The sequence below is a fragment of the Serinus canaria genome, chromosome 2 (assembly GCF_022539315.1).
Source record: "Serinus canaria isolate serCan28SL12 chromosome 2, serCan2020, whole genome shotgun sequence".
In the NCBI taxonomy this organism is placed as follows: domain Eukaryota; kingdom Metazoa; phylum Chordata; class Aves; order Passeriformes; family Fringillidae; genus Serinus; species Serinus canaria.
Genome location: NC_066315.1, coordinates 100,666,732 through 100,810,910, shown reverse-complemented (window position 1 = coordinate 100,810,910; position 144,179 = coordinate 100,666,732). Strand labels below are relative to the sequence as shown.

At 39.5% G+C, this 144,179-nt stretch overlaps 3 protein-coding genes and 1 long non-coding RNA gene across 6 annotated transcripts in view; all 4 read left to right on the top strand.

The window, feature by feature from the left end:
- LOC108962102 (uncharacterized) overlaps positions 1-721 on the top strand; it is an 8,358-nt gene extending 7,637 nt beyond the window's left edge. The window contains exon 5 of the long non-coding RNA XR_003945268.2: positions 1-721. This exon is cut by the window's left edge and continues 321 nt beyond it. This is a non-coding gene — a long non-coding RNA (uncharacterized LOC108962102).
- A 36,937-nt stretch (positions 722-37,658) lies between these two features.
- On the top strand, positions 37,659-49,744 carry NDUFV2 (NADH:ubiquinone oxidoreductase core subunit V2). The gene is made up of 8 exons (XM_009102112.4): positions 37,659-37,827; positions 38,877-38,939; positions 44,531-44,593; positions 44,691-44,807; positions 46,406-46,574; positions 47,778-47,887; positions 48,595-48,671; positions 49,586-49,744. Exons 1-8 carry the CDS (start codon positions 37,786-37,788, stop codon positions 49,677-49,679), a joined length of 735 nt encoding a protein of 244 aa, XP_009100360.1. The 5' UTR covers positions 37,659-37,785; the 3' UTR covers positions 49,680-49,744.
- Positions 49,745-55,849: 6,105 nt separating this feature from the next.
- ANKRD12 (ankyrin repeat domain 12) lies at positions 55,850-115,086 on the top strand. 2 transcript variants are annotated; one of them, XM_009102100.4, is made up of 12 exons: positions 55,850-56,151; positions 74,954-75,091; positions 81,411-81,558; positions 89,054-89,200; positions 90,238-90,438; positions 93,646-93,788; positions 95,409-95,556; positions 97,971-102,667; positions 108,742-108,840; positions 110,805-110,948; positions 113,401-113,496; positions 113,810-115,086. In XM_009102100.4, exons 2-12 carry the CDS (start codon positions 75,005-75,007, stop codon positions 113,993-113,995), a joined length of 6,096 nt encoding a protein of 2,031 aa, XP_009100348.3. In that variant the 5' UTR covers positions 55,850-56,151; positions 74,954-75,004; the 3' UTR covers positions 113,996-115,086. The 2 variants fall into 2 exon arrangements, with proteins under 2 accessions (XP_009100348.3, XP_030085098.2); XM_030229238.2 differs by lacking the exons at positions 55,850-56,151; positions 81,411-81,558.
- A 2,035-nt stretch (positions 115,087-117,121) lies between these two features.
- TWSG1 (twisted gastrulation BMP signaling modulator 1) lies at positions 117,122-140,464 on the top strand. 2 transcript variants are annotated; one of them, XM_009102086.4, is made up of 5 exons: positions 117,122-117,250; positions 119,242-119,407; positions 126,391-126,490; positions 130,133-130,399; positions 137,932-140,464. In XM_009102086.4, exons 2-5 carry the CDS (start codon positions 119,285-119,287, stop codon positions 138,111-138,113), a joined length of 672 nt encoding a protein of 223 aa, XP_009100334.1. In that variant the 5' UTR covers positions 117,122-117,250; positions 119,242-119,284; the 3' UTR covers positions 138,114-140,464. The 2 variants fall into 2 exon arrangements, with proteins under 2 accessions (XP_009100334.1, XP_050827493.1); XM_050971536.1 differs by lacking the exon at positions 117,122-117,250 and adding an exon at positions 117,345-117,366.
- Positions 140,465-144,179: the final 3,715 nt, after the last annotated feature.

Here is a 144,179-nt window from a genome sequence, read left to right as displayed (position 1 = left end):
CTGAGGACAAGGATGTGACTTCTTGTTCACAAGAATGCTTCTGTTGTGAGAACCCTTCCGTGTTCAAGGACTTCCTTTGAGAAACAGGAATTACAAGTTTGTGTCTGCGGTTTCTATATGAAGATGATCGCTAGAAACTAGAAACGTCGCTGAGCTTGAGCGTGAACAGGAGGGTCTGCCTCTCATTGCTTTACCAGCAGGTGACCCTCACAGGGCAACACTTCTCTCTACTTTGAGAAGTACTTGCTAAAAGAGAGGGTTCTGAAATGCCCAGGAACTTTGTTACTTTTATGTCCTCCTGCCACTTTTTGCACTGAGCACACTGATCACATATTGTCTCTGCTCTAGCTGAGACCCAGAAGGGGAATCATTCTGCTGTGTTTAGTTACACATTCATACACATGGAGTTAGTCCTACCAAAGCTTACATTTGCAGCTGGCAAAAAAGCCATATAACTTATTATTTTATCTTGCCTCCAGTCTTTGGTGAATGCTTGTGAATGCCATGGAACAGGGAGAGAGAAGCAGCAAGCGTTTCTCACAGCGGCTTGTGAGAAATTTTAGAGAGTTAGAAAGGTGTGATAACCTGATGACTATAAGCAATTTACAGGTGCTGTTTTTCTACTTTGTTTTTCTGTTCCTCTCAAGGACAGTGTGTGAGAAAGATGTTTCTGTTAGCCAGTAGAATAGAATCTATTGTACCTCTCTATAAAAACCACGTGGTTCTTTTGAATAAAGTTCTTCTTTGCCTTTGCTACGATCCTGCCTCTCGCCTGTTCCTGCCCCAACCCCGGTGCATGAGTGACAAATGCTGTCATTGACATCAAGGTCATTGTGCCCTTTTAAGTACCATTGTCATTTTTGCCAGGAGGACTCAATGTCAACTTCATAGAGAATTCTCTGAGATTGGGTTTAATCCAGGTCACCAGCACAAAAAAAAAAAAAAAAAAAAAAAAAAAAAAAAAAAAAAAAATTCACCCACTTCTGGGTAAAATAATGCAAACTGTACAACAATACAATTGAAGAGGAGGAATCAGGAGGAAAACTGAAAGATTGTTCCAAATCTGCACATGCTTTAAACTTAATAAAACACCGAGTGCCAACAAAATATCTTGTGGTTGTGAACAGATCAAAAGTTCAAGGCTAGGAGCCACAAAATTATCAAGATTCACAGATATGTTTTGCATGGCTGCTAAACCTCAAAATAATTTGTATTGAATATCTTTGCTAATAATCTAAAGCAGATGTTGGAAATCAGAGGCTAAATCAAGTAATCCTGGATACCAAAAGTTTATCCAAAAGTCCTATTTATGGCACATCACTGTTTTGTTGGTTTTTATTTCAGTAGTAATTGAAACATGTGGTTTAGAACCCTAACTGACAAAACCTCACATTTCAGTAACTGCTCTGTGTTTATCTCAATGTACATATGAGCATGCCTGCTTGGAAGATTTCTGGCTTTCATATACCCATTTGAAAACTGTTACCAATTTTGGCAAACATCCATTTAAAAGCAAATACAAAATTTAAAGGCAAGTTGCTCATAATTAGTCACGTTATAATTTACATTGCGACATGCTCTGGCAGCTTGCTTGGGGGGTTGTGGGATGCAGTCATAGAATGAGCCCTAAAAGGGATTTTATTAGGGGAGAACAGGCCCAGCTCTGGGAAAACATTTGTTCACTTGCTTCAGCCTGTCTTTAGTCATGATGGTCCCTACATATATTCTTAGAGGAGCATTTCCAAAATTTGGGCTGAATGAGTTAAAGGGAGAATTTCAGGGGCTTTGCTATGTTGTGAAACTCAACGTGGGTTTTAAAAACAGGTACAGCCCAATTAAAGGATTTATTTTTTTAAAGTCTGAGTACCCTGTCATTTAAATGGAACTTGCAAATAGTACCTGCAGAAACACCATCTGGCAACTTTCACAGTATTAACGTGCCTAAGCCTTCATGAAACTTGGAAGAAAAAGTTGGAAACTGATTTCTAGCAAAATGCAAAGAGTATAGGAATATATAGAAAATTACATTTCTTTATAAACTTCAGTGAAGAAAAAAACAGGCTTCATTGTAACAGTGGGGCAAACAAGTTCTATTGACAAAAACCTAATAAATAACCTCTTAAAATAATTAAAAGTTTTAAAATGCGTATTAGCAATAGTGAGTAAGTCCCAGGCTCTTTTATCTGTCTGTCTTACAAATCAGGACCATATTTGAGAAGACAAGGCTTGAAATTTTGACCTAAATAATTTGTTTGTGCTGAAATTTTTTGGAGTCTGAAATACAGGTCCTGCATTTTTGCCAAAGCTTATCTCCATGATTTGTTCTACTTCAGCATAAAAGAAGATACACAGAGATACACAATCCAGTTACCTACAGTGAGTTTCTTCAAGTCTTATAGAAAAATGGCACTGAGAAAACGTAGTCCTGTCTTCTCACACATCAGGCTCTGTGCATAACAAAACCCTCATGTAGACAGGGGTCATGTCCTTCTTTTGCCTCAATTTTTAGGTCTCCTCAGCCTGGGAGGCTCAGCCTAACCTCTGCACCTTGAAGCTGTATCCCAGCTCCCTACCATTAGGCAAAAATTGCAGCATTTGTGCACAAAAATTGCAGCATTTGAGCCCAAAAACTGTTCCCAGGGGAGACAGCAGTGACCAGACCTTGTCACTGCTGTCTTTATTCCTGTCCCCATTTCTCTTTGTGGTTGGCTGCTGCCTTGCTCCAGCCAGCTGTCCAAAGGTCCTGGGAATTTACACTGTCAGGAAATGCATAAGGCTTTCCTCTTCAGTGTTGAATCTGACCCACATATTAACCTTATTATTCCTACATTTGCATGACAATGAGCAGTTTGCTAGGGAAAAAAAAAAAAAAAGAAAGAGCAAGCCAACAATAAAATCTGAAATCTGTATAAAAACCTCAGGAATGACTGTAAATCTGATGACTGCAGTATGAGGACTATTGCTCTTCTCCTTTAAGGCTCCACCACAGAAACAGCTGAGAAACACAGGAGGTAGGGAGAAATTGTAAACATCAGGAAAAATTTGAGAAATAGGCAAATTATCCCAGCACAGATACAATGGAATTTACAGGTCTTTTTTTTTTTCCTTGTTCAAAAGCAAGAAACTGAAACATTTTTTTCAGCACTTGCACCATGTTTTATACTAAACTGCAATTCCAAAGATTTGCAAACTGTATGCACTGAGTAATTAATTTCCTGGATAGCTCTGTTTAAATATTTTTTAAATAATATTACATTCTTTATAAATAATTTTTTAAATAAAAAATATTTTTTACAAAGTTAATTATTCCACGAGGAAATTTTTAAAATTATGAATATGTTAATTGGACATGAAACTTTCAGAATTGCACTTCCACGTAAATCATTTTACTTTATATGTTATTCAGCACAGTGGCTGAAGGAGCTGTGATGTAAGTATTAAGAGGACAGCTGCAGGTTGTCCTTTCATCATATTATTCAGATGAGCTCATTTTTCATCCAGAAATCACTCAGAGTGATAAAAATCTTCCAAAATCTGTGTTCAAAACAAGTCCAGCAGTATTCTGTGATAGAAACACCTCCACAACAGAGCAAGTAGTTACAAATATCTCTTGTGAGAACCTTCAAAAAACAGAGTTCCCCACAAAGATATTGCTGACTGGGTTTCTGGAGTCTGACTGGGCTTTTAGGTTAACTGCAAATAATTCCAGTCCCATCTACTGAGTTGTTCTAACTTAGCAATAGATCATACATTTAGAGAAAATACAGAGAAAATATACAACACTTGTCTTCTTCACCTACTTGAACTGTAAGTTTTTCAGAGAAGAGACATTTTCTTTATGATTTTATGATAAAAAGGGCAGTTAGAATCTTGAAATAATAAATAGAAATAATTAATGAAAAAATGTCAAAAAGTCCTGAGGCTCACTGAGCCAAAAGTCTTTTATATTTAAGAACAGAATTTCAATAAATTTACTTTACTTTAGACTGTTATAACAGACACCTACAGCAACAGGGACAAAATCATTCTGCCTTTTCCAGAACTTACCACAGATATTCCAGCTAGGACACATTCTGGATTTCTATGAAGAAGTTCACACATCTTGGCAGTACATTTGTGATCTATCTTTGAGGAATACTTCAGAACACTAAAAGGGACATGTTAAAGAGAGAATAAATATGCTCTCCATTCACTAGGGAAGCATTACATATTATACCTGGACAAGTCCACGGAAAGGGCCAGATTCTGTCACCCAACAAGGCTTTCCTCTGCTCCCTTCATCAACACAAGGCTGCCATAAAGACTTCACAGGTGCCCTGATCTCAGCACTGCAGGACACATCTCACAGCTTTGGATAGGAGACAGCTCCTGCTCCACTCCAGTCTGCAGGTGAGGGGAATGGTACCAGATGTCCAGCATCAAAGCCATTCATTCCTTGTGGTCAGACCAGCTTCTGGGAGTGTCAGACCTGCTGCCAAGGCTGCACCTGTGTTGCTCATCCAGCTCTGGAGGGTGGCACCCAGGTAGGAGAGCACTTCCAAGCAGATATTTTATTGTTCCAAGTCCTCCTGGCCACTGCTAAAGCTAATTAGGTTGACTAACTTCATTTTTCTGCTTTGAGAGGGAGCTTCAAGAAATCTTTTGCTGTATTAGGAGAGCCCACATGCCTCCCATAGCACAGGGCCCAAGTTGGAGTGCTCCTGTATACCTGAACAGTCCCATGTGTAGCTACACCTGGCCATGGGGTGTTGAGGGAATGGTGATAAGTATTTAATAATTCCTCTGCCTATTCATGCTCCTGATAGTTGGAGTGAGTTGCTATGAAAGCTGACACTTCTTCAAGTGCAGTAAGTTGTGCAGCAACTTTCTGCTCAATGCATGGCAGGCAAGTTCTTGGTGTCTCAACAAGAGCCCTTCCCATCTGTGAGAGATGAGTCCTTCCAGCAGCAGAAAAAGGGCTTCCCAAAGGCACCACCTACAGCTTTAAGTTGAAATTTGGCTGTCACAGGCTGCCCGCTAATGAGAGCAGCTGGGAGATTCAATGTGTGACTGTCCAACAGATCCTTGGGCATCATTAGGGAAGGAAGCATAGCATGCCAGGTTGGATAAATCCTTCTGTCACACCTGAATAATAACAAGTACATTCAAAACACTTTCTAAAAGTTCAAAGGATCTTATGCAGCAACTCACATCTCAACATATTACTGCACTGCACGTTAGTCATCCAAAGCTCTTCCCATTCGTTTGTTTCATGAACTGTGTGGGACAATATGAGGAAAAGGCTCCCTTTTTCTAGCAAGGAGAAATATTTCCTCAGTTTCTGTGATAGCAGATAGCTTTCCAATCACACACTCACAGACTGGCTCTGAGACTCTATTCCAGTCTCCTTCTTGTACTCCCTGTGTGCTTTCATCCAGTTCCCATGCAGCCTGCCAGACTAATGAGATAGAGTGGAGCTTGGCATGGTTTATGTAACACTGGAGCTACACAGCTTCTGAAACTGAGATGGAACAGTGAGGGGCTCTGACTAAAGAGGGTGACATTCATTAGTGATGGGATTAGAATCCATTTATAAAATGTGATTCAGGCACCTAAATTTAGGTGTGAACAGTGTAGCTGTCTACGATGAGGCAGCTGTCTGTGGCATCATTACACATAAAGGAGGGTGAAGGGGCAGTTCAGCTCCCTAAATCAGAGGTGTCCTGTGCTATCGGAGACTCTCAAGGGCAACTATCACAGGAAGCTCACAGGGAATTTGTGTCCTGCTCCAGGGAAAAGATCCTGCTAGAGACCAGGCAGGATGACCTTGGGCTAGGGCCTCCCTTTACTCACTCACCCTGGGCATCCACTGCCATTTGAGATGCTCTAGGAAAGCCAAGGTGTGCACAAGGCTGAGAGATAGGGCAGAGGACATCTGGGGGACATACACCCATCTGAAATGACAGATAACTATGCTTGTGGAGGCAAGACACCCTGGCCACCTCAAGGGGCACAAGATAAACATTTGAGGGTGATCAAATGATGATGTGCAGGTCCTTGTCCAGGCAAATGGATCACTGCTCTAGTCAATGCCATTGGGAATGCATATATTGACATGCATTCAATAATCCTCTGGATCCATCCACTGCAGAGGCAGCTTACCCTGGAGACATGAAGAGGGTTCATAGACACTGGCCTTGTGTTTACACTAGAAGTATCTTCTCTTGCCTGGTGTCCTGCTGCTGTTCCAGAAGATTAAATGTCTCCTGAGGGTCCTATGTCATACACACACTGCATGGATGTTCCAGAGACAATGAGACATCTCACATAGCACCAGGAGCCCGTTTTTAGGCAACTGCATCCTGCAGTAGCCCACACTGGTTATAACAGCACCCTCACCACCAAACACCTACTGATACTCACCCTGTAGACAGCTCATTGTTCACACCTGAACTGGGATCTTCACCTCCAGCTCTGCCCAGAGCCTGCCATGCTGTAGAATTTCAGACTACAGGCTGTTCCCTTACTTTGTGTCTACCACAACAGCACGCTAATCTCAGCTCCCTCCCCCAGCTATGCTGAAATAGAACCACTGAACCTTAGAATCAAATCACAAAACATACAGAGTAAGAAGAGATCCACAGGGATCGTTGAATCCAACTACTGACTCCACACAGGGCAACCTAGAAGTGAACCATATACATAAAAGTGGTGTCCAAATGTTTCACAAACACCAAGTTTGGGGCCATGACCTCTTCCCTGGGCCACTTGTTTCTGTGACTGACCATCCTCTCATTGAAGAGCGATTCCTAATATTCAATCTGAACTTCCCTGGATGATTTAAGTCATTTCCATGCATCCTATCAGCAGAGACCAGAGGGAAGAGATCAGCACCTCCCTCCCTCTGTAAAGGAAGTTGTAGACAGCAACCTGTGCTGGCTGGGCCTGATGCCCTGGCTGTCCTGCATGTGCTGCATGATGGCACTCAGGATGTTCTGCTCCAGGATCTTTCCTGGTGTGGAGGTCAGACTGACAGGACTGCAGTTCCCTGGATCCTCCTTCCACCCTTCTGATAGATGGGCATCGCATTTGCTCACCTCCAGTCAACTGGGACCTCCCTGGTAAGCCAGGACTGCTGACAAATGATGGAAAGTGGCTCAGTGAACACTTTCACCAACTCCCTCAGTACCCTTGGGTGGATCCCATCTAGACCCACAAGCTACAGCAACTATCACCACAGGCAGTGACTAAAACATATCTGACTATTAAAAGAATAGCAAGTTTGTTTGTTTGTTTGTTTGCTAGTTTGAGGCTGAGCAAATCTACCGTCAGAGAAATACCCTACCATCAGAGAAACTGCCCCTGAACAAATTCCTGATTGTCATGCCAAGTTCCCTGCAACACCAGGATCACAGTGATACAAAAAACAGAAATCCTCAATATTTTTCCCCACCCCCATCTCTTTAATGACTTCCAAATCTCTTCAAGAGCCCATGTAAGCCTCTCCAGCTGCTGAATTCCCAAGTATTCCCTGCCTTACTGATTCAACGAAGTCTGCCTGAAAATGGATAAAAGGTGGTGAATACCTGGTTCACTGGGTACAGGTTTCAGAGTGTTCTCTGGTCTGGAGAGAGTATCCTGAGATGGAGCCTCTGAGTGCCAATAATTCTGCACCTGCTCAGTGTGCCCATGGTATCATCTGATTTTTTATTTTTGTACGATTTCTAACAATTCTCATTATTACCTTGGCACCTGGGGACTGTGATTTGCAGGAAGGGTTCTTTTCCAGGCCAGGCAGAATTATATTACAGTTCCAAGGCATGTTTGGTAACTGCTAGTAGTGGCTGGCTATTTTTAGATACTTTATCTGTTCTTCTTACAGTTCAGATCTGTCCTATTTACCCCCACCCCCTTCTTTTTTTTTTTTTTTTTTCCAAAACCAGAGATTTTAGACCTGTAATATTTTTACTGAATTTTTGGAATATATTTTTACTGCTTTTAAAAAAGTTTTCCATTAAATTGCCTTCACTTTGATTTTTCTAAAATTGTGGTATAATTATTTTGGACCTAAACCTGTATCTCTTCCATGATGTAACAACATCTCTCAGAATAAGGACTGAATACCCATGTAAACCATTTATTCACAGTGGATTTACACGTATATATCCAGTAATACCTGGTTTGGACATCTGAATAGGAGTTTAAATCTTTTTGAGTGTCCTGCCCCTCAGTCTTTGCCATTGATTTTCATGCTTTCCAATTTGCACTGTTCTGATTCATAAAGTCAAATTTTGTGACCCCCTCAATGACTGAAAATGCCTGAGGCCATTTGCTGAGCTAAGAGTAGCAGAGGAAGTAGAATTTAGCACTTTCAGTACCAGTAGAAATAAGCAGAAAAAACCTGCTTTCTCAGTATTATTTCACCTGAACCCACACAGGCAATTGCCCTATGTGGAGCTAATTTTGTCTGAAACCCATGGTTCTAAAAAATGAGGGGAAAGTGGGGAGGAAGATAATTTGGAGGAAAAATGTACCGTGGATTTTCCAAGGCAGCTGCCAAAGTTTTCACACATGCATGCACAGAGAGGAAAAAATAGTGCAGTAGTGATGCTAGATCTCCTCTCAAGACATTTTTAGCATCTTCCTAAGTGATGGTATCCCCAGAGGAAGAGGATGTACACTTGAGTATACGTTAAGTGTCCTGACAAACTACAAATTAAATTAATGTGCCATGAAAATTTGCCTTGGTGATGCAAAAACAAAGATCTTGTTTACTTTCCATTTCACAGGTATCTCTGCTTTTTGATGACTGCTACAAGCTAATTGTAACACTGGGGACATGCAGGCAGGCACCTCACTGGGTGATAAATAAGAAAGGATCCATCTGCGACCTGCCGTGTATCACACATACAAGAGGAATGTCTTCACAGAACATTTTCCCTGGATTATTTTTAAATCTACCTGGTTTTTTTACTGTCAGAAATACCCATTTTCAGCTGCTAGAATTCTCTCTAGAGTTACTGTGCATTGGAGCACAGCATATGATGAAAAAATCTGACCTGCCTAATGGAGGGGTTACAGGTGGCACATTAGAAAATGGAATATGTTTTCCTTTTTCTTGGTAGCTCACTATTGGAAGCTTCCCCAGTGCTGTGAAAACATTTATAAGGACTAATATTGCAACTGCTGCAAGTAAATTTACAGACAGGGAATGAGAAAGAGAATGACAACTTTAATAAAAAGGCCTCCATCTGGAAATGTGAGGCTTAGGTCTTGCCTCTGCTGTTCTTGTATAAATCAGGATTAACTTAAATTTTAGTAGAAAGGGCTTACCCTGTTTTAAAAATGTGAGATCAGACTCCTGATCTGGGTGAATGAGGAAGATCTAGTCAAAAAAGGAGCAGCTATTATTACTCAAAATATTAATGAAGTGCTTAAGTACATTAGTTTATGTACACTTGCCTTGCAATAAAAACAGAAATTCCATAGAACAGAAAGGATTGTTGTTTATGCTCCATATCCCTGGTAACCATATCCCTGGTAACTCAAGCAGCCTCCTTGTCTGTTCTGCATGGAAGGGCCCATATAGAGCATAAAAGTCTGTGTAGGTAACACTCAGCATTTGGAGAGCCCAAATGCTGTCAATGTATATGAGAGATAACATGAGAGGAAATCCCCATCCCAGCCTTTGGCTTTACCTGCTAATCTTGCTTTCCTGCCATGTATGATCCTGTTTCTCGTAAGAAACATCTCTGGCAAGAGAGGCATTGCATTTCTGCTGAGTTTTATAGCAAGGGGGAACAAGCCAGCCAGTAGCTTGCAGACAGGTAAACAACTAGCCCTGCTGCTTCTTGTTTTAAATATTAGACTGTACTGGTGCAGAAACTTTGCAGATGCTGCAACTCCAATATTTGCTGGTTTTGCAAGCTCATTTCCTACTTGGTTCAGGAGAATTCTGGAGAAATTTTGGCCATCTAGAAGGGCTTGAAAATTTTGCCATGAAATAGGATGAGTTTGTATCCTGGTGGTGTTTTGTTAGTTAAAGAAAAGAAAAATGGATAATTTATTTATGTAGCTGACACGCCACAGGCAGTTGCAACCATTTCCCAGCTAGATGTTTGATTTACTGTTTCCAAAATTAGCACTAATCACAACTCAGTCCAGTAAGAATTGCCTCAAGAGTACTGTAAGAGTTGCTATCTAATGGTCTGGAGAGAAAGAGCCCAAAGGCTGGAAACTCAACACAAAGTGCCACTCATAGCTACAACAGCCAGCTTCAAAGGGATTGAAACAGCTAAAAAGCACATCCAGGCCATTGACAAAAAGCATGTGAGTTTTTTGCTACCATACCAGGGCTAATGCAAGAAAGAGATCATCATTTTTCTTTTTTTTTTGTTTTGTTTTGTTTTTTAGTTACAGTGTCTCTTCTTAGAGACTATTATTGGATTTATGTTGGAGCACAATGTTGCTTCCTGTTTCGCCAGTTCTTCCTTCCATAATTAATCCTGTCATTAGATTTGCCTTTTGATTTCCACTAATGTTTTCAGAGCAGTAAATGCAGAGACTGCAGGATGTCTTTCCCTGGTGGTAATAGGTAATTAAAAACCTATCATTGTACAAGCATAGGTAAGATTCTTTTTCTCTCTTAAAAGCATTACTTTGCTTTCCTTAATTTAATCTAATCTGAACTCATTATGGGTCTTCTTTCCTAGCTCATGGCTCCTGCTTCTTATGTACATATCTTTCTCTCGTTTTCCAGACACAACTGGCTATAATAAAGTTGGCTTTGACACAACTCCCTAGCATGGATATTTAAAATACAGGCTTCTTTCCAGCAAAACCAAGGCTTCAGCTGCCACAAATTTCATTGCCAGACTTCTGCCTTGAGCTCCTGGCAATAGTTTAAAGGACTGGAGTGGGATCCTTGTGGAGGCTGCCATCACCAATAGGGTCTGTTTTTGTTCTTGCCTGGACCAGGTGACCAGGCACTGACGTACAGCGTAGCTCGGGCAACGACCAGGGGTGAGTGCCTGAACTTTGATGCAACTCTCCAGGCATGGAAAGGAAGGCCCTTGGCAAGGCTGGTCTTGGCTTTCCCACACAGCTCTTTTCACAGCATCCTGGTCCCAGGATACACAGTTACACCACGTCAGGGCTGGCCTTCAACACACTAAATCCCTGTGGTGGTGAGGGAAGAGGCTGCAGGGTATCTAAATCCAGTCAGGACCATGAGATTTATATCTTGTTCCTTTACTTCCAGAAGATGCCCCAAGATCCACCTATGGTCCAAAAGTGGCACTTGAATATAAAGCTGCTAATGGATGATGGAAGTGCTTAGAAGGGTCAAGAAGTTAGCACTGGAATGAGTGCCACCAAATTCCTGGGAGAGCATAGTCCTTGAATTCTCTGTGTGTCCTCAGAGCCGCTGTACATAATTTATTGGTTCAGACAATTGTTATGGATTTCTCATTCCCTCCTGCAGACAGTATAAGAAGGGATTCTTGGTCTCTGGCCAATATTTCAATCACTATCAGAAGTAATGGAGAAATCTGTGTTCCTCTTTGAATGATCAGAAACTGGTCATTTTAGGAGATAATCTAAGGTAGACATACATTTTCATGGTCATAGAAGTAAAATTCTATATTTTTTTTTCATTTGTCAAAAACTTGCACACAAAATACAAGAAACAAAGAATTTTCATGCTTTGTTAGCAAGGGTCCATTCAATTAGTGAGATTTCCTAAAGAGAAGGCTTTGAGTTTGCACACAGAAAAAGGTGCAGAGTATTAGTCATAGGAGTAAACCATTGATTGATCTAAGCAGTTCATTGGGAATGAGGGGCTTTATATTCATTGAACCAGATGCTTGGATTGCATATGTTGTATCAATTTGCTACATTCTCTCTATTTTAGGCACAATTCCTTTTTAACAACACAAATAAGACTTTTGAAGCCAGTGTGGAAAAGCGAGCTGTCCCCATCTCAGAGAGGGTGTTCCTTGAAAGTCTAGATCATTATTTTCATGGTAATGGCTTAATACTTAAAGCTTAATGCTCAGACAGAGTTCAGAGAGGGCTGAACTCAGAATGCATAGAAGTAATCTAACTACTTACATGGAAGTGAACCTATTAGAGCTCCCTCAATACCTTTAAAATGGCTGAATTATGCATGGTGTTGGAATGGGTAGTGCTGACTGAAAATCAACAGTGGAATTCTGATGGAGAATAATAACCACTCTACTCAGTTTGTGTGTCGGCCTTGCTCTCACAGTGGGAAAGAATGTATGTGCTGCTTGTGAAACTGTATGGAAGGAATGCAGATGCAGGCTGCTGCAATTTTTTTGGCCAAGATTGTGTCATTTCATTTGAAATTCCAGAATAAGGTCACAGTAAATTTTCTGCATCCAAGCGCGAGCTTCTTTTTTTTCTGCTGCTTCAGTTTGCCAGAAATGCGAGCAGTTGTAAATTTCCACAGAAAGCTGAATCCAAAAAGGACAATGCAGATTTTCCCCTGCACCTGTCAGGCAGGCAGTCACGTCCACTGACTTCAAGAGCCCAAAAGCTGCAACACCGAGTGCTTTGGGGATTGACTCTGGAAAGAACAGCAGCAAGCCAAGTTTGAGAGTTTTTGACAGTCTCATCTAGAAAGCATAAAAAAGCCAGTGAAAGAAGAGCTGTTTGGAAAATACTTAAAAAGACACTGTGGAAGAAAGATTTAAACTACAGAAGGAAAAAATACCCATTCTTATCACACAAGAATTAGAAATAAACAATACATTCTGTGAAAGGGCTCTGAGTATGGTGAAATCACATTGCGTGAGGTTTACCATGGAAAAATTATGCTTGCTAGTTACAGGGGATTTTTTAGCTTTCATTGGCTTAGCTTGCAGCCATAACCTTTCACTGAAATGAGGCCAGAAAAAAATACAAGATTGCCCTCTATCAGGTGACCTAATATCTTTATAATTCTCTCTTTATATTTTTCCCTATGGCTAAATGATGAGACTAACAAGCCCCTTTGCTGCTTTTTAAAGGCATTATACATTTTGATGGCCATATTTTCATAGTAAACACCTGACTTTTTTCCAAATTGGTCAAGTTAATGCATATTACAATTTCTTTGGTATTGCTTGATTTGACACACTTGATTTTAGCCAGATTTCTGCTGGAGCTATTTTTTGAAAAATACAGGAATAAGATAATGAAATAATTATGAAAAAAGTATTTTTACCATTACTTTTAAAGAATTTGTTATCTTTTTTCTCTCATTTAGCTTTTTTAGACATATAGTGCAGTTAAGAGATATGAAAATTAAAAGAAGTTATCTTCTCAGATTTCAACAGATTATAGATTTTGATAGACTACCTGATTTATGCATACTCAGAAAATAGGAAATCAAGCTCAGAAAACTACTATTTTCTGAGTAAGAAATAATTAGAGTTTTCACCCCATGTTCCTGCTATCTGAAAACTATAAAGATTTTTTTATTAATAATTCAGGAGCTTATCAGAGTTGGGAGCAAATTCCAAGTTTAAAAAGTAATTTATTTCCTCAAAAGTTGATTAAGAACCTATGATTGTGTGACAATCAGGTTCAAGAGCACCTGCAGAACCTGAATATTCCTAAATCCATAGGACCTGATGAGATAGATCCCAGGGTACTGAGGGAATTGACTGATGTAGTTGCTGAGCCACTCTCTATCATATTTCAAAAATCATGGTAGCCAAGCAAAGTCCCCAGGAATGATGGGTGAAAGGAGGACCCTGGAACACACTGGATAGGGTTTTGAGCAACGTGATCTGGAGAATGACAATCTTGCCCAAAGCAGGTAGGCTGGAACTAGATGACATTTAGAGATCCTTTCCAGCCAAAGTCATACTATGATTCTATAAAATATGTAGCTAGTCAGACATCTCCTGAGATTAGCATAAATGGCCAAGGGATTAGCTGGCTATCTACCCTATGGATTAATAGCTCAAGGGGAAGGAGCTATTGCAGCTCCTAGCCTGTCTTTAGGATGATATTTCAGCTCTTAGCTTGCACATTAGTCTTAATTGTTCCGGTAAAAGGAAGAATCAGTTCTTATGTTCCCTGCAGGCTGGCAGCCTGAAATGTGATCTGCAGCCCAAGGGTAAAGATCTCATCTGAGTCACCTTTGTTCAAGAGGAAAACATAAGGAATTTTATTTGAAAATCTTCTAGGTGAGTTAAAATAGTACCTGCAGGACAGCACGACTGCTTAACCACTTTTGCTAATTTCTCAGCACCAACAACTACATCAAATACACGTTTGACATTAAAAACCCCTTGAGAAGAAAAGCAGTGATACGGTTGAGGGGGAGGATTAGGATACCAATTTTGATCCCCAAATAATGACATCTTCCCTCTTCCTCCTCTGCCAGGTCTCTCATTCCCAATTTGGTGTCATGTTGTGATGATGATGGTTATTCAGGCTGCAGGACCATAATCTCTGCACTGCAGCAGTGTTCACAGCTACATTTGCTAGTCACTCAGGGACCAGGTCTGTCCCTGCTTCAAGCTGTGCAGAAGGCAGGCTTCTCTCTTTCTGGGTCACAGGTGATAAACAAGTATGGCCACCTCCTCTCCAGGGAACTCAGGATATTTCTGCTTGTGTCTGCATGTGCTCTCACTCTGCAGAAAGAATAAAACATCTGTGGAGAGATGAATGCTTGAATGCATTATAAAAAACACTAGTGACTTACTGAAAGAAAAAAACCCAACAAAAAAACAAAACCAAAACCAAACCAACTAGATTTAATTAACAGTTGTTATAATCAACAGTGTTATGTATGGGCTTCAAAATGTCAATGACAACCTAAGCAGTGACTAAAAAGAGGAGACTGATGTTCTACAGTAGCTAATCTTCAATAGATTCTACATTTACTCTGATTTACAAAGCAAAATAAGATTACTCTCCCTCCCTTTCCCCAAGTGTCAGTTGTTAATCTCAGTATTTCAGATGTTATTAAAGCAGGTGGATTTTCAGCCTTTACAAAGTACTCCTCCTTTACTGATACCACTCACAGTTATATGAGCAGAACAAACACTGAAAGGGATACTGATCCACCTCTCCAGCCCACCAGCCTCCCACTGTGCATTTCCTACATCTTTTAAACAGCTGTAGAGTGTGACAGTAGAATGAAATTTGTCCAAGTGGTCAAAAATCTTTTCTGAACACCCCGAAGATCTTTAGCACACACTCACTGTAAGACCTCCCACCAATCCCAGGCCAGGATATACATTGGATGGGGAATACACTTTAGGAGGTTGTGGCTGCACCCATGAGCATGATGCCTGGTTCTGGGAGCAGCCTTCACAGTCCAAATGGGGATGTTTCTCTCTTCCTCTTTCCCCTGTACTTGGGTGCACATCCCAACCATTATGAAGTTCAGTCTACCTCCCTAAGCCAGGCTGAAAAAAGTGAAGGAGCACTGGTTCTGAGATGAGAGCTGGAATAATGAAGGCAATGGGCTGGACAAACCCTCTACAAGCCAGGAGCTTGGAAAGGAGATGGAAAATAATTAGTAAGATTTATAAAGTAGGATTGCTTGTACTGAGATTAAATAAGATGGGGAAGAGTTTGAAGTAAAAATAAGGTCAAGAATAGATGTTTAGATGGGAAAGAGATAACTATGACTCTGCTGCAAGAGAGGAAAGCTAGACTGAAAGTAAGCAGGGAGAAGAGTAAGAAAGTGAGTTCAGGTGGAAATCAGTCAAAACCAGAGACCTATCTGCTTTTCACAAACATATAAGAAAAGGACCCTATGAAAACATCATTCTAGAGACCGAATGTACACTCTGCACAAGACAGATTAATACTACTCCAGGCATTTGCTGTCCTTTGTTTTCATTTGTCAAAGCTAGTTTGGTCATTAGGTTAACAAATCCGTAGACTTATCTCAGTTTTACCCCAAAATAAGCAATGTGCTGGCTGTTTTTTTAAACTGAATTCTTTCTCCTCAGAGGAAGCCAATACCTGCTGCTAAACTCAAAAGCCAGATGGTGCATTTGGATGCATTTAGACATGACCCACTACACAGGAGGGAGTGTTGCCAATACAAGATGATGCCTTTACCCTATGGATTTGTAAGAGGGACAAAACCTCAGTGGGCTGATAAGGCTGAATGCAGAATGATGCTGAGCCCAGCACTCTTTACTGCAGGAGATTGATCGCATTAGCAGCTCAGATGGATGCATCAGTAATTTAATGCCTTCTTCCAGCGGGCAGCCTTTTTCCACCTTAGGAGCTAATAGTTCTTACAAATGAATAAACTGTAGCAGTATCTTCTTGGACTGGCTTAGGAAAGAAGGGAAAACAGAGTCAGAGTGGATGAAAGAAGTCTGTCTTTTCACCCACATTCCTACCTTCAACCTTGCAGAGCAATACTTGTACTCGGTTTGGCTCTCCAGCCATATAAAAACATCTGCTCTGAGTCTCTCAAAAGGAACTTGCTAATCTGTAATGTTTCATGCACACAACAAAACAAAACCTGGAATCCATCCTACGTATCATATGTAGCTGTGTGGAAAGATGCCTATGAAATAAAGCTGAGCAACAGGCATGTATTTACTTATTCACAGCAATAAAACACAAATAAAAACTCAAAATGTCTGTAAGGGCCTTCACATTTCTCAAGCAATGCAAATCACTGGAGTCTGCTCACTTGCAGGCGTTCAGTCAGGTGACAGTGTCTTAGAATCACAGAATGGTCACAAGGGACCTTTAAAGGTCATCTAGTCCAATTCCCCTGCATCAAGCATGGACATCTTCAACTAGATCAAGTTGCTCAGGACCCCATTCAACCTTACCTTGAGCATCTTCAGGGATGAGGCATCTAACACTTCTCTGGGCATCCTGGTCCTGTGTCTCATTACCCCTATGGTAAAAAAAACCAAAACCAAATCAACTTATTTTAGTTTGTATCTACTCTCTTTCAGCCTAAAACCAATTCCTTTTGTCCTCTCACTACAGGCCCTCCTGAAAAGTCTGTCCCCATCTTTCCTATAATCTAATCCCCCATTAATTTGGAAAGGCCACAATGAGGTCTCACCAGAGCCTACTCTTCTCTCTTTGCTTGCCTTTAAACCTGATACCAAATTATTTCACTGAGTATTCTGTAGCTTTTACACTGTGAGAAACAGTGAACAGTTATTCCTCAACTCCCTTCTTTGTACTACTTGTGGTATTATAACATTTAACACATCTCTCCCCCTTCCCTCCCACAGAATGTTTTCCAAGTTGATGATCTTGAGATTGCTTACTCTTTTTCTTGTGGGAGTAGCTCCATTTTGCAGATCAATGTCACTATTCTTATCAGCACCCTTCCCAGCTCAAGTAAAACCCTTTCTAGATCAATGGCAAGAATTTAATTACATGAAAAATATATTTGTGAAAACAGAATGTTAACTCCTACATTTGTTTCCTATTTTTCAACATTATATTCATCCCAAAAAGATCTTCTGGTTTAGTTCATGATAGCTTTGCATGCCTTTGGTAAGAAATCTCTTTAATATTTTTGAAAATCCGTTTGTGTGAACAACTGTAATGATCTGCTCATTGACACCTTCAAAAGACTGCAATAAACTTGCAGTCTAAAAAGAAGTCAGAGCTGATGTTTCCCCTGCATCTCATATTTACATTTTGCCCATGGTCTGTTTTTTTTCTCTCCTGTAGTTCCTACAAATTTGCTTGATAAAAGTCAGGTTTTCTGCCCTCTGAACAAATTCTGTAGGTTTTTTTAAGACTGCTGCAGCATCTGCTTTTATTTTTAATGGAAAAAAGAAAGTCCTTCAGTATCCTGGCTGCAACTTTCTTACCCTTTCCTATTAATTTAAATAAATGTCTAAGATTAAGGATATAAATGATTATATAATCAGTAATATATAATATCATGACTGGAAAATAGTTCGAGTAGACACTTTACAACCAGTAATTTCAGTAATCTGTCAGTCTGGGGAGACTTTCTAGCAGCCTTCCAGTACCTGAAGGGAGCCTACAAGAAAGACAGAGGGACTTTTTACAAGATCACAGAGGGATAGGACAAGGGAAAATGGCTTTAAAGTGAAACAGAACAGGATTAGATGAAATATTAGGAAGAAATCCTTTACTATGAGAGTGTTGACACACTGAAAATATTTCCCAGAGAAATATTCCCTGGCAGTGTTCAAGACCAAGGTGGATGGAGCTTTGAGTAACTTGGTCTAGTGGAAGGTGTCCCTGTCCATGGCAGAGGGGTTGTAACTAATGATCTCTAAGGTCCCTTCCAACCCAAACCAGCCTATGATTCCATGACTCGTCTCCTTTGCCTTCACTTTCTTTTAGGTCTCAGATCTTGTATATGGTAGATAAATACTTTCTCAATAAAGACTGCACATGGAGCTTTCTTTTCCCCTTAACAATTCCAGTCTTGAACAGAGGGTTCCAAGCCTTTCTTTTGCACCAGAACCTGAAGCCAAATGCCATTTTTCTCTCATGGAAATTGACAGGACTGAAGCGCAGTACAGTCTTAACATCAACGTACTGAGGAATCCATGTCTTCATTGCTGCATTTGCAAAGACCTGTCAAGTCCTGGCAACAAAATTCATGATATAAAGTTAAAAACACAAACATATACAAAATCTGATTTAAAAAGTAAAGGATTTGTTGAGTTACTGATTGAGAAATTAAGAGATGTTTCCAGAATATTTGTAAGGATGCACAAACTATGCATGGCTTCTTTATAGTCCTCATTCAGAAGAAAACATACACAGGAGTCTCTACACTGGAAAGCACTAAATGGAAAACTGAGAAACCAGGGTGCAATTTTCCTGCTTGCACATCTCCTTAACAATCTCTTAAAATCTACATCTGTGAGTTCCCTGACCGAGGAAAACAGGTGGATAATGTGCAAATTTGAAAAAAAAGGCTATTTTTTCTCAGCTAAGCCAATAATCATACATGTCACGTGTATCAATGGCATGCCTTGCAGAAATATTTCAGAGGTTGGCAAGAAAGATCCACAATTTTACAAGAGCTTTTAGTTAACATTGACTCTCAGTAACAGAGAGAGAATGAATACACTGAGGATAAAAGGTGCACCTCCAGTAATAAGACTCAAGTAAGTATAAATAAAACCCACTTCTACTTTTATAGAATATTCTGCCATCTGACTGATTGGAATAAAAATATCATTGTAGTCCCTGAGATCATCATCTGCAGACTTATGTAACAGCAGAAACTGTTTTTCAGGAAAAATATTAATTGCAGCCTATTATTAGCCATGAAAACATTCTTCAGTGTTATGAGTCATGGTTCTTGTCATCAAGTTCAATGCCATTGAAATGTATTTCCTAAGAGCAACACCCTTAACTCTGCTCAACACAGTGGTTGTGTTTGCGTGGTTAAATGCTGGCTCTCCAACATTTTGTTATGAAATAAAATGGGTACATGTGGAAGGACTTGAATGGCATCACATATATTTGGACTTCTGAAGTGGAGGGCTGATGCTGCCATAGCAACAAAGCCTCTGGACTGTTTAAATTTAAAACCACCACAGTTAAACTCCCTGTTGTGATAGAAGACAGCTGTATCGGTAGCCTGGGGTCACCCTAGTTTTGCAACTACTGTTGTTTGCAATATGATCCATATTTATGATTTATTAATCCTGCATTTCTTTAGGATTTTACAGACAGACTGGTGCCCCTCTTGTCCTTCCTCCCACCTGACCAAGAATGTTGTCAACACCAGATTTTCAGAAGATAGAGCTCCCTGTATGTGTATTTATGTACATAGATACCAAAGCCATGACTGAAGGTGGATGTTTCAATAGAAACCTTGTCTATCATTTGATTGTAAAGTATAATCCCTGGACTTGTAAATAAACATATTCATATTTTGGAATCTTACTTTATGTATTTATATGCATATATTGCATCCTCAATCACAAACCTGAGGCAGTAAAATAAGCCTTTTGCCAGACACATTTATCTGATATTTTTGTTCTTTCTGAACTTAGCAGAGTCTGGTTTAGGAGATTGCCTCTCTGCTTAAAAATTGTGATGCTTGAAAGTTCATTGATGAGATATTTTTAATTTGTCTTTTCTGGCATTTGTGTTTACAATATGATGCTTCAGATTTTCTGGGTTTTTTCACAATTCTGGAAGCAGTAATTATATTTATCAAATACTGATCTTTTTCATACGCTCAAGTGTTACATCTATTACAGTTATCTACCTCATTGCAAATAGCAATATGAGAATATGTGTCAGTTTTTAATCCCTTTAATGTATTGAGTTCAGCTCTTGGGTTACATCTCTCCATTTCTCAACTGTTAGTACTTTACCAAGTAATTCCATATTTTCTCTACCTGCAGCTGTTGCTACTCTGAACTTGGTTTTCCCTGCTCTCAGGCTGCTTATGTCACTCTGGTGGAGTAAAGGCTCTATCTAAAGGTAGATGATATTTTAATCTACCTATTTTCATGTATTTTTATGTAGAGTAATTGCATTGGGTGTCTTTGAGCTGAAAGAGAATCAGTTGTTCTGGCATATTATCCAGCCCCACTGTAATTTGCAACTGTTCACAGCCCGAAATAGTTTATTACGAAAGAGCTGCTACCTATTAAAATATTTCTGGTGGGAATCCATTAGTGAAAATTTATGTTCCATTTGTGAAATTAGTTATGCAGCCAACATAGCTTTCTACTAAGTGCTGGATGAACACTCCTCTCCATCCCCACCTTGTAATTGGCTTACAAGTCATAGCAGAGCTTCTGACCACTTCCCTGCTACCCCAGGGAAATAAAATGGGAGTATTTTTGGATATAAAGTCACTGCTACAAAGCAGAAACTTCCCTGTGGAGTGAAATTATCCATCTAGATACAGGAACACAGTTAAAGTTACGCCAATACTTTTGACAGGGTGCAACAGTTTCTGTAGGTAGTTTCTCTCATGATTTGGAATATCTCTTTTCAGCTTAATATATGTCCCTTCAAAAACACTTCAAGCCAAAATAAAAACAAGCTTAAAAGCACATAAAAGTTCTCAAGAAGACTAAAAATCTCTCATTGTCAGGGCTATAATTAAGCTAACATAGATAAAAACTTCCCCAGAGGAAGCAATCCTTGAACATGTTTATTTTTTTTTTTTTTAAGTGTTTGAAACACAAACTCACTATCACATAAGCTGTTATCTCTCTTGGTACCCCAGGGAATGAGATGGGTAGACAGTGGGTATGGCATCCTCAGGACAATCCTGAATACAGGCATCTCAGAGGAACAGCTACCCACTTGCTCACCTTACTGGGGATTTTTATTTCAGTTCTGGCTCTGAAATTCTGCTGGTATCTGGGGAGCACTGGGCATCCAGGCTGCTGCATTTGCCCTGTGCAACACCAAAGGTTCCTTGACCTCGGTGCAATAGTGTGGAAAATAGATTATGACTCTCAATCCTCACTCGTGTTTTTAAAAATAAACACCTTTTTATCTTGTGACCAGGGGCTAGCACAGGCTGTTCTACTGCTCTCCATAAATTTCCACTGCCTCTGAAAACTAACAAGCTTGGGAGGTCCTAATGTATCATCATCATCATCATTACATTTGCCTTTGGTAAATTTACCTAAAATGTCTTTCCAGAGGACTAAATTGCAGCATAGCAGGGGAGAGGAGAAATTGCTATTTACAAGTTACTGCCTTGCAAAGGTTTGCTTATAAAACGGTGTGCTGACTTAGGCAGTGTTCTTCATTGCCATTTTGGGGGTGAAGACTTGGTTACATTAAGATTTCTTAAGATTAAGAGGGTGTCCTCACACATATGTAAATAAGAGGAATTGCTGAGCTCTGAAAAAAATCACTTAGCTTTGCTTGCAGATTTTTAGGAAACTGTAAGGGCTGTGAAGATAGAAAAATTGCTTAAAATACCTCCATTTGTCTTACACAATGTCACTTTTCAGTACTTCCTCCAAGGCATCTCCCAAGGATAGTCAGGACACTGAAGAAATGAGTCAAGTGCCAGTTCTTGGTTGACAAAGTAATTTGGAAAAATTGTATACCCAAGAGATCTGTAGAGATCTTGTCCCACCAGTGGGTGTTCTTCCATGGACTACACAGGATTATCAGTAGTAATAATAATAGTAGTAATAATCCTTAATAAAGGATTGTGGCAGCAGGTAACATCGAGGACCTTACTTGGCCAGGTTTTACAGTGTTCTGACAACACTCTGTTTTTCAAAAGATAAATATCAAGTAGAAAAGAATCTTTGTAAACTCATAAATCATTAAGTTGCCTGAAGTTGCATGGGTGTATTCAGATGTTATGGAAGTCATTAACATGTTACAATGATGAAGAAAATGTCTAGGAGTTAATCTGATGATACAGGACTTACGCATGGTGACAATATGTTCCTATTATTTAGTATATTAGTAAAATCTTATTAGGTGAAGCTGCACAATCCTAGAATTTCACATGCAAAATAGTGCCTCTTAATTCTTCCTCCCATATGAACCAGAGCATTAGCTGGACCACACTTTCAATAAGGGGAGCTCCATACATACACCTGTGCTTACATGTGCAAATCCCAAGGCTGTCCTTGCAGCTGAATGTTTTGGTTTCTGTTATTTGCACGAAAAATGTTGTTATTAAGGGTAAAAACATAAATATGTTTTTATACATACTTATGTTTTGTATCAAATACAAAACATACTTATATTTTTGTATACAAATATAATTTGTATCAAATTATAGGCCTCTGTTTCCTGGAAAGATTTGTGCACATGAATTAATATAATGTAAATAATATATTGCCTGATCTGTTATCTCTTTTAGGCTCATAAAAATGGTAAAAATTTACTCCATATTTGGGAGACTAAAACACCCAAACATCATGTGCTGGCTGAAAACATTGCTGCATCATTGCAGTCCCTGAGCCACCAAAGGCATGTTGGATTGTTCAAGCATCTAAAGTGGAATTGTCCCATAAAATCTCAAATTGCCCTTTTGTTGGCTAAGCAGTGTGAAGAAGAGCATGTTCTTCCCAAAGAACTGCTGTGAATTATCTTCCTGGTTACAAGGCAATAAAAGGGAAAGAACATGCTTTGCAGAAAAACATATGTTTGAGGCACAGCACTTCATTAAGAAGACCAGCTTGTATAAGAGCTTACACTTTGCTCTTATCTCTTCTTGAGCATAAAATCTTGTGCCAGAGCTTTGCAGGGTCAGAGCAGCATGCACACATTTTTTTCTTGAAGTTATGAATTTGGTTATAATAGTCAGTGATATTCTTAGCTCATTTAAGGGCTCAAATTTCCAAGGGCTGCTTTTATACTCACCTCATTTACACAATATTTCAGCTGTTGCAGATTGTAGAAAAAGTTATTTCATTCCATTTGATACAGGATAAGAAGAAGGAGGCTAATTTCCATGGCTACACTTAACCTGTGTGAATAGGCCTTAATTTCTCAGTAGGGTTTTTTTTCCTAACATTTCCATTAAATGAACCATTCTAAATAATGAAAATTATTCTGACAAAGGGAGCCATAAGATCAAGCATAGACTGTCTGGTATATGTTCCACTTTATCTTGCATGCTGTCATCAGAGGATAAATTTATAAACAAAGATTTTCCAGGACGTATTCCAGATTTGTGAAAAACAACATTATCTCCTCAGTCTGCATCTTTCCTCTGTGTCATATATTCTATAGTTTGGGAATACTGTACATTGTGTACTGCAGGCATTTGTTTTAGATCATAAATGATCTAAAATTAATGTAAGTGGATTTTTGCATTGTGACAATTCTCACCTTTTACCAATATTTCCTAAGCACAGAGAAATGGAGAGCCTAAATGGACGTCCTTCTCAAAACACTGCTCCAAGTGGCAGAGAATAGAGCCATCTATTGATTGGGGGGTACAGCAATGTCTCCCTTCTGACATTCACAATGTTTTGAGAGCTCATATGCCACCTGCTGAACACCAGCATCGCTCACAAGTTTTATTTTGGTAAGTGCCATACTTCACAGATACATCCTTGAGAAGGAAAAGACCTAACTCTCACAGCTCCCAAGTGTGATTCTTTTAGCTATTAAGCACTGTGATCTAGAAAGCCCACACAGGACTTTCTTCCAAATGTTAGATAATGACTTTGGTCCTCTCTAGTATTTAATTTAGTAGCTACCTAACAAAAATGTAGGGGTAGTGTAATAAATTGCAAAATACACAACAGAACTGTCTGGTCCAACATGATTTATTTATTAAAAATATACAAACAATATCTCTTACACATGCTTGGAAACTTAATTCTACCATAGTTAAAATGGAAATACTTTATTACCAATAGTTTAAAAAGGCTGTATACAAGGCCATAATGAAACCAAAAATAGAAATCACTGGAGAAAATCACAGATGAATGCAAACAGAATTTTTGCACAGTAACAGCTAGCAGATACTCTATTTGATATATTTTACAAGAAAATAAATAGTCCTCGGTTTTTAACTAGGGAAAAAAAAAGAAAACAAAAAACAAAAAAATACCGCATGAGAAGAAAAAGGGCTTTACCAACCCAGTGTGCTTTGACCCTGCAGGCACCTGAATATTCCCAGCTCCAGTCCCGGATCAAGCAGCGGGAGCGCACGCCAGCCCCCACTGGGTGGCACTCAATACCCAGGCGTGGAGCGAGCGCCGTGAGCGCGCCCGCTCCGTCTCCTCCCCAAGCCTACGATGCGCTGTCCGCGGAGCTGCCCCGCTCCTCGCACTATTCTGCACCACAGCTGGATGTTTTCCATCAGCTTTGCCTTTACGGTTGGCAAGTGCAGCACTGTATGCTCTGGGCGCAATTATGGATGGCAGGATGGAGACGGCAGCTGTGACAGAACCAGGCACTGCCCCAGCAGCAATCGGCACTTTGCTCATGGCTGTCGGTCTCTCATATCAAAGTCTGACCTTTACTTCATCCTTTTGTTTCGTGATAACAAGTCAGAATAAATCAACCTGTCAAACCTTCACGAAGAAGCTCTAATGCAGTTGTTGACCGAACCTAGTTTAATACACAGTGCCTGCTATATAGAAACAAAGAAAAGCAAACTTTGCATCTGTTAGCATGTAATAGTGCAGCCTCACAAATGCCAACCTTTTGAGATTATGTGCATTCCTCAGGACTCAAACCTAGTCTTTTAACAAACACTAATCTTAAGAAAAACTTTCTTTAAAGGTTACTCACTTTTTTTGTGACATGAACTTGTTTGAAGTGAACCAAATATCTGAAAAAACCCTCACAGGAACTTAGTGGTTATGATTTTGCCTGCTAAAACATGGTATCAGCATAAGCCTTGGTTTTCCACTTGTGTGTTAAAAAGCATCGTGTGTGAACATGGAATTGGCTGCAGGAGGTCACACTGAAGACCCATCCAGTCCTGCCATGGCCAGCAGTACATCACTTTTTAATGCAGCACCCAAATACTGATGACAAATGCTTGCAGCTCCTAGCAGCCTGGAGCTCAGGCACTCACACAAAGGTGATGTTTGTGCTTCATAGCTTTTGGTATCTCTTCTGTTTATTTGGTGGGGGTACAAATAATGAACTTGTTTTATTTCCATTTTCTCAACATACATACAATTTGCCTTTGGACACTCTGCATGGCAATATGTTCCACATTTAAGTACACATTGCTTGAAAAGGGGTCTATTTCTGTTTGTTTTGAACAAAAAGAATATTGCTGGGTGTAAGTAAGTATGTGTTAGACACAAGGAGAGAAGTTTGACAGTTTTAAATCAGATGGAGGGGGCTGCCTAACCAAACAGACTTACACATGCTATTTGCATCATATATGATAAAAGGAGTCACAATTATTTTTATATCTTCTCTGAAGTCAGGTGATTACAGCATCTATAAGGCTTGGCTACAAAGCCTATGACCTTCAGAACCAAACTAGCAAAATGTTTATCCAGGCATAAAGATTCTGTGAGTATAAACCTCATTATTTCAGGCCTTTCCAGACTGAGAGAAAAGTGTTATAATCATAATGACACATGGGAAGTATGATGATATAAAGCACTGAGGTGAGATTCTGTGCCATGCTTGAGTCATCTTACAAGATCTTTAGATGTGAAGAGTGTTTTACACCTACCCAGTTCTGAGGCTGTCTGTGCCTGAGGAGCTCTGCCTGTTAACTTGCACTGTTTAAAACTCTCTGAGGCACTCACAGGGTCACAACACTGACTTGTATCATCTCCTCCTTCTAAAACTTTTTCTATGATACAAAATACATGTTATATATTTAAACTCAGCAAAACGTTCAGCCTCTTTGAACTGACTCTAGACCAAATCCATCAAGAAGCTCTGTGGTTCCTCCTTTTGACAGCTTAGATCTTATGTATTGCTTCCTCTAGAAGTCAGGCCAGGGTAATTATGAGTGAACCTGCTCTCTCAAATGGATAGGAAAAACAACTTTTCTTTGGAAAACACTTTAAAGACCAGTGGTTGAAAGCTTTTTTATAGAAAATACAATTAAAATCTAATTATAAAGGCCTGGAAGTTTCTTACATTTATTCACATGTCATTTTTAACAAGTGAAAAACGGGCCGTGGCATTTTCCCATCCTAAGGTCAGCCAGAAAGCTAGGTGCAGACTTAGAGTTTAAAATTAATTTTGAATAAATCTGTAAACAAAACTAACTGGACCACATTCCTTCCAGCTAAACCTATGTGAAGCCTGCTGAATTATGACAACAAGAAAAAAATTTGACCTATCTTGTTTGTAAAACGTTGCGCAAATACAACAAATACGTTGAGTAAACGGTTCCAGAAAGAGTGCAGCATCATCATTCAAAATATGTTCTAGGAAACATAAGGGTAGATAGTGAGCTGAAGACTTGCATCCTGGGAAAAAAAGCTAAATAAGGATTCAAATCTGTTCTAACAAATTTAGCCTTGCTGCTCTTATTTCTTTCTGTATTTAATTTAGAACAGAAGCAAAATCTACTTATCAATCAGACAGAACCAAATTCACCTCTGGTTTAACTCAGCTGGATTTAAGACCAAGACTGAATCAGTATTTTGATTGCCACAGGATGACACAGAGTGGGCATAGGTAAAGTGCAGGATACAATTCTATCTACATACATTGAGTATCCAAAACCAGTAAGTGTAAGTATACTTACAACAGTAAGTATAAGTATACTTAGTGTTCAATACAGGGATGAAAATACTTCAGTATTTACTTTGCACAGGAGACCTGGTCTACTGGACTCAGAGATACCCTGTTCCTGTCCTCAGCCTCTGTGTGGTACTACATCCCCTGGCAGGAGTTTCTTCTTGGGTCCTGCAAAGCCTGGTGTTGGTATCAGAATCTGCTTTTTGCTGATGAGCAACTGAGCTCTGGGGACCACTGTAATGGAAGAGTTCTGAGAGGGTGAACCAGTCAAAACTTCAAAAGGCACCTGTTTATGCTCAGCTTTTAGGCATACCTCCTGTTACCAAACAAAAATCAAGCAATGTTTAAACATACAGACCTAAACACAAAGCCTTAGATTGACAATACTGTGACACTGCTGCTGCATTGTGGTTTCTGATGGTTACATCATTTAACAATTCTCAGCCTCCAAGGCAGTGGTGGGTGAGTTTGACAGCTCTCCAAGGGAAGCCAGAACTAAAGGAGGTATACTCTCCCTTTCCTCTGTGTGTCACTTCTGTTTACACACAGCTTTCGTGTGGATCAAGACCAGTCTGGTCCAAAGGTTTGCTTCCTCTTTCTCTGGGTCAGAGCCAGTCTGGTCTGTCTGCCAGACAGATTTCACACTTTTCTGTGTGCAGGTCCAGTCCAGCCTCTCCAGGTGGGTGTTTTGCTGACTGCATGCTGACCATCTGATTCAGGTCTTTGCAGTCTGGGTACAATTATCTCAGCTCTACTATTTTTGTGAAACCATGCTGAGCAAACAGGTATTACACAATATTTCACTTCCTAAGTCAAACAGTCTTGTGATATGTCTGGGTACAAGGCAAGCAGGATGCCTCATGTTTCTGCTTTAACTCAAGCAGACTTGTAGCATATTTGGGTACAACACAAACAAAATATATTTCTCAAAAAGGTCTTCTCACTGCTAAGTTTTCCCTACTGAGTCTTGCTTCCTGACATTCTGGAGGTAAACTAGGCCATCCTGCAACTGAGCACAGCATGACTTTCCTTTCTTTTTGTCAAATCACCTTTTACTCAGCATGGAGCTACTCACTGACTCAACTGGGAACACCCTCTACTCCTCCTCTACCTGAGCCACTGTAAACTGCCTTCTGCTATCAGTCAAAAGATAAATGTGCATGTAAATATTGGGTTTTCTATTAAAAGGAATAGGTCATTCATATGCTTAAATGTTAAGATGATGATTGTGCACTTCTCTGACTTGAAACTTGGTAGCAGTAATGATTACTTGTTTAATGAGGGCTGGATACAAATACTAGAGGGAATTTATAATCTCCTGCTCTTCAACTGTGAACCACAGCAGATGGTTTCAGTCTATGCAGATTAAGAGCACAGTAACACATTTTGTATTTCCATAATAAACAAGAATAACTTAACACCAATTACAGTTAGATTGTGCAAAATAGGAAAGACAGCATTCCAAGCAGTGAACATCTACTGATTTGAGCAGATTTTGAGATAATAAATATTACATTTGGCAGTTTAGAATCATCCACACCACAAATGGAGGAGAAACTGTGAGAGAAGAATGCATCTGCCAAAACTGAGATTTGGTTCTCCTTTCCTTTACATCACTCCTCCACTCAAGTCTTTACAGTAATTTCCAACATAGATTTTTATGTTAGAACTAGTTTGGTCACTGGAACAGTTCCCTTGAGTTCCCCTCTCTTACATCCTATGTTGTCTCCAGGAGGTTAGATCAAAGCATAAACAGGAGAGGACAGATGGGGAAGTGCAAGAAAATGGCACATCAGTACCCATCAGTGTGTCTGCTATCAGTTCCAGCAGTCATAAGTGCAAAGAAGAACTTTAACAAGGAATTTAAAGGTTGTATTAGATATTCATACACATATTAGATATTCATAAATTTCTTCATAGTGGGCAGCACAGGGCAAACATGAAACAATTGGGCAATGCATATTGTAACAGATTTTCCACCTCAACCAGACCTGCACAAGGGCCTGCCCAGGAAATCCCACACGCTTGGTTTTTGTTCATGGACTCGCCATTCTGCAGCCCAGGTGGCTGAACTGATGCCAACCATGAGCTGGCAATTCAAACCCAGGTGATCTCTTGTCACTGCACAAGGACAGTGTCCAAGATGGAGAGGGCATTGTCTGGATGATAGCACCTGCAGCAGAGACAAGCATTTCTGTTGAGTTAGTGCCAAGGTAGGTCCCTGCTTATCTTTAGGGAGTGACTGATAGTTAGCAAGTGTTGTGCAGATTGAACCATGGCTTTAGTCAGTAAGGGTCTAGGATGCAAAATGATACCTGATGTCTTTGCTGGTCCCATAGTTCATGGTGTCACCCAGTTTCTGACACAAAATAGCTATTGTACAATTGAATCAAAATAATTACAGGGGTTAAATAGAATAAACTGTTCCAAATGCGGCTTGTCTTGAAAGAAAAAGCAATCCTTTGGAGAACAAAGGAAAGTCAGAACTTTCCCATATTTTGTGGCCAAATTTAAGGAAAGTGTTTGCAGCAAAATTCTGAAGGGCTGTGAATGGGGAAAGATTGAAATCACTAGGACATTTGTTCAGGAGGGAGAAAAGAATGTGAGAGTGACAGAAATACATAATAGACTTAGAAGTCAGCAAAGCACAAGGGCAGAAGCTGCATTAAAGTGGGAATTTTTTTGATGAAACCCCAGATAGGAATTGTATGCTGAGAGATGTAAAGTGGAAGGATGATAAAGCACTAAAGAGCAAAGGCAGGTGAGTTTTTAAGATTTTAAGATAGGAGGGGTTAAATCATGCCTGGATGTGTGAAGAGGACAACCCAAAGAAGAGTGACTAGAAGGACTGATGATGATCAAAGACAGTGTGATGAGTGGGCAACAGAAACTAAAAGAAAGGATGAAATTAAGTTCTTAGGAACATGGTCAGAAGAGGAAGGCAAATGGGAAATTTGAAGTCTCACTGTCTATCATGGCAGGAAGAGCACACTGCAGACAGGTAAGGGCACATGTGTTTTTGGGTGTGGAACTCTCCTCTGTCTCAGGCTCTTCAGTGTGAGCACATATCACTGTGTCAGTTTTCATGAGAAGCTCTGGCAGTCATGCTGTTGGCACCCAGGCTGGGTTCTAGGTCCCAGAAAGGTGTGAGTGTGTAGGGAAGACAGCTGTGGGAGGCTCTTGTGTTGCAAGCAGGATCTGTGCACCAGGATGCTCCTCTCAGCTTGGCAGCAATTTGTTTCACCACAGGTATCAGAAGTGTGGAACAGCTGGATTCTAACAAACCACTAAGATATCAAATCAGCCCGTCTGTTCCCAACACACTTAATTACTCTCCAGGCTTTGGATATAAGACAGACTTAATTCCTGTGTTTGTAATTATTATCCATAGAGCTGTGAAGGTAGCTCTGAGTAGGATTGCATGTTTTGGCTTACATCAGGTAAAACAGATTCCTTCCCTTAGGATCTGCTTTGATGCAAGGGAAAGGCAGATCTGACCTGGTGATAGTGAGAGCTATGCCAACAGAAACATAAAGTCCTGCCAGGACCATCCAAGGTGAACAGATCAAAGATTAAAGAACAAATGAAAAACAGCTTCTGGTCATCTAGGATGGTGTCTATGTAATCACTCAGGAGAAAAAGTTACTATAATACAGTATAATTATTATTATAATTGACAGGATAGTAGGCAAGGAGGGCAGAAACTTACTGTGCCCTAAGATACCTGACAAAACGAGCAGCATTTGTTTTTAGACAAGATACTAACACGTTAGAAAGTCAGTGCCCTAGAAGTCTCACTAGGCAAAGTAAAACCAGTCCTTTAAACTGCATAATAATAACAACTGCATAATAATAATCTGACCAGAAGTCAAATTAATTCCTGGTAGAATTTTTCTGCCTTTTGGGGCAAAAGGAAGATGTTGTCTCCTTTCATGCACACATTCATTGTGTTGCATTTTTTTGTTACTATTTTTGTAACCTCAACCCCAAGAGGTGTAATGCATTTTAATTTCTCCTTAAGTAGGTCACTGGTTTTCCTTTTCTGCACAGCCCTCTTTCTAAAAGAACTTGTAGTCTAAATCTTCATTTATTCTTTTTAAAAGTTGGGGGGCGGGGCGGGGGGGTTGCTGGGAAAAAGCTCCACAGAAATTTCAAATCTATTTTGGCAATACGACTGAATTTGACTTTAACCTCACCCACTCAATACCCACCAGGCTGTTCTCAAGTTCTTGCTTTTCCATCTGCTAGTCCTACATGGAGAAGGATTTGGGGAAGAAGGCATCTCAGAAAGATTAATCTGCATACTGCAGAAAAAAGGAAACTTGTTCTTAAAGACCATGACAAAGCAAAGCAACTTGTTACTAAAGCTGTCTCCATTCTGGCCATGCAGGGTTTTTGTAAAACAGTGTGTTACTGACCATCAGGAGCTTAAAAGAAAACTGCCTAAAATTCCATTCAATTATGGTCTTCCTGTATTTGTCTCCACTGAAAATTAAAAACAGTTAACTGTTCTCCCATCTCCCAGATACCTTTCAGAACTTGGTAATACAATAACTCACAAAACAATCATTTACCCAGCATGAGGTGGGGAGAGACCTCACTGAGGGATTGACAAGAATTAAAGTACATGCAAAGAGTAGCTGTCTACAGGAGGGTTCATCTTGATTGCTTGCCTGAAAGGTGGAGAGAGATTGCCTCACTAAATTCTGAGCGTGGGATGCTACAGGCTGTAACTGCACTGGCTGCTTTAGGTCAGCACCCTGAAGCCCAGATTACAAATCCAGGGCCATGCCACAGGGACTATTGTGCTACTTGGAGCCTGTGAGAGCAACATTCAAACTCCTATCTCTGCCAACACAAGATGTGAGGTTCACAGGCACTGTGGGAGGAAGATATAAATAATAAATGAGCTATATAATGACAGCTAGCTGTACCTAATTATAGTTCTAGTTGCCCTTTTGAATAAAGAAAGTTCAAAGCTGCTGCAAAAAGAGGCTGATACCTTTTCTGAATGGTGTTTGAACTTCAGAGATTATTAACATGAAAAATGAGGAGATGCCAATGGAAGCCATGCCAGCCTGTCATAGCCTTGTTGAAGAGAGAAGCAATGTCTCTAACACCAGTTTATTTACACATCAAAACATTCTTCATCTCAATATTTAGCCTTAATACAGAAGCAATGCAAGAATTAAAATTAAATTGTGTACATTATCTGGAAGATGTTCTTCCTTACAGTTTTTGCTACCTGACTTGGGAGACTAATCTAGGCAAGTAGCTCTGCAGGCTCTGTACATAGGGAGCAGAGGGGTCAGCTAACTCCAGAAAGAGTGCAGGTCTCTAGCCTGGGCATTTAATATCTAAAGCTAAGTGTGTGAATGTATCTACCTCCTCGTTCCTCTCTATTCATTCAGAAGAATTTGTTCCTAGTGCCATTCCTATGCTGCAAATCAGGGATTATGAATGTCTGATCACTGCGAACTGATTTTTTCTCAGATTAGGAGAAAAACACAGCCCATGGAATAGGATGTCCACAGAATTGGTGGGCTGGGGCTCTTTTCTAGTTCTTGATGACTTCTTGTGGCTTACTGGGGTCAGTACACATTTTCCTCACATTCTTCTATCTGTAAAATAAATTCAATAATTCCTAATCATATTCAAAAAGAAATCTTCATCTTTGGATAACAAAGTTTTAATTACATGCTATGATTATTTTATTCCCAGCATAAGTATCTATCTCTATGGGTACATTTAAGTTATCATTACATATTTCTAAATAATTTGAGTAGTGGCTTAAATTGGGATTCTTTTTAAACTTTAGTGCATTTACACTTTCATACAGAATATGAAATGTACTTTTGAATAAAAATTAAATTTAAACTGGTACAGCATATTGAAACAAAAGCATTTGTAGAAAGTCCAAATACAATTTCTAAGGACTTGTAAAAGTGCGCAATGCCTTTGGGCAAATAGTTAACAAAAGTAATTGTGGGTTGTTTTTATTCCATGTTCTATGTGCCTTCTCATTTTCTTTTCAGTCTCTGTTTTCTTGCAGTTATTTCTCTAAAGAAAAATGTTCTGTGGAAGTGGTTCCATGTGCAATCTCTACACTAGCCATACAGTCATCTTTTTGTGGAGGAGTTCTTCTAATAAATGCTAATAGATGCTAATAAATGCCCATTTTAAATTTTTAAAGTTCTTGGGTAAGTGTGTTAGGCAAGCAGGCACTTTGCCCCTAGTTTGCTTTTCTAAATTAACTAATTTTTCTCTTAGTACATATCATTTTTTGATTCATTAAAGCTAATCTATCAAAAGGATAACAACATGCATTAATCTGAAACAATTCTGGGTATAGAGGTCAGCTTTCTGTACATCACTGCAACATGAAGATTGCAAATGAGAATGTTTTTGTTTTCCAATGTTTTATGGTCTTAATTATTTAATATCATCTCCTGTGTTTGTCCCTGGTGTTTTTACACTTCCTAAAAAAGATCTCTGTACTGGTTAAATATGAACATACTAACATATAATTTTATTTTTTTTAAAGACCAGAGAGATCTTAATAGCCTTTATTTTTTCTCTTTTACATAGTTGACAGCAGAGCTCATTAAAAGTATTTTAATGGGATAAAAATCCTCTGATACCATTTGATAGATTTTAGGTTCTCTCCAGATGACTTGCTTTCAAAAGAATCTCTTTGAATGGCTTGCCAACATTCACAGTCCCCACACTGCAAATTACATACTATTTATATTACTTAATGTTAGAGCATGTATTTGTGGAGGCCCCATCCCTGGAGGTGTTCCAGGCCAGGTTGGATGGGGCTCTGAGCAACCTGGCCTAGTGAAAGCTGTTTCTGCTCATTGAACAGGGGGTTAGAACTAGATGATCTTCAAGGTCTCTTTTAACTGTGCTATGATTCTATGATTCTAAAATAACAAAAAACTAACACTTTTGTGTATGATTGGTTAATGTCGCTTGTACTGCTATGGCTGAAATTACTACTTTTGAATGTCAGAAAATATACAGTGAATGCCTGTACATGTGTACATGAATAATGAGTTAAAGATTAATGAAAGCTGATTTGTTTATTTTTGTATTTCAAAATGGAGAGTAATGTAACAGCCATTAGATATCCCTACTATTATTTACATTTAAGTCAAAAGCCTGAAAGCAATTATTTGGCATGATGCATACTAATAAAGAAATCAAATTACATAGAAATTAATTATTTGATTGCAAGTGAAAAAATGAGGTTTATGAGCAAGTAAACAGTGAAAACAAATCAACGAAAATATCAAATACTGGTAGCAGTGCTTATATTACAGATGCTGATAGTGTCTGTCAGCATTGAGGAAATGATGAATAAGCAGCAGGAACACAACCACTGACTACAGCGAACCCAAATGTGAAGGGCAGCAATCTAATCAGAGCTAGTACCACACATCTGCCTGATCCCCAGTGCAAATGAAAAGTATTCTCTTAAAAGGACTTTAATTACAGTAACAGATCCCAAGTATATCTGTGCACATACGTACATACACCTGTAGGTATACATACAATTATCTGAAAGAGTAGTAAATATCCTAAAATGTCGTAATACATGCAATGTTTCATGTTCTGGGTTTTTCCTGGAGCTATCTGTTGAGATGTACTGTGGCACTTGTGTCCCCAAACACACGTTTCTTTACAGGAAAACTTTTTGTCCCAACAAGTGCCCTGATGGATCATTTTGTCAGTAAAAAGTCATGTCATAATCATGAAATCTTTTTATTACAATTCAGTTTGCTGTAGCATAGCTAATCCCACCCTTTGAAAATTTATACAAAACAAAAGAAGCACTCTCAACGTAAGTAAGGAGATGAAAAAGGAAGTTAATGCTTTGGATGAAGGCAAACACCATGAGGAAAGCTGAATTTTTGTTCTGCTGTGTACTTATTAAAAGTAATCGTTACTCACAATCAACTTGCAAATCATCAGAGTTTTAGTAAAAAAATAAAATATGCATGGATAGATTTTCAGTGTGAAATTCATGAAATTAATAAGGCTGCCCCACAGAAAGCCAGGGTAGATGAGAGGGTGGGGACTGCAGGGGACATTCCTCCTCAGAGAGAAGGACGATATGGTAAGAGATATTGGAACATCAGGTGATGCTTTGCCAATCTGGAATGCTGAGAACTCATTAGAATAAAAGACTTCTTCTTTGGCTCCTAGTTGAAAAACATGAATTTGACAGTGAAAAAGGTACATTTGCACTCCTCATCACTGTGGAGTTCGGCTGTTTGTCTCTGTCCCCACACACGCTTAGGATGGTTCTGGCAGGCTGTGTCTCAAAAGATGAGTCTGGACTCCAGGGTTTTTCGGTCTTCAGAATTGTTTATTATATCTTATCTGTAAAGTCCCTTCTCTGCCTGACTGGGATCTGACCAACACGGCAGCCAAAGGCACTCTGGCCACCCCTAAGGCGGGCACATCTTTTATAACAAAAACTACGTATGTCATATTTACCTTTTATCCCCAATACCTATCACCCTCGTCACCGGATACACTCTCGTCCCAGACCAATCCCCAAGTGCCAACACCACAGCAGAAGATGGATGACAAGAAGAAGAAAGAAGAGTCTTGTGACCTGCCTTGTTTCCTCCATCTTGTCTCCATAACCCCCCTGTACAAAAACCCGAAAATCTGTAATTTACCCTATAACTACGTTTTTCCCTTCACCTTTCACACCCGGGTAATTCCCACAGGTTCCATCTCCTCATACATCGGTGGCACATCCCTAGATGGATCAAAATCAAGCCACCAAGTGCTTTTGGCAACATTCCAAGACCCCCGAGCCCCCCAAGGGTTCTCTCGGTAGCTCTGGACATCAGGAGTGATGTGCTGGGTTCCCACACATCACAAAACCTGAACGATCAAGGCTCTGCACAAGGATGGACCTGTGAACCATGCTCTGAGGAACCAGCTGCACCTAAAGAAGAGCCTGCTACTCACACCTAGCCCAGATAAATTGTGGATGCCCCATTCCCGGCAGCGTTCCAGCCCAGCTGGATGGGGCTCTGAGCAGCCTGGCCCAGTGGAAGATGTCCCTGCCCATAGCAGGGGTTGGAACCAGATGATGTTTAAGTTCCCTTCCAACCATTCTGTGACTCTGTGATCCTCAGTTCCAGCATTTGTACTGTACTGACTGGATTATGGTGTCATACAATGTGAAAAATGTGTATTTTATGATTGGCTTTTTGCAAATATCAAAAATATTATTATATGTGTTATGGTAGAAAGTTATGCTGTATTAATTTTTTTTAGTGTATTAACTATAGTTTTAGGTTATAACTTAATGTTAAAATAGAAACTATCTATGTGGGATATATTTTTAAGAAAGGAATGAGGTACTCACACCAGATAACAGCCACAGGACACCTAAATCTTTCAGAGAAAAAGAATTTATTGCTCCATTATCAGGAGAAACGAACTTCTTCCTGCCTCGCTCAGTCCTGAAGACGCTGTCAGGATTAGGAGGAAGAAGCTGACACTGACCAGACAGAATCCTTTGTTTGAATGGAATTATGCATCATGTATGAGGTGTATGAATATGCAACAGGCTATTGTTTTTAAGGGTTAATCCTCTGTTAACGTGTGTCCTTTTTCGGGCTTATTTTGCCCAGAAAAAGGTACCAGGACCGTCCGTAACTCTTTGTTCTTATTGTCTCATATAGTCCTAAACCCTAATTGTCCAAATTTTTATTACGCGAATTGTATTACTATTTTTATAACCATTTTATTACTATTAAACGCCATCACTTGTTTTTAAAATTTGAAAAGTTTAATAGTAATAAAATGGTTATAAAAATAGTAATACAATTCGAGTAATAAAAATTTGGACAATTAGGGTTTAGGACAATAAAACAATAGCCTGTTGCATATTCACACACCTCATACATGATGCATAAATTGCAATCAAACAAAGGATTCTGTCTTGTCAGTGTCAGCTTCTTCCCCTTAATCCTGACAGCGTCTTAATGGCTGAGCGAGGCGGGAAGAAGTTCTTTCTCCTGATAATGGAGCAATAAATTCTCTTTCTCTGAAAGATTTAGGTGTCTTGTGACTGCTATCTGATGCAAGTACCTCATTCCTTTCTTAAAAAAAAATCCCACATAGATAGTTTCTATTTAAACATTAAGTTATAACTTAAAACTATATTTAACAAACTACTTAAAAGAATCAATACACCATTACTTTCAAACACAACACATATAATATTCCTTTTAATATTTGCGAAAAGCCAATCATAAAATACGCATTTTTCACCGGCAGGAAGGTGGGAAACACAGGGCTGAAAAAAACCCTCACTACTTTCCTGCGACTTTCCGCTGTTACCAGCTCTTTTTTCCGAAGGAATCTGTTTGTGCCACCAGGGGCTGAAACTCCCGCGGCCACGCCAAGGCACCCCTGAGGCCGGGATCCGCTCGGGCCGGGATCCGCTCGGGCCGGGACAGCCGGGACAGCCTCCGCTCCCAGAGCGGGCACGCGCGCTGCGGGCGCGCCCCGGCGCATGCGCGCTGCCTGTCTCCTTGGCGCGGCGCGGCGGAGGGCGAGCCCGGGCCTCAAGGAGAGGGATCGGGACAAGGAGGAGCAGCAGGAGCGGGGATCGGCGCTGCCGCTGCCGCCATGCTCCTGTGCGCTGTTCTGCGCGCCGCGGCCGCACGCTCGGTAAGGGCTCCCTGCCTCCGCCGGCCGGGAGTGCGAGAGGCCGCGGGACAACGGGGAGGCCGCGGCGGGGCGTGGGGGAGTGGGCCCGGGGGTAGGGCGGTGCCTGGAATCCGGGTCTGTGGACCGCGGACCCGCAGTGCCGGCTCTTCTGCAAAGACGGCCTGGTCAGCTCAGTCTTTCTAGCAGCGGATCACGCAGGTGCACCCACAGTGAAGTGTCACGGGGTGGTTGCAGCCTTTCCCTGTCATATGACCTGTCCCATCCCTGGGAGCCTTCAGGGCCAGGTTCGATGGGGCTCTGAGCAGCCTGGTTCAGTGGAAGGTGTCCCCGCCCATGGAACGACATGATCCTTAGGTCCCTTCCACTGTAAAGCATTCTGTGATTCTACTTTAAGAAAGCTCAGAATTGCTCAAGAATTAAGTATTAAAATACACGTAATTTAATATAAAATTGATTTTTAATAGAATAAATACTTGCGGTAAAATGATCAAATCTTACTAATACCGGCCAGAATCTAGAAATCTTGATCTGTTCTGGCATGTCAGAGAGCACAGAGAATAATTGAACAGAACTTGCATATGGGTCTGTGTTCTGTTCATTCTTCAGGTTTGTGTTTACATTTGCCCTCCTGTGCCTGCTCTCAGCGTTTGGTTCGATAAAAGCTGAAGAAGCATGCAAATGCTTACTGGAGAAGAACTTCAGTAGCAGTGGTGATTTCTGCAAACTTTATAGCAGATACTATGTAAAGTCAGAAATTGAGAAATTCTTCATGAAATGTTGGATAAGAATTTGTGTTCAAGACACTTCTATTAAGCAGTAGCAGAGTTAAATCCTTTAATTTCTACATTGTTTCAACTGGTCAAGGCCAGAGTCGAGAGATTTGCTCTCCTAATAGTACAGGAGAGCCCTTAACAGTCTCTTCTAGACTTATTGTAAATTATTAGCGATGGCAGCAGAATTTATGGCTTACAGTTAGAATGGAAATCAGACTGGTTCTGAAAGCAGCCACTAGCAGTATGTGCATTATTAACCCTGTGCTTTGCTTGCAGGCAAGACAGATCCGATACTTGCATGGAACAGCAGAGCGCAATGCCACTGGAGCCTTGTTTGTGGTAAATAATCTGCTTTACTGTAAGGGGGATGGGTCAGAAGGATTTGGTATCTGCTTGTTCAAATCTGCCTAAAAGCTTCTGATGGGCAGAACTTTGCTATAGAAACCTACTGGCATTTACAAAGAGGGTTTTTTTTTTTAATAGAACCTTTTATTAGAGTTGTAATAGCGTTTTATTTTAGGTTTTATTTTAATTTCTGGCCCTTGTGTTTCTTACCTTAAATAGTGAAAATGCTCCATAATTTGTATGTGATTGCAGATGAGACTGCTTAAACTTTATTTCATTATAAACCAGTTCTTATTTCCCTTATTTATTTTAGTTGAGTTTGTAATTGAATCTCATTAAACTTTTTGCAGGTGCAGTTTCTTGCTCTCTGAAATTTGCTGCAGAATTACCCGTGAGCTCAGGTCCTAGCTGTGTTTACAGGAGTTGAAGAGTACAGTTCTTGTTCATGTTCTTTGTAATTGAGGCCATTAAGCACTGTCATAAAAGGCATAAACAGTAGTAGTAATTGAAAAAAGTAAAAAGCTCTTGGATTTAAGTGTGTAAAGCAGCTGTGTTGTCTGTCTACCTCTGAAGAGAACCTGAAGCATCTCAAGAGAGTGTGTATTTTGTGCCATTCTGCTCCATTCAGAGCTTTAGCTGGTCTGCAGTTTAACAGCTGAATAATTTGGCATTTTCCCAAAACTTGGTAAAAATCAGCCCTTTACTAGAGAGTTGACCACTGTTGAAAACAGGTGCTCAGGATTTTTGGACACGTTGCTGTTGTTATTTCCTCTGTGCAGCTGTCTCTACAGCTTTAATCATAAAATGAAGTTAATAGGATCTCAGTATATGCTTCTTGTAATTTTCTAGAAATCTGAGTAGGAATTGGTGATTTACAGGGTGAGAGCTGGTGTTCAAGGAATAGAGGAAATGCTGTAGTCTGGCAATTTAGGAAACTTCAAGTGTAGTTGGAGGTTGGTGAAGACAGGCAAAAGATGTCTTTGGCACCCTAATGGCTGTTATGTCTGACATATAACATTCTGACATATAATATAGCTAGATAGCTTTATATTCAAGATTTATGTAATTGTTTAAATTATTTGCTGCCGGGAGGAGCCTGATAACAGTGAAAGGCAAGTAGAAAAGCTGAGTGCTCTGCAGATGTTTATTTAATAGCATCATTGGTGACTTAATCCACAGCAGAATTTTTGCTAAAGGAGCATAAGAACTTGGTTTTTCCTTGTTTTTTTCTCAGTTGTTGTTTTTTAATAAGGTAATGTTTGTTCTTCTCTGAAGTAAAAGGTAATGGGAAGAAGAGAGTTGGATGTCACTATATGTGTGTTTAATTGTTTGCCCTAACTAAATTCCAGATGGTACTTAAAATAGCAGATTTCAAGGGAAACTTGTCCTGCTGGTTTGAGACAAAGGCATTCTTTTCATCAACACCGGGTGCTCATATACAATCAGAAAATTGGACTCTCCCTGGATTGCTGTAGAGGAAAAAAAAATTAAGTGTTTGTTTGTTTGTTTGTTTTAATTACAAGCAGAAGTATCAAAGGTTTGTTTAAAAACTGCTTGTGCAGGACTAATGGGAGTAACTCAAACCTGTTGTGGTGGTCCTCTTAGTATGTCAGTTTACACACAAATGTCATGGATTTGTTTTACAAAGCTTATTGCTGCTGCTTCTTGCACTTTTCATGTATAAAATCTGTATGTGAGGAAGGTAAATGCATGCAGAGTATTTGTATTGTAACAGCAGACGACAGGCTAGCAGGGGACCTGGTTATCATAAAATCTAGTATTAAAGGCATTTCTGATTGGCATGCCTGTGCTTCCCTTTGCAAACATGTTACATGTTAACAGAAACACAGAGAAATAAATAAGAGAAGTTCTGCTGAAATGCCTTGGTATTCTGAAACACCCAGAAAGAGTCTTTCTCTCAGTCATTAAACTAAGTGCTATCACAGACAGCTACATCACACTTCCAGTGAGAGGATATCAAGTACAAAATTAGGTAATTGTTTGCCCATAGGAATGTAAGAGCGATGCTCCAAATCTCTACATTCTGATGGCTAGGGCAGACCTGATTCCAGAGACATTAATTATGATTACCTTTCTTCATTGAAACATGCATTCTCTATACTTGACTTTTACCTGATTTTAGCCTTCTTATCAGCAAAAATTTAGCACTTCTACTTTATTGTTTTCAATACACAGACTGAGTTTCTCTAACACATCAACAGCCATGATGTGAGCTTTGCCATAGGGCTGCACAGGGGGTTCAGCACAAAAGGCTGAAGAATTGCTGTATTCAAGTTTTAGTTACTTGTGGAGTTGGTCAGTGAGATACTTGTGTTTGAGACTACTTCTACCATTCTTTAAGTAAGAGGAGTTTATATTTTGAGTTCTGTTGGAGTAGTAAATGTAGGGTACTTTCCCTTTAGAGGAGGAGTAATACATGTTTTTTCAGTGCTGATTTGATATGGATTCTGAACAGGTTGTTGCCCTAAACATTGGCCCTGCAGACCACCCAGTTCTCTTATTTTGGTTTACAGTGCTTTGGACTGGTGTTTACCACAGGGCATAGGTCAAGTTTCAGGCCAATGTTTTTGCAGTATACATGGAAACTAAATTATTCTAACTATTCTGTTGTAATTCTTCAGTGCTCTTTAATAAATTTTCTGTGTCAGGAAAAACAGATGATTGGATCACTGGGAAAAAAGAAAGCATAATATAATATAATTCTTTATAAAATAAAGCATAAAATAATAATGGCCCAGGTAAGTGTAGCAAAAGAATATGAGGTGACCATTCAATAGCCTTAGTGGCTTCCATGGGAGTGCACTGGCATCTGTGGCTTGGGTAGCCTTTGCAGTGAGGGTGTTCCTACTTAAATAGGCTTTGTTCTGCAATGGAAATGTATGAATGGAATGAAAACTTCATGTAAGACTTTGGGAAATTGGGAAGAGACTTGGAAAAAGACTTGCATGGGGGAAGAGTGCAAAGAGAACAGAGCCAGGCTCATTTCAGTGTGCCAGGTGACAAGACCAGAGGCAATGGCCTCAGAGAACATCAGGATACACTTTTTCACTATGAGGGTGACAGAGCACTGGCACAGGTTGCCCAGAAAGGTTGTGGAGTCTCAATTATTGGATAGATTCAGAAGCAGAAGAAGCTACCTAGACACAGTCCTGGGCAAGCAGCTCTGGGTGTCCCTGCTTCAGCAGGGGAGTTTGACTGAGATGACTTCCAGAAGTTCCTTCCAACTTCATCCTCTCTGTAATTTAAAATAGCACTCTTTCCAATACTGAGTTCTTATTTCTGACCTTGCTCTCTAGAATCTGTATCATAAAAAAACATGGAAATGCACCCATGTCATTTAGGAGCATGTCAGTGTATGCAAGTCTCAGATAAATGGCACATTGTCAGACAAATGTAAGACTAGAGAACGTATAAATTCCTAACTGCTCAGGGGTCCTAGAACTGTGTAAGCTCTTGATGAAAACTATCAAACTCTCCGTGGCCTAGAATTAGATTAAGCCCTTTCAGGAAAAGGTAAAATATAAAAGGTGGCATGGCTTATTTATTGCTCACCTCTGCTATAGCCTTTACAATATATCATGAAACTTTGCTACAGCTACACCTGCATTTTCCAGTATAAAGTCTTTATTATTCCTCTTCACATGTAGGGCATCTAAGGATATCAGTTTAGAGATGATAAAAAGAACAGCTGCTCCAGACAAAGAGGGAATTTTGAATAAATCAAATACATTTATTTGCAAAAGCAATTGAAATGAAGTACAATTTCTAACTATCAAATAGCTATGGAAAGCAAAATAATAGCAAAATAGGCATGCAGATTTGAGAAGGAAAAGCTAAGTTATGGAAATACTTCTCATGAATTATGGAATTGATCTGTGCAGCTAAGACATGGAAAGATCTGTAAGGGAAAAAATATTAAAAGTTGTCCAGTATTTCCAATCAGTCTTCTCTCCATCAGCCTCTTTTTGAGAGCTTTTTTAACTCTTTTTCTACCAATAAAATTGGTAGACACTCACCAAGACTAAATATAAGTCATCAAATCCTGTTTGATGGAATCGTGTTCCTAAAAGCTCTTTTATGTTGTAAAACACACATAAGTAAGAAATTAACACTAAATAAAATATTAGTGTGTTCAAAGGGCATCATTCATCTTTGTGTAATTCCTGTTCTTATAGGAAAGTCATCCTTGGTGAAGTATTTATCGAAGGTAGTTTTATATTGGACTTGAAACTGTGGTGAGGGCACAATGCTTTCAAAGCAAAGGTAATCCCTGGACAGACCAACAGATGTAATTGAAGTATTTGCACTTGCAATATTTCCATATTAAAATTTCTAAATCTGAGAATAGCTGTGGACCACACATGTTCTAAGTTCTTCACTGATGATAGAAACTTCAGTTCAGTATGCAAGTGTCTTGGCAGTGCTAAGGTTTTCATTAAATCCTTTGCTGCTTAGTAAGAAGAGTATAGTGTGGCAACTGCAAAATCACCCTCAGTTACTGGAGGAAATTATGCAAGTGTAAGTCAGTGGAGGGGGCTATTTGTTCTAAATACACTTCTAAAGCTTTTATTATTGGCTAGTCGTGAATTACTTTTAAGATCAAGCCTCAAGTATAGCTTGTATTTTCCCACAAACTTTCCCTTTGATTTGCAGTTTTCTCAATTTGAAAATCATATGAAGTTTGGAATTAGACTTAACTATAGGTATTTAAAAGAAACCAAAATGAGCTGCTTAGAGACAGCAAAAAATTCTTTGCAGGAACATTTTCTGATGGAAAAGGATTTTCATCAGAACTAAGATTTTACTACAGGAAAATGTTACTTTTTTCAAGACCTCCAAATCTGTATTTTCTGAATACAGAAGAAATAATTAAAATTTGATGTTTCCCTAGAAGACCACTTTAAAAATAACTTATTAGAATACCTTTTTTTGGAAGTACTAATTCAGAATTCTGCTTCTTACATTTTGATTCAGAATTGTATATAAAATGAAAATGTTGAAATCCATTACAAATCAAAATAATATATAAAAATGGATTAATAATGTGTTTGAATGTGCAGATGTTTTAATTCCACAACAAACTTCTTGATGAATTGTGGAGCTTTTTAAAATTAATGTTTCATGGTAAAGAAAAAAATGAACTGTTGTTTTATTCTCTTGTTAACTAGGGTATTAACCAGAGCATTCTTACTCTGCCTATTGTAAATTTGAACATAATTATCAAACTGTATTAACAGTGTTAAAAATATGTATTGTGATAACAACACCATACATTTTCTCAATATATAAGTTCATGTATTTCTCAGTAAATCATTTCTTTATCAGGAAGTAATGGGAATAGGTCATGATTTTCAAGAGTGATGAAGTAATTATCAATATTTTTGATAACTTTTCCAAATATATTTAATCACTTTAGTACTGTGCTATTTTTATGTGGAATACATAGTTTTTATTCAAGCAGCTCAACTGTAACTGTGTAATGAGAAGGTATTTTACAACAGTAAATATGTCCTGAGTAATCTTCTAACAACCCATTTTTACACGTTTTTCTTCTTTTCTTGAAGCATAGAGATAGTCCTGAAAACAATCCAGAGACTCCATTTGAGTTCACACCTGAAAACCTAAAGGTATGTAGACAAAAAAAAAAGTTCAATACACAGACTTTGATTTTAGAGCAGATTTTAGAGCAGTACTGATTTGTTTTCCTTCTTTCCCTTTAACAAGCGAATAGAAGCAATCATAAACAACTACCCAGAGGGACACAAGTCTGCAGCTGTCATGGCAGTACTGGATTTGGCCCAAAGGCAGCATGGATGGCTGCCCATATCAGCTATGAACAAGGTATTTAGGACTTGATTATCTTTGGAGCATAATTTTATTGTTTTCTTTCAATATCTTACTAGAATATTAACATTAATTAATGAAAGCTTTCTAAAATGGGAATTTACATTTGTGTTGTGAGAATTCCCTATGAGACTGCATTTTTAAAAATAAAAGGAAAAATTAATGCAGAAAAACTCAGGGCTCTGTTTATATATTATTAGACCATTGCTAGAAACTACAGGCAGAACAAATAAAAAATTAGATAAAACCTATTCAGATAGCTCTTCTCCCAGAGTGATTGTAGAATTAGGAACAGAGACTTGAATTTGTTCACTGCTAAATGTGGGGGGAGAAAAAAAAGGTAATGTCAGTGGAGTTTTCTTCCTCCCAGATTAATGGCATTTCACACATTGCCTGGATTATACTTAATCTCTAGATCTGTAAGGACTCTGCAGAGCAGTGTTAGTGTAGTAGATGTCAGGAGTGTTGAGTAACACCTCACAGCAAGTGCCCAGAAGACTTGTCAGGTTAATTATTAAATTTTTTTCAAAATAACCAGGCAAACAACTACACTGCTCCAAAGTGAGAGGCTGCATGACAATATCCAAATACCAAGAAATAAAAAAAAATCTGGTTTATATTCATATGAATAAATCTGTTGCACTTTGTGTTACCATCTGGCATACCATCAATTTTAAAGTGTAAAGTTTTAAATTCAATTTAAGGTGAGGATTGTGAGCATTAGAGGAATGACTGAAGGAGGTAAATGAGCATTTAAAGAAAGGCAATTTACATCTGCTACAGTTTCTGCAGCATAACATAAAACCTCAAAGCTCCATTAATGCTGGCAGTGTATATTAGTTTATTTCAGTTTCAGGTTGGTATTATGTTTAAAACAATCTTAAGGCTTTTAGATAGGCTGAGCAGATATTTTCCATTATTTGTTATTTGCCTGCTAGAGAAACTGGAACGTAAAACAGTTACACTATTGAAACCAGAGCCAGTTCTCAACTTGAGCAGTTTGCCAGGGTTCCATGTTAATGAGATCAGGGATACATGCACTAGAACTGGCTCCATGGAGATCATGCTCCACTCCCTACTTATTAGCTGGGACAGGAATCTGCAGATGTAGCCCTGGTGTGTCACAGAACCTGAGGGAGACTTGCTTTTTATGAATTAGAGAAGTACACTACCAGTTTAAAGGTATTCCTTACTAAAAGGCTTCCATGGATTAGCATGAGCAGGCTCATACAGATTTGTCCATTGACACAGCGCAAATGCAGTGTGAGCTGGAGCTGACAAGGAAAGCCCAAACCCAGCTGACTCCTCGCATCCCCTTGTGTCTGACAAGAGATCCTGGAGGGGAGCTGACTCAAGCTCCTCACTGTGCTGATCCACAGCTTACTGGAGTTTGTGCTCAAGCAGGGTGATGCCAGTCAGAGAACTCAGGTGTCCAGTCTTGGCATTTGGAATACATTTGTGCTTTGATACCAACCCTCACCCTCCTACTTATCTGTTCCTGCAAACAGGACAGGTGGCTTCACTGAAATGGTTTGCTAAATGCCTTTACTGCTGCCCTCTGAGAATTCAATGAAGCATGTTTTTGCCTGCCACAGGTTGCTGAAGTTTTAGAAATGCCTCCCATGAGAGTCTATGAAGTAGCAACCTTTTACACCATGTACAATCGCAAACCTGTTGGGAAATACCACATTCAGGTCTGCACCACCACGCCATGCATGCTGCGAGACTCTGACAGCATTTTAGAAGCCATTAAGAAGAAACTTGGTATGACACAAGTTTGTAATAGACTTTTTGTATTTTTTTTACCTGTGTTTAATGATACTGAAGTAAAATTCTCCATATAGTGGAAAACTGGCCTTGTTCAGCTTCATAAGGTTCACACGGGCCCACCTCTTTATCCTGTCAAGGTCCCTCTGGATGATAACATGATGTTAACATAATTTTTGAATACCGCATGGGAAAAGTCAATTGAGAATGGTGCATCATGGGTTGTAAGGAGTACTCAGGGGTTTTGTGTGTGGGTTTGGGTTTCTTCCTCCTTTTTGGGTGGTTATGGGGAGAAGAGAGGGTAAGATCAGCAGCTGACAACTCTTCCCCTTCTATGAAAAGCTGTGTTAACTTTTTCTAAGAACTAGTGATAAGAGCTGTGGAACAGCTGCCAATTATCTGTCATTTCACATACTCTGTTGTCTGAAAAAAGCATATTTAGATGAGATGTCTTGTTACTGCATAGAGCTTAATTTCACTGAAACTCTCAGCTTGAGAAATCAAGGCAGTAAGAATGATTCTGTAGTTTCTACTGAGACAGGCCTTACTTACAACTTTGATTATTTCCAACCCCTTCCTACTGGTAAATGGAGGAAAACTGCTTTTCAGCATTCTTCCTTCCATACAGTATTTTGTAGAGATCAGATTCTGAGATGTTACTTCAACTAACTCACCTCTGGGGAAGGTCTGTATCTTTAGCAGTAGAACAGTAACATGTCATGGATGCTAAGTATGTCTACAGTTCGGTAAATCATCTTTTGTGTGCAAACTTGGAAGTTGTTTATGAATCTGTAGCTAACAATGCTTGGATGTTGGTTAATTTGGGAATATCCAACACTATATATTAATGCATTTCCCATCAGCACATAAAAGCGATGTGTCCCTATTTTTCCATTTTATTGATTAAAAAAATGTTCTTGAGTAGATCTGTTGTGTTTCTTAGAATTGTCATTTCATGGTTATTTTTCAGTGATTCATACCTGTAAACAAGGTCTCAAAAATGTATCTGAAAATTGATTTAATGGTTTATTAGAAACTTCTGTTTAATGGAAACATTTTGGACTCTTTTAGGGGGGTTTAACTTTGCAAATGCTTTTAAGGCCCAACTACAAGTAATGCAATGTCCATGGAGTACTTAGATTCATGCTTTATTACTCTTGTTCATAACCATTGCTGAGCCTAATTAATTTATTGGTTTAGGTATTAAAGTTGGGGAGACAACACCTGATAAGCTCTTCACGCTGATAGAAGTGGAATGTTTAGGTGCTTGCGTAAATGCACCAATGGTACAAATAAATGACAATTACTACGTAAGTACTGCATTCCCTTTTAAAAGATTAAGCTTCTTTGCTGACTTACCTGTATTTTCCAGTTGTTCCAGATTGTGAAGTTGTGGTCAGTTTTCCAATTCCTATTGACGGGAATAACTCATTTCCTGCAGCCTCTTTTAGTTTCTTGGCCTCTTGCTAGAACACTTCATTTGTATCAGTGTATTTTTCATTTCAGTTATGTCTTGATTATACAAGAGGAGTGATGCATCTTTGTGATTGTTGTCTGCTTGTAAATCTGCAATTTTTAAATAGGTATTTGATAAGCTTTTGAAAGCATTTTAAAGCAGTCTGTTGCAAAGTATGCACTAATTTAAGAAGTGTTGTCTTGAACTGCATCCAAAATCTTTTTGTTGCAGCTGACACCATTCTGCATGACACACATTATGTGTCATGGCATGTGTGTAGTGGGTAGGCAGAGATCCAGCTCCCTAATATCAGGAAGCTGAAAACACAAACCCTTGGCCTGCATCAACATTCTTTGTTTTAACATCATTTCTGAAACTACACATGAAAAGTCTACAGTAGACTTTTCAATTTTCCTCATTCTTTAAGCCACGTGTGTTAATGGATAGGATCAAAATTACCTGTGCTACAGTCACACTGATCTGATATATCTCAAGTGCTGCATTTAGCATAACTGATGACTCTCTCAGTTTTGTCAGTGATCTAATTTTTTTTCTTTACAGGAGGATTTGACACCCAAAGATATTGAAGACATAATTGATGAGCTGAAGGCTGGCAAAGTTCCCAAACCAGGCCCAAGGTAAACTATATTTATAACAAGCTATAATATATAACTGCCTGTATTTACAAATTAGATATATTATATTGGTCACCAACACGAAGGGTGATTCTTCTGAGAAACTAAATTACTTATCCAATGATTTGAGTTCACAGCCTACAGCTAAAAAGCATTAATTAGTTTACTGAACAGAAGTGTATGCATTCAAAGCCAAAACAAACTGAAAAGAACTGACAATTTGCATGTTCTTGGTGACTGACCAGAGGAGCATGGAATGTGAAAACATGAATTCTGATTTGTCTTAGTACTTAATAGATGAATGATGTCACCTGTTGGAATTTTTGTCTAGATCATTTAAACCAAGAAATTACTGTTGGCTGGCTGGTTGGTTGTGTTGGTTTTTTCTGATTTCTGACAAAACCCAAAGATTGTAAGTTAGTGAGAAGGACGTTACTGCTGAACTTTTATCTGTTATTTCCCACTGTTCTTTCTTAGCCCACCTACATTTGTGTCAATGGGGAAATTAATTTGACTTAGGTGTTATTTATCCCTATTGTTTCTATAAAGATGTTTTGAGTACAAGAACAATAATCTTAAAACAGTTACAGTTCCAAAAAAACACAGGGAAGCACCTATAACAAAACTGTGATTGATAAAATATGATGCTGCCTGGCCAACCTATAAATGAATATAAACGACAACATGCAGTCCCTAGCTTGCATTTCAGTTAGGAATTTTTTTGTCACTACTTGGATTTGGAACCCTTTCACTTTAACAGCTACATCACACTTTTTCTGAAAGTTGAATGGGGAGAACAAAACAAAAAATAGTGGCTTCAGCCTTAAGTCAGATTTTTGACTGTCTTCTATTCAACGATTAAACAGAATTGAGTTTTTATCAGTACCAGCAATGAATAAACTGCTTTCATTTTTCAGGAGCGGACGTTTCTCTTGTGAGCCAGCTGGTGGCCTTACTTCCCTGACTCAACCACCCAAAGGACCAGGTTTTGGAGTTCGAGATGATCTCTAAGGATTTTTGTAATATAGAATGAACTGTCTGAAAAGAATAAAGTCTCTTCAATCTCAGTAAAATTATGTACATTATAATGTTTTGCTTTTAAAAAAATAACAGCAATTAGACTTTCTAACTTACTGTGGTTTTAACTATGGCACAGTTTAATTACAAATCCAGATCATAAGAAAAGTGGTTCTGTAGACTGTGTAAAGTGACTCCCTGAGCACGTCCACTTATGGTCAACGAGAGATGAAAAGTTGCATCTTTTGATCTGTCACTGAAAATTTCAGCTTTTTCTAAAGCTCTCTGAAGAAGCAACAAAACTAAATTACAAATCCAGCAAATGTACAAGGAACCAAACTGAAAGGAGATCATCTGACAAAACTTCATCATGTTACTTTTATTAGCAATTTACAATCAAATAAATATACACAAAATAGAAAGAAAGGTTATCTGAGCCATGTTGTATAAAAAAATCTCATAGGTTCAGTTAGAAGTGGTTCTTCTTAAACTTAATTCTTCTTAATATCATTCTGTAATCAGAAAAAATGTAAAGCCCCAAAGAGCAGCAGTATTCTCCTAAAAGTATTAATACCAACAGAAACCAACTAACTTCCTTTGCAAGATTATTTAGTACAGACAAGGTATGGAGTTGGGGGAAGACAATGTATGAGAACAGTTCAACATGTGCTTAAGGGTAATAATATCTGACACTGGATCTTTGATTCACAGATCCTTCTTTGACCTTATTACTGTGCACCAGCTACTCGCAAGAAGTAACCTGTGTGAAATTGAGGAATTTCTTTCAATATAAAAAAGCTGAAGATAATTTTTTTTAAAATTGACTGCTTCATACCTATGCTTATAAAACTGGGCATATGCTTTAGCTACACAGACATACATTTCCATGTAAATTAAGAAATGTGGACACATCAGTCACCTGAGACCATATTGTGTCTCTTCTCAAATCTGCCATGGAACTTATATTTGTATTACAATTGATGAGATAGATGAAGCTGAACTGTATAATTTATAATTTTATTCTACATTATATTTAGTTTGTTTTGATAGTCTGATTAATAGTACTTCACCAAACTATTCTCCCTCTTCAGCGTTAAATTGTGCTTTTACAGATTACCTGCATAATGGCTATGTCATGTAGTCTATTCATGCACCACCTTTATTTCAGCACATTCTGTGAAGTTCCTTCACACGCCATTAAAAGAGCAGTTTTACTGTTGGTAGTTCTGGGAACATAATATATCTGTAAATCACTTGTATGAGAAACTTGCTATCTCTTCCATATTACTATATTTATAAAATGAAATAATTGAATTGCATACAAATGGAAAAGAAAATTCAATAAATACATACAACTCATGAGTGAAGCAGTTTCCAAACAAGCATGAAAAAAAAATCTTGTGTAGAAGCAGTACAGAACATAGTGCACAGGAGAAAATAGTACACAGATTGAAATCTTATCTGTCATTTAAAGCCTCTGAATGCTCTTCTGAAAGGTCACTCCATGTTTGTAATAGCCTCAGGCCTTGTAGGAGGCCAGGCATCTGGCACTATGTGGCACTTCTCTGGAGACATGAGATGAGGCAGACGGCATCTCACATCTTGATGCAAAGACAGACTCATTTTATCGGTATCCCAGTCTGACTTCACTGTTTGTTCCATTTTAACAGCAAAACTGTATTCTAGTTCATACAGCCTTACCTTATTCTAAATTTGAAGTACATGTTAAATACAAGTGAGGATGTTGCATGTGTTGTGGAACTGCACTGTGCCACAGTTATTCCTGGTTTTGCATGTAACAGTGAAATCCCATGGGATTGCATAATTGTGCTGAAGGGAAATATAGTTTTCAACATGCCAAGGTTGAAACATCCAGCTATACAAAAACAAAGCTCTAGAATGCCAGACTCCACCCATTTTTAAAGGCAGACCGAATTAGTAGCCTTATCCCACTTTTCTCCCCAATGTATTGCATCTGCACGTGACAATTTTGATGTCTGTCTCAGGAGCAGAACATGGACCTCCACAGTTCCCATATTTTGGAGATTGTTAGTGATGTTCCACAAACAAGCTGTCAGTCATTTTGATGCAACATGTGAGAAACTGCCAATCACTTGACTAGAATAAGATAATTTACATTATCCCTACTGCATGGTACAAATGTGATACATCACTCTTTAAACTGAATACTGGAGGGACAGCTACAGGACTGTGAAATGATTGGAGACAAGAAAATAACTATTACTCTCCTCTCTCATCTTACCCTCTTCATCGATCATCAATTTGAGGCTTTATGGTCCTGGTTATCCCTCAAAAAAGTTTGGACAATAATTGCATTAAATGGTTAAAAAAATCACATCTTGCATTATTTCAGGTTTTTGGACAGTTGAACATTTCAAACATCTCAAGTAGAAACACATATTCTGCATTATTTGTTACATGTAGCTGTTTACTATATACAATAAATTATTTTCACAATGGTAACTTATGCAGGATTGTGATGAGAATTAGCAAGGTGATCATTATGAAAGAGTTGCAGAATAGTGCAAGAATTTATACATCCCAGTTCTCTGTTTTTGAATAGCTGTAGATAATACCTTGTGCTTGCTTTTACTAGTATTAAAAATGTATATTTTACTATATACATGTGCAGTAGGGAATTTTTGGTAACAAATATTAACAGGACAGAATTTTCATTATCCTCAATAGCAGAGGGTCACTAATATTAATTCTAGGCAGTAGCACTAACCTGTCAAATAATTACACACTTCCAGTTCTTCAGTTTCAATCAAGCAGTTAATATCCTGGATTACAAGAGTACTGGATGGTGAGTTTAAGCAAAAAATGAGTCAACTATTGCAACAGTCCACACGTTCCTGAAACTTAGTCCAGCACCAACAGATTCTGTGTTTTCAGTGGTCTTGTTTGCCTCTCCTGAATGAAGCAAAAATTAAAGAACTCACATATTAAGTCTCTAAAAGTGGAAGATAACAAAGTAAAAGAAACTGGGGAAGAAAAAAATAAAAAAGACTACCTTGAGAAGATTTTAAAATAAGTAGTCTTGAGAAAGGAAATGTGATTTAAGACACAGAAGTACAAGACACCAAAAGAATACACTGGACTGTGAGAGTGGGAGGTGATGATTCTTTCCTTTGGTGAAGACAGAAGGAAGTGTGGAGTAATAGGAAATTCTAGATACCCAATGAAGTGTGTGATGCTGGATAACAGAAAATATTTCCATGACCACCACACTGCTAGAAAAATCTCATCTGGAACAGTGTTCTGTCATTCAATAGGGAGAAGCAGTGAAATCCCATTCCACCTGTGCAGGATGTTTGCTGACCCCACAGGCTGACCTGCCAGTTACCTGCTAGAGGCTGGTGCACACGCTTTCACCTGTGTGGCATCCTGCAAGTTCTTATGTCAGATGTTGGTACTGCAGTTTGAAATTTTCAGTCCTTCAGTTACTAAACTGAATTCAGCAACAACACAGTTCAACGAGATGCTGGACCTGTTTGTCCTAAGACCAGTAGTTCACAGGGCTGGTGACACAGGATGGGAGGGCAGACCAAGGGCAGTCCTATGCACACCAACACAAGGCAGCTACAAAAGCATTTTGCAGCTGTGCTAGATATAACAGGGAGGGGCTGCTGGAAACAAGGGCAAGAAATTACTGTAGGCGTAGCAACTAGCAGTCAACTGACTGATACTTTTCATTAGTCCAAACAGTAGTTCTTACAAAAGGCTTAAGGAACAGTATTTTTTCCAGATACTGACAGATATTATTATCAGACCTTAACATCTCCTGCTGCAGATATTGCTCATGAGACTCCTTCCCCAATACCTCAGCTGCTGGTTATCAACACCTAACACACACCAAATTTCTAGAATTCCACACTACTCAAGCACAAGGATCAAAATGCAGTATCACAATGCAGGCCACACCTGTAGCCTCTCATGTTTTACAGTGTGGATCCATGTAAATTACCATGAAAAGAAAAATTACTCTGCCTTCGCAAACTGCTCTTACTCCACTTATGCTGACATTTCATAGGCTGTCTGCTACTCAATGAGTTTTCCATTTCTAGAGATAGCTTCTGCCATCAACCAAACACAAAAGAATATGAAGGCAACTCCCTTTGTGACACGGTCACTCAGCTGACAGAGCTGTTCTGGGCCACCAGACAGTACCCACAGTACACTAACAGAACCAAATTAAAGTGAAGGCAGTTGCTTTACAACACAAATTATCTGTACCAGCATTTGTACAGGAAGATTGAAAGCAAATGGGAGAAGTTTGTCTGAACAGTAAAACGTGGAGCATGGGAATATGAGATGTTGTATTGCACTAAATAGTTTATCTAGTTGTTGTTGCACTGGTGATGGGCAATTTCTACTGAGCATGTTGCGTAAAGTAGATGGGTTTTCCCCCTCCCTCATCACACGGTCTCCCCCTCACACCCCCCCCCCGTTATACACACCTGGCCTGTCCCATAGGTAATTCGCCCCTCCCCAGTGGCGTCCCATTGGCTCCGGTTCTCTCTCCCCCGGCCCCATCCCCTAGGGTATAAAACCTCCTGTGTGAGGGTTCCAACCCATCTTTTTTACCTGGGTGACCCATCGCCGGTGTCCTGCCCCAAGCCAATAAACAGGACACTTGCACCCACGTGGAGAAGAGCGCCCCTCGTCTTTTACTTTCGTTTATGCGGGTCCGTGTGGGCTAGAGTCTTAAGCTAGCCGGATTGGACTCATATAAGGCCCAGGAAAACCACGGATTACCGCAATGAGACATTTTTGATGCTGTCCTCTATCCATGCTGGTACATCATGGGGGGGGGGATCAGAATATACAGCAAGTCCACATAATTGGGTGTCCTCAATCAAAGTTATCTTTTGACACTGAAAAAACCCCACTTTTACGATGAATAGGAAACATTAAGAAATTTCTACCCAGTAACAGATTAAAACAATCCAGTAGCAGAGTCACCACGGCAATTAAAACTATAATAAAGGACTTTGTTTAGCTGCCGCGTCAAAATACTACACCCGGCAGCCCTTCAGCACCTCCCAGAAGCGATCTGGAGAGCATTACTCGAGAACCCATGAGTACAGCATCAGACGTGTTCCTTAAGTCCTGCCACATACTACTGTTGTCACATCTGCTCTCGGAAAAGGTTGTCACAACCTTTCACGAGAGCAAATGAATGAACCCCTTCCAAGGCTGCAACTAGGGCTACGTCCTCAGTTAACGCCTTAGCCCCTTAGAGGTCTTTGTATGACGTTTGACTCATTTATACAAGCAGAGCACCCTCAAAAAACTAGTCTGGAAACCCAGAAGTTGTCTTGTCCTGCAGCGGCGGGCGGATGGCAATTGTGCCTGAGTGGGGGGTGGGGGGACGCAGCACTGCCCAGACCCCCAGGCGCGGCGGGATCAGGATCCCACAGCCTTTCGCCAAAGCGAACGGCCACCCCGGGCTTTCCGGCACCGCGCCACACGCACCTGCGTCCGGGGGCTTCTCCCAAAAACTGCGGGGCCTTTAGCCGCAGCCCCTCGGTACCCGCTAGCGCCCGGTGACGGGCCAGAAGATAGGAGGGAACGGGATGGGCAGCGCCCGCAGCGCACGCGCACAGCGCCGGATAGTTAAAACTCACTGCGCCATCACCGCCGGAAAAACCCCTCCCCGGGGAGGGGGCGGCAGCGCCAGGACGGAATGAGGCGAAGCGGGACGCGCTGGTGGCTCTGGGTCGGCTCCTGTCCCGCGGCATGGACCGGAAAAGCTCTCGTCCGCCACCTCGCCCCGTGACCAGCCGGGGCCGCCGCCATTTCCAGAAGGTTCCAGCGGCCGCAGCCCAAGAGGATGCGCGGCTGTCCCCAGCAAACCCCCCCGACGCGCATGCGCAGTGCACGCGCACTAGTCCTCGTCCCAGCCCCGTCCGTGTGTGGCATCCTGCGAGTCCGTTATTTCCCATCGCCCTGCGGGCGTCCGCGCCCGTCTCCTTCGGGATATGGACGGCACTGGGAATGGCGAGAAGCGCTGCGCTGCCCACCCCGCCCGAGCGCTCTGTCGTTGGCAGCGGCACCGCTCGCCCGCGTCCCGTGCCCTGCGCGAGGCCCACGTGGGCGGCGCGCGGCCAATGGGAGCGCCGCTGGGAGGGGGGCGGGGGGAGCCGAGCGGCGGCGCGGGGTGTGAGGAAAGGAGGGAGGGAGAGAGGGAAGAAGGGAGAGAGAGGGACAGAAGGAAGGAAGGGAGGAAGGAAGGAAGGTGAAGGAAAGAAAGGAAGAAAGAAAGAAGGAAAGAAGGAAAGGCGGGCGGGGTGTTAGCAATTCCCGGAGCCGCGGCTGAGCCTCAGCCCCTGAGCGCTGCGGGCGGCACTCGCTGCCGTGCCCGATTCCCCGCGGCCGCGCCGTCCACAGAGAGACAGCAGGAGGAGGAGGACGCGTCCCGCTGCCGTGCTCCCGGGAGAAGGTAAGGACTGGAGCGCACCTTCTCGGCGCGCGGCGGGGACCCCCGGCCCCACCCGGTGCCCGCGGGGTGCCGCCCCCTTGTCCCTGAGCCCGGGGAGCGCCCTCCCGGTGCCCGCCTCGGCGGTGTCACCGCTGCCGCTGTGTCCTCCCGGGCAGCGGGCACCGCGCCTCCCGCCCTGCTCCGTCCGGCCGCGCTGTCAGCCCGTCAGCGCCGCGGCGGGGGCCATGGCCGCCGCTGTCACCGCCTGGCCCGCCGAGCCTGGCCCCTGCCCCGCCGCCCGGTGTGAGGGGCCCGCCGCCTACGAGAGGTTCCCGCGGGAGTCAGGGCCGGGAATGTGCGGGGAAGGTAGTGAGGCGGCACGGGCGAGCGGGGCGCGGGTGCCGAGCGCGGCATGGCAGTGTACACACACACAGCACACAGACACACACGCACATAACACACACGCCCCGCCTCCGTGTCGGGTATTTCGGCTGTTCCCTGCAGCCTCGGGAGTTGCTCCGTCGGTGCCGGCCCCGCCGAGGCTGCCTGGCAGCTCGGCAGGATAACGCGTTCCCTGCCTTCCCTGCCAGCGCCAGGCAGCCGCCGATGTGGATGAAGCGCGGCAACTCGCGCTGCACAGGTGACAGCAGGCAACAAAGGAAGGGCAAGGAATGAGAGAATGCTAGCCTCAGTTGCTCAGTTCTTCATAATCATTTCTGTCAGACTCTCGAGGTACCATTGATAATATTCAGTCTTGTTTGGTTGGGTTTTTTGTTTTGGTGGAGGGTTTTTGGGGGTTTTTTTTGGTCTTTTTTCCCCCTAAAGAATATGTATGCAATAAGAAATTAAAGGATTCTTTTTTTTTTTACTTCAAACTCCCAAATAAAATAAATATTTTGCAGAATCATAGAATCCATTAGGTTGTAAAATACCTCTGAGATCATTGAGTCCAACCTGTGACCAGACACTATCATGTCAAGTAGACCATGGCACTAAGTGCCATGTCCTGTCTTTTTTTAAACACCTCCAGAGGCGTTGATTCCACCACCTCCCTGAGCAGCACATTCTAATATCAGTATTATTTAATATTGGTATTATTGGGTAGAGCTCCTGTGGAAATTGCCTGGACACTGTCACTGTGTTCCACGCCTTTCTTCTGCAGCCCATGTGATATGGAAGAAAGAGAATACTATGCCCCTGAATTACGAGGTAACTGATGGGATAAAACAAATCTTTAATGGAAAAAAGTGAGTGAGTGGTGATGCTTACAGGAACAAAAAGCTATTGGACAGATGTGGAGCAGTCCAAATGTACTTATATTCCAGGAAAAAATTGTCTAATTTTGGAATGCTAGGAAAGGGTGAGATCATCATGTCTGTAAGAAATGATTGACTATTATTAAAATAATTCATTGTGACAAATTATTGACAAGTCTTGATTTGGAGGTTGGGGCACTTCCTTCTCTATTTTTGAAACAGCAAGGGTGTGGGTGTTTTCCAGTATGCAAGTTTATGTTAGCTTGGTTGTCCTCAAGTCTTGGTTACTGTAGGTAGGGACATGGTGAGCTGCTGTGCAGGTGCTGTGTAGCTGCAAGGAGCCTGTGCTTTCTTTTCCTTCTTCTGCAGTAATCCTTTGCTATAGTTCACTGGGTAAAAGTCCCCAGAGCAACAGATCTTCAGCATTATCTGAGATGTCAAGGTGTTTCAACTGTTCTTTCTATTTGAGGTTAGTGCAGGTGTTGGGTATCTCTTGCTTTTCTTCATTCTTTGAGGTGGAAATTCAGACTCCCTGCTCACCTTGTGACTTGATCAGCTGGGGACCTTAATCTCACCCTATGTGGATTTAGTAGGTTTCTCTGCAAGCTTGAGAAATGCTCTATTCAAACAAAATTGTAGGGTTTGAGGTACAGCAGAATATTTCTCTGGGAAGGTAATGGTGAACCCATTGACTGTCTGTGTCTTTTTACAGTCCACCTTCCCCTTAATAGTTCTACTTTTCTGTATGTGTTTTGCAAGCTAAAATGTCAAGGAGTACCAGTGTTTTTCTTGGCACTCAGAGGACCATGGTGGCTTTCTTGTGGCAAAGTTAGTTTTTCAGTGTGTGGTGTGTGAATCCCTGTTCCTATTTCCAAGCTTTTCACTGAGTGTGGGCAGATGATCAGAGAGCCTTTGGTTCTTTCACAAAGATGACAGCTCAATCTTTCAATTATAAATATTTCTGCCTTCCTATTTCCATCTCTTTGTGTGTTCTTCTCCCACCCAGAGGATTATTCAAAATTGTTTGTGAACTTAGAATACTACAGACATTAAAGCTTAGGACACATGTTGTGTAAGAAAGCAAGCCCCACGCCACAAACTGAAGTCTGTGTGCATTTTCTTCCAACAAGCTTGCATAATTGGTGACTTCTTAGAGGAGAGGGTCTTTTAATAAGCAGGCTAAATGAGTGCTTGTGTGAAGCTTCTGTGTTTGCTTGGCATTAGTTGCAGGAGGTACTGCACTTAACCATGGGATTAAAAGCATACACTGAAAGTTTACAAATCATTGGTCTCCAGTCATTCTCAAAAAATAGTTTCTTTGCACCCTTAGATGTCTGTTTAAATAGCTAGAAACCCCAAAAGCAGCTTTTACTTAACTAGGTTCAAGGTCCTGGATATCCTTTTTAGTGGAAATATAAGCACCTAGAAATGACTGAGCTAGAACTTCTTCCTCAGTATTGGGCATACAGGCAGAAAAACAAATTGTATTTGTTGAACTGATTTACCATGTTTAGACCATCTTCGGCTGATGAAATTGCCTGAGAGACTAGTGCAGTAGGTCCTCTTTAAAACTGGAAAAAACTATTGATCATGAAATTTGTAATGATTAACCTGCTACCACACTGTTAATATACACACTCAGAACAATCTACTTTTGACATTTTTTGGATCTTACCTTACAAAGTGATGGGCTGGGCATGACTGTTTGGTGTTTCTTCTTTTCTGTGTTCTCTTGCAGATGGATTATTATAAATGTTGATTGGTCATTTAGTCTCCAAATTAAAACTAATTTTTTTAACTACATCATTAGACTCTACTTAGACTCTAGTGACAGATGGTATGAAATAAATATTAGGAGAAGCTCAGTCTTGCATTTTGTGTTATTACACTGAATGATTTTATTAACAGAATAACAGAAGTCAAAGCTCTGCTAACATCTTTAAGGTTTTTTTTAGGGTTTTTTTTTGTCAGTTCATTATTATTCCAGAATGTAGAAAAGTCTTAAAAGTTTTTTTGTAAGCTTACAGAGGCAGTTGAGGACCTTTATTGCCACCTTGCTTAAAGACTAAATATTCATGTAGAGACATGAAACCCTTGAGAGTATGAGTTTGTCTTAGTTTATTTTAGATTATTTCCCTGGATCTGATGAAGGATCCTTATGTCTGCTTCAACTGCTTTTGTCTATCGCAAGCAACAAATGAATAAATGCTCCTCAGTTCCATGGCTTCTACAGGGTGCTCTAGGTAGTGATAATGTCACAATGAGTTGATTTCACACTGGTTTATGTTAAGAAAAGCCATTAGCAATATGAGAGACAGAATTAGGGGCTGTATTAGAGGCAAAAACTAAGCATGCCCTCTGACGAGGAAAACTTTATATATAATTTTCTTCTCTGGTCATCTGCTTTCTACCCTTGAGTAGCTTACTGGAGACAGAGAGTATTGGAACAACTCTTTCCTTGTCTTATGTCTTACATTCATGAGGCTGGAAAGCCTCAGAGGTAGAAAACACTTCTCCCCCCATCTCTAGGCTTCAGAATGTATTCAGTGCAAAAAACCCCAGACAACCTTTACACATTTCCAAATGTTCTGTGGTAGATCTTAAAAAGTTCCATTGTTTGCTGACAGTAGAAATGAGCTTATGTGTAAAGACATTTCCTAGGGTTTCCCTTCTCTTTCCAAGCCTTTTGCATTACTCCTACTTAAGAGGTATCAGGCTATCAAACCTTTCAAGCTCTGTTGGCCAGATAATTTTCTTAGCTGGTTCATGGAATTGCCTTCCTCTTGTTTGTTTCCTTCAATATTGTGTGCAAGAAGCAACTAACTGAGAGAAACCAGTCTTCCATGGTGCTCTGTACTCTTCAGCAACCTACTAATCTGGGTTCTTACTACTAGTTTAATAATGAAGGGAAAATGGGCCTTTCCTTAGTGTTGTTCTCTTTCATGTGTGGGTAATGCTAATCTATTCATCTTTTAACTTCAAGAAGAAACAGGTGTCTTGACACCTGTTTTACCTTTTTTAAGCAAATTAAAAAAAAAGTCCTGGCTTTTATCTTGAAAATAACTTGTTCTTTGCTTTCCAGTCCCTTCGATTCTCCAGATGACACAGTAAAACTTCAGTGAAAATCAACTGCAGTACTCACTGTAGTTTTACAGCCCTAAATAGTTATACTTGTCTGCAAACAGTATTCTTCTTGTTCTATGTTTCCACTCCATCTGTTCCCTTGCTATCTCTTTTCCCCTGAAGAAAGATTATTTCTGTAAAGGAGCTGAGAGATGATTTTGTTGTTGTTTTTGCGAGATTTGGTGATGGCCAAGAGGTGGCAATAAAGCCTGTTGAATATGTTTCACGTCTTCACGATTTAGCCAGGACAAAAACCTCTGTTATCCATTTGGGAACCCATGAGTAAGGCAAGATTGCTTTCTGTCCTGCATCTACTGCTTTAGATTCTTCCTATGAATGGTAGCACTCCAGCTACCTGCTTTACCTGTCCTGAATCTTGTTATAACTGAAGGACTGTCAGTAGGTGTTGGCACTTGATCTGTTCTTAGCCTGTGAAGGACCTTTGTGTGTGTTTTAAGTCATGCTCTTTCTGACAGTACTGCAGATAAGTTCTGGGTTTTCTTGGTTTTAGAATGACAGATTATCATTAGTTTATGAAGATTTAAATAGAAATTATTGAGGTTGTAGTAATAATGTATGGCATAGCTAGGAAAGCTCTTGTCTTGGAGATCTGTAGGTTTCCGGAGGGGAAGTAGATTCCTGTGGAAGGAGTTGAAAATTGTTTGGCAGTAGGTTTGCTTATGTTTGTCAAAGCACTGATTAGGAGGCTTTTATTTTTATTCTGGTAGATTCTGCTAACGCAATAATCTTTCTTAATTGAAAAATATTTATTTAGCTACATCTTTAAGTAATAACCTGTAGATCAAACCTGACATTTACAACTCCACTTCTCCATGTACTTTGAAGAGTGTATCATATTAAGCTGAACTGTGCAGGTGTTTCCTTTGAACCCGTAGCTCATCCTAAAAAAGGCTCAAGAGGAAGCACCTGTGAACATTCAAGTTTATAGACTTGTAGATTAAAAGGGAGGACTAAGGGATTTTGCAATAAGTGTTTTTGGCTCCTAAGAACCAGAGCTCATGGGCCAGCATATTTTTTTATTTCCCTGGAATAGAATTCCTCTTTATTTTGAATCTCCTTTATTTTGAGAGACTATTGAGAATAAAGGGCAGTCTCTTCAGGCACTCTGGAAACTTATCTGTGTCTCATTCTAAGAGGTGAGGTTGTTTTTCCGTGTATATGTTTATTTTGACACCTAGGTCTTTCCCTCAGTAGCAATATGATATTTCCATTCTACGCAGTTGTCCTGACACGGTTGGAGTATGGCACCCATACTCGCAACATGCACCAGTTCTTCTGGCCTGCTATGTGGGGATTTGTTAGAATAAATGCTGTCCTGACTACATAGCATAAGTTTTTGGAGAATGTATGAGACACAAACCTTGTCCTATGCTGAGTAGTACGTCAGCAGGAGGAGAGAACAGCCTGTATCCATCCTGCTGCTGAGGTAAAGAATATCTGCATTTCTGAATCATGGGATAGAATCATGGACCAGCTGAGGTCAGAAGGCCCCTCTGACCCCGTCATCTAGTCCCTCCCAGGCTCCCTGCAGGCTCAGCTGGAGCAGTGTGCTTATGGTCATGACCAGTTGAACCTGGAATTTGGCCCAATAGTGCAAGGAAAATATTATGTTCTAATTTTAGTTAGTCTGTTGAGATTCCTTACTGAACTTATTGTTGAAGGCTTGATAAATTTTCAGCTGTTGTAGTTAATGTGTTTTTCCTGACTAATTTAATTTTTAATAGAGGATGCATTCTTCTTGTACTGCCTGTGTGTGGTAGTCTTGTAAAGCTGTGGTACGTTCTACCAAGTTCTACCATACAGATTCTTAATTAAGTCATTAAAAAAAAGTATTTCAATTACTGATTAGCTGGTTGCATAAGTAAGACTTCTTTGGACTTCATTTCGCCTGTTAAAATGCATTTTCTGATATTTCTTTTTAAAGAAAGACAAATGCATCTATGTCTTCTGTACATTACTTGTGCTATAACTTAATGGAAAAAGTCTCTGCCGGTGCTTGACTCTGAGTGAGCTTGTGAGTGAGAAACTGAAAGTGAAACTATCTTATTTTCTGTTGCTGAAGGAGAAATACAAAAAGTAGCTGAAGTATAATCAGCAATAAGACAATTTATTCATAAATTATTTGAATATTGAGAACAACTACAAAGGAACTTAGTCCTTTTTTGATCCTTTGGAATTCTTTAAAGTGTTTTTTTCTAATGATTCCTTGCAGAGCAGCCAGCCTGTGTATGAACAGTAATGGTAGTATCCTCCATGAAAAGACAAAGGGTTAATCTGAGAATAGAGAAATGCACTTGAGAATAATGCAATACTAACAAGTGTCCTTCAGATTCATCTTGAATTCTGGCAGCAGTTCAGTTCCTTACTGGCCCACATGAAGGAATGCTGTAGAAATCATGTAAGTGGTTCAGAAGGAATGATGTCCCTTGTCACCATGTGGGAGCCACTTCTGCCACACTGAAATGAGGGTTGATGTCTGACTTCTGAAAGGAAGATTCGTCACAGTTCTGGGAGAAGCAGTGTTTGGTTGTTGATAATGCCAGGAGATAACCAGAGATAACCCTATTCCTAAATGTTAATTTCTTACATATTATCCTTCCCATTTTGTGGTAGGGAATGTGTGTCTGTATGCATAAAGAGAAGCTTCAACACGGGTCTCTCAGAATCAGGGAGGAGTTTCTGCTTTTAAGTAATTCCTAACCATTCTTTAATAAAAATATCATCAGGTGAACGTTCCACAAACTTGTAGCTTTTGTACTTTAAGCTGTTCAATTTAAAATCAGTTTTTTCATAAAATGTAAATGCTTTCCATGCAGCACTTTTCTTGGTTACTGAGAGGAAATTATACGATTGAATGGATAGTGGTAATAGAATGGTCTGCCTTTTTTTGCAAGATAATACTGGCTTATTGATAAAGATTCTGCCATTCCTGTGCAGTCTGGGATGTCATTGTGATATCAAACGTCCTACTGTTTTATGCTTTTCTAGAAAAAGCCTCCTTTTTCCAAGCCTGTTGTGAAAGTTACTAATTACTTAAGACTATGATTTTGCAAGTTCATTTGTAATATATGTATCCAGTCTACGTGCTTCACTATTAAGCAAGCCCACAGCCCTAATGGGGAATTCCATAGTCTCCAACTGGTAGAACTGCTGTTCTGAAAGTTTGTCCTGAATAGAGACATCTGTACTATTTCTGCGTAAATCAGAAAGTACTTATTGTAAAGAGAATTCCTTGACCCTGTGTGTTCCTTTTGCTAAACAATTAATATTTAGGATTTTAGACTTGTGAAACTATTTCTGTTCAAAAATTAAAAACAGAAACCATGATATTTGATCTTACTTTCTTGTTCCTTCAGGTACCTTCTCATCAGTGCTTTCGTTTCTCAGCTCTCTGTTTATATAAAATCTTTCTAAGGGATCCCTGTTACAAAGCATCATCTTCCCTGCTCATGTGTTTTCAGGGTTGGGCTATCCTGTTCAGCACTTGTTTGTCAACATTGTTTTTTCACCCTAAATAATGTTATGTAAACAGATTAATTCCTAAGGATTTTATTTCTTTAAGTATGGAAGGAGTTCAGCATCCTAGAAGGGAGCTGTACAAGAGTTATCTGGGAAAAGAATTAATCTCCTCCCTCCTTCTTTTGCTTTCTGCCTTTTCTCAGCACCTTACAGGGCTTTGTCTTGGTGTCTTCTTTTGGATGGCTCTTGATACAGATGGGTTTATGCAGGTTTAGGGTCCATGAATCTAAATAATAATTTGAGAGTGTCCCATGCTTTGAAAATGACCTTTTTGGATACTTGGTCTTCAATACTGCTAGGAGATGTTAAAGTAGAGACTACAACAGTTTTTTGGTTTTTTTATAGTACTTTCCTGTGCAGTTATCCATGTGGAAGAATTTTAAAGGTAATTTATAGATATTTGGGATCCTTCTTATTTTCCTGTGTCATGCTCTGCTAGTAATTTTTAGGTCTTACATGCCAAACAATTTTCAGTTGGTTGACATAGCACCTGCAAGGATATTTTGACAAAATGTTAGTTTTTATGTGTTTTTTGCAGTGTCTTGGAAAGACATAAACAGTAATTAATTCCATATGAGTTTAGAAGTGTGATACCAACAAACTGCTTTGATTTTTTTTTTTTTTCTTGTAATCTTGACGAGTGGAGTGACATCTGCAGTGGGAGGATCTCAGAATCTGTTTGAGACTGGAAACTTCAGAGAAAGTAGAGGAAGGAAATGGGAGGAGTGTGTTGCAAAAGAAGCAAAACGAGTGCTTCTTGTCTGTATTTGCATGACTTCTTGCTGTGGTCTACAGTGTGGCTAACCTTTACCTTCTGCTGTGCCAGAAATGCTGTCTGCTCTGTATTAGAGCAGCACTGCTCATTTGCCCTGCTGCACACAGCAGAACTGCATCATGAGTTGATGGGTTTTTGGATGATATTCCACTTTAAATTATAAACTGTATGAATGTCTGGGGTCAAATGCATTTGTGCACTCTAGGTTACTGCTCTAAGAGGAGTCCTCTGGCAAAAGCTGAAAGGAGTTCTGTAACTTACAAGAAGGTTACAGGAAGAGAGGATCCCATGTTGAAGGAAGTTGAACACTGACCCTGAAAATTACCTATTTTCAGTCTGGTTTGGATTTTGTGTGAGCTACGGTATGCTAAGTGTTTTCCTCACGTGGGGATATCTGCTTTGAGGCTATTTGACCTTTTTCCTTCTGCAGAAAGAGTGATTGTTTGCAGAAGCTGAAAATTAGGTCAATAGTAGCCATGGTCTAATCAAGTATTGACTACTGTCTAATGCAAAAGAATCTCAAAAATAAAGTCTTTGCTGTTACAAGTGTGGTAGTTTGGTCAAACTCACTTCATTTTTTCTTCCCTTCATTATTTCTGTCAACCAAATTTGCCATCTGTTAAACAAAGGAAATAATGCATTTTCATCTTCCAGCAATATTGTGAAAAGAAATTAATATTTGTGAAAGGAGATGGAGCACTCCTGGTTTTGATTTAGGAATAGTAATTTCATTAGAGTTGTCTGGGATGGATGCTGCTTTTTATTTAGGATGTTGGTTTTGGCTGTTTTTTTTTTAAGGTACGGTAGAAAGGTAGAAATCAAGACAAGCTGGAATAGCAGGAATCATGTTAAGAGTGAGAAATAGATTATCTTTCTCTAGGAGCAGGTTTAGCCACTTGCTGCAGCTGTGTGTGGTTGTTGGTTCCTCAGAACTTCACCAGGTTGTCAGCATGTTGGTTTCATTCTGACAGGTAGATTTTGGAATTTTAGTTGAGAACTTGTGAAGCAGGAAATGTCCAATTTACTCCAGTAAAAGTTTCACTCCTTACTTGGTTTATATTTAACATTATGTAGTTGCGAGAAAACCTTTGGGAAGATATGCAGGCACCTTTAAACTTGAAGTTAGTTCATGTAGCACATCTCTAAGACATACTGGGGTGTGGTGTTTTCAATCAGTGAATGGGATTTTGGAAATCAAATCTACGGCCAAAGTTTTTTCTTCTTCCACAGTGTGCTGCTTGTGAAGTGCTGCTGCATGATTTATAGGTGCCTACAGTTAGGAAGTTTTGTACTTTCCATGCTTCTTTTGCTCTGTTTTCCTGCTCAAGTAACAAACTCAACCTGGTCTGTGTAAAGTTCAACTGAAGTTGAAAATGTCTGACTGACTAAAAAAATGAGAGACTTAAATGGACCTCTAAATGTCTCTTCCCCTCAAGCATTCTTTAATTCTATGTACAGTGAAGTTCTTGTATTCTCTGATAAATATGTGTTTAGTTAAAATAAAAAAGGAGAAAAATCTTAGTTAAGGTTGATTAGAAAGCTATAGATTCAGTCACACTCTTAATTAGAGAATATTTGTTATAAGGAAGTTGACATGTCTAGCTGCTACTACTACCACAGAAATCAATTGAAGAGTGTTGTGAAATCTGTGGAACTTGACACTTGAAACCAAGCACAGGTAAACTCAAGCTCTTAAAATAGAGATTATCTGTAGGAGCCCAAGAAACTATAAGCAAGTGCAGAAAAAACCACTGCAAAGGTTTTGTTTGTTTTCTGCATAGGAAAGAGTTGTATGTCCTCTCTCTTTTTTTTTTTTTTTTTTCTCTCTTCCTAGTAGAAATTCCTAGACTATGAGATATATTCCTTATTTTGGTAGGAAGTGGTGAGTTCCAGCTGAAGTATTGGAAAATCTTTCTTGCTGCCTGAGTATTGGCTGTTTTTTAGGGCCTTCGTCCTATCCCTGTATAGTGTAGTCTGGCATGCTATGAGTAGGTACTTCAGAGTATATTAAAAGCTGTTCTGGAGATTGTGAGTAGTCACTGCCCTTGCCTGTTTTACTGTTACACTTTATTTTACAAAGGACACCTTTATAAACTGGAGTTCACATAAGTAGTTTATTTTGCTTATTGCAGAAAGATTTGTGCAATTCTTACGTTTGAATCTCGGTATCTCAGCATTTCAAATTAAAATGTAGGCATGCTCTCTGATAGGACAATGAGTCTGTTCTGTCTATTAGCTGGTATCTGAGGAGTCTCCAAAATATATATATATATATATATATATAGAGAGAGAGAGAGAGAGAGAGAGAGAGATACACACACAACTTATTTCATGGCACATATTTTTGAAATGTATGTTTATTAGGATGATGCTTTGTTTTCTTCAATTTTTTTTATATATCAGCTAAAATCTGGTAGGACACACTGCTGCAGGGGAGAGGTAAGGCATTGTTTCTAAGATTGCACAATAGGTACAGCAAAAGAGTAGAACTAATCCCAGCATTGCATGGTCTAGCCACAAAGTTGTCTCAAGTATTGTGCAAATCTTGAAGAAAAAATGTAATAAAAAAGAATTTCTCACTTCTGAACCAAGAATGTTTTGTCATATTTTTATCATCAAATGCTGTAAAATCTGCCAAATTTGTGACTCATGTCCGTGCTGGGTACTGCATTTGCACTTAATACAGCAACAGACTGTTGCCTTAGGCACATTAGTTTGAGACTGTGTTGGAGCTTAGTTCTTTCATCATAACCCTGACACCGGAATGTGTGTGCACTGAACCGTCACAATTGTGTGAAAAGACCTTGTGAATATTTTCCAAATAAAAATGTTCTTGTCACCTTTCATCTGCAAAAGCCACTGCATGTATCATTGAGACAGTGTTCTCTCTACAATACTAAATTGCTGTGCCACCTAAAGCCAGTAGCAGTTAGTAATTTATTTGCTGGTTACTGACAGAGAACTGAATTGTGAGTACAATGAGACACCATGGAGTGCAGGGCAAAAAGAGCCTGGTAAAATGTTCTGTTCGTTGTATTTGAAGGTATTATTGTGTGTACCACATACAGGAAGTGGTGATGGTAAAAATACAATCTCAAATAGTACAGTGTACACAAATAGCCTTTTATTTAATCTTTTCTTATGCAGAGTGTGGTTTCCTTTGAGCTTGTAGAGAATAATATGGTTCTAGCCTGCAGCAGGAGGCAGGCTTGCCAGTAGGGAGGTATTGCAGTGTATATTTAGTCTATTATAGCTGCATATATCTAATGTATTATCAGCTTTTTAGAAAAAAATGTTTTACTTTCTAGGTTTTGTACCTATTCAACTTTGACTTTAGCACCCAGGGAGTTAAAATGTTCCCTATTCCTACTTAGCAGTAATATGTGTTGGACTACAGCAGTGCCCTGTGTTGCTAAAAGATTGAGAGGAATTCTTCTATGGGGGGGATCCATGTAACACAAGAACCTTGAACTATTTCTGCTCAAATAAAGCCTTTAATGACTTTTTCAGGGTCTTCATTGTAAAGATCAAACTGCTCTAGTGATTATAGAATAGCTGTGTTGATATCGTTTTCTTCAATTAAAACCTTGGTACAAATATTTTTCTGGCTGCAGTCACTGAAATTTTGACCTTTCAGAACACTGTTTTTGTATAATGCTCTGATGAGATTTTTAAGCACTTGCTCTCGGCAGTTTCCCATCCTTTACCATCATTTTGACATTTTCATGAGACATCAGCCATCTTTGAGACTTCATTTCTGCAAGTATATCTGTCCAAGGAGGTAGTGGAAAAGGGTAAGCTGGTCTAAGCTGGTCATTCTCAGTTTAAACAAAAAGGATATGGAAGGCTCATGCTTTTTTACAAGGCATAGGAATGACAAGAGTAAAGGCTTCTGGTTTGTGTTCTGTAACACAGAAAAAAAGTATTCTGGGAAAAAATATTTGTGTGTTGATCATGGAGTCCTCTGTGCTTTCCTCCCAGAGACAATCTCTTCTCAGCATTGTCCTGTCAAGTCTCTCTCTCCACTGCCTCCTTGTCACAGTCACATTCTGTCGTTTGGCTAATCTGAAGCTTTAGACATATTTCTGTGTGGGAGATACCAGGTTAAAATACAGACAGATGTTCCTTTTGTAGACATGGTGCAACCCAGAAAAGCCTGGCCCTGTCCTACTGGACTTCACTGCCCTCTTACTGTGTGTTGCAACCTGAATGGTCTCTTTCCTCACAATAGCAGATTGCTGATCTTGTGCCTCTTAGCACATCCCCAGCCTCTAACTGAAATATCCCTTATAATTTCTTGTTCTGTCTCAAGTCCTTTTTTCTTACTGGACACTGTAGGTGAAAAGGAAGATGCTGATCTTATTACATGTTAATTTACCAGGAGCCATTTCATTGTGTAGCAGTTGGCTCTGGTTGAGTAACTGTGTGCAGAAGGACTGAGTTCCATAAGAAGAAAATAATTGGCAGTTACATCTCCTATCACACATTTCATTTAGCATTTTTAATTAGTTAACCTCTCTTTTGGAAAGAAATCACTTCTCTGAACTGTTTGCTGAAGGATGCTTTTGTTGTGAAATAAAATACTGAAGTAATTTGCACTTTCCTGATAAGAAGAAAAAAGAACACAGAGTGTTAAACTTAGTTAAATGAACATCTTTTTGCTAAACTCTGCTTCTTACAGGATTTGAAAATACCAGTTTTCTCTCGCTTTTTGGTCCTTTGTACTATACCCATTCCCTTTCTCCCAGTGTGTTAACCTCATCTGTCTTTGACACACTCCCACCAGAATACAGATAACATTTGGTATGGCTAGGCGTGAGCTACCTACATACTTCTTAATTAGCCAGTGTGTGCATACGGGTTGGCCAGCTGGCTTTCTCTGAGCAGAATATGTAATGTTGGCTTTTGCCTGCCTTTCCCTCAGTTCAGCTGTTCTTAGCCATCTCTCTTCCACTAACTTTTTTTTTCTTTTGGTTGACTCTTAATAGCTTTGAGATCTAGATCATACCAGTCATTTCAAAATAAACTTGGAAGAGACAAATTTCTAGGACTGGGAAGGAGGAGATTGCTAAGAGAAAATCAGGTCAGTCTTAGTTTAAATCAGTGACTATCCTCTCTCCTCACTGTAGTTTAGTTTGTATGTGTAATGTTTTCAGAGCTTGATTCCTCCTGGTTTAAGCTGAGACGTGTTTAGGAGTTTGTTGAATGTACTCCAGCCTTTAATGTGCATTTAGTACATGGAACTGCAGTAGAAGTAGTCCAGAGCAAATCTGCTAAATGTGACTAGTGTAAATTTGGAGTTTTGTTACCAGCTGTTCTACTCTGCAGATCCGCTCTTGATAATTCTTTACTTCTTGCTAATTTAGATGTAGCTGTAAGTTGTCATTTTCAACAGTTTAATTTTATTATAACATTCCTGTCAGCTATTTATAGCAGAAATTTGGTATAGTTGATTCACTGTTTCCCAGTCTGGAGTAAATCCTTATTGAGAGAGGGATTTTTTTTGTTTGTTTGATTTTGGTTTTGTTTTTCTTCTTCCCTGCAGATGAAGCAAAGGTAGTTGAGAAGATTGCCTTACTCTAGACCCCTGCTTTTCAAATGCAGATGCTTTCTAGACCAGGAGGGTAGATGCAGTGTCTTGGAAATGAACTCATCAATTACTGGTATTCCCGTAGAAGGTTAATCTTGTCCCCCCTTGCTTTCATGTAGTACCAGCAGGCAGCTAACCTTCAAGATCAGCTGTGCAGCAGGACTACCAAAGAAAACCTTCCCAAAGCATCCTCTAACATTTTGCTGTAGGTGTTAAAGGGAACACAGTCTGAACCAGAAAGGAAACAAGTAGCTCAGTGAGCACCAAAACTAATGATGCTTAATTTCTTAGCAATTTGTGTCTTGTGATTGACTCTGGTAATGTGCAGGTCTCAACTGAAACTCCCCCCCATAACTAAGAGAAAAAAGAAAAGTTGTTTACAAAGGCCATCTCATGTGGAGTTTTCTTACAGGCAGTATGTTGTGAAGCTCATATTGAAGCCTTGCCATGTGAAAAACGGTGAGGATTATTATTGTCATTCTTATTATCCACTGGCCACCTTTTCCCGTGAAATTTGTGAGTGCTTAATATATTTGAAAATTTCTGCTGCTGCCAAATTAAAAAAAAATCCATCTACAGGCTTGGAAGTCATTAGTGAATCGTACATATGCATCTAACACAAACACATGGCCCTTAATTTCTCAGAACAGACTGAAAGATGTAAAGGAGTGAATGACAGTGGCAGCAGCACCATTTTAGTACTGCTTGAATTCCCTGTTTTTTTACATAGGTAAGGACAACCTATTTCATCAGTGCTAGATGTAAGCTTATACAAATTAATACAGTGACTAGTTGGCATTAGAGATTTATTATATTGCTAATTTTCTGTAGCTAATTATAGCTGAAATTCTGGTGATTGGTAGGATTTTTTTGGGATTTTTATGTCCAGGGTTTTTTATATAAAATAATCTTAGCATTTTATGTCACTGCACATAGATCTGTCTAAATACTTACCTTTGTTACTTGAAGGAGAAAATAGAATAGAATTTTTAGTTCCTTAGCTGAAAAATAACTGAGAGAAGAGTTTAACAGTATTTCCCGTAGTATGACTCATGATTGGTAATGAATGTGCAGGAAAGATGTCCAAACATAAAATAAAAAATATCTGATTTTGTTACATACAGAGAAGTTTCTTTAGTAGGAAGCAAATTCTGTTTTATTAAAAAGCTTGAAATCAGACTGTTTGAGAGAAAGCACAGCTGTGCCTGTGTGTCACATGAGAAGTGAAGACCCTGCTTGTTGTGACAAAGGAGAATCATTTGAATGTAAAGAGTTTAACTTTTAATTTAGGGTTCTGGTGATTCAAAATTTGCTATCAAGATTGTCTAATAAACCAGTAATTGCATTAAAAAATGGCTGTGAGGAAAACTCAAAGCAGACAGATCTAGATTTCCCTGGAAGACCCTGTTAATGTTCTCCATTTTCACTATGAATGCAAACATTTGTGTTCAGAACTTGAACTTGAGTTGAAATGGCATTGAACTCCAGACAAATGGAAATAAAAGTTGAAGTGTCAGTAAAATCCCTTCTTCCGCAGAAAATGTTGTTGTTATATACACTATGTAATCACCAGTTGAATAGTTTGCCTAATTTCTGGGCCACCATAGTGATATTTTAATAATTTTTTTGAATTCTCACTCTTTATGAAAAGTATTTTTTCTCAAATATGTGATGCATTTATGTCTGTTTTAAATTTTGCACAGCCATTGTGCAACAGCAATCTGGTACTTGGAACACTTTATGGAAATAGTGCTGTTTGTTAGTCTTAGAGTGTGGTGGTTCTGCTTTGGTAATCCAGTATGTGACACTCAGTTTTAGTGAACTTCCAAAGCAGTTTTTTTTCCAAAACATATTTGACTTGGGTCAGGAATTTCATGAATTCATGCTTGCTTTTGATCACAGAATCAATGGGTCAGGTTGAAAGGGAGCACAGTGGGCCATCCCAGAGCACATGGTGCAGGATTGTGTCTGGAGGGTTTTTGAATACCTCCAGTGAGGGAGACTCCGTCACCTCTCTGGGTTAACTGTCTCAGTGCTTGGTCACCTACATAGTAAAATTCTTCTCATGTTCAGGTGGATCTTCCTGCACATCTGCTTCTGCCTGTTGATCATTTGGTAAAGAAAATGGAAACATCCTATGCTTTCTGTTTTCATTTACTTCTATTTGTATATTAAGTTAACTGTATTATTAAAATACCTTTAATTGAAATCTGTTTTGAAAGTGTTTTCATAATCCTCTTGCCCCTTTACAATACTTGAGGCTGGGTTTTGTTGTTCTACCATTTTAAAAAATAAACTGTTGCTGTCCCGGTGAGACATGCAGGGGGGAGGCCTTTTGTGAAGGGCAGCTCCTTCTGGTGAGGCAAATGAGACCAAGGAGCCAAGCCTAAGCTAATAAATTTTACTAAGCTCTTTAAGTTTGGCTTCTTGCTGTCATATACCAGGGAATGGCGTATGAAACCAGGAAAGGAAGAGAAGCAAAGCAGGAATGGAGGTAGTTCCAGGGAGCCAGGTAGCAGTAAAAAGGAAGGAAAGGAAACAGCAGCATATGCAATAAAAAATATTCTGATTAAAATGATAAAGAAAATTTGACCCATTGTTTTTTTTTTTTTTTTAAGTTGTTGTAATCATGATATATACAATGGGAATTGTTACAAATGAAGCTTACAGAGAGGATTTAAGAGGCTAAATGAGCAAAAGGAGATTTATGATTTGTCCCTTTTCAAACCACTGGAACAGATATTTGCTACTGTAGTAATATGTTATGTTTGGTCTAATCAGCACAGTAGTATTCTCTGAAGATAGTAACTTGTTGCTTCTTTTAGGATTCAGGAAAGGTTTTTGTAAATTACAGGAAACTCAGTGTAGTTTTCTTTCTCTTCTTTGAACTGATAACCATTTTTTGTTCTTGCAGCTGTTACAAAAAGCAACGAAAAGCAAAAGGCTGATAACCATGTGCTTTGATGTTCATTAAAATTGAACAATTACTCTCTGTATCAGTAAGGCTGCATAAATCCTGTTAACACTCCATGAATGAAGGGAATATACTAATGTTAATCTTTTGGCTTAAGTAAGAGTAGAACAGTATGAGTTTCACAATATTGTATCATAGTGGAGACAAGATTCTGGTTATAGAATGTGAGATTGTTTCTAATTAATCTCTTCCTGTTTTTCATAAGCTTGTGGTTAGTGTTAAAAAAAAAAAACCAACAAAACAAAAAAAGACTTCCTCAGGTGTAGGAGAAAGGGAAGAAAACAGCAGACCTTAGTGCAACATTTCTTACCTCTCCTTCTCAAGGATTTAACTTTTTGAACTTTTCTTCCCCTCCTATTCTGGAAGATTAAGAGAAAGCATGTTACATTGTTGTATGCAACAGTATTAATCTTAGACAAATATTCAAATTTTCCATGGTTTAAGCTTTGTGGGGGATGGATGTGTGGGCAGGATGTAGAAATTTGTTTGAATATCAACGTCTCATGTGTCAGGTGTAGTGTGCAAAATGTTTTTTTCAAAGTCATCTGCACCAGATTTGTTGTCAATTAACTGTGTCAAACCAAAATAGTGGCCATGGTCCTAAAACAGCAACAAATTCTCTGTGTGATGATCCCAAAACCTTAATGGTAAAGCAACAATAGGAGTGTTGCACCTGATCAGGTATGCACTTGATCAGGCATAAAATTATGTCAGCTCAGTAAGATTGTGATCACATAAATACTTGAAACAAAATACATCAACTCAAAAAGACCCATAAAAAGTCACCAGCTCTGAAGTGCTGTCAAATGCAGTTTTACCTTTTGTGTGACCTTTTCTCTCAGCCATTCTTACAAAAAGGATGGCACTTCCTGCTGTGGAAGAGGCAAGTCTGACCTCTTCCCTCATGTGAATCTGTGATTGGTATACCATGGAGATGAAACACTACACAGCTCTTGGAGCTTTATATAGATAGATATCTGGCTCTAGTAGCGGCTTATATAATTGATTTGATAGACAGTGGAAATTAAGGTTTCTAGTTCCAGGTTTAAGCTTTAGAACATTTTTCTTCTAAAGGGCATCTCTTGAGCCAGAAAGAATTATAAATCACAAGACTTGACTTTTTTCCACCGTACTATATTGAATATACAGTATTTTAGTTTCCCAGGCTAGAAAGCCTTATTTCTCTTTCCAGTGTTGCTAGAAATCTTGTTCATCTTTTTAAGCTTTAGGACATTTAACATTAAGTGAGATATTGAACCTATGAACCTGTTAAAATAGCCAAAAATGTTCAGTCTTCCAAAAAGGTAAGCTAGAGGGATAAGGTAGTTTAGCAGCTGACTTGGTGCTTTTTTCATGACAATGTTCCCAGAAACAGCTTGTTAGACCTTTTGGGGTTTTGCCCCAAGGTTTGAGCTGCATGTGAGGAAGATGCTTGAAGCCAGGTGTCGTTATTAGTCATCTTTTTTTGGGGTACTATTCAGCTCTGCTACCATCTGCAGTAACATTTGTCCTGAAATGACACTGCCCTGTGTATATTTATGTAATGTTGTTTGTTTGTTTTTCAGACACAGGATGAACCCACTGATACAAGATACAACTAGCTAAACAGCTATAAAATGCCCAAATTTGGGTCTACAAAAACAGTTCAAGTTGAAAATTCTGACAGTAATAGCACCATGGTGGAAAAAACAACTGCGAGAAAGGTAAAATTTATATTAATGCCCATTTGATTTCAGTAAAATGAAGCATGTTTCATGATTTTTGTTGCTGTAATTGAAAGAAATAAATATGAATCTATGTTGTGATAACTTCAGTATTGAAAGTTATGTATTTTTACATTGATTTAACTGTAAGTTAAACTGTGGGACAGAATTCTATTTTATTTTAACTTGCAAGTTTATTTAAAAAGAAACTGGATGCTTTGGTTTTGTTTGATAAAAGTTAGTATATAGTCTCCATATCTTAGCTAATTTGAAGTTTTTATATACTCACAAGAACAGCTATCCATATTTTATTTTATTTTACAGTGTATTAGTCTCTGTAGCAAACACACAAAACAGGTGTGAAGGCCTGTAACAGGGCACAGACCAAAGAAAAACAGCAGTGTCCAATATTCCTTTATAACAGAGGGACTTACTCTCTCTGTGAGGGAGGACTTAAAAGCCAAATGCTGCACAAAGCTTTAGAGCAGCTCCTGTACGAGGGAGTCCCATCTAAAAATTGTACAGTCCATTTTTGAGTGTTGGAGAATGAAGGAATATGGCAAGTCTAGTCATGCTGAAGGGTGGTTTGTTGTTTATAAATGTGAAGAATCTCATGATTTTCAGAGTTCTGGAGGCAAGTTTCAAATCACCCAGTTCTTTGGTTTGTCTTCCTGGTACACTTGTACAATAGACCACGCGTTTATCTGTGCTACTAATGAATAACAGAAGCTGGAGTAATCCTCTGCATTGACAGTGATGAGTGACATGTATATTGCCCTAAGGAGAGAGAATCTGTTTGTTTCCCAACAATCTATAAAACTGTCTTCTCTAGAAAAGGATTTTCTGTGTGTGTGTGGTCATACTTACTCTTGTGTCGAAATTTGTATTCTCTGCAAGACCATTTGATGATGAATGGATATAAGACAGGAGGAGGTTAAAAAACAGGAAAAGATTGGAAGATTCAGCGTCTACTTGTAACTTTTTATCTTCCAAAAACATTAGTAGAAACCTTTAGACCTTTTAGTCTCTTTCTAGTTAGTTTCATTGGTCCCAGTAAAGTGAGGCAAAGGTAATTCTTTCTGCTGACTCTGATGAACTACTTAGATAAGATGAAGAAGATAACAGAATAAAATGGGGAAAGCAAATCAGCTTACTAGTAAAGGGATGAAATAATCTTGTGTTTTCTTTTTTTTTTTTTTCCCTATTTATTCTGATCTTTATTTGGGATATGGTCAAGTTAATTGAAGTGTCATTCAGTAATTCAGGGAAAGAGTAGGGAATGGAAGTTTGACAAAGGCTGTGAATATGGAGTCCCAGTGATGGACTGATAAAGTTGATACCGAAAAGTAAGCTGATAAACTGCTTGCACTGTTCTGTCCAGTGTTGCTCACTGTCCACCCTGGTACAGTAGACAGCTGAGATTAGAATAATGTAGGGTTTGATTTGGAATTGCATGATATAAAACAATGTGTAATATAAGATCCTAAATAAAAACAGAGAATAATATTATTGATGGAGAGTAGAGGTGTTTCAGTTAATATTCCTGTATTCAGGTTTTTAGCATAATAAACACAGTTGTTGTATTTTTAGAAGAACTGAGTACATGGTTATGTCAAAGTCACTTAAACTGTCACATACTTATTCTCTAACAGATGGACAATTGTCAGAAGTGTTCAGCTGGCCTTTGACTAATCTGCACTCTTGAGAGTGGATTAGGAAAGATAGAGAAAATATTGCCAAAATGTCATAATTTAGATTCAGCCAAGAAAATTATTTGAAATCAGGCAGGCAGTAAGCTAAGAGTAAAGTGTGAGTTTGAACAACACAAAGTCATGAAGGTAAATCCGTACTACATACAGAAACATAGAGCTCTGAAGTAAAGATTGACCAGGCCAAATCAACAGTGATAATTTTAATGAAATATCTTCAGAAGGTAGTGGAAATATCTGTAAACAAATAAGGATTTTTCTCAATGCATAAACATCTGCAGCTATGAATTTAAAAATTATAGTTCTTAAATCATTATAAGTATGAAAAATGTTAGGCATTCATTAGCTAATGTAATTGGTGTTAGGAAGTGCTACAGCCTAGTGTGAAATAATGTTCATAAAAAACATTGCCTCTTACATGTGGTGAGTAATGCTAAAGGATACCAGTCCATAAAAAAGTCCTCATTCTTCACAAAATAAAAGCTGTAGTGACCTAAGTGGATGAGACTATTCCAATGGTTAGCATAAGATAAAAGAAAAAACACTTGCAGGGTTTTATTTCCATTTAATAGTTTTTACAGTGTTTAGATGGTTCTAATTGTGCACTTATAGCTGTTGACAGAGAAATGTAGTGAAGTTACTGTTGTGATTATTAGACATAATCTTTCATATTTGTCCAGACATTAATGCTTATTATGCTGTCCTAACAACCACTGAATAGCTTGGTGAACACAATAGCTATATGAACACATGTGAACTATGTGTTCAGGTCTTTTGACAACTCAAAAAAACCCGTTAGAAATAACATTGCTGTTAATAAGCTGAATTTATATAATGTATGCATTAGGGTACATGTATTTTTATTTCAGTTGCTTATCTGGTGAGCATAAAAAAATAATACAAGGTGTATATGTCAGCTAGACCATCTAATATTTGCATGAGATATTTTGGTAACATATGAACATGATGAAATTTTAATTTATCTGAATTTATACTTCATATGGCTAAACTAAGGAAGTAAACTATGGATATCTCTAACAAAGGAGAAGCACATTTGGAGTTTGTAAGAATTAATTCTCTCCTTGGAAGACTCCAACAATAGTGCCCAAAACCATTTAGTACCACACAGAGTATGCTTCAGTATGTAATTATCTTTGATAGGCAGAAAAAAAATGCTTGTTCTCCCAGGGCTTAGTACATCTGCTAGATTATATGGCTCTCTGTTGTCTCCTTTTGTGTCTTGTCATTGATTGTAGCAGTACCAGACAATAGAGCTGGAATGGGATATCAAGAAATTGTCCAGACTGCTGTTTGTTAGCCTTCTGAGACAGTTCCTGTTGAACAGATTAAAAATGTGTTCCTCATCATAGTACACTAGTATGGTTTTGTTGACAGAGAAAATTCTTACTTGTTACTACATCCTCCAGTGAGGCATGCATTAAACGTTGAGACATGCAGATCCAGTTCATCCATTTGCTCCAGAGTAGAATAAGCTGTACTCAGTTCCTGACAGATGTTTGCCAGACCTTTTCTTTAAAGGCTTGCCTGATGGAAATTCCTGTCTCCTTGGGCAGTTTATTCTGATACTTAATTATGCTGACTGGCATAGAGTTAGATACTTAGTAGAAGGATAAATAACCTTTGCTAGTCTCCTGGTACAGTCTGAAGCCATTAAATGTTCTCTAGCTGTAGTGGACGTGGAAAGTATGTAATGCTTTTCACTTTGCAGCAGTAGTTTAGTTTTCTGAACATCAACATCTCTTCAGTGTTTTATCTGATTAGCAGTTTTCACTTGAGATTAGTCAACCTCTTTAGAAAGTCCACATGATTTACAGATAATTTTATAAAAAATGTCAACTTCATTTTAGGTTGCTTTATGGGTCACATTAAAGTAATGCAACAGACCTGTTGATGCTGAGTTTTGAACCTTGCCTTGGACCCTGGGAAAGAGATGTCCATGCTGTGGACAGTGACTAGGAACAATTGGAACAGTGAATGCCCACTCTTGAAAATGGAATGCCTGGTCTAACCTGCAGGGTTTCTACTTTCTCTTCCTACTTCTACTTCCTTTACTTGGAGTTGAATCCAGGATGCCATTAAGAGTTTTCTGTCTTCTAAGACAGCATTTTGTGATGGTGCAGTTAATTATTTTTATCAGTTTGTAGGACCTTGGTTTTATCCTGGCTTTTCCTATTTTGTTTTGTATTAAGACTGCTTTTCCAATCAGTCATTTTACATTTGCCTTGCCAGGGCTCTTTGCTTCTTCCTCCCTTTCAGTTGTGATGATATCTGCATATCTGATAGAATCTCTATTTCAGTATTGTCGCCAAAAATAATAAACAGCATCAACTTCATACAGACTTCTCAAACACTCTGTTGGTTGCATCTTTTGGATTGGAAAGTCCAACACTGAATGTTGAATGCTTGTTTCCACATTAGCTAAGGAACAAAACAGTCTCCCTTTTTTTTTTCAGTTTCTGTGTATTCTATGTATAGCCTTTTTAAAATTTTCAATGTGTTTTTATTTATTTGAAAGTATGCACTTTGAACTGTCTCTCCTCCTAATTAGAGTATCACAAAATTAATTTTCAGTCTTTATTCAAAAACTAGTGCATCATTCATAATATTTAACATAATACATATAAGCAATTTAAGAATGAATGTAAAGCTTTCAAATTACTTAAGCAGCTTGTGCCTCTTTGTGAGCACCTACTGAGGAGTGCCCTCAAAAAAGGAATTCTTTTTAGAGATTACCAACTGCAAAAAGTTGTGGGTTTTTTTTTTCCTACTGAACAAGTTGAAACCAAGATTTTCTGCTTAGGAATTCTAAATTATTTTTAGTTCATCCTTTCTATTGCATAGTGCCAAACATAAGGTAATATTCTAGAGAAAAGAATAAAATTTTGATGCCACTTTATATTGCGGGAAATTCACATACATAGGTGAAATTATTGGTTTGTTTGAAATAAGGGATGAGAAATTCTTGGTGGGGTTGGGCTCAAGTGGGAAACTTGTGTGTGTGGTGGAAGAGAGAGGGAAAGGCTTAATGGAGTTTGGATCTGCTTTTGCCAACTTAGAGATGCATTTGGAAATGATGACTTGTGTTAGATGGATTAACTTCTTTCATAACTAATACCACAGGCACTCTGTGTTCCAAGGGCCTAGGGGAGTCTTAAGGGGTTTGGGTTTTTAGATTTTTTTTGTTCTAGCATGTAAAAAAAAAAAAATAAAAGGAGGAGGATGTTGTTTCCTTCAGGGTTTTGAAAAAGAGTTGGCTTTGGTTTTGGTGTGTGGATTTTATTCTGCATTCTACTTTGGTTTTTTTGGGTTTCTAAACTTGGAGTGAAGAAGAAAGGTGTTCTCTAAGGGCAGCAACCTTTATACCTCAGGAATTCTGTTGATACAGACTAATGCCTTCTTTGTCATTTCCCTTGTACAGATATTTGTCTTCTGAAGGTTGTAGGGTTTTTACAGTTTCTTTTTCTAATCACTTCTGCCTAACTTTTTGGCAACATTTTAAACTCAGCATGTCAGATGAAATCTTCCTACCTGAGTTGGTTTTTAAAAAAAATAAAAAAAAAGAAGATGTCTTTGAGAACAGTACCTCTACTTTAAGTTATTTTTTAGTTTTCCTCCAATTGTAATAAATCTTTAGAAGTACCAAGGAGCAGCTTTTTGGTTTTCAGTGATTGGCAAGGCAGTATATTGTTCTTCTACCTTTAGGAAGTTAATCTATTAGTAATTTCATCTGATCATGTGTTAAGAATGATGTAAAGCTGTAGAGTTGTGATAGCTGACAGAGTGGGTAAATGTTTCTGCAGCATGTATTGTACAGAAAAGATGTCTCTCCATTGCAACTTGATTGGTAGCCAAGATGTTGGGTTTGTAGAGGATTCTCTCAATCAGTCTTTACACTAACCTGATATCTTTTGCATTCTTTCCTCCTATATTAGTGAAGCAATCGAGTATAATTTAATAGTGAGCCTATTTAGGTTTTTCTCTGTTTATTTGAAATATGGGTTATAAGCCAAAATCTCTAGATTTATACAACTCAAGAATCCAAATAGCTTGTACCTTTTTTCTTCTAAATTTGGTATCAGTTTAGAATATTTCTTCATAGATTTTTCTCAAATGAAACATTGCACTGTTATTGTTGAAATAGAAAGGGAGTTCTGTATTGATGGATCACAGGGTGGGAGTGGAGGCAGAGGAAGGTAATTAGAGGGGTTTTTGGGGGTGTACAATTCACAGTCTGAATTGCAGGGTGGGCTTTTAATGTGCTTTTAATGGGATTGTTATGGTCAGGGAAGGAAACTGGGATGGTCATCAAGACTTGGCAAATTCTTGTTCAGTTTAAGTTGCTCCTTTGCTAATTTGTTAAGCCTCTAATAGTGAACAGCATTTCTACAGTGATGTGTCTGAAAGTAGAAGTAACATGGAAGTTAGTAATTTAAAAAAGAAATGATGATTCTTTTGTTTATTGAATAAATTTTGTAATACACATACACAAGCACATGCATTCTCACATATCAGTCTTTTCAGTCTGTATATATTATAAGACTATCCTACTTTATGCAAAAATTACTTAGTATACTTTTTATTTATATTAGAGCAAGGACAAGATTGCATCCTACAGCAAAACTCCAAAAGTGGATAGGAGTGATGTGGGGAAGGAGATGAAAGAAAAGTCTTCCATGAAACGTAAACTTCCTTTTACTATTAGTCCATCCAGAAATGAAGATCGCAATTCAGACGCAGGTAGAACCTTTTTATTTCCTTAACTAATTATTTGTTGGTAAAACACGTCCTAACTTAATTAATTGTATATTATGTTTTCACATTGATTTTTTTCCTCTTCAAAAAGAATACTAAATATAAAAGTTGCTTGTCTCCTTCTGATTGTTGCATCTCAGTCTGATAGGCTTTCATCCTGTCATTAGCAATAGCCAGCATGCCACCATAGTTGATCTATATTCTCCAGTTGTTTCCTAACCTCATTCTTTCCTTCTCTTTCAGTAACAAATCTTTCTTTGTTTTGTCATCCCTAGAGGTCCATTTGTTTAAATGAGTAAACAGATGAAAAACCATGTGAATGCCTTGATTTGAGACACAGCTGTCAGCCTTTCATAGCCTTTTTTGGGGAGGGAGAGTTGGATAGATTGGTAGATGTACTGTCCTTCATCGAAAAGGTTGCTAAGGTGACAGAGCTAACTAAAATAGTCATGGAGAGCACACTTCCTTTCAGTTGAAGTTCCTATCACCTCTGCCTTCTCTGCAGAGGCTAAATAGTTCTTCCCAGCTTGAGCTTATTTATATTAGAACTGATTTCAAGGCTTCAAACTGCATTCTTAGCACAGTTCTTTTCAAATCAAGATGGAGGGAGCTGGATACATTCCAAGAGGTACAGTTATCTCTGGGTTTAGATAATTAATTATCTGTGTCATTGTGCAATAATAGTTCAGTAATTAAGTTGATAACCAAACAGTATCCATGGTCAGCAAAACACATTGAAATTCCTCAAATTTCTCAAAGGCTCAGTGCTACAGTTTTTTATACATTGCTTATTGTACATTTGAACATTTTCATTACCAGATAGTTCCCTTAATATGTGTAGATTTAAATGCAAGGTAGAAGTGTATACCTCAGTGTGAGTTTAATTTTTGTTCAGGATTGATTTCATGCAGATTTGGCTCCTTGATAATACATACACGTTTTTATTACTATAAAGAAACTGTAGTATGAAATCCATATTTGAAATAGTCACATAACAAAACAATGCTCTTGGCTTTAGTTCTGTTCCCAGTGGTTTTACAGCATTCTTGCACTATTCACAATACCATTTGATTTTGAAAAGACCATGTCTAAATTAGAAGTATGCTCCCAGCACCTGCTTTATTAAGTTTTTTGCTTGGTATTAGAACCATAATTATTTTTTCATAATGGAAGTAAATGTATTTAGATGTAATATTAAATATTTATTGAAAGTTTTCTCTGTTGAAAATCTTTTGTCATGTCTCCCCACCCCCATTAACTTTAAATAAGTCATTGTCCCACGCATCTCGTAAAGTAGCAGAACTTTTTGTGGTTTTTTTTGCTATAGCATCTATTGTTACAGTTGCCACAAACAAGATTAATTACCTCAGATACTTAGACATGCACAAAAAGATGATGCTCACACTATAAAATTTTTTTGTCAGAAGTTGTAGCAGGGAGGTGAAATAGACATGTCAAGTAGGGGCAAGAAATATTTAACACAAAAGCAGAAGGCATGTGACTCTTAACTATGCTGGCAAACACCACAGCTTGGTCAACATTTAATTTCTGCTGAGGTAAGGAGGTTAGAGCAACTGCCCTTTTGCAGGTGGAAAACTTGGTACATAAACCTTCCAGAAACTTCAGAGCAGAGCATTGCTAGGATGAAAAACTGTTCCTGTAATGCAGATTCTGTGCCTAACCAATTAGATTAGACCCCTGGGAATTAGACACTTACACTGGTGCCAAGTTTGTCACTGACATGGATTAGGACTGACATCAGTGATCGTGAAACGCAGTGCTGCTTCTGGCACCAACGTAGCATTATCCATGGAAAAGGTTTGCTGTCACTGAGCTAAACTGCTGCCTCTGACAGAAGTGTCTCCCTGATAGCTGTGTACAGAGAATGACAAACGTTGAGAAGGAAGAAAGTAAGTTTTTCGAAATTAGAGTATAATCAGACACAGAGGGGGGAAAAGAAAAGGTAATGAAAAGCTTCCTATCAGCTTCAGCTTCCTATCAGCTTTAAAAATATGTCTGAGTTTAAAAAACCCTAAATGTATAAGTAGCTAGAGGTACTTCAAAATTTTTAGTTAAATAGTTTAATAAATGGTTTATCCCCAAGATACATTGTAGGGTTACTAGCTTATTGTAGAAACTCCATGACAATTGGATTTCATCCTGTTTAGGCATGTAAATGAGTCAAAGAATGGTGATACCCAATTTTTAGAGCATTACATCATTAAAGGTTTCTTGGTTCTAGTTCCAGGGTTTTCTGTAAACGAAAATTTTCTTGTGGGTTTTTTTTTTTTTTTTTTTTTTTTTTTGGTTTGGTTTGGTTTGGTTTGGGTTTTTTTTTTTCTGATTTTGGTAAAAATTGCTCTTTTTTCTGGTGGGCTTTTTTGTTTGGTTGGTTTGTTTTGTTTCAGGTTTTGTCTAAATACTGCAAGTGATAATGAACATGGACAGCCAAAATGAAAGTTGACATAACACAGAAATGTTTTGGGTTTTTTTTTTTTTTTTCATTTGATTTCTGCAACACTATACACAAAGTACATTTTACACCCAGTCAGTTTTGGCAAGACTGAAACCAAATAGCATTTGTAGAGTCTAGAACAATTTTAGCCCACCTCTTTATCTAATTTTTTTTTTCTTAAGAAAATGCTGCAAAAAAATTTTATTCAGTGTTTTAGGATTGAGCCTTTTAGTTACTTTCTTAATGATTTGATACCCATGAAGATTGCAGCCAGTTGGGTAAAGGCAGTCCTGCAATGCCAGTTGAGAAGGCTGCAGGAGCTGCCAAGTCTCTGCAGGTCTGAAGGATAATGTGAGTCCTAGGAGAGCTGGGGCCCTCTGAAGAGGCCCCTGGGAACAGGACACACCTGGAAGGACACTCTGTCCCTGTCTTTATCAGCAGCATCCTGTTGTGTTTCTTCTGTAGTGCTGGGCTGTGACTCTCCCCTGGCTGTGGTGGCTTCCTGAAACTGAGAGCTCTGTTGTGACATCCCCATTCTTGGTCAGAGCAACCACAAAAAAATAATACAATGTATACATCCTGCAGGCAAATTTATTTATACTGCAGTATAGCTTTAACCAATGTATAAGTAAATCTTATCTTTTAGTCTTTCTTTGATTGAAACTGCTGGATTGGATGATCAAAGCAGAATTATTTTTCATATATTTTAAAATAAATTCTCTGATTTTAAGTCTCCCAACCCAAAACCATATTTTGATTGAAAAGCCTTCAGTTATTTAGACTGCATAAACAGAGTTGCTTACATTTTCTTAATTTATTTAAGTAATCTGGTTAGTTTTAAGTAACCTCTGATGTGGTTATTGAAATAAGAACAATAGACTGGTGTTGATTTTGCAGAAGTCAGATTTGTTTGCTTTCTCCACCTTACTAGTCTGAAGAGAGAAATTAGAATTTTTTATAGTAATTAAACATAACTGCAGAGCCTAAAAATCTTTCAGTTGTAAGAGAATCTTGTTACAGAGTTGATTATTCAGGAACAATGAGTTACAATTATACCGAATGTGGTAATTTGTTAATCTTTCTTGGAAATTATGTTATCCAGATTTACTGTTTGTAGCAGGATCTTCATTTTGTTTTCTGACCCCTTCAATTTCAGTTTTTAAATAGTCCAAACCTGGCATAGTCATACTTCTTTTAGCATTTAGTTGTCATCCAGAAGAGCAGACCAAATGACCTCTTCATGCTGCATGGGTACATCACAGTAACACAATTCCTGTGCTCATGCTTTCTGTAGTTAAAGAGGTTTGTGGGAGTGTTGAAGGGAGTGTTCACACACTGCTTGCTGGATTTGGGCTTATTGTTCAACTATAACAACTTCATTTAACTGTTATTTGGGCTACAGGCAGGAAAGTGGAGGTGGTTTTGCATCTTGTTTTCATTAAATAAATATGTCATAAACTTGATTAATTAGGTATCACAATAGTACCCTGAAATCTCTACATTGTTAAATGCCCTTTGGGGTCTCTGCATCACATTCTAGGCTTTCTGTTTCCCTGAGGGTAGGAAACACAGCTAGTCATGATGTGTTTCTCTTGGAAGTAACTTCAGTCAGGTTGCAGTGATCACACAGAGCTCCATAAACTCTATCTCTGAACTTCATCCTCTGCAGAAGTGGTCTTAACCTAGCAATGAATATATTATTCTTTGGTTGTATATCATTCAATCTTATGACTTCATAACATTAATTTCAAGTTGTTCATATTTTAATTTTGCATGGTCCTGTTTTTTGATCCTGTTAATTTTTACGATTTAGACTATATTGGAAGTCTTTTACATAAAAGCAGTGTATGATGAGCCCTGAAGTTTGAATTTGGGGGTTTTTGGTTTTTTTGGGGTTTTTTTTGCTTAATTTCCTTTATCCACTGAGGTGATTATTTTACCAAATGAAAAATTCTGTTAGTTTGGCATGATTTGTTTTGAGAAACCCACCTATTACATACATTAAAAATTACTTGAATAGGTATTTGTTTATCCAGTTGGGGGGAAAAAAAGCAAGCAAACAAAAAAACATTATTGTCTACCTTGGGACAAAAATCTGTCATGTGTAAATTATCCTAAAACAATCACCAGTGTCTCTGATGTTCCTTGTGCCAGTACATTTTAAATATTGTGAGTGGATTTCATTGAGCCCTTTTACAAATAAGTACTCGGATGCTCCTAAATTCCTGTTCCACATAACTTGAGTGTTTCAAAATAATTTTTTTTAGTGATCATTGAAAAGCTTGTGTTGCCAAGGGAAAATCTTAAAGAGATATAGTCCAGAGGAGTGTGGCTGTGTTATGAAGTTTATTTAATAAAGGTGGTTGAACATGAAGACACTGGAAGAGTTCTAGGTTTTATTTTTTTAATAAAAAGTGAAAAAATCTCTTATGTTCCATTTCTAATGAACATAAGTTAATTTCTAACTGCAGAAAGTGATGAGAATGTGAATGTAATAGAAGATATTTGTATTCCATAGAACCTGAAAACAAAGTATAAAAAATGTAAAAAAAAAAAACCAAAAAAAACCAAACCAACAACAAAAAAAACCCTCAAACCAACTGATTGAGTTTCATAGTCAGTTTTATACATTAAATTCTACCTAAAATTAATATCTTAAACTGATTCTGTTCCTTTATTAGGGAAGTTGTTGCTGTTCAGGTTGTAGAAACATCAAGTTCACAGTGGTGAAAGTTTTCTGTTACTGTAAGATGAATAGCTAAGAAGTTGAAGTTCCTAAATGTTAAGTTGGTCTCATCCTGTTAAAGTGTAGTGTGCTATGTGATTCTTGGAACGTTGATTTATTTTTTGATATATAAAGCTTTCTATTTTATATGCCCTAGTCACTTTCTCCTGTTGTTTCTTGTTGGTTTGTTTGGTTTGATTTTTGGAGGTTTTGTTTGTTTGGGGATTTTTTTTTGTTTGGTTTTGGTTTTGTTTTGGTTTGATTTGGTTTTTTTGCTTTCTTCCACCCCTCTTGTCAGAACCAGGTCATATCCATGAGATCTTGGGGGGATTATCAGGTGCACCTGCTATAATCTTGAGACTTTTTTTAGCTTTGTTGTTGATCATATTGATTTTTGTGTATTAAAATGTTTAGATTAACTGATAACATATATGAAGTCTAATATCCATTTTAATAAAATTTTGTTTATTTTGAGCACTAAGTGCTTAATTCCAGTATAACTTGGTGAGAACAGTTGTGTTCCTATTTGGTGCTTTTAATTTGTAAGATCTAGAAATGCTTTGCAAACACTGTGTTAATAAAGTGTAATAGAAGAATAATTTACCACTGAAATGGAGCACTGAACATGAGGCAGGAATAAATTCTGCTGATTAAAAAAAAGAGCAAAACCCAAAAAACTCAGACAATCTCAATGTATTAAAGAGTAAAACCTAGATAATAAAAAACATTATATTATTTATTTTGATAAATTATTTTCTTGAGCTGAAAATAGCTATAGATTGGTAAGGAATAATTCAGAATGAAAATAAGTGTATTTTTCAAGGAAAGAATCATGACCAGTAAATAGCATATGCTTAAAAATATCTGATTATGCTGGTCAATCTGAAATGTGTTATTTCAGTGGAAGTACTAAATTAGTCAGTAAAGAGTATGCTATACTTTTTTGTTGCAGAAAGAGCAACATGTTTGCAGTGAAAAGTTCAAAGTACAGTTTTCTTGTTAAGGGTTTGGTTTTTTTTTATTTTCCTACACAGATGTTTTTACCAATAAGGTACAACACAAATAGTGTTGATTTGGATATTGAATTAATTTTTTAGATATTCAAGACTCTGAGTTGCCTTCAGTTTAGGAATAAAAAAACATCATTTGATTCTGTAAAAGGGATCTTGTTTCATTTTTAAACATGATGGATAAATGTATAGAGGTTTTTAAAATATATACGTGGGTCAGTAGCTTTCCATTCTTAAATACTTGCACTGGCAATTGTTTAGCCCATAGGATCATGTATTTCTTATGGGTCAATATGGAATTCAAGATAAGAACTGTTGATGTGCCTTCCTGTGCCTCAAGAACACTGCTTTACTAGAGCTTGTGCCTGTAATCAGGCCTAGAAAGTGAAATTTAGAGAAGGCTAGGAAGGCAGAAAATTAGTTGAGAGGAAAATAATGGTACAAGAAAGAAGGCAGAACTATAGAAAGTTAAAAGATAACTAGGAACTTCAAAGGGACTTAAGATTCTAATTTTTACCTCTGCCGAAGTTCAGTGAGTTTTCCTCAGTGGAGTTCTCTGTTTTAAGGTTTTCCGCTTTTGCAGATGATAGGGTTTCTTGGTTTTGGTGGGAACATTGTTTTGTTTTATTTTTGATGTGTTTACTCAGATGTGTAATTTTAGCTCCTGGTTTAAAACTTGGAGATGAAAAATTAAACAGCTTCCATAAATATTGATAAAAGGAAAGAAGTTATGTACATAAAATAGCTGTATGTTTTTGAAGGATATGAATTCTGGAGAAGAAATTGCTCTAAGACAAAATACCAGGATGAGTTTGAGAGAAAAAATCTTTTAACCAATTACTTAGCAGGTACCAATATTAACTAGTCTTTTCCTAATTTTTACCACGGTGTCTTGAGAGAAGTAGAAGAGAGCGTAATCTCAGATCTGTATTCAATGTTGAAAGCTGACCAGCTGATTTTACAGAAATTTCAAGTTCTTGGCTTTATTCTCTGAGAATTAAAGTTGTGACATACACAGCATTCCTTCTGTGAAATGGGTTTTTCATCTGTTAGAATTTTTTTGTAATCCTGCTTACAGCTTTAAGTGCTTTATCTCAGTAGCTTATTATCCTAATATGATTAGAGCAGGTAACCAACACTAATGCAAATGCAGTAAGTTAGAGGTGTAATTTCTGTTTTTCATCACCTGTCACCAGTCACAAGTTTACAGGCCTGAAGAGAATGGTTTTATTTTTAGAAAAATATACTGATGGAACTGCAGTTTGAGTCTTGAAATGTTCCTATTTCTAGAGAAGGAAGGTCCGGAGAAAAAGAAAATGAAGAAGGATGCTGGGAATAAGAAATCAGCACCCGTTAGCATTCTTTTTGGTTACCCTCTGTCAGAGCGCAAACAGATGGCACTCCTCATGCAGATGACAGCAAGAGACAACAGCCCAGGTGATCTTACAAAGTTAACAGTTTTCTCCCTCCTGCCTGTTTAATTCTGTCCTAGTCAGAATATTCAGAACACTGATGTTTTTCAACAATCTTTTATTCTTTTCAAATATTTTAAATCATTCATGCTTCTGTTAAAATTTATTTCATGTGGATGATTAATCTGATGAAAAATTCTTGATCTTCTATATTTATGTGAAAAGCTTTGCACCGTGATAGCTGTAAAAACTGAAATTTTAATTCTTCCTTTGTTTTTTTTTGCCTCTCAGACACTGTTTCATATGGATTTTTTAAAGCCTGAAATACTTTCTTTTTCTGATTTTTATTGAAGCTTACCTATTATCTCATTTTCTCACTTTGGAGCAGGATTTTAATTTAGGAGGAAATGGGACCATTTCCTTCTAATTTAATGGGAGCGGGGAGATGTCTTGTTCTTAATTCACCATTTCAAGCTGTCCTTGGTCTAGCTGCATTTTAAAAAAATCTTTACGTATGTATATGTTCTACAGGTGTGACGTTTTTACAAAATTGCTATTTAAAAGCAAATGGCTGGGTTTCCTTAAGAAACTATCCAGTCCACCCAGCTGTGGAACTTAAGGAACTATCCAGCTGTGCAGCTGTGTTGGTACAGCTGATGATTTATATGTAGTACAATACACAGACTGTAATTCTTAAAACTGGCATCCCACTACATAAAAATATAGTGGAATTTTGCTGGAGGAAGGGGAAGCAGGGTAGATACTGATCTGTGTGATCTCACCTTGTCTTGATTCATGAGAATTTATACCAGAGTATGTGAACCCTGTAGTTTGGATAGACTTCATCTTTCCTAGAAACTTGCTTAAAATAGTAAGATTTTGCAAAATGCCCTTTTTCACACTGGAAATCAGCATTGTGCTGACACCTGTGAAGGGTGAAATGTCTTTCATTTAAATATAATTATTCACTGGTCATTATCATCTTTGAAAGCAAATGTTGACCATCTTTTTTGCTTCATCTCACTTTAATTAACAGTGACCATTTAAAAACTTTTTTTTTAGATTCCACCTTAAATCATTCCTTACAAACAACACCAACACAAAAGAAAACTCCAACCTCTTCTTCAAGACAAAAAGACAAAGTTAACAAGAGAAACGAACGAGGGGAAACTCCTCTACATATGGCAGCAATTCGAGGGGATGTTAAACAGGTCAAGGAGCTAATCAGATTAGGTGCAAATGTAAATGTAAAAGATTTTGCAGGTGAGTTAATATGAGTACTCTTAACTGTATAAATTAAAAGTAAGACTGAAGTTGTTAACAGAGGTTTCCTTTCAGTTCATGTTGTATGCTAATGAAAAAGTATAACTTCACAGGAATTCCCAAAGTTGTGTTTTTCATTTCCAGTGGCAGTGGTAGTACTGGGACACTGTAGTACATAGCGTATGATTAGAACAGTGTTTTAATGCCAAGAGGTTTCAGTTGTGTCCAGGGCCTTGGTGTAGTAGGTATTAACAGGAATCTGTGCACACAGATTCTGTGTTCTTGCTGAACTTGGTAGGATTGTGCTGGGCAGAGTTAAATGGTGACACTGTGGGCTGTGTGAGGAGATGCAAAGTTTAGATGGTGCTGTGATATGCAGTGTCTTCACTGGAACAACTGATACGCAGCAAGGCAGAGGAGAGTGGTATGGTTGTACTTGTCATCTAGTCCTGCTGGATTAATGACTGCTTTGATATGTCAGTATTTGATGTGTCAGTATTTGCTGTGATTTACATAGTGGTTGATGAGCTTGGTTAAGTTGAAACATATACATTATGGTCTGAATTATGTTCTCAGTGGGAATGGTTGAGAGGAGTTGAGGTAGCAAGCCCCTGTGGAAGAAGCTAAGAACTACATAGCACAATTAGTTGTCAGCTCAAACTTGACTTCAAGAGAAGATATTAATGAGATTAAATGAAATCTTGACTTTAGGTAAGAAATAGATGGTAATTTCTTGGTTTGAAGGGGTAGCTGAATTTGTATTTGAACATGAAGCTCCCCAGGACTGGCATGTAGAGGAAGAGAAGAAGACAAGCAGAAGTAGAACACTAAGAGATAGATCTTCAAAGAAGTTGAGAGGGGAGATGAGAACTTGTTGACAAGAGCAATTTTAGAAAAGGAGGGGGAGGTTCAGGGGAAGACAGGCCCATAGAAATCACTAGGAGAATAATAGAAACACTTGAAGAAGAGATGTAGTGGGTTGACCTTGGCAGGCTGCCAGACGCCCACCCAGCTGCTCTCTCACTTCCCTTTCTCAACAAGGTGTTGGGAGAAAATAAGATAGAAAAAAGCTCTTGTGGGTCGTGTTAAAGACCATTTAATAAGAACAGCAAGAGCTGCCTGTGCTAGCAAAGGAAGAAGAGGAATTCACTCACTACTTCCCATCATCAGGCAAATATTCAGTCCCTTCCCAGGAAGCAGGGCCTCAGCAGGTGTAACATGTTTGGAAAGAAAGACAAATGCCATTATGTACAAACTACCCTCCTTCCCTCTCCTTTCAGTGAGCTTTTATTGCCTGACATCCTGTGGTATGGAATACACATTTGGGTAGCTGTCCTGGCTTTGTCCCCTCCCAAACTCTGGTGCAGGAGAAGGGAGAGAGAAAACCATGACACTTCACAAGTCCTGTTCAGCAGTAGCCAAAACACCAGTATGCTCTGAGTACTGGTCTAGCCCCCAAATACAATGCATATAACTTCCTTCGGATCAACCCATACAGTAAATTTCACAGCTTCATCCCAGTCTGACCTAGGGCAGATATTTTATTTTAAAGGCAGATGAAAGGAAAAGGACAGTGGCTGAGAACTGGTTCTGAGAATCAGTTGGATACAAGTTGTTGGAGACTTCATTCAAAATTCTGGAGGAGTTGTTTAGAATCAAGTTAAATATTTTTTTATTGGTGATATGAAGTGAGAAGCAGAGATGGTTGAACTTCAAAATACTGTGCAGAGGGCAAGTCAAGAAGAGGGGGAAGATTGAAGCAGTGAGTCATGAATGGAGAAAAGCAGGAATTTAGGATGCAGTGTAGTTTGGAGAATAAGAGGTTTTTTAGCTAAGGATTTGGCAGAACTAAAGGAGCAGAAAATGAATTAGTAATGGAGGAAGTAACCCTGCTCATGGGATATCTGCCAGAATGATACTGCCATGTGAGAACAAGAGTAAAGGAAACAGATACTGACAGCAAGCCAGCACTAGAGTTGGCAGGCTGGACATTGTGAAAGGATGGAAAAGCAAAGCAGTACAAGATGGAGAAAAATAAATTATGTAGGTAATTAACAGAGAGAATAAAAGACAGGGATCAGAGGGCTGAGAGCAGAAGAGTTTTATCATGTTGGGTGAGTGTAAAAAGGGTAAATGGCAAGAAAATGGAAAGATGGAGGTGCTAGCCAGACAGTGCTGGAAGAGAGTAACCAAGTGATGATTGAAGAGGAAATTTAGTGTATGAAGAACAGAAAGAAGTGTTTTGCTTTAGAATAACTTAGAACTTTTTTTCCCTTTTGCTTTTTTCCTTTCTTTTTTTTTAGCTGCTTTTAAAATTTAAATGAGTGGCAGCTTGGAAGTTGAGTGAAGGCTGAAGGTGAGAAATCCCATTACTGAGGGATTAGATAAGTTAGGGGTTTCTTGTATCTCCACTTCATGGATGTACAAGACTGCTACTGATTAGATACAAAGCTCATGTGATTAAACTCTTTTACTGGCTATGTTGGAAACAAAAGTTGAATGCCTCCCCAGAACTGGGCTTTGAGAAGGCATCAACAGCAGTTCAGGTCAGCTATGAAGTGGAAGTCATCAAGCTGGGGAGAGGAAATTGAGGTAAGGAATATAGTATGTGTGGGTTGTCATCTTCAGTTGACACTGCTACAGAAAATGAGCACTGAACTTGAGGAAATCAAAATTGCAAAAAATGACTAGTGTTCTGGGAAATACCAGAATAAGTTCTCTGCCATTATTTATTAATAGCTTGTTATCTAGCTGCTAATGTTGTTAATGATTCCTAGTACATGTTCAGTAACTCTAAAGGAGCACTGGTTATGGCAATTTGCTACAATTAGTGTTTCCAATAGTGAGTTTTTCAGAGGGTTTCCATGTATTATAATATTATTTTTATATGTATTTACCAGTGTTCAAATGTTTACTAGTCAAAGAATCTCTGACATGTTCGGCCCGGGGATTTTGTGCCAGATTTTGTCTTCTACTATTTGATTTGTGATTCAAGTGTTCAGTTTAATCTCCGAAAAACTTGAAATTTGATGTGAGGTTTAAAGCTGATAAAGCATGTGTTGTTCATCAGATGGATGGCGTTGCTATTCTGCCAAGTACTGTGTGTGAGAGTGTTCTGCAATGTTCAGAGGCAATAGAGAGCTATAGCACAGGAATGAAAAACCAACTCATTGATCTTTGTCTTAAACCTACCATTCTTCACTCTAGGTTGGACACCACTGCATGAAGCTTGTAATGTTGGTTACTACGATGTTGCTAAAGTTCTGATAGCAGCGGGAGCAGATGTGAACACACAGGGCCTGGATGATGATACCCCACTTCATGATTCTGCTAGCAGTGGACATAGAAATGTGAGTGTTCTGGGAGAGTGGGAGGGGGATAAATACGTGGTTTGAAATGCTGAAGCTTCAGAACAAATCCAAACTGTCCTCATTGCAGTCATGTGGTCTTGTAGTTCTACTTCTGCTGTTTTGGGAGCACCTTAAAGTTGTTCTGATTGTTTCATCTGACTTCTGTTGCCAGATATTTTCTACTAGTATCTGTTTTCTTAAATATTTATAAGTTTCATCTATATTTTCTTAGTAAATAAGCATTTGAGTGACTTTTTTTGAGAAACTTTTACTGTATAGAATTCTTGAAAGAAAAATGTCTCCTAAAAGTATTCTGTGGATTCGTGTATATTGTACATATATGTTTATAAATATTTAAAAGTATATATCCTGTATTTCTTTCTAAATATTTTAATGTCATTGAAATAGGGAATTGATGTGTGTGTGTGTGTATGTATATATATATATATATATATATATATATATTCCTATTATTTTTTATATTTTTTAATTTACCAGTCAGCACTTTGTGGAGAAGGTAATGGAGCTCTGTTGGTACTTTATATTAACTTTCAAATTTGTTCTTGCTTTCTGCAAATAAGATGTAGAAATGACCCTGCTTTCCCTTTACATCTCCTTTATTTCATTACTGTGTATGCAGTCTGTGGTATAAAGCAAAAGATAGAATACATCCTTAAATCAAGTACACCTTCCAAACAAGACATTGATTTTGAAAGATTTTTCTGGAAAAGCTAGAGAAATTAATTATTATAATCTGTTGGGAATTTTTTTATTAGCTGTTTAATAACTGCTTTTTATAGGTGTGTAAACAAAGATCTTGGGTCTTTAGATCAAGCTTTATAGAGTTGTAGTAGAGTCTGGGAGAATTGGACTGCTTGCTTATCTGGTATCAGTACAGGTGCCTGTGGCCATCTCACTGACATTATGTACCAGAATAATTCTGAAGCTTCCTGTTAAGGTATCACTGTCTGCTGAATTTCCACATTCTTTATATATAGGAAAAAAAAGTAATGAATACTGGACACTGTGCTAATGCAGTGGCCTTGGATTCACTGTAATATTAACAAATTGTTCCCTTTGATGATGGAGAAGTTGATGATTTTGATTTATTGCATTTAGTTGCAGATGGGGTGCTTTGTTCCTCCAGTAAGAAACTTGGATCTTTCTCAGGGCTTTTTGGAACTGCTGGGGAAACCAGTAGTACTGTGATTTGTAAAAGTTCATCTGTTCCTTATTGAAGTGGAATAAAATTTGGAGCAAGAGGGTGAATCAAGTGCAGAGGAGTAAAGAGCCTGGTAGGTGGGGAACCAGATAAACTGTGTGAAGAAATGCTAGAACAGCAAGAACAAAGGCCCCTCTTTCTTTTTTTTATATTGATGCTGTGTAACAGAGGGCAGCTGTCTCTAGTCTTCCCCTTCACCTCCTTTACAGAGCAGACTCTATGCACTACCTGGACTTTGCATTTTAGTTGCTGAAGTCTTTCTTTCCAGTGTCAGTGTCATAGACAGGACTTTGAATCACATATCGTGTTACTCACATTTCATGTGCAACAGAGGATTTTTATGCTGGTCAAGTAACATGTTGTGGATAACCTCAAACTTAATTTATTTAATGCTGCAGATTGTGAAGCTGTTGCTTCGACATGGTGGAAATCCATTTCAAGCCAATAAGCATGGGGAAAGACCTGTTGATGTTGCTGAAACTGAAGAATTGGAAATGCTATTGAAAAGAGAGGTGCCCATCTCTGATGATGAGGACAGTTGCTCAGGTAAAAGTAGCTATTTAATTGCATATGTAATTCATCATTTCACCTAAGTTTAAGTGGCCTTAATCTTTTGTATAGTGTTAGCTATTAAGGCTTGCTGCAGGTAACAATTGATATTGCTAAGGTTGTCTTTCACTTATATTTTTAAAGGTAGTTTGTTAAATTTCTCAATTGAATTTTCTGAAATGTGCATTCTCTTTTTTTTTTTTTTTTTTTTTTTTTTTTCTCTGTCTTTAATTAGCCATTCCCACTTTGCCACTTTGCAGATTAACTCAATATCAGAATGATGATTTTACCAGAGAAAGATATAGAGAAAAATACCATATTGGTTATGATACAGTGTCTTTCTGAGATGGTTTGTTTCATGGTGAAAAATATCCCGAAAGTCACATACTTCCCATCTTGAGTAGATTAATCAGGAGTAAGTGTTTCACATGGGTGTAATATAGTTACTCAGTGTAGAAAAGTTCCTGCCAGTGGGTGGAACAGCTGGTTTCTGTGGGTGATCAGGTAAGTAAGTTGCTGAAGTGGAGGCAGTAATTCTTGGTCCCTCCTGTGTTTCTGCAGATTGAGGAGTATGTAACACTTCTTGGAGCACAGAAAGAATTGTTGCCTCCTCAGAAGCAAAAGATTCTTGATCATGAGTAACTTACTTGAGTGCCAGACAGGAACTTTTCATTTGGCTTTTACAGAATATTCGACAATTCAGAATCTTTTAGGTAAAAGAAATGAGGTGGATTGAAAACTGGCTGAACATCTAAGCCAGAATGGTGGTGATTAGTGGCACAAAGTTTATTTGGAGGCCAGTAACTGCCTCTGTACTTTGGATCAGTACTGTGTCCACTCCTGTTTAACACCTTCATTAATGGTTGGGGTAGAGTGTTCCATCAGGAAGTTTCCTAATGACACAGAATTGGGGATTCTGAGGAGGAGTGGGTGGTGCATCAGAGAGTTGTGCTGCCATCCAGAGGAATCTTAACGTGTTGGAGAAATGGGCTCGTGGGAATCTCATGTAGTTCAGCAAGGGGAAGTGCAAAGTCCTGCTGCTGGGGAGGAACAAACATCCAAGCCGCAGTGCAGGTTGGGATCTGACCAGCTGGGAAAGCAGCTTTGCAGAAAAGGCCCTGGCTCATGCTGAGCAACATCAGCTTGACCATGAGCCAGCAATGTGCCCTTGCTGCAAAGAAGGCCAATGGTGTCCCAGGCTGCAGTAGGAGGAATGTTGCCAGCTGGTTGAGGGAGGTGATCCTCCCCCTCTGCTCAGCACTGGTGAGCCCACAGCTGCAGTGCTGGGTCCAGTTCTGGGCTCCCCAGTACAGGAGTGACATTGACACCATGGAGGGAGTCCAGGGAAGGGCCAGGAACATGACAGCCTGGAAAAGCAAAGGCTCAGGGGAATCTTGTTGATGCATTAAAAATATCTGAGGGGAGGTTGCGAAGAGGACAGAGCTGGGCTCTTGTCATTTGTGCACAGTGGCAGGACCAGAGGCATTGCGCACACAATGAAACACAGGAAGTTCCCTCTGAGCAGCAGGAAACATTTTTTTCTCTGTGAGGATGACCAAGCAGTGGCACAGGTTGTCCAGGGAGGCGGTGTAGTCTCTGTCCTTGGAGATAATTCAAAAGCTTTCTGGGCATTGTCGTGGGTGTCCCTGCATGAGCAGGGTGGGTTGAACAAGATGGTCTCCAAAGGTGTCTTCCAACCTCGACCATTCTGTGGTCTGTGAAAACCACATGAAGAAGAACATCATGTCACATGATTTGTAAAAGTTGGTTTCTCTTTCCCAGACAAATACATAAAATGCAACCCTCTAGGAATGTTTTCTAGTCAAAGTTTCAAAATACTTCTAGGAAAAAAAGTCCTATTGGCCTATGTTCTGATGTAGTGTTAACTTTCTTGGCATTAGAATAACCTGAAATACAGTGTGTGGTCCTTCTGTTCTAAGGTACAGCTGTGGCATCACTTCACAGAATCAACTTCAGCCTAGTGAAAACATTGATCTTAAGACAAATATTTTAACATTTGTGTAATAGAAACTTGTTACTATTTAGCAGCAACTGTTTCCTCAACAGTCTATGCAGGGTATTGTCCTTTAGAAAGAGTCGGGTTATACAGGAATTATGCACAGTGGGTGAGGTTTTCAAAATTTAAACTGCATTTCTTTTATTAGATATAAATGTTATTTAGTATTTTTACATGCCTAAGTGAGAGCTGTAAAAGGAGGGGAGAACTTTGATTTCATGACCTTTTGTTTTCTCTTAAAAAGCTTAATTCTAGTGAGAAGTTTTGCTGTGTGTTTAAGATAGGTTTTATTATTTTCATTGTAAAGATGTGACTGCTGAACTGAACTCTTTTGTCCTGAAGTGTGACAAGTGTTCTATCAGTATTCAATTCATTTTCACTTTCCTTGCTCTAGATTCTGAAGAAGCTCCATCTGTAAATCCTTCCAGTGTAGATGGGAATGTTGATTCAGAAGCAGAAAAGGACTCAGTAGCCAACAACAGCAAACAAACGGTCCCTAGCAAGGCACCACTTCCATCTGCTCTAGATGAGTATGAGTTCAAAGATGATGATGAAGACGAAATGAAAAAAATGATTGATGACAAACATATTCTTAGAAAAGACCCAAGGAAAGAAGATGAGACTGAAGTTGAAAAGACCAGCTTATTTGTGAAACAAGAAAAGGTTGTCTTTTCAAAATCATTCAAAAACAAAAAGCAGAAACCCTCTAGAGTTCTGTATTCAAGTTCTGAAAGTTCAGATGAAGAAATAATTCAGGACAAGAAAATGGTCTCTCCTTGCTCTGTTTCAGAGACATCAAATTCTGATGCCAGAGTGAAGAAAGAATATATAGTTACAAACGAGCACAAGCAAAAGGGCAAAGTTAAAAGGAAAGTAAAAAATCAAAGCAAAAATAAAGAGAATCAAGAAGTAAAGCAAGAAAAAGAAAATGCTAGAGTAACAAATATAGCTACTTCTGGGTTAGATTCTTTAGATAAAGCTAGAGAGGAAGAAACCTTTAAGAAGTCTTTCACCTCAAAAGAAGATTCTTCTTTACATCTGTTTCATATCACTGCTGGAAAATCTCCAAAGCATCCCTGTGGGTTAAGTGAAAAGCAGTCAACACCATTAAAGCAAGAAAACACCAAAACTTGCTTATCACCAGGAGGTTCTGAAATAACATTGCAGTCCGAATTAGTTCGGTGTGATCACAACACGGATTCTGATTATCTAGTAGAAAGTTCTAGTGGCAAATCTTGCAAGCACAAAGAAAAAAGCAAGCATCATCAAAAGGATTTTCACTTGGAATTTGGTGAAAAATCTAGTCCTAAAATTAAAGAGGAAGATAATAGCTCAACATTGGAGAATTCAGAATATACTTTGAGAAAAATTGACAAGGAAGGTAAAACACTTAAAAAGCATAAATTAAAGCACAAAGAAAGAGAAAAGGAAAAGCACAAAAAGGAACAGGATGGGGAGAGAGAAAAACACAAACATAAAGATAATGTTAAAGAGGTTCAAAGAAGTATTGAGTTTGACAGAGAATTTTGGAAAGAGAACTTTTTCAAAAGTGATGAAAATGATGATACACCAATAAATACGGAACATGAATCTCTTTCTTCAGACAGAAAATCAAAGCTAGAAAAAACTGTGGCAAAAGAAGATAAGTTAGTTAAGGAGAGACAGTTCCAGAAAGAGAGAAGTATTAAAGATGAGAGAGAAAAAGAGAAGAGCAAAAAGGAAAATGAGAAGTTTCTCAAGGATGAAAAAATAAAAGATACAAAAGAAGAAAAAGAAGTTATCCTTGCAGATAAAGAAATTGAATTGTTCTGTTTTGGTGTTAAAGATGAGGCAGCCAGCGTTCATATAGTAGAAAGAGAAACAGATACTGAAAAGCAGGAAAAGAATTTAAAGGAAACTAAAGAGAAGGCAGAAAAGCGGTTCTCAGTCAAAGAAAAAGATTTTGAAAAGATAGAAAGAAAACATGTAGAAAAAGAGAAAAAGTTAAAGCATGAATACAAAATGGAGAAAGATAAAGCAGAAGTAAATGAAAATGCAGAGAAAGTAAAGGACAGGTCCAGTTTTCAGCAAGCAGAAAGGTGCCATAAGGAAAATGATAAGGTAAAAAGCATGGGTGCTCTTAAAAAAGTTGATGACAAGGAAAGAAATAAAGAAAAAACTGATAAGAAGCATGATAAAGAAAAGGCTGATAAAGACAGACATTGGGCTGAAAGCAAAGAAAAACACTGTACTGAAAGAAAAGTCAAACAGTCTGAAAAAGAATATGAATATACTAAATCAGAAAAAAGTAGAACTAAAGAGAAGGAATTTGAAAAAAAAGACAAATCCAAAGACAAGGAGACCTCATCATTAGCAAGCTCAAAACATATGCAAGAGGAAAGGAGGTGCACTATTACTGAAAGTAATAAAACGGTTCATGACAAACTGTCATCTTTGAAAGAAAAACCAAAAGATGATTTGTTGAAAACTCCAGATGGTAGAGAGAAAGATAAAAAAGATAAAGATATAGACAGATATAAAGAGAGGGACAAGCATAAAGATAAACTGCATCAAAGTAGTTTGCTGAAACTAAAATTTGAGCATGAGAAACTTAAGCCTAAACCAGCTCCTGCATCGAAGGATGCTCGGCCTAAAGAGAAAAGATTAGTCAATGATGACTTAATGCAAACTAGTTTTGAAAGAATGCTTAGCCTTAAAGATCTGGAAATAGAGCAGTGGCATAGAAAGCATAAAGAAAAAATAAAACAGAAAGAGAAAGAACGTTTGAGAAACCGCACTTGTTCAGAACATAACAAAATGAAGGAAAAACCCAAACACTCATTAGCTGAAGTAAAAAGCAAAGAACTGATTCGTTCAAAAAGTTCAGAGTTGCCAGATGTCTGTATGAAGGAAAAACAGCAGAAGGATGCTACAAGTAATAGATCACAGTCGGTAGATACGAGAAGTGTCAATGTTGCAAAGGCTTCATTGGCTTTAGATAATTTTAATAGATCCCCCAAATCAGAAAGTGAAAAGATGGGGCTGAGCTCCAGGTCAGTGTCCATGGTTTCTGTTGCGAGCTCTGAGGATTCTTGCCATACCACAGTAACTACTCCAAGGCCTGTAATCGAATATGATTCTGATTTTATGCCAGAAGGTTCTGATTCCCAGATGTCTTTTTCACAGTCACCGTTTTTGGCAAGTGCCAAATCACCAGCCCTTGTGGAAAAAGAGGCTGATGTTCTTGCTGAGTTGCCAGATCGCATTAAGCCGCCTTTCACAAACAGGCTCCCACAAATGTATGTTAGATCAGCATCTGCTGAAGATGTTAAGTTGGTTTTAAATGAGTGTAGGCCTGTTATAGAGGTTCGAAGATGCAGCATGCCTGCTGCAGTTTCTGAGCACAGCAAACAGCCTCGAACATCAGAAGAAAACAACCAGAACGCTATGCCGTCAGTTCAGAGTTACAATAGCACTTCTCCTAAACCAGAGCTACTGTGCAGCATGCTTGAAAGAGATTTTCAAAGCAGTGTGGCTGTTCAGCAGTCAAACTTCACATCATCTCCAAACAGACCTGTTAGCAACAAGCAGGCAACAATGGGGACAAGTACCATTAAAGATATTGCTCAGATGAGCCCTTCAGAAGACTCTAACGTGCATTTAGAACCATGTAGTCAAAGTGGTGTGACTCAGCAAACCAAACAGTGGGATGTGCCTTTTGACAGACTTAACTCATCAAACAATGACTTTAACAGCTCAGGCTGTGGTGTACCAGAGCAAGATGCAAAAAGCATTACAGCAGTGCATAATTCTGAGAGCAGGACATTAAAAGAGCAACAAGTATCTGAATTTTTGCCTCAGCACACTGAAATTAAGGGAAATTCTAGTTCTCAAGAATCTGCATCAATTTTGCCTTCACAGTCGCCTTGTTCTTTGCCTATCCAGCCACTTCCAGTTGTGTCAAAACATGTTTCTTTACCAGGCATTATTAGCCAAGATTCATCATTAGTACAGCAGCAAAATCTAGTTCAGACGGCAGCTTCTGCTTTGGAAACAGATGCTGCTAGTACCAGAGAGCTGGAAAACACTTTCTTCCCTTCAAACTTTAGGAAGACTGATGCACCCATGGCTGTATATTCTGAGACCTCTGCAAAAGATGTTTCACAGGGCTATGAAAAGGTGAATGATTTACCAATGGTACCATTAGAGAAGGATACTCCTGAAAGTGATAGCAGTTCACAGTTAAACGTGAATTCCTACTCATTCAGTAAAGTTGTTTGTAAGAATGCTCTGAGTGAAGTGGATGGTAGCACAGCAGATACTTCAGATATTAGAAATGAAAAAGACCAACAGGAAAAGTTGGTCTCTGTGCATGTTGTTGATAGTAAAGCCAATGGTGATCTCTGTGAACTAAGTTCAGGAATGTCAAAGGGAATTACAAATGAATTGGTTAATAAAAGCCCCTGCACTGCAGACAGAGAAAACATGTTGGCAGATGATCCACCACAGTACTCCTCTATATGCAGTTTGGAAAATAGTTCACAACAGATTACACAGGAAGAGGTGCATAAATACAGCCAAGTAGTTAAAGCAGAAGAAGAAGTTGCTGAGGATCAGAAGATGGAACAGCAAGAAGTACCTCAAAGAATCACGAGGAACAGAGCAAATTTGCTTGCTAACCAGGGCAAGCAGAATCCCCTTGGCTGTACACAAACATCAGAAAAAGAGTCTGAATCATCAGCATCTATGAAAGCAAGAATTAGATTAACTGAAGATGATGATGCCCAGGTACATCATCCACGTAAAAGGAAGGTGTCACGCGTGCCTCAGCCTGTGCAAGCGAACCCTTCTTTGCTGCAGGCCAAGGAGAAAACCCAGCAGTCACTGGCAGCTATTGTTGATTCTTTGAAACTTGAAGAGATTCAGCCATACAGTTCTGAGAGAGCAAACCCCTATTTTGAATACTTGCACATAAGGAAGAAAATAGAAGAGAAGCGTAAATTGCTGTGCAGCGTTATTCCTCAGGCACCTCAATATTACGATGAATACGTGACCTTCAATGGCTCCTACCTGCTGGATGGCAATCCCCTGAGCAAGATATGCATCCCAACTGTAAGTAACGTGGTCTTTCAATATGCAGTGCAATGAAAGGCATGTTTTGGTTTTATGTTTTTAACTTCCATATTCTTCCTAGCTTGCTTCTGAATATTCTGCTGGAAGCAGTAAGTTGACATATGTCAAACTAATATTGATTAATAGCATCATATGTAAAAGCCCCATTCACTGGAAATACAAACAGTGGTTTCACAGTCACTGTAAGACAAACCATGTATGACACCTGTCAAGGGCACACAGACAAATACTATATTTCAAAGTATGTAAAGCCGACTCTTTCAGAAGTGAAGTAAATTATTGAGAGCGTCTCTGAATTTCTGCTGTCAATAATTCCGTTAAAACTAATTAGTCAAAGCTGTTTCGTTTGGAGGGGGGTGGATGTGCAGTGCTTCAAAATACCAAGTCTGTTTCCAAATATTTTAAGCAGGAGACTGCCTGCCAGCTATCTCAAAAGCAGCAGATGTAATCTGCTCTGTCCTGGCTTTTGTAATCCATCAATCTAAAGTGTTCATAATTTTATTAAATAATGTCAAGGGTTTTTTTCCTTTTTATTGAAGAACATCTGTAGTTCAGAGACACTTGTCTAGGTCTAAGCCCTCCATTTTTGAATGGTTAAGTTATTATGTCAGCTCATCTAAGGTAACTCACCCTTACTTGAGAATAAAAAGCTTTAGCTTTTTCCAGTAGAGTTGTGGATTTTTTTGATGAAGCAATGAATAGAAGTTTAATGTGTAAATTTTAAAATGTTTTCTTCATTATGCAGCTAGTCTTAATTCCCTACACAAGTTGTTTGTTCTCATTTTTTGGGAATTAGTAGGCCAGTTACAGTCTGAGGAAGGATGTGGGTAAGACCTTTTGCAAGGTCTGTAGGTGAACCAGGGTGTATTGTAAGCTTCACCACGATGTACCAGGCTTTCAGCCTTCCCAAGTTTGCAAATCTTTCTCAGTAGCTGTTGCAGCTTCTGTAACATCTTTATCACTGGAGGCACAGATTTCTTTTGTTTTTTAAGCTGCTGCTAGTCAAGTACATACTGTTTCCAAGCTACAGCTTACTGCTTTGGGATCACACTTCAGTGCTTAGTTTGGGATAAGTGGAAAGTAGAGAAGCATGGAAGCATATTTTTCCTTGGCCCATCTCCTACCTGAGCAGTAGAATTCAATTCCCTATCATAAATGGCAGTGTGTGTGTAGACACCATAAGGAGGGCAGAGTTTTTGATATTAAAGCACTGCCTTATAATTACTTCCTGTCTCTGTTGCTGTGTATAATAGGAACTCTGCAGTTAATGAAAATAAATTTACTTATTGGAGAGCAAAATCTCAGGTAACAGGTTCAGGAAATACCAGAGATGGATGTGTGCTTCCTATTCTCAATGGCTTTTAATTAATCATTGAAAAGAAAAGTCTCTTTTTAAAAAGTAGATAAAAATGTAAGTATGTAATTGAAGGATTACAGTTACTGATTTTTGTCTCATTTAGATTTCTGGTTTGCTTCCTTACACATACATGTTCTGATGGTAATGATGTTTTAAACAGTTAATTGTTTTGTATATACTTTGATGCTTCTGGTAATATTCTACAGATGTAGAGAGAACAGATGGAACTTTTTATTTCAAGTTCCTGGAAGCAAAAAGGAAGAAGATAAATTTTGAGAAGCCAAAATAAATTATTAGGAAATTGGTGATTATTTTCATTAGAATTAAAATGTAAGAAAAAGCATGAGTATTGCTCTAAATAAGAAGATACTCTAAGCAATTCAGTTTTGTTTTTCTGAAAAATCTCCAATGCAGCTAAGTGCTTTAATTACTGTCACTTATGTAAATGTACAATTTTGATAAAACTTCTCAGGTTTCCTTTCAGAAAAAAAATATTGTTTAAAAAGTTAGTAATATTTCAGATTCAACTTATTGGCAGAATTTGATTGTGTACACACTGTAGTAATGATTATATTTTGTCACCACTGAAAATCACAGTCCTGATAATTCCTGTTACAAATACCATAAACAGGAGAATTGCTAAACCAAGGATCATTTCATTCTCAGAAATGAGTGTTTGTTTCTTGTTCACATTGTCCAACAAAGTGAAAATAAAGACTAGGCTTAGTCTCTCTGAAATATTAATAGTGTATTGTTATGCCTATAATGCAGAATTTAATAAGCCACTGTAAAAAGACCTTTCTGTCATGTTTGTTTTGCAGTTTTTTTCCTTCAATTCTCTAATGATTCTCTGTTAACCAAATTTTTGCCTCATCAATTTACATAAAGAGAAAGTAGATACTCTTTCTTTAATTATTCCTGTGTTACAGATATCCTTTGTGTAGCTCTGTGTGGAGACCATATATTTAGCTCTGACACTCTGAGACTCGGTAATGGTTGGTGTATGGGACACTGTGTTTACTGTTGTCTGCATTGGAATTTTAATGATGCACTGTAGTTTATCTGATGAACTTCAGACATGCTGTAGGTGGGAACCAGGAGATGGTGTGCTAAAACCTTGTTTCCACAGCCTTGTTTATATATTGTAATTTACAGCCTGGATCATCTAAGGCTGTGAGGATATTCGTGTATGAATTATGGCTTCCCTCTCACCAGTACAAATACAAAACATAAGGTAGGAGACATCAGGTCAGTTCAAAATAGAAGGAAACAAATCTGAATTGTCTAACAGAGAAATTTAAATTGTACTTGGCTCTGTTGCCTTTCAGATTGTTCCAAGTTCTTCAGGGTTCAGTCATCTTTATCTGTATTGTCTCCTGAGAGGAGGTGCCAGGATGATTCACTGCCAATCTCCAGTGGCTATCTAGCAGATGTGTTTGTAGTAAAGGGGATTCTGTCCGGTCTCCCTGGCATTGCTGTAGAAACTCAGGTAGTAAGATCTAGTTTTAGGGGTGTTACCAGAAACTTGTTTTCAAAATGCATGAAATAGGGCATTGGAGCAGGCCAGTTGTTTGGATGGCATAGAAGAGAGAAGGTTTGTAGCAGGCAAAATGGGGATTGAAGGTTTATAGAGTGAAGAGTTGATGCTGTAGTTGTAGTTGTTTTGAAGAATGCAAGGCCTGCAGGAAAGTTGCTGATGGATTTTGATGTGTTGGAGATGGGAAAGGCATGCCTTGAACATGAGCTCTGGCCAATCAGACCTGCTCTAATGGCTGGCTGCAAGTGAGGTGGAGCAGAGGCACAAGGCCAAGATCTGTCTGGCTTTTCTGGGTCATTTCTCAGACTGGGAAAAGAGAATTCTCTGAAGCAGGCAGGGCCCCTTTGTTTCCCTCTCTTCTGTATGGAGTGTGGGCCCTTAAAATAGTTTGATACTTTGGTTGTGCAAAAACAGAGAACACCTTTTTTTTGTGGTGTTCAGTTTCATGCTCTGTTCTTGCAAGTCCAACTTACTTGTTTGTATTTTCCCTGCACATTTTTTTGTGTTCTCTTTAGTAATAGTTTCTTTGACTAGAGGGTCCAAGAGGCTCCTCTGGCTGTTTCTCCCTCACAGCCTTTAAGTCAGACTTTTTGGTCTCAAAGAAACCAATTTCCTTTGTCTGAATCCAGTGCTGGTTCACAAGCTGGGATTTCCAGCAGGTGGTGTTTAACTGCCCCAATCCTGTGTTCAGACTCCTAAGGATCTGAGGATCACTCTTCCCAAGTTTCCAAGAAGAGAGGAAAAACCAGATAATTCCATAAATGACTGTAACCAAACCTCATATTTAGCTGTACATTTTGGCAGGTGGTGCTGGGCTGGGCGGAAGGGGAGGTTATGAATGTATCCAGTGGCAGTAGGGATCTCTGGGGTCACGGAGACCTGTCAGTGTCACACAAGTGTGAACATTATCTGTGTTCAGGGCTGAGCACAATCTGCTGAAACAGAGCTCTACATGTTTAAATTAAAGTCCACTCAGCTCTGCTGTCAGGATGATCAGCTCCTTGTCAGGTTATTTCTATGGCGTTGATTCTTATTTCTGTTGCACAATTAAACTGTCTGTAAATTTAAGGGAATAATATTTTAAAATATTTGAAATGTAGTGACTTTACAAGGGTGAATGGCTTCAAGCTGAGAGAGGGCAGGTTTAGATTAGGTAGTAGGAAAAAATTCTTTGCTGTGAGAGTGGTGAGACACTGGAGCAGGTTGCCAAGAGAAACTGTGGATGCCTCATCCCTGGAAGTCTTCAGTGCCAGATTGGATGGGGCCTTGAGTAACCTGGTCTAGTGGGTGGCATCCCTGCACATGGCAGGGGGCTTGGAACTCGATGACCCCTGAGGTCTCTTCTTACCCAGACCATTCTGTGAGAAATTGTTCAAGTGATACAGATGCTTGCCAGCTCTGAAATGTTTATTTCTGGATAATCCAGGTGTGTAAATCCAAAGTTTTTTTAGATACTCTGTGCTTTTCTGTAAGCAAAATAATGGAGATTTTGGGAGATGTGTTTTTGGGTTTATTAAAATTAAAGCTTGATATTATTTACAAGCATCTTGTCTTATTTTATTGAAAGACTGTGACAGCACTATTGTACTGTACCATGAATGTAAAGTCTTCAGGAAAAATTGGACTATAGGGCGTGTATTTGTTTTTAATACTGCTGTTTTACACAAAATGGCATATGCCATAAACATTACTGGTTTGAAAACCAAACTGTTTTCACTAAGAAAAATGAAGTGTATCTTGTTCTGTACTTTGAAATGTGAAGGAGTTTAATGTCATTTTATACAGTATAATAATTTAAGGAATGAACTGCAATCAGTTATTCAGATTATGTGCTATTAATTCCAGAGACATTGGCTAACTTCCAATTGGGGAAAAAATTGTCCTGAAATAATGTTCCAATATAATACTAATTCAGGCATTTCTGGTAGATAAATCACTTCATTGCTGGAATGTATAGGTGCAAGATTCATACTAATAATCTAGTTTAACCTACAGTGTGTCTGTATTTCCATCATGGATTTATTACTTCTTGACAGTTGAAGGATCTATTTTATTGAAAAGAGTTATTTGTCTTTCTGCTTGTGTTAGGGTATGAGGCAGGGTATAGTTGCTGCAGGTATGTATTTGAGCTGTGGTTCTTGAATATCAGTGGTAGTAGGCAGTGTTTCATGTAGTTTGAATGGGTCTTTCAAAGCAGTATCAGTGCTCTTACATCTGTCAGGTGTTAAAAGCCATGCTGAACTGTGAGATAGAACTGGCATAAAGGAAAGTGAACTTTAGGTGGAGCCTTAAAACTCCCAAGAAGTTTGTTAGTTACTTCTGAAAAAGCATCTGATTTCTGCAGTTGCCAGGAGGGCTCCAGGTGCCTTGTCAGTGTTTTTCATACAGCTCAGACCAGACAGTAATTCTGGCTGTTTACTGTAATTGACTGAAGATGCAAAATGCTTCTAGTATAGCAAATCCGTAACAGTATTGATATGTCACTCAAGTCTATTTGATTTTTTAAAATTATTTTATTTTTAAGGAAGAAGTTTTTAAAAAAACTTTTTTAAATAACTGACAGGAAGAATCACTTTTTCAAGCTACTGTCTGGGTCTCTAGACTACTTTTTGTGCTTTCTTGTGTTCTGTGTGATTGCAAGATTAGGAGTATGGTTGGTTATCTTTTGTGCAGTATAAAATGCTGGTTGTTGTTGTATGAATATATCAAGTGGTTTGGGGTTTTTTAGCACTACTTATCTTTTTTTTACTTTTTTCTTGCATTTTGCTAGGGAGGTTTTATCTTCTCAAAATGAACAGCTGTGCTTTAAAGAATCTTCAGAATAGGAAGCAAGTTGTATTCCTTCTATATTCTACAGTATAGCCTTTTAAAAAGAACAGCTAAGGAATGCTGATAATGACTGATCAAAAGCTCTAAACAGCTTGAAAAGTTGTTTTCACCTGGGTTTATTAATTTTATGGTATGGAATCCTTAAAACCTTTTTCTGCAAACACTGCAAACACATTGAATTCACATAATTAATGGAAAGTAAAAAATAAAATTATTTTTCTTTAAAATGCCTTATTGTTTCTTGGGGTTTTTATTTTAATACATCACATAAGCAATGCTAAATATGTGAAATGCACATTCACTATATTATTTGTAAAACTTTTTCCACAGATTACACCCCCTCCATCACTGTCGGACCCCCTTAAGGAACTATTTAAACAACAGGAGGTCGTAAGGATGAAGCTACGTTTACAGCACAGTATTGAAAGGGTGAGACTAATTGATTTGTTATGTCCTGGATTTAAGCTTTAGGATTTTTTGCCTTTTCAATGAACAATGTTTAGAAGCAATCTTCTTTCTATCCAAATTTATTAATTGGAGAAACTTCGAAGCGGGAGGGAGGGAAAGGGTTTGAACAGCTGTTTGCAGAACCTTCAAGTTGGTAAGACAACAGCTTTTTCCTGTTAATTGCTCTGAGCTGTGTCCCAGATTTATCCTAGAGGCAATGGGAAGGAAGCTTCGCTTCACACCGTAGCTTTGAAAGCTTATGGTTGTAGACTTCAGAACCAAATTGACTGAAGAAAACCTAGTTTTAGGTTGCCCTTTTTCCTTGGTAACCTAGCTTTAGATGCCAGTGTCATGAGCCAGATAGCCTGTGGGCACAGGCAGGGCCCCTTTCCGACATGGATACATCCTGAGGATTTCCACATAGTTATACAAGGAGCTGCTACATCAAACCCAATGTGATACTTTTTCAATTGACAATTTCAACATGACTTAACAAACCCAGCTGAGGGAGGGATTTTACTTGAAATTAGTATTTCAGTGAAGAGTATAAAATAAGCAGCACAGAAATTGTAAACATGGTTCAAGTTCTGAGTGAAAAGAACTAAAAATATTGTGGTCAGGAGGGGCAAGGGAGGGGATTCTGTCCCTCTGCTCTGCTCTGGTGAGACATCCCCCCTTAGAGTGCTACATCCAGCCCTGAGGTCCCCAGCAGGAGGAGGACATAGACCTGTTGGAGTGAGTCCAGAGCAGGGCCAGGAAACTGATGAGAGGGCTGGAGCACCTCTCTTGTGGAGATCGGACTGAAAAAGCTGGGGCTGTTCAGCCTTGGGAAGAGAAGGCTCCAGGGAGAGTTCATTGGGGCATTTCAGTATTTAAGGGGCTTATATAAAAGAGGAAAAGTGACTTTTAACACAGGCAAATAGTGATAAGACAAAGGGAGGTACAGTTGTAGACCAAAAGAAGAGAAATGTACATCAGATATTAAGAAGAAATTCTTTATTGTGAGGTGGTGAGGCACTGGAACATGTTGCCCAGAGAAGCTGTGGATGCCACATCCCAGGCAGTGTTCAATGCCAGGCTGTGTGGAGCCCTGACCAAACTGGCCTAGTGGAGGGTGTTCTTGCCCACAGCTGGGGGGTTGTAGATAGATAATCTGTAAGGTCCATTCCAGCACAGACTCTGTGATTCTAACCAAAGGAAAGGTCCTTTTCCTGTTTTCTGAAAAACAGGAAAAAAATTCTAATATTATAATGCATCTTCTTTTATTTTGATAAAAATTAGAGCCATTTCATGGTAGAGCAGTAAACACATACAAACATCCTTCTGTGTCTTAAAAATTTGTGCATATTCCTAGTTATTTTGTTCATATAGGCTGTTCTTCAAATGAAATCCACTTTATACAACTGTAAGTCAAGTTTTGTCAAATGAGTTGTGTTTTTCTTGTCTCGGTTTAGGAAAGAATATTTATGCAGATGTGAATTTAGGGAGTTACTGCATGTTGTTTTAAAAAAATTAACCTGCAAATAATGTATTTCTGCTTCAGTTTGCTTGGCCACTGTGCCTGAAGTAAAAGGATTCTTTCAGTTAACATTCACAAATGTGTATCCTAAGCCTATGCTCCTCCTACCTTTCATCTTTCACCACCCTCATTAACCAGGACTTGCCTCAGTAAGTGGAAACATTCAGCCATTAGTGGAGGTTGGGGCTGAAGAGAAGGTGTTTTCAGTTCTGACATCCATGGGATACTCTTTGCATCATCAAATTGAAATTTCGTGTTTGATTAGAAGAACAACCCCTCCTACCTTCAGCAGCCCATTTCTCACAGTGTTTGAAAGTGTAAGCCCTGAAAAGATACGTTTAAATTAGTGGATATGTTTAAATGAGTGGACATTTTTATGAATGTTTAACTTACTAAATGTATATCTGTATATTGATATCTTAATTAGGAAAAGCTTATTGTCTCTAATGAGCAAGAGGTTTTACGTGTTCACTACCGAGCAGCCAGGACCTTGGCTAATCAAACTCTGCCCTTCAGTGCCTGCACTGTGCTCCTGGATGCTGAGGTGTACAACGTGCCTCTGGATGCTCAGGTAAAGATTTGTCCTTCACAGCTTCAGACAGAAAGGTCTTGCTAGCCTGGCTCAAGCATTCAGAGAGAATTCTGTTCCCATAGCAAAATTGTCATTGATTTGCCTGGAATTAAGATTATGCCCACTGTAGGTTGTTATTTATATTAGGCCTCAGTTGGGTGTACAGTAATGGGAGGATATGGGTGTATGTATGTGTTTTTTCTGTTTTCTGCCATGTCTGGTTTTCTTTCACATCCAGGAATTATGAGATGGATAAAATAAGAAAATTCCTCTGCTGATTTTGTTATAAAAAAAAAATTCAGTCATAAACAGAACATGGTTTTGAAGCTTACAAATATAGTTTAAACAAGAGCAAAGAAATTATCAGCGTGACATCTATCAGTAATCCAGATAATTGGAGTGCAGTAGTGTGTGAAGTGATGAAATTGGTTTATGAACTCTGGAGATGTTTTGTGGACGTGTCCACATTACACTTTCCTCCTCTGTACAAGGCAGTCACTAGAACTGTACCATAAAAAAACAGATAACCAACGGTGAAATGTTGAATGATGAAATAACCTTTTTCAAAATTACTTCAGGCTCCATATGACTTACCTGTGCCCTGTTATTTACATGTTCAGTGTGAGTATTTAGTCCTGATTAAAACATATAAAATAAGAAATGTGCTTCACAATCTGTGTATGCTGTATGGACTGTCACTCAAAATTGGCTGCAGCTGTATCTCTAAAGGAAAATAATCTTGTGGTGTTGGTATTTTGTGGACAGTTTTTCCAATTAACAAACACAGAACCAGCATTTGACACCTGTTACAGTGGCTGTGAGAAGCACATAATGCAAGGAGGAAATGTTGATGTTCGGGTGTAATAAAAGTGTTGGTGCATTGGATGTTGGGCATTTTAAAATGAAACACATGAATTTCCAATATATGGGAGATTTTACATTAGTTGTGCAGGCCTTTATAGAATTATTACAGCTTCCAGTGTTTCTTCAGTCAGTTACTACATATTTCCCCAGTCTTTAAAGAACTAGAGCTATGCCCTACAAGGTGATTCAGCAGGAGATAGCAGTTTATGGAGACTGTATTGTTGTCTCATTTCAAGCTTCACAGAGATAAATTTTTAAAGCATCATTTCCTTAGTACTTCTAACTGATAGGGCAAAAATTTTTCTCTTCCAAAATTTGGAATATCCTTTGCTTTATTTCTGCTCTAATTCATAGGCCTGGAGCCTTTTAGAGATGAGGAATACGTGAGTTGTGCACATAACTGCATTTTTGTAGTTAACATTTTACAATTTGTTTTAAGTAAGCTGATTCCATATTTGAATTTCATGAAACAAAAGCAGTCTTTGTTGGGGGAGAAGCTGAGGTGTGCCCCCCAAGTACTGCCTTTTTTTTACCACCTAAATAACAAGAACAGTAATAAAATGCCTCTCCTTCCCCCTCACTGCTCCAACAACTTTGTGTTTCAGTCTGTGGTAATTTTTCTTAGGAAATTACATTGCATATAATGTTCAGCAAATTATGAAATGCATTTTTATTTAATTGAAATCCAAGTTTTATACTACCAGCTTGTTGGTTTGATTAAAATTTTTTTAGTGGGAAGAATGTAGATGCATAAGAAAACATTGTCTTGTGATGCATCTTGCAATTTTCCTGTTACCTCATTAGCAAATACTAATTTTGTTGTCTAGAAAGGTCAATCTTTGCACATTTGGTTGGGCTTCTTTTTGTTCCTTCTGCCACAGTGTACAAATACGTGCAGTGTCTTCTTTTCTCTCCGAAAGAGGAACAGCAGCTTCTTGTATTTAGTGGTTATCATTTAAATGTTAGATTGGCATAGTCTGGCTTTAGAACCAAGCATAGAGTATATCTAGTTTTTCACAGTGGACAGATGTGACATTCCAAATCCTTTTGAAAAAGTTGGAATTAAAAATAAAACTTTTTCATTAAGCTGGATGTAATACAGGTCTGCTCAATTTTTTAATCTCCTTTTGGGGATTGTGATGGCAGAAATATTTTTTAATTGCTTTCAAGACTTGTGTAGTCAGTTAAATGAGGCTGCTTAATTTTTCCTTTATTAAGGATTTTGCTTTTCCCTTAGGGATATTGATTCGATACTGAATTTTAAAGAGAAAAAAGAAAGACAGTAATTTTGTGGAAGGATCTTTTATTAGTTAAGACTTTAAGGTGTAAATCCTTAAACCTCCAATTCTAAATTTCAAAACCAGAGCACAGTAAACAGCTTGTGGAAATCTGAAAATACCCATTTTTAATGAGCAGCTGGCTCACAGTGGAAGTGGTAGTCAACATTTATATTTTCATATAACTTCGTACTTTGAATCTGTTTTTCCATAGGAAGCAGTGTTTGTGGGATTGTTTACTGTTTGTCCCACAGAGTATTTAATGTTTCAGATTGAATCATCAGGTTTGAATAAATTTTTGTTTTTTGCAGACTGATGACAGCAAAACATCGGTGAGGGATCGATTTAATGCAAGACAGTTCATGTCATGGCTGCAGGACGTTGATGACAAATTTGACAAATTAAAGGTACACTTCTTGGTTTTTCCACTTTAAAAAAAAAATTAATGTCAACATGAAGATGAGATGAATAAAGAGTAGATTTGTGTGCAGTATCATTGGCTTCTGTGGGGGCAACACAAAGGAAAGTTTGTCAGTGTAGAAAAAAACTAACTTTTGTTGCCATGTAGTGTCATGGAATATTCTTCAAATTTCTAATTATATACCGGGGGTATTATTTACTATCACCAGAGAGGCTCTTAGAGATATTTCCTGTGTTCGGACTTGCTGCAATAATATTTTTTCGAATACTTCAATAACTTCTTTCTTGATTTTAAACCAGACATGCCTTTTGATGAGGCAACAGCACGAAGCAGCAGCGCTGAACGCGGTGCAGAGACTGGAGTGGCAGCTTAAACTGCAAGAGCTTGATCCTGCTACGTACAAATCTATCAGCATTTATGAAATTCAGGAGTTTTATGTTCCTCTTGTTGATGTTAATGATGACTTTGAATTGACTCCCATATGAGAGCCAGCACCGTCTGGCTCGTCCCTCCCCGTGGACAGCTGGAGACTGAGGTGCAGTGGTGCACAAAGGTATTTTTTCTTTTGAGACAGAGCACTTAATTCTGTGGAATACTACCTTTCTCCATAATTCAGGTGTTCCTACAGAGAAGTGTGGCACAGACACTTGCTCAAGCACAGAAGATGGATGCTGATTTTAAATTCAGATTCCCAGTAACTGCTGTTATCTGTGTTTTGAAATTGCCTGTAGCTTTAGGGCTTATTGCTGAAAAAGATGACAAAACCTGGTGAGTTTACAGCGCTGGAAGCTGTTAATAACTAAAACATCCACCAAAAAGCAAACGACACTTAAAATCTGCTATAAAGCTTTGTATTATGAAACTTCAGTAACAGTTGAACTCCCACAGAAAAATGATGAGAAAGCCTGTGGAAGAAAGTGTAAGACTTGGAGGAAAAGAATCAATCTTATATTATGTTTTGTAAATTATTGTACAGATTTCTTTTTGGAAAAAGATGTAATATTGTCTTCATTTTTAAATAATTTATTTTATACATATTGTGCAAATGTAAATAGTCTTGTAATTAATGTTCAAACCTGTATAAAATAGATATTTTAACTGTAAAACTGGTTTTGTCTGATGTTTTATTGGACCAAAGTTGTCGTTTTTATTAAGTGTAGTGTGTTCCTGGTTGGCAGTTCCTTTTTGTATGGCATGCGTTTGATTTAGCTGCTTGTTTCATCACCATAACTGTAAGAGGATTGAACTGTATTGCATGCTCCACAGGACTCTGAACTCCTTCCTTTCAATAACTGATACCTAAACTGTTGTAATATTTACAGAATCATACTTCATATTAGTCTGCTGTTGTAATGCCATACCTGTGACTTCCTATACTGAAAATATTTTTGTGTAAAAGAAAAAAAACCCTTTTGCTCTTATATGGTGGTCTCGTAATAGAGCCTATTTTTTCCAACAAAATGCCTTTGAATTAAAAATTCTTAAATTGTATATTGTCTATTTTAATATTAATCTATGGAAGGGATATGTAAATAGTTGTAAATATAATACTTAATAAATTTTATTGGTCATGTTATTAGTTGGAATTTCTTAGTATTGGAACACTTGATACATCAAACCTTAGCATTCCTGGAGACTCAATGGAAAAGTTGAAAAAAATTCTCCATGTTGTGAAATTTAATGCTTTTTTTATTCTTAGTACTGTTAATGAGCAGACAGTTAATTATTTATTAGTATGAGGTTACAGATATTCATGAAAAAGATTTGTTACCCTCTAGGCTGTAAATTATTCAAGAATGCTTGAGATCTGATGTCTGTGAAATTATTTCCAAAAGTGAGGCTTGGGCAGGACAGCTGGTTACTCAGAATAAGAGATTTAAAATCCTTGGTTTTGAACTGATTTTTAATGAGTAGGTGAGCTACCATTGCGAACTTATTCCTTGTGCTTGTGTGAATGTCCAGGGGGCATTTCCTGGGGCACAGGGCAAACAGGCAGTGAACAAAAGACTCTGTGGACTGCAGACTCCTTCCCTCTGCACATCACTGCTGGTGCCAGTTTAGAATAAATAATAACTCAAGCACAGTGAAGCCAATTAATATGTAGTTCCTGCCCTGTAACTTTTTTTTTTCACTTTTAATGCGTTAAGTACTTGTGGAAGGAGAAGTTGTTCCTGCTTTTATTACAGGAATATCTTCCTGACCTCATTCAAAATTGAAACTATTGAGGAAAAAGCAAATTTCTTCTCAAAGTTAAATACTCTTCTGAACATAGCTGTAAAATCTTAAAATGCTACAGAAATCTGTTTATCTGCTTGAAAAAATGAGGAAAAGCTGCAAGGTGCTAACTAGTAAGTGGGGTACAAGTTACTTCTATCAGTTCCTTGCTAGAGTAGTAAAAAGTAACAGACATGACTGGAAGTGGCAGAAATATGAGATAGCAGTAATTAAGAGGCTAGCAAAAAGAACAGAAAAAAAACCTGGATTGCAGAAGTCTTGGCTGTGTTAGAAAAGAAGTGTGTAACAAAAATACTTGGTGTGCAGGAGACAAGAAAAATACTTTCACAGTATCTTGTAAGGAGATCTGAAGACAGATGTTTTTTAGCATTAGCCTGAGTCTTTATAAGGAGAAACAATTTCCCAGTCTGCAACAGTTTTTACAATTGCAACTTCTTAGTAAGTTCTATTGCTCCAAATGTTTCAGGACCATAGATGCCGATCTCTTGGCTTCTCTGATTTGAATCCAAGGTTTGTTCCTTTTTTTTTTTTTTTCCCTTTTCTTTCCCTGAGTTTACTTTGTGGGATGATACCTCAGGTGTTGTTTAAGGCCACCGGCCTGTGGGTTTACCTCAACAGAGTGCCGGGGGCTAGGAAGAAGGGATGAGATGAAATACGGTAGTAACGCGTTGGCGCCATGGCCCCTTTTCCCTCGCCAGGGTGTAGCTGCCTCCTGGGAAGCCCGAGAGCTACTCTCAGTTTCTGGGTACCCAGCCAGGATCCTCTTGTGTTCTTCTTCTAGGGACCAAACTTGTTACCTTGGTCTCTTGGAGCTTGGCACGTGAGAGGATAAAGCCGCCGTCTAGCCGCATTTCAGAGGGTCCTGGGAAAGGTTGTCCGGAAGCCCAGTGTCCCTTCCCGGGGCACCTGCACCTTCTCAGCCATCGGGAAGTTCATCGCGGTCCCCGCTGGCGCTTCCAGGGGCGCTGCCCCCCGGTTCCTTTTCTCCCGCCTCACTCCAGCACAGGAGCGCTGCCCCGGGCGCCCTCTGCTCCCCGCAGCGGCCGCTCAGCGCGACCCCCGCGCCCCGCTGCTCCCGCCCCGGCTTCCCGGGCTGCTTGCCTGCCCACAGAACCCCGAGTTTCGCACTCGGGTTGCGGGGGCATATTCCCTCGTCCTCCCCTGAAGAAGCCCCTCCGGAGGCAGTGGCCTGGCCGTCCCGTCCCTTCCCGCTAGGCACGGTCCGGCGGCAGCTCCCGTGCACCAGCCCCGGCCCCTGCCTCCGCCTCCTCCTCCCGCCCCGCTCCGCGCAGCCGCCGCCCGCCGGGGCGGAGGGTCCCGGGGGGAGGGTCCCGGCGCCTGACGGTGCCCCGAGGCGGGGCGATGATGCGAGGCCGCCGCCTCCGCGCTGCCTGCGGCCGAGGGGGGAGCAGTGGGACGAGGCGCGGGGTTGCTGCCGCCGCCGCCACCTCCGGAGCAGCGAGAGCCGCCTGCGGAGCGCGGGGTGCCCGGCCCGGGGCCGCCCGGTGAGCGCCGCCGGGGGAGTGCGCGGGGGGCGGCAGGGATGGAGCCGGTGGCTGGGGAGGAGGAGGTGGAGAAGGCGGCGGAGCCGTGGCTGCTTCTTTGTGGCAGGAAAGTTTCGGTGCGTCTCGGCGCGGCCGCCCCGCTGCCTGCGTGCCTGCCCGAGGAGGAGGAGGAGGAGACCCGCTCCCCGTGCGGGGCCCCGCCTGCCCCGGGCCACTTCGGCGCGGGGGTGTTCTCCCACTTCTCCCTCCTTGTCACCGGCCTCCCGGCCCCTGGCAGTGCCATCTTTGGGGCCCGGGCCTCTCGGGAGCTGCGGCAGGGACGGGGAGCCGAGCGCGGGTCGATCGGCCGGAGGGGTTTTTGGGGGAGTTTTCCGCCCCGGGTGCGATCCCGGCGGAGCGGGGGAGCGATGCTGAGCCGGTGCGGCCGGGGTGGGCTGCGGGAGAGGAGGGGCGGTGGGCGGGGGTCCTGTTCCGGGGGGCTCCGCGCCGCATAAAAGTCTGGGAAAGCAGCGGTCCGTGAATCGGAACTGGAGCGGGGGGGAAGGCCGGGAAAGGGGCGCCCGGACCCCGGTCCGCACCCGAGGGGTGTCCGTGGAGACGGCATCGACCGGCCCCGCTGCTCAGGACCCTTTATGTAACGCAGCCCCGCGCCCGAGCCGTGCGGGAGCACGCCTGGATCGCTCCCCTCGGCAGGCAGCGTGCTCGCCTCCGCTCCCGCGCCCGGGATGCGGCACCCGCCGGGTCCGGGCCGGCGGCTGTAGCTGCTGGAAGGAAGCGTCCTTGGCTCCGGGTGGCAGGGAAAGAAAGCGGTGAGGGAAAAGATCCCTTGCTCTCCGTGCGTGCCCCCGGGTCTTGCAGGGGGGTCTCCCCAGCAAAACTTGGTACAGATGGCGGCGTGCCCAGCACAGCGAGATTCGGAGGCATTTAACAACCATTGTAAGAAGGACTAATGGGACGCAGACTTTGAATGTCCAGATCGTGCCTTCATTCTCCACTTTTTTGCTCATTGAGGGTGTTGGGTTTTGTAGTTCATAAAACAGAAAAACATTTCTAGATACCAAAAGAAAGCAACCCAGTGCTCCATTAGCATTCTTTCTCTCTTAGGAGAACAATACAGGCTCGCTGTAAGCTTGCCCAAACATGGGCTGCCTTTTATTATATATTGGTACAGTGCCTGGTGCAATAGGTCCTCTTTCGGCCGGGCTCACATGCAAAGAGCAAGTAAAAACTGAGTGGCACGCTGCTAATCGTGATATATTTGTCGCAAATACCACCTGCTGACAGCCTGGGCTTTCACAAAGGGAGAAAGGTGGAATGCTTTGAACAAACCCGGTTCCTGTCCGTTTGATGTAGCAGATGCTTGTTGTCTCTGGTTGACCTCAGACACTTGCTTGGCTTTTGAAAGTTACGTTGCTCAAAGTGTCTGGTGCTTTTTTTTTTTTTTTTTAATGTTGGTGTCTGTATATTTTAAAAAAAGAAGTTAACAACTTTGTGATTGGGTTGATAGCCTGTGTGACATCTAAGAGTCCATGTGAAAATAGCTGCCTGTCTGCATTAAAGATGATGGGGCAACTTGCCTTGTTGTAAAAGGTTGCTGTGTGGCCTTGGCCCTACAGACCTGTGTGTACCTTAACCTGAGTAGATGCTACACAAAACCCATCTTTCTGCTTTAGGCATTTACAAAATTAGGTCTCCTTTGTTGGGTTTTCTCATCTGAGGCAGTTTTTATTGTAGGATGTCATATTTGATGCTGCAAACTTGAGATTGCTCACCTCAAGTTAATGCAGTTTTAATCCAATGGTGCAATAACAGAAACTATTGCTTTGTACAAACAAGTTAGCTGGAGGAGGAGGGGTTGGGTTTGCTGTGAAGTACCCCAGTTTGCATTTTTAAAAAAATATTCATATTTATTGAAGGAATTGACAGGGGGGAATGGAATGGAATTTGACTTGGGTTCCAACAGCCTTTTCAGTCGCTGGTTCTTGTTTCAGTGCTGGTTGAAGTGCTTGTGAAAATTGCTCACCTGCAGGAAACATGAGGTCACAGTACATCACGGCGCCCGCAGTCACTGTCCTTCTGTTCCTGCTGTGGATCCCATCATCAACAGGCTGCAACAAGGCTCTCTGTGCCAGCGACGTCAGCAAATGCCTGATACAGGTACGAGACCTGCGTCCTCCATCTGCTTCCAAGGGTGCTGAAAACAGCCCTGAAACTGCCTCCTGAAATGATACAAATGACTGGTATTTCATGTTAAGTAGTGTCTCTGTAAAGAGGTTGGTTTGATCTCCTACCCATATAAGTGCAGATTTACAACCATTTTATAGACAGAGAATACCAGGTGCGTATTTATATGGGCATGCTTTTTGGGTTTTTTTAATTGAAACTTTTTCAAGCCAAGGATTATGTCTGTCTGAGATGTTGCCCTTAACTTTCAATTTGTCCAGTTCCTTAAGTCTCAAGCACAGGGTCAGGAGTTGACGCCTGATGCTCTCCATAGCATCAGGTTGGTACACTGAATTAAAAGATGCCTAAAAACCAAACCAAATACTTATGAGCTGAACTGGTAGGAAATGGATGTTAAATTCATTATGCTGCTTTAGACTCACTGCATGTCTGTACAGTGAAAGAAAGAGAGCAGGTTGCTCTTCTTAGAGCAGGAGTTAAGAGATGTGGTGTGCAGCAGAGCAAAAGGGCCTTTTCTTGCAAAATGACAAACAGTTCTGGTAGCTACCAAGTATTTTTTTAGTCATGGTAAACAGAGCGTGCTTCTTGACTCCAGACTGAGAAAGGAGGCTTCATGTGGTCAGCTGCAGCTTTTTTAAAAGCAGCTGTTTCCTACTGCCTCTTTGTAGATGGGAAAGGCAATAACAGAGAGCCCCAACGTCATATGGCAGTAAGATGTGAGTGTGCTTACTGTAAAGGCATGGTCACAGCCTGAAAAGAGATGCAGAAGTGGCCTCAAGCATTTCCATGTTTACTTCATTTTGCTGACTTCTGTCTAAAATTTGTCTGGGTTACAAATAAAACACTTGTCAGATTCACAAATCCTTCCTGTAGAATGAAGACTGACTGTAGGCTGAACCATCTTCTTCTGGGTTCTGCACTGCCTTTGCTTTAGAAGTGAAAAAAAAAGAAATTGCTGCTTCTTCCAGCCCCACCACAATCTGTGGAATTGTTAAATAAGGGAGCAAGAACGAGGCTTCTGATTTTTACCTTATCAAACAGAACTCCAGTGGTTTCACTGGCATGTTGGACATTGTGCACTGTGACAAACTGATGCACTTATAAGCCCCTTCTCTTGCATTTTTTTGAAATCTGCTCCAGGACTGAAACATGTCAGAAGTAACATGCTAATTGTGGCATTGGGTGTACGTGGCACTTAAATAGTAATTCCAGTGGTACAGATTTGTTGATTCAGGGGAAAGTTATTGGTCCAGGTGCTGGATTTCATTTGATTCAGTGCTTGTTTCTCTATAAGCCAAGGGGACAACAGGGAAGATGTGTCTCCTTTTCCAGTGCCACTGATGGAGTCCACCATCTGTGAAAGAACAGATATCTCCTCCTTGAGAAATCATCTCTTATTGAGTCAAGCTTGAGACAGCAAGCATTTAAACTTTATTTTTATGAGCTAGTCTGAATAGAGCACAGCCCAGAGTCCTTACTCAGCTGGCAATAAAGGGCTGAGGTTCAGCAGTGCATGGAAATGGCTCATACAACTGTGCTTTCCTTGGATTATGTTGGCATCTCTGTAGCAATACAGCCCTGTGCATACAGAGAAACCACTGAACTGCTTTACTTGTGGTAGGTGTGTTCTCTCTTACTTTGTACAGGTGATGTGGAGTCTCTTTTTAAAGCATTTCCCTAAAATCAAAATCATATGCAATCTTCTGAGACCCTAAAGTAGCCCAGGCCATGTGAGTTGGGTGCAGTTGCAAGGGAATGACACTGTTTGCTTTCACCATCTGGCTGCTGTCTTCCTGCACACAGGCCTGACTTACCAGTCAGTATTCATTCTTTATAGAAGAACAGATCAGGTCAGACTAGTCTGATTGTGGACAGGAAGATATCCTAAAGCTTTGACTTAAAGCAATTGTCATCTTTCTTCTTGGCTTTTTCTTTTGTCTTGAAACTTTAGTGTTGTTGTGGCAAAGTGCTGCATTGGTATATGAAATGCATGTTCTTTCCTGGATAGATATGCAAGTAGAGTATATCCATGTACTTTTTTTCCCCTCTAAGCTCTTCTGGAGGAATCTGAACTTGAAAATAAAATACCATGTTGAGGGAGGTTGCTTGGCTATCACATGACATTTTTCTCTCACCAACTTTTATCGCGGTTCAAGTTCGGCAAAATCCCTATCTTGAAACCCAGATAACGTCACTCAGAGACAACTGGGGGAACAAACAGATTGTGGGTGTTTGTCATCTGCATCTGTGTGCAGAAAGAGAGGCTGCCTGTCCTGGAGACAGAGGGACAAGAGACCTGCTCTCTCAAAAAGCATACGGTTAACATAAATATTTTTGCCAGCATGGCTAGAAGTCAGAACAGTCATTACTGCCACTCCTTAGGAGCTCCTCTGCTTAAGGGTGGTCCCTACATAAATATTTATTTTGTTAGATCCAGAACACTGCATGAGATCAACAACTCCCATGGATTCAGCTTTCCCTTTGCATCTCGGGCTCTAGCTTTATTGGTGCTCCTCTTTTTCCATAAGCAAAGGCCTGGAAGAAAACAGCTTGAGGCATCTCTCTGCATAAGCTCAGCCTTTGCTAAGAAACTTTATGGCTTCCTGTAGCTGTTGAGAGAGCTGTGGGTAAGACTTGGGAGTGTAGAGAGTGAGTCCACAAAATTAGTTTGGCCCTTCAAGGCTCTGGCCGTAGCTCCTTCCCATGCCCCTGGGATGGGGGACTGGAGTCCCTGAGCCACTGCTGCTGTGCATTCCAGGTGGAGCCCTGGGAGCACACGGAGCGTGTGCTGCAGTGTTTATTGAGCACATCTGCTGTTGACTTGGCCGTGTGGGCTGTTTTGATGTTTCCATGTGTGGAGGAGATGAAAAGGCCAGTTACACACACTGGGCGGGGGGGAGGGCATATTGTGTCCTTGCAACATGGAGGAAATCCTTGAAGGCAGAAACCTCAAGGATGAGACGTTCCCACAATTGTTCATAGCAAAAGGGTTTGAGGCGAGTCCCAGGTTGGCTCTTGAGGTGCAGAGCTCCTGGCAGGAATCAGGCTCGGGTGGAATTTCAGTGCTGGGCTGGAAGCTGAGCTTTGCTACCTCATCTGCAACAGTGCTTTCAACTGTTGCTGTGCATAGGAAACAAATGGTGTTACAATTCAGGCATGGTTTTACGATCCTTCTAAAGAGAGGTTGTTTTGTGGAGAAAACAGGATTTTCTCTCCTGAACTCTACAGACCTGCAGCCACCTCAGCTGGTGTGGTATCGTTCCAATTAAAATCTCTTTTCATCTGTCTTTTTCGCCTCCTGTTAATCCTGTGTACAAACTTGTCAGCCTGAAAGGATTTCCAAGACATTTTAGCCCTGTGGTATGAAATAAATGCCACTCCTTAACTTCAGGGCTTCAGCATCTAAAAATTACTTCCAGTGTGTGTTGTAGCTGCAGTACGTAACCCACTTGGGTTAACAAAACAGTTCTGGTTGGTTTGCTTCCAGGAGATTTTCTGTTATTAAACTGTTCTAGGGAAAAAAGCTCTCTTTCACTCCCCCTTCCAGTTTGCAGAGATTTCCAATGCCTTCAGGTCCTGCGTCTCCCTGCACCAAGAAAATATTCTCTGGAATTTCAAGAAAGCTTTGGAAAAAATTCAGATGTTAAACATCTTCCAAAAATTTTTGTTTGCTCTCTGGAGCAGGAGTATCTTTATTGTACAAACATGCCTACTTCCTACTTAATACTGTATTTTTAAACTGTGAGGCTTGTTTCTTGCCTATCAAAATACATCTTCGATGCACCTTCAGTAGTTCAGCTTGGGAAGTTGCCAAGTTGACTGATGAGTAATATTTTCTTCCACTGACGCCTCACCACCCCCAGCTATCAACAAGAAACGTTCCTTATTCTGCCTTGCTTTCACCCACGTCTCATGCAAGCATTCTTTTAAAAAGATGTATCCTGTAACGGTATCCAGTGGGGATGAGTCAGGCAGGAGGACTCAAAACTGGTTAGGGGAACCATGGGTGTGCAAACAGAGACATGGAAAAACATACAGTTATTGCCCCAAAGTGGCAGAAGACTAATTAATTCGGTTGTTCTTTCTTCCTTCCTTCCTCTCCCTCCAACTTTAAAATAAAGAAACAATAATTAAAAAAGCAACCAAACAAACAAACAACCCCAAACAGTGACCAAAAAAACCTTTTAAATATTGCACTGCTCATGAACCTTTCCTGTAAAAACAAACTTGTTACAATACTGGTAGGTGTAATGGTGCTGGCCCCAAGTCAGTGCTTATGCACATAGATGCTAGGCAGAATTTTTTGTTAACAGGTTGCAAGTGCAGAATTTAAGGTTACATTTAATTCTCTGAGTACTCTTCCATAAACCTGAAAAAAACTTTAGTTTTGTGAACTTTCTGGCTTCTCTTCATGCATTACATTTAATAGTTTAGTGAGAATTGCCTCCTCCCACATGCTGGCCAGTTGGTGTCTTTAAAATGTAAAAGTTGTTTGCCCAGTTTTACTGTTGAAGAATAAATTGGATATTTTTAATGCTTAATTCTTTGGTTTTTTTAAGGTTGCTCTATTCAGGCTTTTTATTCTAAAGGCTGACAAAATATGTTTATCAAATGGTAAGATAAATGTTTTAGAAATGCATCATTAACTCACATCAGTCATCTTTCTAAGTTTGTGGTGTCTCCTGTGGTGGAAAAATGTACATATTTTGGTAATCAGCCTGTTTTCTTCTTTTACTTGGAAACGGCACAGTTTGTGTGGAAACAGTGATAGGTGCCATTCATAAATTTCGAGGATGAAAAAGTAATAAATCTTACTAGTTTTCCACTCTGTAAATAAAAATTCAACACTTGCAAGGGCTGCCTATTTCAGAAATGTGTGTGGAGCAGGGGTTCACTCTCCATCAGTCAGTGGGGCAAACCGGTCACAATAAACTCTACAGGCGAGAGCTTTTCTCAGCATTATGTACCACAACCAATAGCTGGTGAATTTTGTTCCTTTGCTGGATACAAGACGACTTGTGATCTGGGATGAAGTGAATAGAAAACCAAGGAATCAGTGGATTTATACTGCATTGGTACATTGCAGCTTGTCTGCAGCATATTCTAGGGCTTGTTCAGTCTTGGTGCAGTCCTGGGAGCCTTGCTGCTCCATTTGGTGTTCTGGAGGCCTGTCCCTACACAGACTTTGCTCTGGCCTCCCTCTCTGAAGTGCACTCCTTGGTCTTCTGTGTGCCCACGTGAGTTGGTGTGAGTGAGGGGTGGCCACTGTGCAGCTCAACAGGCTGTGGGTATTTACAGTGGCCAGTTTTGCAGGGTAAAGAGAGAACAGGAGTCGTACACGATCAGGGGCGAGACTGCACCTTGCTGTGCCTTGCAAATGTGTTCCTGACATTTGCTATAAAAATGTCTTTTTCTCCCCTACCTTGTTCTTCTTAACAATAGCAAGCAAAGAATTATTATAAAGTGGAATTTTGCCCAATTTGAGCTTTTCCCAAGGTGCTTCAGAAAGAAACCTGACTTTGCAGGTGACATTGTGACTTTTACATGGTGACCTGTCACCAGTGTAAGGAGAGATGCCCCTGACCCAGCTGGGGTGGAACCATGGGTGGAGACTCCAAGATAGGAGAATTTCAAACCAAACCACCTTCCTGTCCTTCTCACCTGTCCATGAGCATCTCCTGCAGTGTGTCCCTCCTCTGCCTCTGGATAATAGGATCAGAGTGGGGATGGGCACAATCTTCCCCCTGGCCTGGTGCATAACAGATTTGCCGATGGCCCTTCCAGTAAAGCCAGGGGTGGAAAGATCCCGTGGTCAGTGTTTCCAGTAATGGGATTTGTTTTCTCCCCAGTTGTGTGTAATGTGAGAGTTAGACAGACGTCATCAAAGCCAAATTTTTAGACAGGATAACCAAAGGGACTTCTTGGCTGGTCTGTATTTTGCGCTATGATGTAATTCAAGGCTGTGAATTATTGTCATGCAGCTGCAGTCTTTTGGCCAACCTGGAGTTACTAGTATGGATTTCAGTTAGAGGGAAGGAGACTGCCTGGTTTTTAGATAGTCTTCATTCCTGTCAGCTTTTTCCATGCTTTGAGTCCACAAGTGTATGTCTCCAGCAGGACTGCTAAACCAGAGATTTTGGGTTTAGGTAGTACGAACAGAAGTATTTGTCTTTATATGTTTCCATGCTTTTTCCATCTTTTTTGGTTATTAATGGTTAAAGAAAAATATTTGTGTAGGCCATTTCACTTTCCAGATGCTCTAGAAGTCTCATAGGTTTCCCAAGGTGTCAATCTGGAGGGAGCATAAGGTTGTTTTCATAATAGCAAAAATGAATCATCTAGACCTGGGGTGGGTGGGAAGGGGGGAAAATCTGGTCACTGATGTTGCAAACAGAGAGCAATGTGTAACAAGTGTTGGGAGATGCAGAAAATCCTGTGGTCAGATTTCTTAAATGGGTAAGTTCCTCTTAGAATCCAGGGATAGGTGTGATGGTAGACATCAGCAAGTCTTGAGTGGGCACATGTGGCTTATAGTAGCTTTCTTTTTTAGTTAAATTATAATGTACGGTCACTATTTATATATAAAGAAGCATCTGTCTCCAAGTTTCCTGGTTGTGATGGGAAAACATTCAAAGAACTTGTAGATTTAGGCATGCACATGCACAAAAGTGCACACACATTTCCCATGAATAGGATTTTTTGTCTTTTAAATGCTTGCTTCAGATTTCTCTTCGGAATGTCACCTTTAAAGAAAAAAAAAGCAAACTCGCAAAAGATCCTTTTGTAAACTTGGATCGGATTTTGGCTGGAGTTGTTTCACCGTTTACTCACTGTATTAGAGTACTAAGCTTTTTTAATGCCCTAATTTGAGTTGTGGCTTGAGGAAAAATCACTCTGCTGTGTAGTTATTTTTCATCTGGGATTGCTGCAGTGTAATGAGTGTCTGTTGATTCCAGGAGCTGTGTCAGTGCCGCCCTGGGGAAGGGAACTGTTCCTGCTGTAAGGAGTGTATGCTCTGCCTGGGCACACTTTGGGATGAGTGCTGTGACTGTGTTGGTAAGTTTGCACTTTTGGGGGACTTCCTGCTTTTTTACATTGCCTTCTTCTGCCACATGCTGAGCTCACAGTCTTAAAATAGAAGTAAAACACTGTGACAGAATCTGTGCTTTAAGAGCCTTACAGCTCGTTGTGTGGGTATGGAATAAATTACTGTGGAGACCCAAACATCTGAAGGCTGTGTCTTCTCTATGGAACTGGGAGTGGCAGTAGTCCAGGTATTGCCTGTTAAATGTCATCATAGCTGATTATTAATTTTGTCTCTCAAACATAAAACTCCTGTTTGAATTGTCGTCTTGAGGTAACTCCCCAGTGCCTGCTTTGTGGAGTTGGATGCTGTGTTTCTGTTTCTGTGTTTCTGAAGGTTTCTACCTGTAAAGGGTGCATGGGACACCTTTAGGATTGAGTTGGGATTCCTAGTAAATATGCATGGCCCAGTGTTTCCACTATTCTTTTATTTACAAAAAGAGCTCTTTGTGAAGGGTGAGAAAGAAGCAAACAAGGTCATCCTGTAGGAGTAGATGAGTCTTAAAAAGAATACATTGCTGCTGACAGGTGGTGTTCAGAGTGCCCAGATCTTTGCAAGTGAGTGCTGTCTCAGCTTAAGAGGGTTGCATTCTAATTCTGTTTCTTGTTTTATATGCAACAAAACCTTCATCTTCCTGTGGTTGTTGTAAGTCTCTCTGTGCCACCATCCAGAATCCTGGCTTCCATGAAAAGGATGCATCTTGAGTGTTGTACCTGCTCTCAGCTTTTCTAGGTCAGTTTTCTCTGAATTCATGAAACTGATTAGGTGTCAAAACGCCCATTTTCAGTGCAGGTTATATCCCTAGTTTATAACCTGGTGTAGAAAGCAAGGCATAGTGTACTGATCTCTAGGGAGAAGAAGGACCTATCTCTTGGGATTGTGAAGTCCACACACGAACTTCTTTTCATAAATCTGCAGGTGACTCACTGTCCTGCTGCTCTTTCCCACAGTGTTTTCCTGGAGAGGAGTTAACAAGGTTTGGGGTTCAGTTTCCCAGTACTGAGTAAACTAAAATTTCTTCTGATGGTTCTTTGGGTGTCTCAGGCCATTTTGGATTCTATGGCACAGTCCTATTCTTCTTCTCTTCAGTGTAGGATCATCCTTGCTGTAGCCTTATTCAAATGGGGAAACAGGAATACATGCCATACCTGACTCCCTAGACACAGTTCTTTGCTGATACCTGAGTTGATATTTTAAGTTTCTTTATTAGTTGATCATGGCTTATGTAAAAGCAGATGGATTGTTGTGTCTTAAAGATGATGTCTGCCTCGAGGGCAGGAATTACCTCCTATCCTCCACCACTAACTGTACTAGTGCTCAGTTGATGCCCCCATGTTTTTTGTATGTTCTCTGCCTTCTCTGACAGGGAAAAAACATGCTGGAGGACGGAGAACAACAACAAGTTCCCCATTCCCTTTGAGTTAAACTCTTCTAGTCTCTTGTGTAAAGGCTTATCTGCTTCCATCATTTTATAGCCCTGCATCTTCTCATCCATTCCAAAGCAGTAGTGTAGACATGATAGATTCTTACAGGTTGCTCATAAGTTAAACTTTTTCATTTTCTTTTTAACCAAAGCTGCTATTTTATAATATTTACTATATAAAAATATTATTATAATTCAAATGCTTTTAAAAACAGTAAGAGTGAAGGATCTTTGTGGATGAGCATTTACCCATTAAACTATAAGCAATGATTTTTTGGTACCATCTTAAGGTAATATTTTCATACTGCAATAATATTTAATAATAAGGTAATATTTTCTACTTGTATAGATTCTGCAGGATTTTGGTAAACAATCTTGATGTTATTTTTTTTTCCCTTTGTGTGTCCTTTTTAACAGTGAAATTTATTTTCAGAATCCCACCTGGCAGAGGTCTGGTCTGACCGGTCTAGAAAGGCCCACAGGTTTCTGTTTCACAACATTAATACAATGACATCAACTAAAGCATACATCCCTTGATGTATCTGTACAAAACTCTTACCTGGTTTGATATGTTCTTAACTGATTTTCATGTGGTTATCCTCTATTGCAATTGTATGGTTAATACAGTGCTTGTTAAAGCATTGTTAATATTAGTGCTTATTAAAGGGTGGTAAGGAAGGGATAGAAATTTTTTATTAAAGCAATGAGACCTTCTAGAAAGGTCTGTGAAGAACAAACCTAATTGAGAGGAGCAGGAAAACAATCATTTGCAGTAGGGTGGTTTTGTAAGTTGAATTGTATTTTACTATGACCTGATGTTGTTTGGAAAAGAGCTTTATTGGTTTTCCTCCTCTGTACTTGGCTCACCTTTTTATAGGAGCAGACTGTCGTGGAGTGCTCCTATTACCAAATGCTGGTAATGCTGACCACTTGCTTAGGATTTGCTGGATCTCATGCTAATCACCATGGACAAACTTCCCTCTGCTTTGTTCACTACAGTAATCCATCTACTTAGGTTGAGAAGATTATGGGTTTGTATAAGGCTCTAAGTAAACACAATTATTTGTGAAGCCAGAGTCCTAGAGGATCTGTGGGGCAGGAGATACTTCTCTGGTTGTATGAGGCAGGTAGACTTTGAACATTAATGTCTCATATCATTTTAATACTTCAGGAATTGGTATGCTTTGCAGCTGTAGCTGTCTAAACCTGCGTCTGTGAAACTACCCAAAATTATATACAGATGGACATGAGGAAAATGGATTTGCCTGTCTCTTGACAGGTGACTCCTAACAGTGTTTTATCACTCCTGAGTTTAAAATACCTATGCAGATACAAATTTTCTTTTTAATCTTGGTAGTTTCCACAGATTGGATTTAAATTGAAATACTCTTTGGTTTAATTGCTAGTAATAAATATTAGTGTTTAAATGGTTAACAAAAAACTGGAACCAGCATTGCATAGCACAAAAACATTTTGTAGGAATTGGCAATGTGAAAAAAGATTACAAGGTTTCAAAAAAGATACTGCAGAAGATGTTCAAAAACAAGGAAGAGGTAACCTAGAAATGAGTATTTTGCCTGTTGTGGCCCCTCCAGCTAAGTAGCAAAATGAGGTTCATCTTGGCTGTCTCTACACAAGTAAAGTAATTCAGACTCATGCTCTGTCCTGATAGTGATCTTTGTATCTCTGGCAGATGACTAAAAAGATCTAGTGCACTGCTGCAGCAGATGAGATGGAATACTTGAGTTGTGATCAAAAGTTTCACATACCTCAGACTTATCAAGATAGTCCCTTTCTTCAGTCCTAACCTTGCATTCCAGGTTTATGCTATCTATTATACTGTGCTTTGTATAATCTCTTCTCCCTGGGAAAACAAACCTTCTACTGAACCCTCCATTTTCTGAGCTTAACACTGACAGGGAAGAAAAGTGCTGTTTAGATGAGGTTTTTCTTTCCACAAGTCACAGGTGTGTTTTGTAGAAGTCTGAACAATCCAAAACCTGCTGTTAGAGGAAACTTGTCCTGCTGTACTTGTTAGCACTTCTGCTGTTGGGCTGAGAGTGGGATAGATATGAAAGAACTCTGTTCTGTTCCACAAACAAAGAAGCAATTTTAATTCTCCAAATATTCCTACCTGTTTCAAGAAGAGTTTAGGGAGTTCTGTGTAATTTACTGTTTGTTTCCTCTGCAGGTATGTGCAATCCTCGCAATTACAGTGACACACCTCCGACATCCAAGAGCACTGTCGAGGAGTTGCATGAACCAATTCCTTCCCTTTTCCGGGCACTGACAGAAGGGGATACTCAGCTGAACTGGAATATTGTTTCCTTCCCTGTGGCAGAAGAACTGTCACACCATGAGAACCTCGTCTCCTTTTTAGAAACAGTGAACCAGCCACAGCATCAGAATGTCTCTGTTCCGAACAACAATGTCCACACACCGTACTCCAGTGACAAAGGTAATGAGTGCAGTGTCTAAATCCCTAGCATCTCCTCTTGTCTCTTCCAGGAGTCTTCTCAGTGCATGTCCTATACTTCTCTATGCTCGCTTCTTTTCCCATAAGAATGTGTGAAAGGTTCAGCCTAATTTTGAGCATGACATAACAGAAGGAGTGAGGCAAAGGGGTTGAGGAACGTGGAAGATATTGTTAAAATGACTGATGTTCTTAGGAGACACTGAAGCACGTGAGTTTATCTATAATTACTCCTCTGGCATGAAGCAGTTTGTTCATGTTGTTTCATGTGCACTGGCAAGGTGTGTTCTCTGACCTAGAAACAGTTACCTGTAGCTTAGGAGACAGGACAGACCAGAAGCTGAATCCAAATTACATATAGGTGCAGAAGTAGGCAACTGAAACATGGCTTAAGAGCTCTGACAAAACCATGTGCCATAAGCTCTTGTATCTGGAACAGTTGTTTAATTTTTTCATCTGAGCTGGTGTAACTTGAAATCTTCAGAGGGATGTTTTGTATAAAATCCAGGATTAATAGTAAACCTAAGCAAGATTAGAAGGATTGATCAAGGAAGGATGTGACAGACTGTGATAACTTGGTGGTAGGGGTTCAACTTACAGATTCATTCCTCCTATATCATATTAAGTTTTTTATATTCTTTCCTTCAGTTTAGAAGAAAGACTTCAGGATACTGTTAGCTGTGGTTGGGTGGGGGAAAGATGAGAAGTTTGAGTTAGTGTCGACAGTGGTATAAAAAAAACACTGTCTGTTTCTTGGTTTCCATACTAAACCTGAAACACTTTTCCCTGCAAATCATTACGTCAGACTTTAAAGAATCTCATAAACAGTTCATAGTGGAATTGCTGCTTAATAGGGGAAAAAGAGTATCTGATTTATTAGTGCAATTAATGCTTTGCTTCCTTCCCAACGTACACTTTAAATATTCGTAACCCCATATGTTGCTGTTGTGATGGCCCTTTTATCTTATCAATAAAAGATACCCTAATTGGTGGACATGCTGCTTTTCCATACCAGTGTGAACCAATGACCTAGTTGTGTTTCTGAGTAGGACTGCTGCTGATTAAATGGAACCATAATGGCAATTTTTTAAATTTCCTTTGGCTAAGGCACTTTAGAAAAATAAATTAATTCCAGAACTAGGAAACCAGATGGGCAGAAAGCATCTCATTCATATGTCTTTGATGTTATTAAAATGCTTGCTTGCTGTTATGAGAATAATGTACAAAGTCATGTAAAATGGAAAGCCACAAAAAGCCCTGTGTACAAAGACTACAGTACTTACAATAATAAATTAAACTCAGGGGAAAAAAATTATGTTTAGTACAGCCTTGAATGTATCCCACTGTACTTAGGTACTGCAATCCAGATGGCTGTTCCCTGACAGTCCTTTACTACTGTACCAACAGGATGGGCTAATGATAGTTTTGGATTAAACTTAGAATTTGAATTGCATCTCGAGGGTGTGGAGGAGTTTTGAGTTCAACAACACAGACAAATACATAACACTGCCATTTTTTCTTAGTCAAAAGTCCCCTTCATTTCTTTTACTAGGAACATATTAGAGATTAGGCTGAGAGAGCTTTTACTGGAATGATGACAGTCCAAAAACAACAGTTATATTTGGAAATAGTTACCAAATGCCACTGGCTTTCAGGCCTCAGCAGACACTTAAAACAGAAATAAATGTCAGAGCCTGTTCTTGTAATCATTTGCCGTGCCTTCTCCATCTTAGTGACCAGTGAAGAACTGGAAAAGATAGAAAATTACTTTCCACATCCTATTCCTATACTTTTAAGTATCTAAATACGTAAGCCTGCAGAAGAGTCTCTTTTCTTGGTCACAGTGTAGATAACTTTGTAGTGCTCTGCTTTCTCTAAAGTCATATTAAATTTGCTTATGAAAATATTGATGATTTGAGCACTGAGAACAGAGGAGGTGGAAAGAAAAATTAGTGTCTGGCCTTGGTCAGTTGATGTTTATTATGGTGGAAGCAGGACAGCTGGACATCCAAGAGTTGGATGTTGTGTGAGCCCTGGGGTAGCATTGTTTCTAACACTGTTCTGCTGAATTCGTTGGAAAAGCCATAATCAAAAGGTGGAGGGGCAGCAGGTTGGGACTGAATAGCCTTGTGAGCATGGGCACAGTGAGGCAGCTGAGGAAGCTCCTGGAGCCTGATGGCTTCTGCCCATGCAAAGTTCAGTCACACAATCAGGTCACTGCTTTAACAAGCTGGCAAGTGTTAGAGCTACTGAAAGAGAGGGAGGGTTTGTGAAGGTGTATGTGTGTGCTCAGTGGCAGCAAGCACAAGCTTAGCCTTCAGTGGGAGAAACAGACCATGCCTTGACCCTTTCCTTATCCCAGAAATGCTGCTAGGCTTGAGGGCAGGGCTTGCAAATGGAGATACCCTTAAGGTGACTTGCTAAGCCGTTGTCTTTGAGGCTGTGACAATCAGGGATTTGAAAGAATATTCCTGTGAGCAAGAACACAGATGCTTTATGTTTCCTTTACAGTGCTGTGCCTCCTCCATTTTGTGGTTCTTCTGTGGCTCCTTGCCTGCTTCCCTCCAACATGGTGTGCTGGCAGCAGCTGATGGCATGGCCTGTTAAGGGACAGGGGCTAATGAGGGGTAGATTTTGTAGGGGGACAGTGGTGTCTGTGCTGTCTTCTGGAATACATTCCAAAATTTGGAAAGGCTCTGCTTACAAATACCCCTTGTCACATAGTGTAACACAGCTCTGATTTTGGCTTTACTGCGCGTTCTCGCAAGGATCGCAGTTAAGCTGGCCCAGAGTGCCAGACTTGCTTGATGCAGTTCTGGGTGAGTGCCAGGAAAAGCAGCACCAGCCACAGGAACCATGAGCTTTGTGCCTGAGTGGCGTGGAGCCACCACCAGGGAGGGTAGCTGTGGATCTGGGAGGAGGTGGGGTGCGGTGGGATATAAAGCATTCCTTTCTCGCCCCAGCCGACTCTGAACCCAGCCACCAGACCTTGAACTTCCCCGTTATTTTCCTAATGAGTGTCTTCCCTTTCCTCCTGTGAACTGACTTGTAATGTTTTAGCTGCCAAAGTTATGCATGCGCTGCTGGAGCTGCTGTAGTTCTTTGTATCAGTTGTTTCTGGCACTTGAGCCTCTACTTCAGAGAGGATTGCGATGGTTATTAATGTGGAGCTACATTTGTTCATTCTCTTTGCTTTACTTCTAGCTGATACCCTCAGAGCTCTGAACTGTGAGTTCAGAGATTTAAATAAGCTTAGTTGTTTCAGATGATGACAGGATGTTGGCGAGAAGGAGAGGGGAACTAGATAATTTTTTGGCAATTGATAAAACAAAATCTGTGTTGTACTTGAGGATTTCTAACTTACACTACTTGGTGACACAGGGGATGGTGTCTGGTCTGCAATTCCGCGCCTCTCCAGTGCAACAGGGAGAGGAGAGCTAGAATTCCAGTGAAGAGACATCTACCTCTGTAGGTAGTTTAGGAAGATTACTAAAAAAAAATAAAGTTTCTTTTTATAAATTGATTGACATAAAATTGTCTTGTCCAAAAGTAGTAGATTATGTAAATGGATTGTTCATAATCTGTTGCAGGTTAATATCCTTGTTCTTGTTTTCCCCCCTTCTCACTACTGCACTAGACTAGTGTTTTTCCTAGTGGAAGGTGTATTCCTGCCAACAGAAGAGGGTTTGGAACTAGATGATCTTATTTCCCTTCCAACCCAGGCCGTTCTATAATAAAATGGTATGACCTCTGGATGGACAGTTACCTTTTTAAAGAACTTTTAGAGCTACCAATAAAGTGGCTAGCAGACAGCTGAAGTTACACAGCACATATAACTTCAAAGATCCCATACAGCAAATTATCATTAAGGTTCTCTGAGTTGCTAAATTTTTCTATATTACACCAATATGGATAGTTTTATAGCAAAGCCTGGTAGTTTCTTCTCTTCACTTTTAATTTAGGCTCCATCATTGTTACTCCTACACAACCTTCACTGAGTATGAAGTGTGAGGGGGAAAAGGTGAGAAATTAATGTTCCGGGGAAAAAGTTTACTGCTGCATCCTTCTCCCTCCCTGCATCTGCAGTCTATCATCCTTAGGGTGTGAAAATTGGCAAAATGCAAATGAGAAAGCTGTTACTGCACTAAGTAATATTGTTTTTATCTACACTGAGGGAGCCAAGTGATGACTCGGTAATTAGCTCTGTGAAACAGTTTAAGTACTCTCCCAGGTCCCAGCTGAGCCTGTAGGTATGTATTTTTTCCCCCTGTGTAACTCTCTTTTTGCAGTCTATTGAGCAGGATTTAGTGCTTGAGGGGAGGAACTCTCCTGCTTTCAGTAATTCAGCCTCCACATGAGCACAGAGGCATTGCTGAGGGATCATGAGTGCCCTGTGACAAACAAAGTGCACCCTGGACAATCTGACTTGTTCAGACCAGGCAAGTCTTTTAGTGAGCAAGACATCACAAACAATTTGGTAACATATACATGGAGCACATCCTCCAGCTGCTTACAAGAGCTGCTTGGGATCAGATGGATCTACTGCTGGATCTGGCCTGCCACATGCAGTCTGCTCTCTCCCCTTTGCAGCATTTTTGCACTTGTCCTCGAGAACCTAATCCCCTTGACTTGTATGCAGGAAATAAACTTTCTTCTCTACTCTCCAGTCAGTCAAGATTAATGTCCTTGGCTGTCACTGCCACCATAACAAGGTTGAATTTTGGCTTTGGTCCTGGGAGGGTGATTCAGGAGACCAGTCTGCAGTCTCACAGGAGCTGACTGATGCCACCTAGTTTTGCAGGAGTTATAGGCCAGTTGCTGCTGCTCCTTTGGCCTCCTTTTTCCAGAGAGATGTCTCCCTGTTCAGTGTCATCGATCTTTACATCCTAGAAATCACAGGCTCTCCTTCCTCAGGAAGTTTATTTCATTTCTGTAGGCATTAGCAGATAGGCTTCACCAGGACTTGTGAAGCATTACTAACACTGCTGAGGCTATCAGAGATGAGGTTAACATGAGGGTGAGCAGAGATGTCTCCTTATGCAGAAGGGACTGGTCATTCTCTGGTGTGAAGACAGTCTGTAAGTGCTGGGAGCAGTTAGCGCACCTCAGAGTGTGCACAGCTTTCCTGACAACTTCCCTGACCTACCTTGGGCTTTCCTTTGTGTGTTGCAAGTTGGAGTGCCATGATCAACAGATAGTGAGCACATCTGGCAACCCCTTGGATGGTTGCTTCCTTTGAAGAGCTGTTTCACTCCCGTCTGGAGATAGCCATGAGTCATTTTGCCCTCTCAGGTTTATCCAGAGACTAAATCAGTCAGCTGGAGATGGCATCCCAAAAGATGATTTTGCAGGAAGAAATCTTTCAAGATTGGCCAGGATTGCCTGTTTCAAGGGAGAGGCTCTGTGCCTCCAGCTGACACCTTCTAAGACCAAAGAAGATCAAACTTAATGTAGTAACACTTCAGTAGAAAACTACTAAAAAGGAATCAAAGGACTAAATAGAGATTTAAAAAAAGGATATAAGGAGTATGAGTAATGTGCAACAGAGGCTTCTGTAAGGCTCTTGTGCTTGAACCCCAGCACTGACCTGGATGACTGATGGGAATGAGAATACTGTCTGGAGACTTGCTCCTACTTTCTCATCCCTACCCTTCCAGTAAAAACTTCCTGTGAGAAGTGAAGAGAACAGATACCTGGGGCTATCCTGGGGCTTCTAGGAATGGATGGTGTGTGCTTCTTCTTGGGACTACAGCAATCTGAACTTTTTGTCACTGGTGATGAAATGCTGCCAAGTCCTTGTGCATTCCCCATAGAAGTTGGAGCTCTGTCTGGCTCTGCCTTCTTGCCTTTGAGGCTGTGGTGGCTGCATCTCCCTACTTCTTTTCAGTTTTGGCTGAGCACTTTAGGTGTACACCTATCACTCTGCACATGGTGCCATACTTCTGTTCAGCTCTTTCCTCTTCCCCTCTGTGAATCAAACATCCTTATTGAAGCTGTAGATATTCTGGTTGTTTACAGGCAGAGATTTTGTTCTCTGAGAACTCTATTCCTCTGGTTGCTTTGCCTCAGGATATATTATAAGGGCTTATAGAAATACAAGTGCCAAGAATGGGACAGGACTTACACAGCCACAGTGGACTTTGTTGATGTTTCCAGCAGTACTCCAGGTACTGCAAGATTTTTTTGACAACAGCAGCACAGCTTTTCTGGGAGCAGGAACTGCTTCAGCTCTGGGTCTGCCTCTCCTACCCAAGATCCCTATTGCCTGTTGCATTGTATCTGGGGTCTGCAAGGCATGTACATCAGTTTGGAGGCTGACCAAGGCAGTGAATACTCTGTTGCTTTCAGTGGGCTGGCAGCACATCCTCTGACTCTCTTGCAGCTGTTTTGGTAGTAGCATAATAACTTGACAGTGATCAAAATCAGTCACTAAAAAAAAACTAAACCAGACCCACTGTCTTGATTTGCTATTTAAGTTTGTATTACTTTTTTTCTAATCACATTGGAATGCAGATCAGTGGGTTTCTCCCAGATGCACCATGAGTAGTAATAGGCTAGAAAGCCCTTTGACATCTCCTGCTCACAAGTTGGTTTGATCTGCATGAGGGAGACATTCCTGTTTGCAGACAGCTGCCAGTTGCGCTTTCCCCAAAGTCTGCCAAGTTATGCTCTGGGTAAATGTTATGTAATAGTGGTCCTTTGGAGGATGAACAAAGTTTTATGGTATAATCACCTGGTCAGTACAGAAGAAAGATGGTGGAATCTGCCAGCTTGGAGAATTGGAAGTGGACTGAGGGGGGAATGGGTTTTTTTTATAGTTGTGGTGAATGCCTTAGCTCTATTTTGATGTTGCAGCACCAAACTTTGTGGCATTTCAAGTAATTGCATGGCTGTTAGAAGCACAAAGTCAACACTTAGACAGAAGGGTTTTTTTAAGATTAGTATTAAAGCTGCTGGTGTTGCTAAAAAAAAAAGGAAGAAAAAAGTGTGCAGTTTCATGCTGATGAAAAAAGGATTATTTAGGTCTGTGATTTAATCTGACTAAAGATCATTGTGGAGTTTGGAGGGGGGTGGGTAAAGAAACATTTACAAACCCATAATGGTTTTTGATGGTTTCTAAAAATAACTTCTCTAAACCCAAAGTTCTTTGTGGTATCATGTTACCTTCAGAGGATACCTTCCTGCTTGCAATTTTGGCATAGCTCATCCTTACGCTCTCGTAACTGGGGAACAAAACTTAAAAACATTCTTGCCTGTGAATATAGAAGTAAATTAATCCAGGAGGAGATGAGACAACAGGTTGAGTTGTAGATGCTGAAAATTCGAAGTTGATAGATTTTACCTTGTCTCTCTGCCTTGCCTTTCTGCTTTTACTGTCACCTTTTCTTCCTTATGCCTCATAGTCCTGTAAGTTTACAATCATACTTCTAAAGCTGCTCATTTAACTAATTTCTAACTAACCTTTAAAAACACTTTAAGACCTTTTAAACCAATTTTTTTTTCCCCTCTTGGTTTAGAACACATGTGTACTGTGGTGTATTTTGATGACTGCATGTCAATACATCAGTGCAAGATCTCTTGTGAGTCCATGGGAGCTTCCAAGTACCGATGGTTTCACAACGCCTGCTGTGAGTGCATTGGGCCAGAATGTATCGACTATGGCAGTAAAACTGTCAAATGTATGAACTGCATGTTCTGAAGCAGGAAAATTGTAATATTCCAATACTGAGGCCAAAGTAATCTCTCTCGGTTAAAGAGACAGGGATTGCAAATTCTGCGTTTTGGTGGAGTGCCTGCTGGTTGCAATTAAATGTTCCTGGTTGAAAAGAGGATGTACAAAATCAGAGACCTTCTTTCTTTTTTTTTCTTTTTTTCTTTTTTTTTATTTTTTTTATTCATATAAGCGAGACTAACTAATAGATGTTTAAATACTATGTTTTAAACTTGTTTTTATCTATTTCTGCTCAAATGGTACAGTCATGCTCATCATTACTGTTCTGATTGTTTTCCTTTGATTTGAAAATATTGGCTTTCAGAACATAGTACTCTATCTTGTAGTTTAGAGTAGAGAAACTTTTAGAATATGGTGATGAGATTTCCATTATCTAAATTCAACAAATAAATAAATGGCTGCTAGGTTGGAGGGAGGGTGGATGTTGTTTAGGGGCTGGGTTTTTGGGATTTGGTTTCTGGTTTTGTTTTTTAACTTTATTATCTTCCAGTTTTTAAGGTTATCTTTTATTGTAGAAGTGATACTTGGAGAAAAATTAAAATTTGTGCTTTCTCTTCAAGTTCAAAGAATGGGCTGTCATGGATAAAATCCTAACTTCTTAGAAGGGCTGCCCAGAAAAACACCATGCATGGGATACTTTTCCTCCAAGTTTCATTTGCCCTGCTCTCTTTTCATTGGGGCCTATGACGCATAATTTATGCATTACACAAATTCATCTTTTCAGTCTTCTTTTAGATCCCAAAATAAAGCTAAGTGCTGTTGCATTTCCCACCTCTTGCACTGTTCTCTAGGGTTGTTACACCCTGAACATTTAGTCCAGTAAAGGAAACATGAAAGGCTATGATGGATTTAATGACTAAAGGAATAAAGAATGAAATGATGGGAACAAGCAAGTGGTACAGGTCTACCCGCTGAGCAGCTGGCAGCAAGCATGTTCCCATTTAGTAATTTCCTGTGAATATTTATTCCAAAACATTTTTATTATTATGAAATTTCTTTTTTTTTTTCCCATAAATTTTTGTCAGTGAAGAAGGGAATATGTGTCTGCAAAGGAAAAGTTAAAGTTCTCTGAGTTTAGAACATTGTGCATTTTTCTAAGAGTTTTTATATGTTGACAGTTACATAGCAGTTACTATGACCGATTTAAGGTGTCCACTGATAATGGTACTGAGTACAAGAATAAAGTGTATGAGTAGTTAATGGTCAGCTTTTTGTATTTATAATAATGTAGGTTTTAACTCCTTCAATTTTTTATGCATATATGCATATGCAAACACAAAAAGGAACTTGATTATTCATTTTTCTCTCATTAACCTCAGCTAGAGGGATTAAACTGTTTTCTAGTTACACCTGTCTATCTGTACCATGTACACATGAAAGCAGTCATATTACATTTATTTTGTTGAAAAATTTTCCTGAATGTTTTTTTCAATTTGTTTTTCTCATTATACAGTTCTTTCAATACTATGGAATAATAATAATAATGATAATAATAATAAAAAAGAAAAATCTACTCTGATTAAATAATGTTACTTTCTTCAACGTCTTTTTCAGCTATAAAGATGTACTTTAAAGGTGAATGTTATTGTTTGGAACTCGTGGATTATGGAATGTTTTCATACTTTAAACTTACAGTTAAGTGATAGAAGATCATAAACAAAAATAGAAAAACCTGTATTATAATGGAGGAGTTGTTCTTCCTATAGTTTACAACTCGTGTTATATTTTCTTCTGATAGAATTTCTTAAAATGAATGGAGAGGAAGAATATATTAAGAGCAGCCATGACTGTTTGTAGCTGGAGGGTGATGCACCCATGCTCCTGACTGAGGCAGGAGACATGTAGCAATCAAGCAAGCAGGAGGTCATTAGTGTGCTTTGGGTTTTAAAATTATTGGAAAATTATTAAATTATTGGAAATATGACGGTAGCTCAGAATCTTCTTGGGGGAGGAAGAGGGCTGATGTTTCTGGTCAGGCACCTGCTGCCCCAAGGATCTGTGACACTGTCTCCATTTACATCCTCAGAATTTCGCTGTGAGGTCAAATCAAGTGGGGGTGGGAGGGATGGGGGAGCGGCCTAACAGGTGTGCAGGGATTCTGTGGGGAATGGCATAAAAATGTGAACGCAGTTGTCTGTAGTGGCCTGAGAGAAGGTAGTGCACACCTTCTGGGGCTTGCCTTACTTTTTGTAATTCCTGATGCTGTCTAGAGTTTGCTGAAAGTGTTGTGTGTACACAAATGTCATGCAGCAACACCCAGTGTATTTTATGAGGATGAGTGTTTTAAGAGGTATTTTAATAAAAAGACATTACTGGTTCTTGTGTGCTCTTTCTCAAGAGTTTCTCAGGAAACATTACCAGGAAGCATATTACAAATGTTACTGATCTAGATGGATAGAATACTACTGAGAATTACCTCTCCAGCAGTTTTCCATACCTAAAAGTGTTGCTTTGAAGTATTTTTCTGTACATAAATGATAAACAATCAGAATGCTCTTTCTGAAAAATCTAACCATTTTAGAAAGGTGTTTATTTAGTCTTATTAATTTTGTAGGAAAAATTATAATTTTTGGGGGGTCTCTTATTTCACCCTACATCTGGATAACCAGCAAACCATCACCTACATAAGAATATGTTTTTAAACTTCTTTTAGTTAGGAATGTTCTCAGGTAAAGCATTGTCCACTTTTTTCACTGTCCTTTGGGTTAGAATTGTAAATCACTGAACATAAAGGGAAGAAAAGAGGGAATTCATATAGTAAAAAATTATACAAATCCCTAGCATATTGGGGGTCTGACTGAAAAGGGGTGGAAGGCCTTTTGTTATTTTTTCTTTAAAAGTAAAAAGTTTTTGTTTTTTGTTCCTTTGGGGTTTGGGTTTTTGTTCAGGTTTTTTAAGTTCTTTTTTCCTTACAGATACTTGAGTAAAAAGGTCATAATGTGACATTGCTTTCCTGTCATTTCTTAAGGTTCTTGGCTTATTTTTAGTATGCTTAATGAACTTCACATCTAATTCCAAAAAAATAAATATAAGAACGCCTGCATGTATCTTTAATAATATATCTATGGTCACTCCAGTGTCCCTCCCAAAAATATGGCTATTCTGATACCTGGCTCCCAAGCCCCTCATCCTGCTGGCTGGAGTGACTTGAAGTTTGCTGGTGATAGCACAGTGACACACAGACCCACCCAACACGTATACGCTGCGGTCTCTCTGGCCCTGTGACCCATGGTGCCCTGTCCCATGGCACCACTTCCACCTTTATGGGCAAAGCCTGGAGACTCATAGCCTGGGAGGAATTTAATGAGAAGACAGACCATGCTGATGGGATATCTGCAGAGCACAGCCAAACAACAACCTAACATTCTCCTGTTGGATGGTAATGTCTGTTTGGCTTGGCAAAAGGAACACCTTTACCAAGATTTCACACATTCCCTTGGCACGAGATCTTTCACCAAATCACCAGTACTCACATGGGAAAACACCCTTAGATGCAAAATCTTCCTAGAAACAGAGCAAACCTGATTCAGACAAGTACATATAAGATGTAAAGGTGGCCAAGGCTTTAGTTTTCTTATACCCTTTTCATTGCTTAAGTATCTATAAATTTTCTTCCTACCGCAGAGAACTTGGAATTATTTGGCTTTGAACAACCTGTTCTAGGGGAAGATGTTCCTGCCCAGGGCAGAGGGGTTGGAAATAAACGGTCATTAAGGGCCCTTCCATCCCAAAGCATTCTGTGATTTTATGGCTCCATAATACTGCTCATAGGAGTCGCTTAGGGAGAGTTCAGCATCATACACCTTTATTGGCTCTGTTCTCCTGCTCTGTGGTAATTTCTATGAACAACATACTTTCTCCCCCAAAGGCATTAACTAATTTCTACTTCCAGGTTTTCCTGTTGTATCTTCAGGCTCTCGTTTCACTTGTTTCTTCAGTATGTCGCCAAATAGTTTCTTTCCTAAGCTTAATCTTTTTATGTTTGCTGTCTATTTCTTTATTGCTAAGGAGAATTACACAGATATCTAAAGTTATCCCAGAATGGTACAGCCCATGTAGACTCCCATCTGTCCAAGACAAACTCAACTCCAGAACTGACTTTCTTGAAGTAGTAGTAGGAGGAAGGAATTATTCATTAACACAGCTATGCCTTTTCCCTTTTCTTTCCCTTTCTGAAGTTCCCCTCCATTATTATTTTATTACTTTTATGAAGCTCAGGTACATCAGATTTTCCAAGCAGAGCTTGCCACCTCAGAATCCTTAAAGGAGTAAGAGTTTACTGAGTGAATGTGGGGCAAGCTGAGGATGTAAGAAAGTGCCTCAGCCCGTGTAAGTTGGCCCCAGACCACAATGAATTTTGCAAGTCAGAAATCATCCAAATCTGTTTCACATGGCAGTAAATTGGTACAGTCAGCACTGCACACAATCACTTGTTTGTCCTCAAAATCTGGGAGAAAATTCATTCTGGGTTCATTAGCTGATGAGCCCATTGTGCATGACAATGTTTTGGCAGTGGCCTCTAATAATACACATTCTTCAGAGCTGACAGCCTCTGGCCACTCACTTCAAGTGGAGATCCTCATGGGCAACCATCTCCAATTACTAGGGGATGTTACAGAACTAACCCTTCTCTCTTCTTCTGCCAGGAGTAAGGTGGCCTTTATATGTAACAAAAAAAGAAACACATTAGCTGTGATGTTAAATTAAATAGCCTGGTGAGCCCTTGCTGTTACACTGTTTCTTCTGGAGGGGAGGAGGGAGACTGGAAGTTGCGAGGTTATGTAATACGTGGGGAAGACAATATCCCTGTGCTCCAACACTAATCGGAGTGTTTACAACCCTCCCTTTTTGTAGCTTCCACTGAATAGCACAAATTCCTGTGGGGGACCTTTTACATTACCGCAGGAGGTGACACAAAGAGCTCATTCGACAGGGACTAAGCAGCATTGAGTCTCAAGTGAATAAATGGAGCAGGTGGCACGCTGCCACAGTATTAATGTGTCCAATAGGCCGGGGATTATGCTTGAGGCTGTGGGAATGAATCGGCCCTGCTTCTGACTGAAACAAATTCCCCTGTTGATGAGCAATCCTGAAAGGGATTCAAATTACGCAGGTGCTCAACGTAACAGAAACTTGCATTGTAAGAGAGAAAAAAAACCCCACAACATTCCTTATAACATCACTGTAAACAGGATGCATCTTGAGATGGGGATGTGTTCCTTGGCACAGGTCACCTCAAGAAGCATCCAGAGCCTTTCTTCATTTCCCTCGCTTTCCAGAAAGCAGTAGAGAGAAGCAGGTAACTCCTCTCAGGAGATCAGATTTGTGGTGTGGGATGAAGACAAAGCCAGTGGCTGTTCTCACGTGAATTGAGGAACAGGAATACTGTCAGCAGTAACATCACATGGAAGGTGGTCTAGATGCCCCCATCTGTGGGGTTGTGTCAGCTCCTGGACTGAGACCCATGGCTTATGGTGTTTGCTGACCTCCCACTCTGACTAGTGTGATCTCACAACTTCTCTGGCCATACCCATCTTTAATCACTGCCAAAAGAATCTCAAAACCACAGAATGGGTCAGGTTGAAAGGCACCACAGTGGGCCACCTGGTCCAAACTCTCTGCTCAAGAAGGATCATTCCAGAGCACACAGCACACATCTGCGTCCAGATGGTGCTTGAATATCTTCAGCATGGGAGACTCCACAACCTCTCTGGGCAATCTGTTCCAGTGCATGGTCACATGCACGGTAAAGTTCTTCCACATATCCAAGTGGAACTTCCTGTGAATCAGTTTCTGCCTGTTGCCTCTTACCCTATTACTTGACACCACTGAGAAGACCCTGGCTCCATCCTCTTGGCATCCTCCCTCCTTCAGATACTTAGACATTGACGAGATCCCCTCCCAGTTGTCTCTTCCTAAGGCTGAACAGATCCAGCTCCCTCAGTCTTCCCTCATAACAGAGATGCTCCGGCCCCTTAATTATCTTTGTTGCCCTCCACTGGATCTGCTCCAGAAGCTCCATGTCTCTCTTGT

What these genes read in the sequence shown, in the direction of transcription:
- NDUFV2 (XM_009102112.4), top strand. Translation starts at nt 37,786, where the DNA reads ATGCTCCTGTGCGCTGTTCTGCGCGCCGCGGCCGCACGCTCG. An exon ending in CCACTGGAGCCTTGTTTGTG is followed by an intron (nt 38,940 to 44,530) that starts GTAAATAATCTG and finishes CTTTTCTTGAAG; the next exon opens with CATAGAGATAGTCCTGAAAA. An exon ending in TCACACCTGAAAACCTAAAG is followed by an intron (nt 44,594 to 44,690) that starts GTATGTAGACAA and finishes CCCTTTAACAAG; the next exon opens with CGAATAGAAGCAATCATAAA.
- ANKRD12 (XM_009102100.4), top strand. Translation starts at nt 75,005, where the DNA reads ATGCCCAAATTTGGGTCTACAAAAACAGTTCAAGTTGAAAATTCTGAC. An exon ending in AGCAAGAGACAACAGCCCAG is followed by an intron (nt 89,201 to 90,237) that starts GTGATCTTACAA and finishes CTTTTTTTTTAG; the next exon opens with ATTCCACCTTAAATCATTCC. An exon ending in GCAAGATATGCATCCCAACT is followed by an intron (nt 102,668 to 108,741) that starts GTAAGTAACGTG and finishes CTTTTTCCACAG; the next exon opens with ATTACACCCCCTCCATCACT.
- TWSG1 (XM_009102086.4), top strand. Translation starts at nt 119,285, where the DNA reads ATGAGGTCACAGTACATCACGGCGCCCGCAGTCACTGTCCTTCTGTTC. An exon ending in TCAGCAAATGCCTGATACAG is followed by an intron (nt 119,408 to 126,390) that starts GTACGAGACCTG and finishes TGTTGATTCCAG; the next exon opens with GAGCTGTGTCAGTGCCGCCC. An exon ending in TGAGTGCTGTGACTGTGTTG is followed by an intron (nt 126,491 to 130,132) that starts GTAAGTTTGCAC and finishes TTTCCTCTGCAG; the next exon opens with GTATGTGCAATCCTCGCAAT.